A 144,179-nucleotide genomic window follows, 5' to 3' on the forward strand; every position below is an offset into this window, starting at 1 on the left:
CCCAGAAACGGAGAAGGAACCTCGTAAGAGGCTCTGGAACGTGAAAGGGGGAGCGGCGCTGTGAGTTCATCGCTCTTTTCGTGGAAGCAAAGCCGCACTGCTGCTGCTGATGAGCGCTGACCTTTCTTCTTGAAAATATCGGAATTGGAGCAACATACCCGTGAGTAAGGGGCTTAAATTTTTAACTAAATTGGAGAAATTCGGCTGAAAACGGGAGGCGAGTAACAGGAAGTCCGCCTCCCGACCCTGCTAATCAGATCAAAGCAAGGGCTCTGAAGCGAGCTGAAGTGCTTAAAAGGGATTGTAAAAGTGGAAGAAAGAGTGCATTGATAGACTTTGCATTTTGAGGATAAAAAGGGAAAGAATTGTGAAATTTATGGACTTTTGCCCTCTGGAACTTTCCCCCTATTTTTGAGCTAAACGGAGTTAGAAGGGGTAACCCCGTCGTCGGGCTGCCAGCGTATAAAAGAGAACTGTCAAACTGCTGTCAAATTGACGACATTGTAGCAGAGACTTAAACTGTTGCACAGACTGAGATACTAACGTTTAACATTGTTGCTGGGACCTCTCTTGACACCTTGTGGCTCGATTATAAGAAACTGGAAGCTTTGGAAACCTTCCTTTTGTGTTCTGGAACTACAAAAATCTAAACATGGGGAATATAGGAACTTCAATGGCGGAAAATAGTTCTTTCCTTCTTTGAAACTTTGAAATACCCCCCCTAGAGGATTGTGGAAATATAGTGGCCTGGGAATTGAACTTTATTGAAACTCTTTGTGGTTTAATTGTTTATACTCTGGACTTGTCTTTCTCATGGGACAAAAGATCATTTGACCTTGAATAGAGGCAGGTGTGGAATGAGCAGCTCAGGGAGAACAAGAGCAGCTAAAGCCAAAGATAAAGAAAAAGAGAAAAAATCTGGGCAACTTTTGCAAACAACTTTAACTCATCAACGCAGATCATCTGTCCCAACTGTGCTGACAGCACAGGAGGTGGAAATTGTACAGCCTGCTGCAGAAGATATGGCAACTGGAGGATCTGAAACAGTCTTGAAACAAATTTTGGAACAACTGGCAGATTTAAATCAAAAAGTGGATAATCAAACATCAAAAATCGACCAAGCTACATCCTCTATTGGCAAATTAACTGAACAGGTTTCGCAGCACACCCAGGCAATTGAGAAACTGCAAGGAGCTACGGCTGAAAATTACAAATTAGCTGTGGAAGCCAATCAAAAAGCAGAACAGGCGAACATAAAGGTTGATGAGATTAAAGGGGAAGTAAGGCCTCTGAAAAGACAGGTAGGGGAACAACAAGCCTACCTGTCATTGGTTGAATTGAAAAGTAAAGAAAATAATCTCAGGATAAGGGCCATCCCGGAACTGGAGAAAGACAACCTAGAGGGATTTCTGACACTTTTGTTCTCCAAATTCTGGGGAATTGAGGGAGATAAGGACTTTAAAATTGTGACAGCCTTTAGACTGGGAAGATCTGTAAAGAAAGACAAGTCCAGAGACTGTTTAGTTATTCTGAGATCAAGAGAAGAGAGGGATAAGATATTAGGCCTACATTTCAAGAAATCTTTGGAGATAGAAGGTAAAAAGGCTGAAATGTACAGAGATATACCCAAATATCTCTTGGATCTCAGGACTACCTATATAGACCTGACCAAATTGTTGAGACACAACGGAATTCCTTATAGGTGGGAGTTTCCACAAGGACTATCATTTACTTACAAAGGAAGGAAAATAAAAATTAAATCACCTGAAGACCAGCAGAAGTTCCTATACGACCACGAGGAGGACCTGCAAAAAGGAGCCGCAGCTTCTTGGCCACCACCACCACCGGGACCACCTTCAAAAGCTACACCGTCTGGATCTGGACCAGCACTACCACCTCCGGGATCGGAGGGAAACCTAGATACCCCATTGTAGGACCCGCTAATTGAACCAGGATGTCTCTGCAGCTTCTTAGCTGGAACATAAATGGCGGAAATTCCCCGGAAAAAAGAAGAAAAGTTTTCCACATTTTGAAAAAAGAACAATTGGACGTTATTTGCCTACAAGAAACACATGTGACAAGGCTCCACAGAAAAGTGCTAATTAATAAAAGACTAGGCCAAGAATTTATTTCTTCGGATAAAGTTAAGAAAAGAGGAGTGGTGATATATGCAAAGGAGAGCCTGTCACCGAAATTTTTATTCAAAGATGAACATGGCCGAATTTTGGCGATTGAAATACAGACACAAGGAGAAAAATTTTTGATATTAGGAATATATGCTCCAAATGAGGGAAAATCGGAATTTTTCAGGAAGCTGCATGAGACTATGCTGGATTACTTGGACTACAATAACATCATTATGTTGGGTGATATGAATGGGGTTGTGTCTGTAAACATGGATAAGTCACAAAGTGTCAACATATCGAAAGATGGCAGACTACCTAAAACTTTTTTTGAAATGACTGACAATATGGACTTAATTGACATATGGAGGGTTAAGAACCCTCTAGGGAAAGAAGGAACTTTCTTTTCTGAAGCTCATCTGACATGGACACGAATCGACCAAATATGGACAACTAGAGGACTGGTACCCAAGACTAGAAAAGTGGAAATCTGCCCAAAAACTTGCTCCGACCATAATGCTTTGAAAGTGGAACTGACTGGCAGAATCCGAGACTTGGGAGAAGAAACAATCGAGGAGGACTGGAAAAAGTTTAAGGACTATTTGAAAAAACACTATAAGCTGTATGAATGTTAAAAAAAAATGCACCTTTTAGGAAACTCTAGCTTCAGCAAATGTAAGTTAATGAAATGGAAATTAAGACACAAGAATTTAGAGGTAAAATAATGAAACAACTTTATTGTGTTTAATATAAAACGTACAAGAATTGAGTTACAGTATATTTGAAATTAGGTAACATGATAAAATGGAAGATACAATAAGCTTCGAAATAAGTTAACAAATTGCTGATGCTTTATATTACAGAGAATGCAGGGTTTGGAGGATGCGGGGAAGTCCTTTAGATTTGATGGAAAAAAGAACATGGAAATTTGTTATTCTTCTATTCTATTTTCTTATATCTATCCTTTATTCTTTTTTTCTGTATTTCATAAACTCAATAAAAAAATATTATAAAAAAAAAAACCCGAGGCATTTTTGTTGGGGATTGTAGGGAAACATCTGCCCAAAAAGTTGAAAAACATCTTCATGTATGCGACAACGGCCGCGAGAGTTCTGGTTGCGCAAGGATGGAAGACTGAAGAAACCCCAACTAAAGAATCATGGCAATAAAAGTTGATGGACTATGCAGAAGTGGCAAAATTGACATATAAGCTACAGGACAAGGAGAACTATGACTTTAAGGACGAATGGGAACCTTTCACAAAGTCTCTGAAGACGCAACAAAGTGAATTGGACTCATTGGCAGGTTTTGAATAAACATCCACAATTTTTTTTTTTACTGATAATAATCAGCTATACAGTTTGAGGATCTATACAACTTTGTAACATGCAGAAAATAGCAATATTAGAGAAACCCAAGACTGGAACTGAGGGAAGTTGGGAGTTCTGGGGGGGAGGGGGAAGGGGGAGGGAGGAAAAAGGGGGGGAATAAGGATATGTTTTTGGATAATATGTCTTGTTATAACTTTGAATTATTTTTTTAAAAAAAATATTCTGGGAACAGTACACCGCAGTGGTGGGTAGTTCCACAGACCCTCCTCCTCTGCTCAAAATGCATACTGACCCATCTTTGTGCGGGGAAGATCCAGACAAAAGGAGGCTGTTTTCAAAGTACCCGCGGAGGGGTTTAGACGGCTCCATCCTCTTGCCTCCCCCGCCCCCCCCCCCCCCCCCGATCACTGTTTCACTCCGGAAGGCGTCTCAGACCTGGGTGGAGCAGCCACAAATGACAGGCAAAGAGACAAGGTCCTGCCCAGATTCAGGCTTCCTCATGATCGTGTGGAATCTGTACACGTTTCTGTTGGCGCTTCCACTAGTGATTTATCTGTACAGGATCGGACTTCATTTCAGCCAACCACATCCTCCCTCTTCCCCCGACAGCATACTAGAGTTCATATGGATTTCAAAGCATGCTTTGAGAACTTGTATGCTTAGCTTTAAACTCCACAAAATTAGCCTATGGCTAGGATGCTATTTATCAAAGTCTGTGTCCATTAAAATATGGTCAGATACAAGTATGCTTTTCCCCTTGTTATACAATTATTATTTTTAAAATTGCATTCAACTATTTACTATTTAAACAGCTTATACACCACTTGACTATAATCATCTCTGAAGTGACACACGAGAAATACATTGCAGAAAAAGTTAACATGGATGACATCAGACTTCCGTTAAAAAGACCTGCTGGAATAAAAAAAGGATTCGGTAGGTGCTGGGTGCTCTGCCTGATGCTCTCAACTGACAAGATGTAGGTGTGGTTGAATCAAATGGGAACAGTGACCACAGTGCTATCAAATTCAACATACACAGTATGGAAGTGGACAATTGCTAAGGAAATCCAGAACAGTCACATTTGACTTCAAAAGAGGAGACTTCCTCAAAATGAGGGATTGGGTAAAAAGGCAGTTAAAGGGGGAAAGTCAAGGATGGTGAGCCCTTCTGTGCTCCAGAGGGCCTGGGTGGCCACATTCCCCTCTTGTTCTGAGCACTGCAGAGGGAGGCAAACATGTCCTTCCTGGGGGCTGGTCCCTCCCCGCCCTGTTCCTGGAGGGCAGCAGGAGGAGGGGGCTGCTGCAGCTGCCTCCTTTGGGGGCATGGCTCACCTTGCCTGCTCCTGCTCTCCTCCAACACACACAACCTTACCTGCCTCAGCCATCCATGGGGGCTTGAGAGTGTGTGAGCAGACTTTCTCATGGGAGGAGGCAGGCCTTGCAGAGGAGGAATGCTGGGGGCAGGCATTCAAACTCAGCCCTGAAGTTCACTGGGTGACCCTGGGCCAGGCACTCACGCTCAGCCTAACCTACCTCAAAGGGTTGTTGTGAGGATAAAATGGGGTGGGGGGGGGGAGAACTCTGCACACCAACTGGACCTCCTTGCAGGAAATGGGGGCTATAAATGTAATTGTGTTATTTGTACCCCACCCACCTCACTGGGTTTCCCCAGCCTCTCTGGGGGGCTTCCAACACATATTAAAACAACAAACATTCAAAGCCTCCCTATAAAGGGCTGCCTTCCAGAGGTTTGATAGTTGCTCATCTCCTTGTCACCTGTAGGGAGGGTGTTCCACAGAGAGGCTGCCACCACCGAGAAGGCCCTCCCTCTGCCTGGTTCCCTGCAACCTCGCTTCTCGCGGGGAGGGAACCACCAGAAGACCCTCGGAGGAGGACCTCCGGGCTGAAGGATGGGGGTGGAGATGCTCCTTCAGGTTTACTGTGTTGAGCTTCCTGACCTAACATTTGCCTCGCTTAACATAATTAATTAGGAAGTGAAGTTTTCCTCTTCCATTCAAGCAGTACAGGAAGTAAGAACGTGCAAAAAGGAGTACTACTTCTAGAATTCCCAACTCCTGACATAAAACAGCACAAAGGTTGCCTTTTCTTGACCATCAATCACCTGCGCAAAGTCCCTACACCACCCCCTATTGTGCTTCAATACAGCCCCATCGGTCAGGTCGGACACTGAGGTCCAGCGCTGAGGGCCTTCTGGTGGTTCCCTCATTGCGAGAAGTGAAGTTACAGGGAACCAGGCAGAGGGCTTCTCGGTAGTGGCGCCCGCCCTGTGGAACGCCCTCCCACCCGATGCCAAAGAAATAAACAACTATATGACATTTAGAAGACATCTGAAGGCAGTCCTGTTTAGGGAAACTTTTAATGACTGATGTTTTAATGTATTTTTAATCTTTTGCTGGTAGCCGCCCAGAGTGGCTAGGGAAACCCAGCCAGATGGGCCGGGTAGAAATAATTAAAAAATATAATTATTTGATGATATTTTGCTTTGTGGGAGGGATTTAGAATCCTGCAAATCAGACACTATAGCTCTCCTGACGATACTGGCACATAAGGGACACAAAGTATCCCCAAAAAAGATACAGTACTGCCAAAAGGAAGTGAAATACCTTGGCCACATCCTGGGAGAAGGCACCCGTGCCCTCACCACAGATAGAATCGAGGCCATAACCAAGCTACCCCTTCCTAAAACAAAGAGGCAGCTCAGGGGTTTCATCGGGATGAGTGGATTTTGTCGGGCATGGATCCCCCGCTACGGAGAATTCACCCGTCCCCTTACCGCAATGACCCATGACAATGCCCCAGACCAACTACAATGGACTACAGAGGCGTTTGAAGCCTTCAAATCTATCAAACGGGAGTTGAGATCTTCACCCGCCCTCGGACTCCCTGACTATAAGCTACCTTTCTCTTTATTCGTCCATGAAAATAAGGGGGTAGCCTCTGGTGTCCTTACGCAACCTTTCCAGGGAAGGAACAGACCTGTCGCTTATTACAGCCTCCAGCTGGACACCACTGTACTGGGGAATGTGGGGTGCCTTAGAGCGGTGGCAGCTGCAGCATTACTCCTAGAAAAGGCGCAAGAGACTGTTTTGGGACATGACCTAACTGTAAATGTTCCCCATGCTGTAGCTACCCTTCTCAGCTTACAAGGGTGCCAACGCTTCACAATACAAAGGCTGAACAAGTACAAGGCTATCCTCCTCAGTCCGTCCAATGTCACCATAAAAAGAGTAAACTCTCTCAACCCTGCAACTCTCCTACCCCTCCCTGACGATGGCACCCCACATCACGACTGTTCCCAATTGGTTCGCCATGCCAAAAATCCACGGGAGGACCTTGACTATCTCCCCTTAACCAACCCTGACCTCATCTTGTACACCGACGGGAACTCAAAGATTGTGGGAGGGGAACGGAAAAGCAGATATGCTGTTGTTAGCGACACCGACATCCTAGAAGCACGCCCTGTCCACACTAAGTACAGCGCGCAGGCTGCCGAACTTATTGCCCTGATCCGAGCCTATGAATTGGGGGCGGGACAAAGAATCACCATTTACACGGATTCTAAATATTGCTTTGGGTTGGTTCATGCCACCGGACAGATCTGGCTGCAGAGGGGTTTTCTGACCACTGCAGGCACCCAAATAGCCCACGCACCCCTAGCACAATGTCTCATGGATTCCATACATCTTCCCGAGGCCATAGCGGTAGTCCATTGTAAAGCCCATACCAAGGGGAAGGACCCAGTTTCAATAGGGAACCATTGTGCTGATTGCGTAGCGCAAGAAGCAGCCCTCCAACCACTGTCTGCAGACAATGAATTCCAGGGACCTCAGGTTCCCTCAGATGTGGACTTTGAACTAATGTACAAAACTGCAACCCCAGAAGAGATAAAGGGATGGGAAGAACAAGGAGCTCTCTTAAAAAATGGCATTTGGTACCTTCCCGATAAAAGACTCTGAATGCCCAGACTCTGGGTACCCAAACACATAAGGATCTTACATCAGTGTACCCACTGGGGAAGTGACAAACTCATAGACTCAGTACAACGCTGTTGGTACGCCTCAGGACTAGCTCTCGCCGCGAAAGCGGCAGTAAAGAATTGTCACACCTGTCAAACTTTTAATCCAAAACATACTGCCAGATGTCCACCAGACCATGGGCTTTCGTCCCATTCGAGAGTCTCCAAATCGATTTTATAGACCTACCCCCTTGCCAGGGCTACAAACTGTTGGGATACTGCCAGGGAGATAAAGTCCATCTGAGCCCCCAAGCCGGCTGCTAGACGATCCATCGACCTCCCGTGGATACAGTATCAGCGATTAGCGACACCAGCTCCAGAAACAGATTGCCACATTCCTGGGCTGATGCACACTCTGTCAGCAGAATTCACACAGCAAAAGTTGCACTCAGGAGGGTATCATTTAGAATGTTTATTCAGCGTTGGTCAGAACAAAGAAAAAAAAACATGACCGCCTGCTAGTGTGTTCTGGCGCAGAGAGAGAAAACGAAAGCAATAGCAAACATAAACATCCTGAGAAACAGGAAATACGCAGACTCTGTGACTCACAAGCCGGCTCCCTTTTAAGGTGGAACGGAAATATCCTAACATTCTCCCCCTTTCCGTGCAACCTGTAGTACCTGTGGTTCAACCCAATTGCAACCTCTGTACGTAAACCTTTAGTTGTTCTCTATTAACAACCTTAGACAACAGATCAGCAGGAATTTCATTTCCTGCCATGTAGGACACCTGAATCAGTCCTTTCTGAATACACTCTCTTGCATGATGTAGCTTAATCTGCAAGTACTTGGTTCTTTGCTTGCAACTCTCTGAGTTCAGCAAAGCCAAACAGGATCTATTATCTTGATACACTTGTATAGGACATTTCACAGAAACTCCAATGTCCTTAAACAGTTGCATCAACCATTCACAATCCATGAGTGAAAATGACAGAGCATTGAGTTCTGCTTCACAGGAACTTAGGCTCACTGTTGTCTGCTTTTTGCACAACCAGTTAAACAGACAGTGGTTGTACATGTAGCACACTCCAGAAGTGCTTGTACCATCCGTGGTGTCACTTCCAAAACTTGCATCTGCAAAGATTTCAAGACCTCCAGTCTTCTGACTGGTGAACCTCAGCCTGTAGTGCATAGTCCCTTTCAAATAGCGGGCTATGCGCTTCAGAGCTTTCCAATCCTGAACAGTAGGATTGTTAGCATGTTTGCTAAGCAGGTTAGTGCTTACAGCAATGTCAGGTCTTGAGCATCTAGCAATGAAATTCAGCTTGCCTAGAATGCATCTGTACAGCGTAGTATCAGAAAACGCTTCAGCAGTACTGTCTACCTGGTAACCTGTCACCATCGGTGTGTCTGCTGGGTTTGCATCAACCAAATTCAACCTGGTTAATACATCAGCAATTTTCTGTGTTTGGTGTACCAGAAAATTACCTCCTTGGTCCCTCTCCACCTGCAGAGAAAGATAGTTGGATACCTCACCAAGATCCTTCATGTCAAAATGCTCCTTCAGCTGAGCAAAGGTGCTTTGGTAAAAAGCCTGATTCTTCCAAAACATCAGAAGATCATCAACAAAACATAAACAATACAGTTTGTTTTGCCCCTCCTCCTTGACAAACACACATGGATCAACTTTGCCCTGGTGAAAACCTAGAGAAAGCAACGTCTCAGTGAGTTTTGTGTTCCAACACCTGGCACTCTGCTTGAGACCATATAAGGATTTCCGCAGTTTACAGACCATTCCCTTCTGTATCTGCATTCCATCAGGTGGAAGCATATACAGCTGCTCGTCCAAAATCCCGTACAAAAAAGCTGTATTAATGTCATGATGGGAAACATGCAGTTTCTCCTCTGCAGTGATCTTGAGCATCAGCCGAATGCTCTCATACTTGACGGTGGGCGAGTAGGTCTCGTGGTAATCCTGTCCTGGTACCTGTGAAAAACCTCTGGCAACCAATCTGGCTTTGTGTCTGACAACCTTGCCATTCTGGTCTGTCTTGGCCTTGAAGACCCATTTGCTGCCAACCAGTCTCATTCCTGGGACTACCGGTACCAATTCCCAAGTTTGGTTCCTGTTCAAGGAATCAACTTCAGCCTTCATGGCATTAAGCCAAGGCTCAGCATCTTTAGAGGTTAACTCCTGAACCTCTTTGAAGCTTGAAGGTTCCCACACCTTCTCTGAGCTACTAAGAACAGCAGTTGCTGTCTTAGCAAACTCATCAGCAAATCTCTTTGGAGGTCTGCCTTTGGTCGCCCTTTCAGACCTGCGTACTAGACGTAAGTCTTCTGGACTCATCTCCTCCCTCTTAGGAGAAAAGTGACCAATGGTGAACAGTGGTTCTTCCAGTTCACTGTCAGACACATCAGATGGTCTGACTGAGGCCTTTGTGCTCTTGTAGTCTGCTGTGTCATCACTGTCGCTGACACCAGGAGCAGCGCCGCCAACTGAACTGGAATCCGAACTCTGATCATCATCATCCTCAGCTTCCTCAACATCATCTGCCTTTTTCACATCACCTTCATTCTTCTCTGGGTAACTCTGGAAAATTCCCACATTTCCCCCCCACTTAGGATTGTACTCAACACTCTTGGTGAACTTAATGGACTTAGAGTTAGTCATCCATACCCTGTATGCACCTTTTTCGTACCCCATGAACAAACCATGTGCCCCACGCCACATGTTGTTGGGATACTGCCAGGGAAATAAAGTCCATCTGAGCCCCCAAGCCGGCTGCCGGACGATCCATCGACCTCCCGTGGATACAGTATCAGCGATTAGCGACACCAGCTCCAGAAATAGATTGCCACATTCCTGGGCTGATGCACACTCTGTCAGCAGAATTCACACAGCAAAAGTTGCACTCAGGAGGGTATCATTTAGAATGTTTATTCAGCGTTGGTCAGAACAAAGAAAAAAAACATGACCGCCTGCTAGCGTGTTCTGGCGCAGAGATAGAAAACGAAAGCAATAGCAAACATAAACATCCTGAGAAACAGGAAATACGCAGACTCTGTGACTCACAAGCCTGCTCTCTCTTAAGGTGGAACGGAAATATCCTAACACAAACATGCCCTTGTCATTATTGATCAATTGACCGGATGGGTGGAATGCTTCCCGACTCGCCGAACTACTGCCTAAATAGTTGCAAAAATTCTACTACATGAAATTATACCACAATTTGGGGTTCCTAGACACATAGACAGCGACAGGGGCTCACACTTCACCTCCGACGTAGTCCAACAAGTAGCTAAAGCTCTAGGGGTCAAATGGAAATTACACACCCCATATCACCCCCCTTCCTCAGGGCAGGTTGAGAGAATGAACCAGCAGCTTAAGTCTCAGTTAGGAAAACTCTGCAGAGACTCTGCAATCAAGTGGGTAAATGCCCTCCCCTTGGTCTTACATAATCTCAGGGCATGCCCCCGTGGGAACCTGAACTTATCTCCTTATGAATTACTTTTTGGGAGACCCTCCCCCGTGTACAACACGCAATTTCCTCCATCAGAACTAGAAGTCGGTGTTTGAGTATATGGATCTGGCAAAAATGACGCAGAACATTAGACAGCAAAAAGGTTCAAGGTTTATCGACAATTGGTCTAAATTCATAACATATATGGAAACAAATTCTAGAGATATAAAAATCACAGTAGGTTTAATATAACCCTTGCGCTGTGTTTACGCTAAAAAATCAAAAACTGCAGAATGGATTTAATATTCACATAACCCAAAACCGAGATGGAGGGAAGTCAAATGTTATTTATTGTTAATTAATGTTTGTTTTTTGGTTGGTTTAGGTGTTTTGATTTGGTTGATGTTTTCTTTTCTTTTCTTTTTTTCTTTTCTTGGTATGTGTTGGCTATTTTTCTTTTTCTTTCTTTGCTGTTGTTTGGTTATGGAAAATGAATAAAAAGAAGTTTTTTAAAAAAAGAACTAGAAGTCGGTGAGTCTGAATTAACCAAATATATAATACAGCTCCAGAAGCAACTGATTGTTCTCCATAGATACGCGGCCGCGAGTTAAAACATACCTCTAGACGAGAACATCCATCCGTTCCAACCAGGGGACTGGGTACTGGCAAAGACTTACCAGAAGGTACCCCTACAGCCTACCTGGGAAGGACCCTACCAGGTACTTCTAACTACCCCAACCTCCGTCAAGGTAGCAGAGAAGTCGGCCTGGCTACATCATACCCGCTGCAAACCTGCTTCCCCACCTGACTCCGCCACCGACAACGCACCCTACTCTACTCCCCCACAACTGGCAGAAGACGACACCGACATAGAGGTGACCCAACAGACCGGACCAGATCGGGGCACGCATCGAGCCCTACAGACCGGACCAGATCAGGGCACGAATCGGGCCCTACAGACCAGACCTGCTTCAACACCAGCGCCGACCCATTGGACCTCCGAAATCATCACAACAACGGACAACCGGGAGCAACCCCCAATCCGCCTCCGCCTCCGTAAGACACCGCAGCACGCCGTTTGACAGCTCACCCTTTGACAGCTCGCCTTTAAAAAATATATATATATATTTATTAAAGTTTCAACAAAGTTACAAAAATGGGGGGGGGGGAGAAAAAGAAAAGAAAGAAAAAGAAAAAAAGAAACAGAAGATACAAAATACAGAAAAATAAGAACAATTAAAAACATTTCCATCTTTCCATGTCTTGTCTTTCATTTACTTATTTCCCTGACCTCCTCACACCTCCCTTTTTTGTATTCTAGTTCAATTAAATATTTCAGCAAATCCTTTCCAGCTTGGTTTTTGTCCTAATAGTTTATCTTAATGTACTATAATTTTACATTCTCGTCTTTCACCAGTTGAAAAATCAATTTTTACCTAATCTTTTATATCATTTCTGCTAAAACCACATTACTTCATTCCAACATCCTTCTAACATTCCTGGATTTTATGTTTCTGTAGATAAACTTTACATTTTTTCCAATCTTCTTCCACCAACTCTTCACCTTGGTCTCGGATTCTGCCAGTCATCTCCGCCAGTTCCATATAGTCCATCACTTTCATCTGCCATGACAGCTCGCCTTTTGACAGCTCGCCCTTCGACATCACGTCGTTTGACAGCTCACCCTTTGACAGCTCGCCTTTTGACAGCACGCTGTTTGACAGCTCACCCTTTGACAGCTCGCCTTTGACAGCTTCGCCTTTTGACAGCTCGCCTTCTTGACAGTTTGCCTTTTACAGCCTACCACTGTCAGGGAACTGCCATCGGAGAGTCAGGTGGTGGAAGGGCTCAAGGAGGCTAAGAGACCCTCAGATGCTGAGGAAGGAACCAGCAGGGGGAGAGGGAGAGTTCCTGCAGAAACTCAGGCGGAGGGATGGCTCCAAGATGCTTCCAGTGAGAACAGCGGGGAGGGCTCAGGACCTCCGCTGGGGACGCCCACTCCGCGCAGGAAACTGTCACGCAGAGAATCCAGACGTAGAGTTTCCGTTAAGGAACTCTTATGTTGCCGTAAATTCCGGAAGCGTCCACTGACGGATTCTGCCAGCGATTGAGGGAGTCATGCTTTGAGGGCTCCCATAAAGGCAGAGCTTTGAGACCTATGCAAAGCTCTGAGGGATTCAGCTTTTACGCACAAGCAGCTCATTATCCCATCACAACCACCTACCACCACCCTGCTCCCGACCACCATGCTCTTCATCAGATGCACCATACCTCCTCCCTTCTCCATTCTACTCGTGTTTCCCATTTTCACCACAACCTTGACCGCCATGACCACGCATGTTTCATGCCCAGGATTACAAATTGAGCACCAATATCTTGACTTCGGCATTGTGGACATGGTGAAAAGAGGGATGTTGGACCGCCTGGGGGATTTTGACTTCTGCGTACCGGAGACCCGTGTCCTCCTTCGCCATTCCATACTACCTACCCTAACCACACACCAAACCTGGAAACTGTTTGTCCGTTCTCCAACCTACACCCCACTCGGCAAACTCATACTAAGCAGAGATGGTCCCTGGAACCGGGCCCGCTGTATAAACGGTTCCTATACACTATTCTCCGACGGTGTGCCCCAACAATCACTGAACTGGACAATTTTAGACAATGGCGGTGGGGAATCAGTTTACACTGACCGAAATCACCCGACCGACCGTCTGATCCATGGATTTTACTGCCAGAGAGTGGACTCCATACCTCGCCCCACCACCCTTCAAGGAGTTTGCCTCCGAAGGTACTGCTGTGTCTGGGACATTGGCCTTGCCTCCACCTGGGATGGCAGAGCGTACCTTGAGGGCTGGTATCACTCCACCACCCCACCCACGGAGTGGGATACCTCGGGGCCTCAAAGATGTGGAGGTGTAGCTACAAACCTCACCTACCTAGATCGACAAGACCCCCTCCACCCCGTGGGCACGGCATCTCGACAAAGGGGGGAATTGTCGATATATCAACCCCCTACCAATGACGATCTGTTGTCCACCTGGCATTCCAACACCTACGTGAAGCTGGTCTCCGAAATCGCAAAACAAACTACCACCGACGACTGTTGGATCTGTGCCAACGCCCCGGCTCACCTCCACAGCGGCATTCCCTTTCTTGGAGTACCCCTCACCTTACAGCAACACCTCTCTGCCGACGTACAATCCTGGAACCTGACGGCTGTAAACTTAACTCACCAGTACATTTACCTAACCGGACCTACGAAAAGTTATCTCTGTCAGAAGTTCAGCGGCAATGACAGGATGATTGGAGAAAGTACCTGTAAGTACATCATTGACATCACCCTGACCGGTAGAATCACCTTGTGGCGACAGGGCACCCCCTCTACCCATCCAGATCTGTTGTCTGCCTGGAAACTAGTAATGAACTTGCCTGATTCTTGGGACCCCTCCCCCGTTTCCCAGTGCTTTTTCCGTACCTTTCTCACCGGCCGCATAGACTCCTGCCTACAGGGATTGTTCTGGGTATGTGGCCATCGCGGCTATGTATGGGCCAGCCCCTACTCCCGAGGCACCTGCTACCTTGGACTTATCTTGCCTGGGATCAGGGTCACCCCAGACCTTCCCCCTGGAAGGAGGCGCAACAAGAGGGCAAAGGACTTATCATAACTTTCTGATGTGTCAGCCAATGGGGAAACCTATGGACGAGCCCTCTTCCCCGCCTAAGGAGCAGGTTCCAACCATGTAGACATCCTTAAACTGACGGACATTCTATTAACCTTTATGGAGGAATCTAACGCGGCAACCCAGTCCATCCTAACAGAGTTGACTGCGGTCAGACAGATGGCAATTCAGAATCGCCTTGCTTTGGACTATATTCTGGCTTCGACCAGAGGCGTATGTGCCCTCGTAGGAACCGAGTGCTGTACGTACGTCTCTGATCAGACCTTGAACATTACGGGACATCTCAACAATATCCACAAACTGACAGACGAGCTTAGAGATATTCAACATGAAGGTATATCCGATGCTCAACTTTGGAGCTGGCTACCAGGGTCCGCATGGATAAAACAGCTCTTGGGAAACGGGCTCCTGATTCTGATCACCGTTGCCATTTGCATCGCTTTCTTCTGCTGCGCTATCCATTGCTTCCCGTTTTGCTGTCAAACGTGCAACTCCTGCGTTCCGCTTCTCTGCTCCCGCACGTCTGCCTCTCACAGGATGTTCCCACCGGGAACTCCTTCAACTTTCATTGAGATGGGACCCCTAGGAGCCACGCACAATCCGGATTCTAGGTACGGCACGTCAGACTTTTACTAGCTTGTGCGGAGAAAGGGATTGTGCGGTGTCCACCTTCGCAATCTTATCTCCGAAGGGGGGGAACTGTAGCAGGAGACCCCCCTTCATTACATCGTAATGCACAAGCACCACACGCACACCTCCCACCTCCCCGAGCCTGGAGATGTCCCTTCTAGAGGGGCATCCCCTAAAAAAGCCTTCCGTAAATAAGGAAGCGCTAGCTTGACAGCTCCGCACGGAACCCCTTTATTTTCATGTATTTTCCCGTAACACTCTACCTCGCCCTATCTTTATTATGGGTAGACCAGCTGCCTGAACTCCGGGTCAATCGGCTGCCGTTTCAGCCAATCAGCATTACCGAACAGCGCCCCTGGTGGTGGCCACGCAGGTACTGCAGGCAGCAGGCACTTGCTTCTCTGTCTTTGACAATCCCCAAATACAAAGTTTCCGAGTTCAATTGACCGTGACTGATTTAATCAAAATGTTGCAAACCGCTTCCGGGAAGGCGAAAGTGCTTTGAACTTCAAGGACAGTATTCTTCATAAATTCACCATAAATCAGCCGTACATCGGATATTCACCGGACCACTTTTATTTTGCTTCATATTACAATGACTATCAAAGGGGGGTGGCCTGATACTAGTCAGCCATAATCCCTTGACCGAGCAGTCACGTACTCTGCGGCCCTTCCCAGTTGACATGGCAACCTTGATAGTCATCTTGATGGGCTCAGACAGAAGACTATCAAGGACACAACGAACTGCATACATTAGTGTATTCAACACAAACTCTAACAAAAGGACCGTGACCGGATTGTTATCATAAAGCACCAATGCAGCAGCAAGCAAAGGCTGTAGCAGCTCAGTCAGCTGCAGGTGGCTGGAAAGCCAGACAGGATGTTTGTGACTGTTGCCATGGGAACAAAGGGGCAGTCCATTCTGTACTGAGCACCGGATGTTAGCTCAGTGTGTGTGTCATATGACCCGTACTGGAAGTACATGGGTGGAGTTTATTCTCACTGCTGTTGAGTGCAGACATGTTTCTCTGTACTGATTTAAGAGACAGAAATAAAGAATGTAAATAGACTTCTGTCTGCTTCTTTCCCCTCCCTGGGGATACCAAGGGGAGAGAGAATGAACGGTGTGTTCTTCTCACACTTCTGGGAAGAATCGCCGAGACCTCGCCTGCTTATCTGCCGGGAGTAGAAGCGGGGAGGTCGACAAGGAATATCTGCCGGTGCCTACGTTGTGGCACATTCCTCTGACCCAGGCAGAATTCCAACACGGATTCCCCTCAGGGGGCAGGAAACTGCACCTTTCCCTTTGTTTCCTGAAAATGACTCATGTGGGGGAAGAGAAGGGGCTCCGGCCAGGTGTCAGGATACTCAGATTACCTGTGCAGCCCCTCCTCGACTCCTCCTATTTTTAATATAGTCATGATGTAAATATGATGTATTTCTAGGGGTGTAGTTTAGGGGATTAGAAGCTAATAAAAGTTGGGGTCTTCTTTTGTTCTGGGCTTCCATCTTGCTTCACCTTGTGGGCGGTGGGAGTCCTGTCGTGACAGCTTTCTTCAATAAAGACCAGGCCTACAGGCTGCTGATTTGCTCCAATTTGCTCTGGTTGGTGTCTTGATTTTATCCAAGGGAGCCCTTGGATTTTTCCGGTAACAGGCGTGAATATGAAAGGCAGCATCTGTCAGAATAGGGCATACTGAGGCAGTACAGATGAACGTGACTATTGGTTCGCTTCCTCTGCTATCTGCCTTTTCGGGCACCTCAGAGGTGGCAGAGAGAGGCAGGGGAGAGACTCCGGCCTCTACAGACCTCCATGTCCCCACCCCAACTCTTAGGACCAGAAGCAAGAGACAGCTTTGCTGAGCGCGTGCCCCTTCCCAGGGAGATGCAACTCTGCACTACTGTTCCCTGAATTGCTCGCGAAGCAGCCATACTCCAGGCTCTTATTGTCACAGCCCTGCAGGATCAGACCAAGGCCCATCTAGTCCAGCTCTCAGCAGCCCAGCAGATGTCCAAGGGAAGCCCCAAGCAGATTCCAAATGCAGCTCCACTCTCCCCACTGGGGACACCCGCAACTGGTATGCAGAGGTAGACTGCCTCTGCGGCTGGAGGTGCAACATGGTCTAACCCTCCATGAATCTGACAAATCCTTTCTTAAAGCCATCCCCGTCAGTGCCTCTGGAAGGAGGAAATTTCAGTGTCACTAGGCACTCTGTGTCTGGCCTGAATCTGCCATCATTCCACTTTCTTAAAGAGATCCAGGTTCTGATATTATGAGGAGGAAACATCGCTCTGCACCTTTCCCACATCATGCATACTTCTATGATGTCCCCACTTTCCCCCCTCTCGCAAAGCCCCAAAGCCTCCTACACTGTAAGTCTTCCTTACAGGGGAATCATCAGAACCACCTGTGCTGCAGAGCTTCTGGCTGAAAGGCGACTCATGGATATTTGCATTGACTGCTGCAATGCACCCCTAATGATTCAGATTGTATCATTATAGCATCATTGTGTTGATTTGTTGTTGATATATTAAAGGGGCCTGGGACTTGCCTGTCCATTCCCAACAGCAAGGGCCCCTCGCCAGTTGGCTTGCTTACTCTGAGGCTGCCTCAGCTCCTGGTAGCCCACACCCCCTGGCCAGCCCCAGAGGCACCATTCTCTGGGGGAGAACAGCTGGGCAAGCCTTGGGGAGGCAGAGATGGCATCCGAGGAGGGAGGGAAGGAAAGAGGGACAGAGGCCAGTGTCTCCCGCGTCACCCTGACCATCATTCAAAGCACCCCAGCTGCCACAGCACACTGCTTGAAAACCACTGCAGAACTGGGATGGGAAAGGTTTCTAGTCCAACTAACTGGTCTGGAGAAGAGGAAAGGCAGCCATGCTTGCTCCTTTGTCTTCTCCGAGGAGACTTCCAGCCTGATTTCTCATCTTGAGGCCCCAGGGAGAAGTGGGAAGAGGAGGAGGAGGAGGAAGCATCCCCAGAAGAAGTGTGCTCCCCACCAGTAGGTGCTTCCACCCCCCACTCCTAAATCTGCTTCCAACAGATACATGGGGGGGGGCATCCTGCACCATCTGGTCAATTCCTGGTGTTAGGAGAATTAGAAGGTCTACGATATAAACACATATGTCAGAGCTGCCTGAGGTCCCAGCTCACAAAGGACCAGCGCCAGTTTGTTGTTATATACAAAAGTCTTTATTGAAGTTCAGTTTCGATTTCAAAGCCGCGGCGCGCAGCTCTACGTCTCAAACTCTAGACCGCTGAAGCTCCGTCTGAATCTCCTCCCCCCAGACACCAGTTTAAGACTCTAGCCTTGCTCCACCTCTTCCTTTGCTCTTTCCTCCTCTGGGTCCGCCTGTCCGCTGGGGTCTTGCCCTTTCTAGACTCTTCTGACACTGAGTCCCCTGAGTCTTCCCCCTGCCTCCGGCGGGCTTTAGGACCTGGTTCCCAATCCGGGTTTTCTGCTGTCCCGCGCGCCTGTACATTCGAACTTGGCGCGCACGCCCAGCCGGCAACCTTTCTCCTGACCGTTACACTGCTCCTGTCACTGCTTCCCCCTTCGGGGAGGCTAGCTGGACCTGACTTCCCCTCCGTTCCCTCACTCTCCGATAGAGGCGTGGTCAGCCCTGACTCATCTTCTCTCCCTGCTGGAGGAGACGCTGGCCCTGATACATGGGACTCTTCCCCCCCACTACGCTCTGGTGGGGGAGCTGGTCCTGATCTCCCGCTGCTGCTTTGGGAGTCCCCGCTGGCCCCTTGCTTCTGGTGCATCCCCCCTGGGACCCCCCTTGCCCTGGCTCTCGGCGCCCCCCTCTGGGAATCTTCTGATTCGCTGGAGAAGCTCATGGAATCTCTCGGGCCACTGTCATACTCCCCTACGCTGCCCTCAGATTCTTCCCCTTCGCTCTCCATTTCCTCTCTCCCCTGTGCCTCTGCTCCTGAGCCCCTGACAACATACATAAATACCGTAAGTAGTTGTCATCACAAAAGAATATGCAGGTAAACCCATGGACAGCCAGGTAAACCCATCAACAGGTTTCCTGCCAGACAGGAGTCTGTTGTAGGCCGCCCCTTCTGTGATGTATGTATTGTTTTTCGCTGTATCGAATCGTATCCTTTTTGCTGTATCTTTCTCATTGACTTTAAGAATGGATCTGAATGTATTTTTCCTCAAAATACTGTACTTTTCTAAATGTATCCAAATGTATCCGAATGGGTTTTTGTATTCCCCCCCCCCCCCAATCTCATCGCCTAGAGAATGTTTCTTAAATGTAACAATCACTTGTTCCAAATGTATTTGATTCAAATATATTTAAGGCCCCACTTTTCACATGGTGTCCTGTTGTGTGGTCGGAAAGTACTCTTTATTGTTTGATTTGGGTTAATGTCAGAATAAAAGCAAGTTCCTTCAAAACAACACATTCCTTTTTATCTTACCAATTTCTCATATTGTACGAAGCGGAAGAAGAAACCATAGAGAGCATTCATATTTTCCTTCTGATCAATGAAGTCAAACATTAGAATTATCCGTTTCAGAATGAGCACCAATAGGGAGAAGACAGATCTCAGTAAGCCAAAGCAAGGCCAAGACAACAAACCCCTTCTGGAATATGGTCAGCGTGTACAACATCTAGCTGAATCATCACCAGGATAACTAAGTCAGACTGGGGGAAATATCATTCTTCAGAACCAAGACATCATTACCATGCTTTCCAAGTTACCTGAAAGTCACTAGAACACTTGCAAGCACAGAGCCAAGACACAGCTGAAATAAGAGAATCCTCTGTTATTACGGAAATGGGAATCAGAGTCTTCAGTAGCCTAGTGCTTATCACTGTGCCTGCAAGACATTGAAAGACACTGCTTAACATTCTGAACATCTTCACTCTTGATAATTTCTCACAAGCTCGAAGCAGCCCCGGTTTTTGTTAAGGGAGAAGGCAGGGCAATGCAGCTCCGTTGACATACTTTGCTGCCAAGGGGAAAAAGAAGCCAAAACATGTTTTCTTTACCAAGCTTGGCACTGAGTGCGATGTTCAGCAAGTTCTGAATTTCTTCTGGTGCCAAGCCTCTCGCGCAATCTTTTCCACCGTCTCCAAAGGACTCTGTGAAGCTCCCTGCTTCCGTGAGGCACTATCTTGAATTAGAAAAAGACTTCCGGGTTGGTGCCTGCGGTAATGGCGGAATTCCTCTGATCGTGAGGAATTTGCTTCGTGGAAATTAGGGTCTGGCCGCCACGGCGAAGGCGGAGACCCACTAAAAATCACAGGTGGGAGAAGCCTGTGAACGTGGGATTCGGCTGGCACCTTTTGCGCCTCCCCTACTCGCGGGGAAACCCGGTTTCGGGGATCCGGAGTGACGTGGGGTGAGTGGCGCGGTGCTTCGAATTGACTCCTTCTTTCACGGAGTGAAGCCGCATTGCTGTTGCCAGAGAGCGCTGACTTTTTCCTGTGGACAATTTGATTTTAAAACAACTACCCGTGAGTAGAGCAGAGAATTGGATTTTTAAACGTCTTAATTTGGCACCGAAACGGGGAGGTTTAAAACAGGAAGTCCGCCTTCCCCTTTTGTAAATAGACTGAAGCAAAGAGGCTGCAAGCTAAAGTCTTGGAAAGTCTTCTGTAAAGGATTAAATTTCCATCGGCTAAAATCATTAAACCCCCCTTGGAAGCAGGAGAAGAGGGGGGAGGTTTTGGACTGTGTAAGCCTGCAGGAGAGAGTGAAGAAAGTCAAAATACCACCGCTCTGAACCTGGAAACGGGCTGCTAGTAAGACTGACGTTTTTGGAATGTTCATTGACTGTGAATAGAACGTTTGCTGACAGCTAGTTAAATAAGAGAAATACATTGTTTCCATTGTCTCCGTCTGCGCTTAAAAAGGAGTAAAAGTAACTGAAAATTGAAACTAACTTTATCGTTTGAACTGTGTTTAAAAGGATTAATACAAATAGAAACAGTTTCCCTCTAGAGGAAGCCTTTGGAACTGTTACAAGAGCTGAGCTGGGGGAATTTCCAGCTGCAAGATAAAAAGCTGTGAGATTCTGGGACTGACCTTGAACTGGTCAAGAATGAAGTACGTGTTGGTTAGGCAGTGGTTGGTCAGGTCCAAGATGTATTCGGGGGGATTGTATTTGTTTTGAATAGCTGTCAAGGCTTCATTAATGGGCACTTGTGTGAAGAGAGATACAACATCGAAGCTCACAAGTAGGTCATTAGGATGTAGGTTTTGCTTCTTTATTGTTTCTATGAACTGGAAGGAGTTTGGTACGTGTGAAGAGATGGATTCTGCATAGGGCTGAAGTTGCTTGGCGAGAAATTTAGCGAGATTTTGTAGAGGTGAGCCTATTTTACCCTAAAGAAGTGCCACTTGTAACGGCAGGCTCCAACAATAATGTTCACTTTTTGTCCCAAATTATCAATTTTGGTAGTTACCACATCCACCTTCTTGTTAAGCTGTTCCAGTGAGTCATTTATCTTACTTAATGCAGCCACTAAGGCCTCTTCTGTCGACATTCTTGACCATATTTCTAGATCTTTCTTAACTTCTGTCCAACATTTTTCATAATTGTCTTTAAATAAGTTCACATTCTTAGATGTTAAATTCACCCCTAGGTATTTCACTTTTTTCATTATTTCCAAACCAGTTTCACTCTGAAATCTCTCTTTTTCTTCCATTGTTAAATTTTTTTCCAACACTTTCGTTTTCTGTTTATTCAGTTTAAATCCTGCTACTTGACCAAATATCTCAATTAATTCTAATGCTCTTTTGGTACTAGTGTCTGGCTGTTGCAACGTTAACACTAAGTCATCTGCAAATGCCCTTAATTTATAATGTTTAGCTCCGACCTGTATTCCTTTAACCAACTGATCCTTTCTAATCATGTTTAACAAAACCTCCAGGACAGATATAAAAAGCAAAGGGGATATTGGGCACCCCTGTCGTGTACCTTTTTCTATAGGTATTTCTTCCGTTACCACATTGTTCACTATTAGCTTTGTTTTTTGTTTAGAATATATTGCACCTATACCGTTTTCAAAACCTTGGCCTACCCCCATCCCTTGGAGATTCTTCATCATAAAACTCCAACAAATGTTGTCAAAGGCTTTCTCCGCATCCACAAAAATCAAAACCGCCTTTCGGTTAATGTCAACTTCTAATAACTCCAAAATGTCTATAATGTTCCTCACATTGTCTGACATATGTCTCCCTGGGAGAAAGCCAGCTTGATCTTTATGAATCTCCCCTATCAGTGCTTTTTTTAGTCTTTTTGCCAAAATGTCTGCAAAAATTTTATAATCCACATTAAGTAAGGATATAGGGCAGTAGTTTTTAACCTGGGTCTTTTCAGTCTCTGTTTTCGGTATAAGTGAGATGAAAGCCTCTTTCCACGATTCAGGTGCCTTTTTCCCCTCCATAATTTCATTACAAACTTCCTTCAATGGTTGTATTAACCATTCCTTCAACGCTTTGTAATATCTAGCAGTCAAACCGTCTGGTCCTGGAGATTTTCCCAATTGCATGTTCTGAATGGCACCCTCTATTTCCTGATCTGTTATCTTTTCATTCAAAATCATTTTGCTTTGTTCTGAAATTTTTGGTAAACCATATTTTCTAATAAATTCTTCTATTTCTTGTTCATTTACTGGCCCTTGTGCATACAGTTTCCTAAAAAAACTTTGAAAACAATTACTTATCTCGTTGGGTTTGTGGATAATCTTTCCATCCATTTCTAAACCTGTCACAGTGTTCAGTTTCTGCCTTTTTTTCAGTTGCCATGACAGAAGTTTCCCACATTTGTCTGCTGATTCAAATGTCTTTTGTCTCATCTGCTTTATTTTCCATTCTATTTCTTGGTTCATCAGGTCCATGTATTGCGTCTGATAATACTTTATTTCTCTCAAAATCTCCTGAGACTTTGGTCTGGACCTCAATTTCTTTTCTGCTTCTTTTATTTTTCCTAAGATTTTTTCTTTCCTCTCGTTTTGTTTTTTCCTCTTTATAGAATTCTGTTGAATTAGAAAACCTCGCATCACGGCTTTGCTAGCGTCCCAAATTATTCTTTTCTCCACATCTGTTCTCAAGTTTACCTCAAAATAATCTTTCACTGCTTTTTGGGCCTTCTTGTAAATCTCTTCATCTTTGAATAGGGTGTCATTCATTCTCCATCTAAAGGATCCAGTTGTTGTTAGTTTCATTTCCATCTTTACAGCATTATGGTCGGAGCAGGTTTTTGGGCAGATTCCTACTTTTTTTATTCTTGGCGCCAGGCTACTAGTAACCCATATTTGGTCAATTCTTGTCCATGTCATCTTTGCTTCAGAAAAGAAGGTTCCCTCCCTCTCCAGAGGGTTCCTTGTTCTCCAGATATCAATCAAATCCATAGTCTCAGTCATTTCAAAAAAAGTCTTTGGTAGTCTCCCTTCCTTAGAAATCACTTGTCTCTGTGCTTTATCCATGTTTGTGGAGACAACTCCGTTCATATCTCCCATCATTAAGATTTTATAGTCCAAGAAGTCCATTAATGTCTCATGCAGCTTCTTAAAGAATTCGGCCTTCCCTTCGTTTGGTGCATATACTCCTACTATCAAAACTTTTTCTCCTTGAATTTGAATTTCAACTGCCAGGTATCTTCCTTGTTCATCTTTAAATATCATTTTTGGAACCAATTTTTCTTTTACATAGATCACCACACCTCTTTTCTTGACTTTGTCTGATGATATAAATTCTTGTCCCAATCTCTTATTTGTCAGAAGTTTCCTGTGTATCCTGGCGATATGGGTTTCTTGTAGGCATATTATATCTAACTGTTCTTTCTTTAAAATGTGAAAAACTTGATTTCTTTTTCGGGGAAGGTTTAGACCGTTACAATTCCAACTCAGCAGTTGCAGAGACATCTTGTTACTGGGTACCTTTTCCACCGACTGCTCCAAGCTTTTGTTCCTCCTCGGTTGGTATTGGGTTAAGTCCAAATGATAAGTTTGCAATGTCAGTTGTTTCTCTCTCTCCTACCGTTCCTTTCCGCAGGTCTTCTAAATATCTCTCCAAAAACTGTTCTTTGTCTTGAATTGTTTTTATTTTTATCTTCTTACCTTTAAAGTTGAAGGACAGTCCTTGTGGGAACTCCCACCTAAATGGGATAGTATTTTCCTTTAGCAGGTCGACTAGGTCTTTATAGAAGGTTCTCACCTCCAAAATGTATTTAGGGATGTCCTTGAAGATCTGTATTTGACAATTCTGGATCACCAGTGCCTTTTGATAATGTAGATTCAATATTTTATCTCTTTCTTCCTTGGATCTCAACGTGATTAGGCAATCCCTTGGTTTCTTGCCCTGTCTCCTGCCCAACCAGAAGGCTGTAGTTATCACAAACTCCTCCTCTTTCTCCAGTTCGTCTTGCCAAAATTCCACAAAGTTCTCTGTAAGGAATTCCACAAGGTTGTCCCCCTCACTTTCAGGAACCAGTCTTAGTTTCAGATTTTTCCCTTTCCTCTCCAGTTCCATTAAGGCCAAAGTTGCATCATGCTCATTCACTTTTTTTGCAATTGGCACAAACCTTTCCCTTGTCTCCTCTGCAGTACTTTTAGCACTTTCAGCGATTTTTCTTGTTTCTGAACTTTCTTGTATTAATTGATTTATGGAATCTGTGTTACTTGTCACAGTTGCCGTGTTCAAGTCCAATCTCGCTGTCAGTTCTGTCAATTTTTTAGAATTTTCAGTAGACTGCTTTGTCAATGCTTCCAACGATTGATTTATCTTAAGCAGTGCCTGTGTCATAGAATCCATTGATGCAGTTGTTACTTTTTCCTGTGCAGCTGGTACTGCTCCTGACATAGAGCCCCTTTTCTTTTGTGCTTGTGCTTGCTTTGTTTTTGATCTAGTTGATATCTCCTCCACTGGGGTGCTCATATCCAAGGTCGTTCTCACAGGAAATATTTACAAGTGGAAAGTCCCACTGCTTCTTCCTCAATGGAACTGTTTCCCTTGAAACCCTCTAGAGGGAGCACATTGTATCCAAATAGGAATAAGCCACAAAGAAACAAGAAAGCATAGAGCGACGAAAAAGTTCAAAAGTCCAATTGTAAATCCTTACTTTGTTTCAGTTCAAAATTCAACAGTGTAAATCCACTAAAGTCCCATAATTTTGTTACAGATAAAGTCCCACTTTGTATCCAAAATCCGTCTGACAGATCGCTTTCCCGGTGCCTTCTTCAGGCAGCCCGAGTCAGAGGATTTGACAGTGAAAGATTTCCCATCCAAATTATTTAATGCAGGTTAAACAATGTCCCAATTGTCTTCCCCCCTTCTCCTGCCGGATGGGGGGAGGTCTACGTTCGATGTCAGGTTTGCTGGATTAAAGAGAAGTTTCCCTTTTAAATACAGCTTGCTTTTTCGTTGCTTTGTTAGTCATGCAGATCGGGAAGGCAGACTTCCTTGATTTATACCTTTCCCGTTTTCAGCCGAATGTCAAAATTTTTAGTGTCCCGTTAATCTTATTCTCTTGTTCTTACTCACGGGTGAAGTTGTCAATCTTTAGTTTCAGGAAGGAATCGGCGCTCTCCGTTGATGGCGACGCGGCTTCACTCCACGGGCTGGGTAGCGATTCTCAGCACCGCGCTCACACCCGGTGCCGCTCCGGAGCCTTTAAAAAGGCTCTTTCACAGTACCGGGGGGCGCAAAGGTGCCCACCGAATCTCCTTGCTCACAGGCTTCTGCGCCTGTGATTTTAGGGGTCCCCCGCTCGCCGTAGCGGGTCAGACCCGAACTCGTGGAGCAGTCCTGCTTCGGAGCTCGAAGCAAGGACCGCCATTAACGCTGGCGCCGACCGGAAGTCCATGAATGAACAATGTATTTGCATGAGGATGCGCTCTAGCCAATCAGGTGGCATTGAATGTAGCCCTTCAGCCAATCGCAGCAATGCCATGGCTCTGCAGAGGCTGCTCAGCTCCAGCTGTTTTGCACGCTCCACTGAGCGCTGATAAGGTGATGACAGCTCCCGCTGCGAGAACAACGGACTGAGTCAATCGAAACCTCGTTACCCTGTTAATCCAATCAAAACTAGATGTTGTTTAGTCGTTTAGTCGTGTCCAACTCTGCGTGACCCCATGGACCAGACCACGCCAGGCCCTCCTGTCTTCCACTGCCTCCCGCACTTTGCTCAAACTCATGCTGGTAGCTTCGAGAACACTGTCCCACCATCTCATCCTCTGCCGTCCCCTTCTCCTAGTGCCCCCCCATCTTTCCCAACATCAGGGTCTTTTCCAGGGAGTCTTCTCTTCTCCTGAGGTGGCCAAAGTCTTGGAGCCTCAGCTTCAGGATCTGTCCTTCCAGTGAGCACTCAGGGCTGATTTCCTTCAGAATGGATAGGTTTGATCTTCTTGCAGTCCATGGGACTCTCAAGAGTCTCCTCCAGCAGCAGAATTCAAAAGCATCAATTCTTCGGCGAATGTGAGCGGTATTGGCTTAGGCATTGATTGGACCTGACTATATCTGACTCCTGCCCATTGTGCAGTGTTACCGGAAAATCCGAGGGCTCCCTTGGACAAACGAAGACACCAACCAGAGCAATTCAGAGCAAAACAGCAGACAGTAGGCTCGGTCTTTATTTAAAGAAAAGACTGTCGCGACAGGGCTCCCACCGCCCACGAGGTGAAGCAAGATGGAAGCCCCGAACAAAGGGAGACCCTAACTTTTATTAGTTGCTAATCCCCTTAGCTACACCGTCAGAATTACATCATATTTACATCATGATTATATTAAAAACAGGAGGAGTCAGGGGAGGGATCGGGCAGGTAACACGAGTATCTCAACACCTGGTCAGTGTCCCTCTCCCCCCTTCCTGTGAGTCATTTTGGAAGACAAAGGAAAAGGCGCAGCTTCCTGCCCCCTGGGGGAATCCGGTCACAGTCCCTTTGTCTTTGGCAGAAGTAGAATACACTATCATATGCAGTCCATTGTGTCCTTGGCAGTTCGCTGTCTGAGCCCATCAAGCAGGCTATCAGGGTAGACAGGTCACTTGGGAGGAATCGCTGAGTACGTGCTTGCTCGATTGGGGGATTATGGCTGGTTGGTGCCAGGTCACCCCCCTTTGATAGTCCTTGTAATCAAAAGCAGAATAAAAGTGGTTCGATGAAAATCCGATGTACGGCTGATTTTTGGTGAATTTCTGAAGAAAAGGACTTTGAAGTTCAAAGCACTCCCAAGTTCCAGAAACAATGTTGCAACATTTTGATTAAATCAGTCACGGTCAATTGAATTTGGAAACATTGTATTAGCGAGCTGTCAAAGTTGGGAAGTAGTAGATGCCGGCTGCAGTACCTGCGTAGCCGCCGCCAGGGGCACTGTTCGCTAAAGCTGATTGGTTGAGACGGCAGCCGGGTGACCCAGAGTTCGGGCGCCCGGTCAACCCATAATAAAGATAGGCGCAACGGGGTTCCTGTAATAAAGATAGGGCGAGAACAGTGTGCCCGGTCTACTGGGGAAATTATGCGGTAAGGATAGGGTTCCCCGTAGAGCTGTCAAAAATAGCGTGCATTCTTATTTACGGAAGGCTTTTAGGAGATGGCCCTCTAAAGGGACATCTCCAGGGTCGGGGAGGGGAGGTGCGTGCATGTGTGAGTGTGGTGCTTGTGCATTACGTGTGGGTGTGAAGGGGGGGGGGTCTCCGGCCACAGCAGAAAGTCCCAGTAGGGGGAGCCCTGTCGAACAATGCCTAACCGCAACCCTAACAAAGTTGTGATGATTGCTACGAGGTAGGCGAAAACCAAGTGGCCAGTGCCAATTGCTACGAGGTAGGCAAAAACCAAGTGGCCAGTGCCAAGTGGAAAAATTCCTACCAGGCCCCTCGGACAACCAAGGCGACCAACCGTAGTCCATAGCAAGGCCATTGCCTAACCTGCAAAATAGGGAGGGAGGGCGGGTGATTGAGGAAGCGAGCCAAAGAGGAAGTTCTCTGGGGGTTGGCTGGCCGGGCTCTGATGTGGCCAGGATCCCATAGGCAACGGGGGACAGAGTCCCCCGCCCCTGGTGGGGAGTGGGTGGCCACGTGGTCCACCACAACTCCTCCCCACTGGGAAGTGGAGCGGATTTCCCAAGACATATCCTGTATTTGCATGTTACCCCAACACATTCCTCCTATGTTAACCATGTATAACCCTCCCCTTTTCTGATGGAGTGGTGATGTTTAGCGAACTGTCTGCTGGGATAAGATAGGAACTTTTAAAAGTCCTTGTCACCCCGTTCTCGGGGTTCAATTCCTCTCTGAACCTGTTGTGCGATAAACTTTGGTCTCCGCTATTTGCTCTGGTTGGTGGCTGGACTCCTTCTTTGTTCCGCAGGGACCCACGGGCTCTGAGCAGCCTCCCACCTGGATTTTTTCATAACAACAGAAACTCGACTAACCCCCTTGAGAGAAGAAAGGTGGCTTTTGCTCCCACTGCAATGTTGTAATCTAAATAAGCACATCTTCCTACAAGTGAATAGTAGCCACCTATCTGGGGGGAAATAAAGTGGTATGCTGAGAGACATGGTTACGGTGTAGAGCAAATCTGTGTTCAACAATCCGAACATCCAGAGAGAAACCAGATGGCAGCTTTTTTTTACTTTGTCGACAGAACTCAATGAAAGCCTGTGGGATGTAAACACAGGAGCAGTCAATGACAACATTCCTAGAGTGTACATGTTAGAACATGGGGAGGGATGTCTGTCCAGCAAGCAGGTAAACTTCCTGGGGACGGACTTACTTCGCATGTGACCAGAGGTGTGTGTGGCTTCACCTGTGCAGGTAAATGATAAAAGCACAGGGCAGGCAGCCATCTCTCTCTCTTGCCTCTTGCTTCTCTCATCTTCATCTTTCAAAGAAGCAGGATGCCCTCTTGGCTCTCAGCCAAGAGAGGAGGATAGGACTTTCTTCCTTTCTTTTACCTTTTTAAGCCTGTCTGCCTTCTGGGATCATATTGTGAACAGAACGTGAGTAAACTCTTTTATAAAGACTGTGTCGTGTCTTGTATTTTAAGAGGGATCAAAAGGGGGAAATTACCAGAGTAATTATTATAGAGGTTCTAGAGAACCTGTGCAGACGTTACCGTTGCGAACTTAAAAGGGGGAATGTTATAAACTCTGCTGATATTTTGGGAACTTGTTAGCACAAGTTGGACTAGGATATAATCTCACAATATATCCTCTCCTGCATCCTTGAACATTCCCACAAAGCCAACCAATGGTTTTGCAGCTGCTTTCCATGGACATTTTGCAACCAAGCACAGAATTCCTTGAACCTCGGAAACGCTTCTGATTTCTGCTTGAGCATGAACACATGAATATACCTGGAAAAAGCATCAATCAATACCATGAAGTACTTTGCTCCACCTAGAGAGGTTGCAAGTGGACCAACAAGGTCTGCGTGGACAGTCTGGTAGGCTTTAGATGCCCACCTGCCAGAAACCTTGCCCTATTGAACTGTGTGTCATCATGATGGCCTTGCCCGGTTGTGAGTTGTGAAGGCCGCTTCCTGCAAGGCCCTTTCCACCTGGCCTGGGGGGCAGGGCCCAGACACCAGCTCTACTAAAGAGGCTCCTGGTGAGACCAGAGGGACATCGCTCGGCCTGACAAGAAACCCAAACTATTGGATTCTTTTGCCCCATCTTTTTGTGCCTGCTAAACAGCCGTGTCATGCTTATGATCATATTTTATTCTCTTGGGAATTCTGCTGTTTTAAATGTGCATTTTATATTTGACTTTACTTAGCAATGTTGGTTTTTTGGGGGGGATGCTTAAGTTTTTTGTTTTGTTTTTGTTAACTTTGTGTTAAATATGTATTCATTCTGTAGTTGACTTCCTTTGTAATGTTTTATTTTGAAATCTTTAATATTTCAGTTTTTGGTTAACTATGTTGCTTTAACTGTATACTCTATATTTGACATTCTTCAGATTGTTTTATTTATGTTTTAATATGCTGTAAACTGATTTGAATTTTTTCTTAAAAATATAAAGCGCTATAGAAATGAAATAAATAATAATAATAACAACAATAATGTTCATTGAAATGTTGTGTCCAAAGACTGCAGCCGATGGAGAGATCACCCCTCCCTCAATTTTCTATCAGATTATTTAGATTTGGTAAATAATTCTTAGTGCTATTCTTATTGTATTGATTATTATAATTGATTTATGTAGTTCTGACGGTTTAGCTGCCTTGAGCATGAAAATAGAAAGGCAGGATACAAACCTAATCTAATAAAGAGCCCTCCTCCTCCTGAGCCTGGGGCAGGACCGTAGCCTGAGAGAGAGAGGGTTGCACAGTTCCCCGATTATTTTGGTTTTTTTATAATAATTTTTTATTAATTTTTTTTCATAAAATCTCCAATCATACAAATTTCCACATCACATATTTTAACTTATTGAACCTCCCTCAACTCCTCTGACAATCATCCGTAGTTAAATTTCTATCTTCACATTCCTTAATTATAGTATCGCCTTTAAATAAAATTTTTCTGTCCTCATTTACATTCTTGCAATATTCCTTATTTTTTTCACAAAGCTTCTTTAAAACACACTAGCGTTGTATGTTCCTCACATACAGTTTTCAAATATTCTCTGAATTTTCCCCAGTCCTCTAGAAACTTATGATCTCTTTGGAATCTAATTTTTCCAGTTAATTTTTCCAGTTCTGCATAGTCTGTTAGTTTTGTTCTCCATTCTTCCAGAGTCGGTAGTTCTTCTTGTTTCCATAGTTCCCCGATTATTTTGGAGGAATTCCACACCACACATTTAAAGCTCTTACACCACTTGAAAGAGTCCAGGCTTTCCCTCAAGAATCCTGGGAACTGTAGTTTGCCAAGGGTGCTGAGAGATGTTAGATCTGTAGCAAACAGAGGTTCCCAGGATGTGTTGGGTGAATCTGTGACTCTTAGTGCAATGCTTCTTGAAATGTGTGGTTGTGACCATTGTCCTCATAACAGCACTGGGGTTCGGATTGCAGTGTGTGTGTGTGTGTGTGTGTGTGTGTGTGTGTGTGTTGCAGAATGGTTTAATTAGCTCATTCTCCTCCTAGCACATCGTCTTCATTCAACTCTGGCTGTTGAATGAATGCTTTCTTATAATCATTCTTATGTTTAAGTGGGCTTTGGCCTCCTTCCAGACAGCAGCTTGAAAGGGAAGCAGAGGAAAGCTCAAATGATGACAGAAGGCAGGGGCATCCCACAACCAAGAGTTTTGGTTTGGATGTGACACTTTTAGACTTCCCCAAGCCATCCCGAAGCCCCAATTTCACTCGGCCCCATTTCACTCTGGTCCATCTGAGTATCTCCTTTCCACCTATGCCTCCCCTCCCCCCCCCGCAAATATTCACAATTAAGAAATCAGAAAACAACCCCCACCTCTCTTTTGACAGAACTAGATGGAATGATCAGGCGTAGTCAAAACAAAAAAATTCCTTCCAGTAGCACCTTAAAGACCAACTAAGTTAGTTCTTGGTATGAGCTTTCGTGTGCATGCACACTTCTTCAGATACACTGATCAGGCATACCAACTCCTGCAGAGAGGATAAAACCAAAATGTTTCAAAGGGACACATTTATCAAACAAGATATCTGCCCATAGCTCAGTCAGTAGAGTGTGAGACTCTTCATCTCAGGGTCGTGGGTTGGAGCCCCACGTTGGGCAAAATATTCCTGCACTGCAGGGGGTGGACTAGATCAGTGTTTCCCAACCTTGTGCCTCCAGATGTTTTTGGCCTACAACTCCCATCATCCCTGACCACTGGTCTTGCTAGCTAGGGATGATGGGAGTTGTAGGCCAAAAACATCTGGAGGCACAAGGTTGGGAAACACTGGACTAGATGACTCTTGTGGTCCCTTCCAACTCTACAATTCCATGATATCCTGTGAGGAGTCGTCTGAAGTGAAGGCACAAGACAGGAGTTGATCATCATGTGAGCTGCGCACAGGTGGGCTGAAGCGAGCTGCTGACCAGTCCTGTGGAGCCTCCTTTTATTGAGACACATATGCAAGCTAGGCAGATATATTTTGGGCTGTGACCTTTACACACCTTTGGTCCCGAGATCGTGGGATGGTACAAAGTTATTTTGGCACCTGTTTCCACCGCGCCATTTTCCCCTTGCACAGTGTATGACGAAGGAGACAAAAGGTCTCAGGGACAAAGGTTACAGATGGGACACCGCAGACTGCTGAGACCGCAAAAGGTCAGACAGAGGGAACGATGTTCCAGACAGCCATGACTTTGTCTGTGAGGGGGAGTATGCTACGCACCCCAGGGTCACGCGTGCAGGCAGACTGTGGCTGCCTGCTGGTGGGGAGTGTGCTCCCTCCGGACCCCACTGCCCACTCCGCGATTATCCCTACAGTAGTCAACTGAGTTTTACTGAGAAGAGATGCATCAAAATCAACACAGCCACGTAATTTGTGCCCATCAATTTAAATAGGTCTGCTGTGGAAAGGACTGATGTTGACTACAACCCTGATGTTTTCTGATTATTTTATAGAGCGTTTCCCTCAATACCAGAAAATGGAGGCAGAGACAATTTACTGAATTTCAAAACCACCGAAGCTTTATTGAATGAACGAATCAATTTATTACAGCCACAAACCAGAATATGGACTTATACAGAGATAGAGAACATGTAGAAGAAGAAGAAGAAGAGTTTGGATTTGATATCCCGCTTTATCACTACCCTAAGGAGTCTCAAAGCGGCTAACATTCTCCTCCCCCCCCCCCCAACAAACACTCTGTGAGGTGAGTGGGGCTGAGAGACTTCAGAGAAGTGTGACTGGCCCAAGGTCACCCAGCAGCTGCATGTGGAGGAGCAGAGACGCGAAGCCGGTTCCCCAGATTACGAGACTACCGCTCTTAATCACTACACCACACTTGCTCTCATATATATGTAGGTTAAAATCAAAATCTATAAGCTAGAACACAGTAAAGAATACAGATGCGAAACTATTAAAATGTGTAGTTTAAGACCTTAACCACTAATTTAAAATATGCATGTCAATGCTTTATTATAATTAAGGCAGGTAAAATAATTATTACTCTTAATAGTATTCATTGCTATGAGGCTTCTTGAAGCAATTCAGAATACAATCAACATTAGCAGAACACTTTCCTTTACAAGGACAACTTAAAAAGCAACAATTTAAAAGCAATAAAAAAGTAATATTGCATAGGAAAGAATTCTAAAACAACAGCAATGATCACAATTAGCAACAAGACATAAAGAAACAGCAAGCAAAACTTGCCACTCCATCATCGCTGAGCCTTGAAACTTGTGTCTTCTCCCCATAATCGAAACTGACATCAAGTCTTATGTCATCTGGAAGAGAATGAAGGAGAAGAGAGATGAATTTCTGCCACATTTACTGATTCACCAAATTGACCTGCCCCCCATTCCACCCTATTTACAAGGAGGCTTCCAGGGCTGGGGTTCTATTTATGGATCCTGTCCTTCCAAGCCTGCAGTTTGGCCATCTTTGTGCTGTGGCAGGATTTCACAGCCACATGACCCAGGAGGTCTGCATCAAGCAAGGATGCTGCAGCTACTGAGTGGTCTCTCCTTAGTCTGGAAAGTGCGACTGAGGGAATCGGCTGACTCAGGGGGCGTGACCAGCCCTATTTATCGCTGGCGCGGCCAGGGATCTCCCTCTTTTGCCGGACTTGGTCTTTCGCCTGGGGGGGGGGGTTGCAAGTTGATGTGCATCAGCAGGACTCCCCTAATAATAATAATAATAATAATAATAATAATAATAATAATAATAATTTATTTGTACCCCGCCCATCTGGCTGGGTTTCCCCAGCCACTCTGGGCGGCTTCCATAGAAACAAAAAATACACTAAAATATCACAGATTAAAAAATTCCCTGAACAGGGCTGCCTTAAGATGTCTTCTGAATGTCAGGTAGTTATTTATCGCTTTGACATCTGATGGGAGGGCGTTCCACAGGGCAGGCGCCACTACCGAGAAGGCCCTCTGCCTGGTACCCTGTAGCGTTGCTTCTCGCAATGAGGGAACCGCCAGAAGGCCCTCGGCGCTGGACCTCAGCGTCCGGGCAGAACAATGGGGGTGGAGACGCTCCTTCAGGTATACTGGGCCGAGGCCGTTTAGGGCTTTAAAGGTCAACACCAGCACTTTGAATTGTGCTTGGAAACGTACTGGGAGCCAATGTAGGTCTTTCAAGACCGGTGTTATGTGGTCTCGGCAGCCGCCCCCAGTCACCAGTTTAGCTGCCGCATTCTGGATTAGTTGTAGTTTCCGAGTCACCTTCAAAGGTAGCCCCACGTAGAGCGCATTGCAGTAGTCCAAGCGGGAGATAACCAGAGCATGCACCACTCTGGCGAGACAGTCCGCGGGCAGGTAGGGTCTCAGCCTGCGTACCAGGTGGAGTTGGTAGACAGCTGCCCTGGATACAGAATTGACCTGCGCCTCCATGGACAGCTGTGAGTCCAAAATGACTCCCCTACTGGTGGTTAACCCTTCCCGGACTTCAAGCAGACGGGCTGAAGCCGGATAGTCGGTTAGGACCAATGCCTAAGCCAATACCACCCATCACCTGTAACCAATAAAGTTGTGGCCATATTTAGCCCATTAACCTGAAATAATTGTGTCATGTGTCTTTATTTCCACTTGGGGGGGGGCGGGAACACGCCACGCAATAGGGCTCTTTTTGTTTTTTTATGCACCCACAGACCCCAAACGGCTCTCCACAGGAACACAGTGGTGCATCTCATGTATGTTGGGGGGGGGGGTGGATTCCAACACTCCCCCCACCCCCATCCCCAGCAAAGCAAAGATAAAAGAAGCATTTCCAGCATTTAAAAGAGCCCTCAGCATAATGCTTTTAGGACAGCAGCCCTGCCTGGAGAGTGAAGGGGGCTGCTAGGAAGGTCGTCAAAGCATCAAGGCATAGATGAGCCAAAGAATGCAATGAAAACTCTCTTAGAGTCAGAGTGACTGACAGGAAGACTGACAGAACGCCTGTCTATTGCAGTTGATGGCTGAAGAGTTGAGAAACGGAGAAGGGGTAGAGGGGGGGGTGTATAGTGGCTAGAATTCTGGACTAGGAGGATCTGGGAGATCTGAGTGCAAATCCCCACTCAGTCATGAAGTGCACTGTTTGATGTTGGGTCCAGTCACTCTCATCCTAGCCTGCCTAACAGGTTTGTTGTGAGGGGGAAAACAGGGGGAAAGGCAAGCCATAAATGCCACCTTGAACTGCTTAGATGAAAAGTGGGCTACGAATGTAATAAAAAGCATCCCCAAATAATGATCATGGAATGTACCCTGGGGATCATCTAGTCCAACCCCCTGCAATGCAGGAATATGCAGCTGTACCTTATGGGAATCGGGCCTGCAACCTTGGTGCTATTGTGAGGAGAACCTGAGCTTACAGGGTTAAACAGCTCAGAGTGTACGCACTGCCTATTGTTGGGAGGAGGGAGACCCTGCGTCATTTCCGAGTGTCTCCAGCCTTTGTTCTTTCTCTCTACTTTCGCTTTTGAGGAGAGAGGACGTGTGTCAGAGCTGCCCGAGGTCCCAGCTCACAAAGGACCAATGCCAGTTCGTTGTTATATACAAAAGTCTTTATTGAAGTTCAGTTTCAATTTCAAAGCCGTGGCGCGCAGCTCTACGTCTCAACTCTAGACCGCTGAAGCTCCGTCTGAATCTCCTCCCTCCAGACACCAGTTTAAGACTCTAGCCTTGCTCCACCTCTTCCTTTGCTCTTTCCTCCTCTGGGTCCGTCTGTCCACTGGGGTCTTGCCCTTTCTAGACTCTTCTGACACTGAGTCCCCTGAGTCTTCCCCCTGCCTCCGGCGGGCTTTAGAACCTGGTTCCCAATCCGGGTTTTCTGCCGTCCCGCGCGCCTGTACATTTGAACTTGGCGCGCGCGCCCAGCCGGCAACCTTTCTCCTGACCGTTACACTGCTCCTGTCACTGCTTCCCCCTTCGGGGGGGGCTAGCTGGACCTGACTTCCCCTCCGTTCCCTCACTCTCTGATCAGCCCGGACTCATCTCCTCTCCCTACTGGAGGAGACGCTGGTCCTGATGCATGGGACTCTTCCCCCCCACTACGCTCTGGTGGGGGAACTGTTCCTGATCTCCCGCTGCTGCTTTGGGAGTCCCCGCTGGCCCCTTGCTTCTGGTGCGTCCCCCCTGGGACCCCCCTTGCCCTGGCCATCGGCGCCCCCCTCTGGGAATCTTCTGAATCGCTGGAGAAGCTCATGGAATCTCTCGGGCCACTGTCATACTCCCCTACCCTGCCCTCAGATTCTTCCCCTTCGCTCTCCGTTTCCTCTCTCCCCTGTGCCTCTGCTCCTGAGCCCCTGACAACGTGTTTTCACGATGCTGTTTGCTGTGATAGATAATGGATAGTCTGCTGTAAATAAACTGCTTTTAGCTGCTAAGATCCTGAGTGGACTTTGTTTGGGCACACTGAAGAAAGCTCTGAAGAAGCTTTTGCAGCTTTCTCTTTCTGCTGCATAAACTCTGCGTGTTTGCTCAGAGCCTTTGGAATGTGGGCTGCGCAGCCAAAGCGGGCTGGACACCAGGATTTTTCTGAGCAATAAATCATTTCTCAAGAGGTTATGGACAGTTACTGCAATTAGAGGAAGCTGCTTTGATGTCCGGTGGAGAGCCTGTTTGGAATGCTGTGTGCTTAAAAGGCTGAAAAAGCTGAGAGGCTGCTGTTTTTGGTGCCGGAAGAAAAAGACCTGCTTTGAGGCTTTGCCTGGGAGAAAAGCAGAGAGGCTGGCTGCAAGCTGTGTGCTGCAAAGGGATGCCGGGAGCCTATCCTCGGAGCCGGTTTGGTACGTGTGAGTACTCCAAAGCCCCAAGGGGGGACCGGGGGAGGAGATGGCAGAACTCCAGGAGAGTTTCAACGTCCCCTTTGAAAGATTAAATCAGCAAAATTGGGAGGACTGGTCCAGGAGAGCACGGGCGTGGCTCACAGGGAAAGGCTTGTGGGGCTGTGTTGAACGTGAACCTACCCCAGCAGCTGCTGGTGCTGATGAGGCAGCCAGAGTGCAGGCAGCTACAGCACAGAGAAGGGACCAGAGGACTTATGGGCTTTTAATCCTTGCCCTGGATTCATCCCAGCTCCCTCATGTTGATGGTTTGACCACTGCGAAAGCCGTCTGGGACGCTTTGGAGCATGTCCACCAGAGAACGACGGCTGGGGCCAAAATCCATACTACCAGGAGCCTTTTTGAGTTGAAGCTTCAGCCGGGGGGGGGGGGGTCAATGCAGGAGCATATAACCCAGATGCTGGCAGCGTTCAACAGGCTCCGGCAGCTACAGGTCCCTCTCTCTGAGGAGCTCAAAGTGTACATTCTTTTGAGCTCATTGGACAGGAGCTATGAGACGTTGTGTTTGACCTTGGAAGCGATGCCGGCCGACCAATTAAATCTTGATTACGTGGCGGGCCGCCTCTGCGACGAAGAATCCCACAGACAGAGAGCCGGGGGGAAAGCTCCAGGCCCAGGCTGTGCTCCCAGGAGTGGGGGTGCAGGGAATGCAGGAAGAGCCGGAGGGGAGACTGTGAGAGCTTTTGCTTCCAGTCACTGTTATCGCTGTGGCTCCCCCTCCCATCTGGTGAGAGACTGTCCAGTCGAGGCACAGGAACAGCCGAAGGCCGTCTCCCGTAGCAACCAGATAAAGAGCTCTTCTTCAAAGCGTGGGAAAGGCAAGCCGAAGGCAGCTGGCAGAGACACTGAATGTAAACATTTGGCAGCCTCACTGGCTGCAGTCAAGAGTTGTCAACAGGATGCTGTGCTGGCTTTTGTAATAGACAGTGGAGCTTCACATAATTTGGTTCCATCGGCAGAATTCCTGGAGAACTGCACCTCTGTAACTTCTGGGAAGACTGTGTGTTTAGCTGATGGGACTAAACACCCACTCACGCAGACTGGCTCACTGTTTTGTTCTTTCTTACAGGATTCAATCCAGGCTTTTGTTGTTCCAGGACTGTCGTGCGCGTTGCTGTCTGTCAGCGCCCTTCTTGCTGAAAACTACAAAGTGTGTTTTGAGAACAATAAGTGTTCTATTTCTAAGAATGGACAGCACCTAGTCAGTGTTGAATGTAAAGACAGGTTGTTTGTGATAAATGCTTCTTTTGCAGGTACAGGTGACACGGAGGTAGCTCAAGCACAGTGTGCCAACGTCCCAGTTCATGATGCGTGTGCTCACTTATGGCACCGACGCATGGCTCATGTGTCCTGGGGGTCAGTGAAGAAGATCCCAGAGTGTACGCAAGGGTGCAAAATGAAACCTTGTGCTAAGTTTCTAGATTGCAGAGCGTGCAAGTCTGCAAAGGTAAAAACGTGCACATACCCAAGGTCTGAGAGGGTGAGCACTAGGGCTTTTCAATTAATTCATGCAGATTTGTCAGGTCCGATGTCTGTGACCAGTATGGGCGGAGTCAAATATGCGCTGGTTCTGATTGATGACCATACTCGGAACTCTTGGACCTTCACGATCCGACACAAAAGTGAGGCTGCACTGGATTGCGGCTGTGGAATCAAAGACTGGATTGCGGCTCTGGAACTGCAGTTTTCCACACGGGTGCAAAGCTTTCAGAGCGATCGTGGTGGGGAGTTTACCGGGTCTGCACTGCAAAGTTTCTTCCGCAAAAAGGGGATTCAACACAGATTGTCCTCTCCGCACTCTCCCCAACAGAATGGGATTGCGGAAAGACGGAACAGGACTCTAGGGGAGATGTCCGCAGCTCTTTTGTTTGATGCCGGGCTCCCACAGTGCTTTTGGGGGGAGGCTTGGCGAACGGCCAACTTTATTCTGAACATGTCGTTCAATTCAGTAGTAGGTAACACACCGTACTTCTTGCTGCATGGAAAGAAGCCGAAAGTGCACTACTTCCGCGTTTTTGGCTGTGAGGCTTGAGTCCTCATACCAAAGGCCAAACGCAAGAAAGGTGAACCCAAGTCCCAAAAGATGATTTTCTGTGGGTATGAGCCAGGGACCAAGGGGTGGAGGTTTGCTTATCCGTCAGGTAATCAGTCCAGGATTCTGCTCAGCAACAGTGCTGAATTCTGTGAGCAGAGTGGTTGGGCTAGGATACATGGGAACCCTGACATCCTGTCAGAGAGTCTGTTTGACTCTGCCGATGAAGGTGAGGAAGAGGTTGAACCTGCTACTGAGGCTCAGAGTTCAGACCCAGTGCAGGCAGAGGGGAGAACTTCTCCCAAGGCTGTGAAGATTGAGCAACGCAGTGCTCCATCTTCCCCCACAGGTTCGGCTGAGAAGTCCAGAAGGCGCACTAAGTCAGAGGGGGAGCTCTCTGATGCCAAGGACGTTCTGGCTGGCCCCAGTGAGTCAGAGGGGGTTCCTGAAGTGGTGCTGCGCCGTTCAGCTCGGACGACCAAGGGGAAACCTCCTGAAAGGTTTGCCGTCACTAGCGTGTGGGTCGGAATGGCACAGTGTGAACCCGAGAGTTTTGAAGATGTTCAGAAACTGCCTCAGGAAGAAGCCAGGAAATGGCATGAGGCGATGCAGAAGGAGATGAACTCAATGGAGTCTCTAGGTGTGTTCTCCCTCACGAAGTTGCCGATGAGCAAAAAAGCCGTGGGTAGCCACTGGGTTTACCGTCTTAAGCCTACAGCGACAGGAGAACCGCAGTATAAGGCCAGATTAGTGGCGAGAGGATTCACGCAGTGCAGGGGGTTGCATTATACGGAAACTTATGCTCCCACCTGTAGGAGTGAATCTCTACGTTTGCTTTTGGCCATAGCTGCACAAAGAGGGTTGCTGGTGCATCATTTTGATGTGGACGTTGCTTACTTGAACTCAGACCTCCAGGAGGATTTGTACATGCTTCCTCCTCCAGGGTTTGAGAGCAATGAGCGAGGTACTGTGTGGAAACTTCACAAGTCAATTTACGGCCTGAAGCAATCGGCCAGGAATTGGAACTTGTGCCTGAATGAAGCTTTGGAGAAGCTAGGTTTCAGGAAGAGTCTTGCTGACAGTTGCCTGTTCCTTAGAGGATCAGGAGACTCACAGGAACTGGTGTTATTTTTTGTTGATGACATCATCCATATTGGAAAGGCAGACAAACAGGTGCAGAAGTTTGCCAAAGAGCTTGGGAAGCGGTTTCAGCTCAAGAACCTGGGTGCAGTAAAGATCTACCTAGGCGTGCAGATAGCGAGAACTGAGGATGGTAGCTTCTTGCTCAGTCAGAAAGGCAAGATTGAACAGTTGCTTGAGAAGTTCAGAATGTCCGATTGTGCAGGAGTTCGGACACCTATGGAGACGAACTTCGTGAAAGATAGCCAGCAAGCAGAAAGTGCCGAGTTTGAGAATGCTGAGCTCTTTCAATCAGCTCTAGGTAGTCTGTTGTATCTGTCCCAATGGAGCAGACCAGACATTGCCTTTGCTACCAATCTGCTAAGTAGGGAAGCGTTAAAGCCCAGTGTGAGTGCTTGGCACGGTATCAAGCGGGTACTGCGCTACCTGCAGCATACCAAAGACTTCTGTCTTAAGCTGCCAGCTGAAGGTGAGGCGAAGCTCACATGCTATGCAGACAGTGACTGGGCGAATTCGCAGGACCGCAAGTCTGTGTCTGGGTTGGTGGTAAAGTTTGGGAAGTCACTAGTTGGGTGGAAGTCCCGGAAGCAAAGTCTCATTGCGCTGTCTTCTACTGAGGCTGAATTCAGTGCACTGTCTGATTTGTGCCGGGAACTAGAGTTCTACAGATGCTTGGTGCAAGAGATCTATGGGGATTGCAGCTTGCCCATCACGGTTTGGGAAGACAATCAACCTTGTTTGAAATTGGCTGAATCTGTGCAATTTAAGGCCAGAACCAAGCATCTGGACATACGTTTTCAAAATGTGTGTCAGTGTGTTCAGTCAGGTTTGATTCGGCTGAAGTATTTGTGAAGAGAATCAGAACTTACAGGGTTAAACAGTTCTGAGTGACGTCTCACATTCTGAGGCGTGGCTATATTCACAGAGGGGAGTGTTTCTCTGTGTGTTTTTTCCTTTCGCTTTTGCGGTGAGGCAGCAAGATGTGCGCTCTCTCGCCGGGCTGATTTAAGATGTTTTTCTACACGATTAAAGACTATTGGAGTTAAGCAAGAACGCTTGCGTGCAGTCTGATTTATTACACACACATAGCAACAGTTTCTACCGCTGTGACGACTCTGCTACAGGAAGCTGACGGAGAGCTATCCACAGGAGTCCAGTGGGGCACAGGGAAGCCTGCCGGACCCCATCCAACAGCCACAGGTTATGGGAGGTCAGCCAAGCTTTGAAACTGTTGCCAAGTCGTGCAGGTGTGTGTGAAAGCCAGCTGAGAGGAGGCTGAAGCCAGTTGGAGTCCTGCCTAACGTTTTGAGGCAGAGGAGCTCGCTGGGAGGATCTCAGGACCGGGTGGCAGGAGGAGCTGCTGTTATGTGAGTAGGCTCAGCCCCGGGGGAGAAATGGCTCAGCCCCAAGAATATGGCTTTGGGCTTAGGCTGCCATGTCAGAAACTGAGTAGCCAAAGTTGGCTGGAGTGGAGTTTTCAAGCAGAGCTTTTCCTAGTCGGGGAGCAGCTGTGGGACATAGTCCAGCCACCACAGAAGGCAACTGGGAAAGCAGATGCTGAAAGGGCTGCAGAGCAAAGTGAAGTGCAGAAGCGTGTGCTTGCTTTTTTGGCAGAGAATGTGAATGCTCATCTAAGGCCAGTTGTCCTGGATGCTAAAAGGCCAGAGGCTGCTTGCCTAGCACTCCGTGAGGCTTGTGAAGCTGGGGTGGGAAGCAAAGGCCGAGATGTGGCTGCATCCGAAGGGGAGAGGCAAGATGGCGCTGGCCACATTCTTGAGAGCCGACACACAGCTGGGAGGAGCTGGGAGCCCCCACGGGGGGACGAAGGGACTGTTCCTTTTGCTGAGCCTGGCAGCTGTATGGATGCTGCAACGTGTTTGTGTGAGGAGCCAGGAGAAAGGCCAAGAGTTGGGGGCCCTTTACCCACCAGAGGGGGTGCAGGAAAACGTCCTGGGAGCCCTGGGAGCAGTGGGCGGGCAGTGAGTGGTGAAAGCTCAGAGACGCCTCATTTTCCAAAGGCTACGAAGAGCTGTTTACGTCATGAGTCGGAGCCTGGAAAGCTGAAAAGAGTTAAAGGCTCCAAGGTCAGCCACCTGCAACAAAGACAGATAAGGGCTTCAGAGTTGTGTGGGAACGCTGAGACAATTCCGGTCTCCAAGGCAACTGAAAGAGTTGCATCTACGGAAGCTGTGAAGGTCATGGCAGGTCTTCCTACCGGGGGAAGTCTGTTGCCGTGACAACCAGAGATGACATCTGCAGAGGCCCCAAGGACGGGGGCAGCGAGAAGATTGCTGCTATGGCAATGCTTAAGGACAACTCCAGTGAGGAGAGAGTGCTGCGCTGGGTCATAGACTCTGGAGCGAGTCATCACCTGATGCCAGCGACACCTGGTGTCGAAATGTGGAACCGCAGAGCTGTTTCAGCTGGGAAAACAGTTGTTTTTGCTGATGGGTCACAGAGGCCTTTGTCTAACGTGGCAAATGTTTTTGTTTCTTTCTTGCAGGCGGAGCTGGAGGTTTACGTTGTGCCTGTGATGAAACACTGTCTTTTATCTGTATCTTGTCTCTTAAAGGAGGGGTACAAGGTTTGCTTTGAAAATGATGTCTGTTCTATTTCCAGGGGTGGGAGACAACTCGTCAGTGTTGCATGTCAGAACAACATCTTTGTTCTGGAGACACCTCTGGAGGGTGAGGGAGCACAGGTGAAGTGTGCAAACGTTCCCACTCATGATTCATATGCTCACTTGTGGCACAAAAGAATGTCACATGGCTCTTGGGAAGATATCCAAAGGTTGCCCCAGTACACAGTAGGGTGCAGGATAAAACCATGTGACCAATCCCTAGATTGTAGGGCATGCAGAAAGGCAAAGGTAAAAGGGTGCAGTTATCCCAGGTTGGAGAGGGTAACCACAAAACCTTTTGAGCTTGTGCACACAGACCTTTTTGGGCCCATGCCAAAGCCGAGTCTGGGCGGGGCCAGGTTTGTGCTGACACTGACAGATGATTTTAGCCAGAATGGCTGGTGCTTCTCGCTGAGAACGAAAGGCGAAGCAGCGCAACTGATCAAAGATTGGGTTGTGGCAGTGGAACTACGGTTCTCCACCAAAGTGCAGGGGTTCAAGAGTGACCGAGGTGCAGAGTTTACTGGGTCTGCTCTGCAGAGTTTCTTCCGTCAGAAGGGAATACGTCACAAGGTGACGGGTGCTACTTCTCCTCAGGAGAGGGGCGTGGCGGAGCTTAGGAGTAAAGCTGTGGCTCAAGCAACAGAGGTTCTACTGTGTGACTCCGGTTTGCCTCAGAGTTTTTGGAGCGAGGCCTGGAGGACGGCCAATTTCACGATGAACAGGTCCTACAATTCAGTGGTAGGTGACACCCCATATGTCATGCTCCACGGAATGAAGCTGAAGCTGCATTTCTTCCGTGTGTTTGGTTCACAGGCCTGGGTGCCTGTGCCAAAGGCTCAACGAAAGCAAGGTGGCCCGAGGTTCCAGAAAATGATCTTCTGTGGATATGAACCTGCAACAAAGGGGTGGAGGTTTGCATATCCAGAAGGTGATCAGACCAAGCTTCTGATCAGTAAACATGCTGAGTTCTGTGAGCAGAATGGTTGGTCAAGGATCCATGCGAATCCTGACGTTCTCTCAGAATGTCTGTCTGATTCTGAGGAGGAGGGAGAGCTAGAGGCTGAACCTGTTGCTGAGGACCAAGTCTCTGAACAGGGTCAAGAACAGGGTTGGGCATCTCCACAGGTTGTTAAAAGAGAGCCCAAGAGTGAGCCTTCGTCTCCTGTTAGCAAAGTACAGAAGGCGCGAAGACGCACTAGGTCAGAGGGGGAGTCTTCTGATGTAGAGGACACACTTGCTGGCCACAGTGGGTCAGAAGGAGCACCTGGGTTTGTGCTCAGACGGTCCACTCGCACCACGAAGGGAGTTCCACCTGAGAGGTTTCAGGTCACCAGTGCGTGGATTGGTTTCGCACAGTGCGAACCTGGGAGTTTTGAGAAGGTTCAACGGTTGCCTGAGACAAATGCCAGAAAGGGACGAGAGGCAATGGAAAGGCTGTTGAACTCTCAGAGGTCTGTAGATCTGTGTTCACAGTTTCCCTCAGGATGCGAGACGAGAGGGGTGTGTGAAGAGAATCAGAACTTACAGGGTACAGGGTTAAACAGTTCTGAGTGACGTCTCACATTCTGAGGCGTGGCTATATTCACAGAGGGGAGTGTTTCTCTGTGTGTTTTTTCCTTTCGCTTTTGCGGCGAGGCAGCAAGATGTGCGCTCTCTCGCCGGGCTGATTTAAGATGTTTTTCTACACGATTAAAGACTATTGGAGTTAAGCAAGAACGCTTGCGTGCAGTCTGATTTATTACACACACATAGCAACAGTTTCTACCGCTGTGACGACTCTGCTACAGGAAGCTGATGGAGAGCTATCCACGGGAGTCCAGTGGGGCACAGGGAAGCCTGCCAGACCCCATCCAACAGCCACAGTATTGTGCCAGTCACAGTAACCTGGCCGATGGATTCATCAAACATTTAAGCTTCCAGCGTCATGGGGAGTTTTGTGGTGGTTGGGAGTTGGGGGTAAGTTCTGTACTTACTTTCCCCACAGTAGTGCAGCGCGAGAGGGTGTGTGAGGAGAACCTGAGCTTACAGGGTTAAACAGCTCAGAGTGTACGCACTGCCTATTGTTGGGAGGAGGGAGACCCTGCGTCATTTCCGAGTGTCTCCAGCCTTTGTTCTTTCTCTCTACTTTCGCTTTTGAGGAGAGAGGACGTGTTTTCACGATGCTGTTTGCTGTGATAGATAATGGATAGTCTGCTGTAAATAAACTGATTTTAGCTGCTAAGATCCTGAGTGGACTTTGTTTGGGCACACTGAAGAAAGCTCTGAAGAAGCTTTTGCAGCTTTCTCTTTCTGCTGCGTAAACTCTGCGTGTTTGCCCAGAGCCTTTGGAATGTGGGCTGCGCAGCCAAAGCGGGCTGGACGCCAGGATTTATCTGAGCAATAAATCATTTCTTAAGCACTATCTGCAGCTCCCTCTAACCAGCTGAGCTGCAATGAGATTTGAGGGAGAATGGGAAGGCGGGGAAAGGGAGGGGGTGGGAAGAGAAGTTAAGCTGTTCAGGAAGGGGTTAAATTCCATGGGGATGCTGGCCGTGTGGGGGACCCCAAGCCCTCGCCCCAGAAGATTAAAAAAAAGAAGCAGAAGAAATCCTACTTACAGATTCACGATGCTGGCCATCTCTTCAGGTGAAATCCCCTCCTGTTTAAACTCAACTGCTTTAAAATGCTCACACAGCACTAACTCTGAACCTTGCCTCTAACCCTATTGCTACTCCTCTCTGTCTAAAATATACAGGAAAATATGTGCACAAAATATACAGATGAAAATGAAATGATAAAGTGAAAGCATTTGTTGAAATACAGTAGAGAACTCACGCCTCCCGAGGTGAGGGAGGCCTTGCTTTGCATGCAGGAGATCCCAGGTTCAGTCCAGGATCTCCACCAGACAGGGATGGGCTTTCCTCCAAATATTACAAAGTAATGAAAGACTATTTAATTCAACCATTAATGGAGGTTTGCAATGAAATTATGGAGGGGAAAAGAGCGCCGGAGTCGTGGAAAGATGCTTACATCACGCTTATACCGAAAAATGAATTAGAAAAGACACAACTTAAGAACTACCGCCCCATATCCCTACTTAACGTGGATTACAAAATTTTTGCGGATATTTTAGCTAAAAGATTGAAAAAAGTTTTAGCAGGAATTATACATAAAGACCAAGCAGGCTTTCTCCCAGGCAGATATATGTTAAATAACACGAGGAACTTAATTGACATTTTGGAAAAATTACAAGTTAATATCAATACAAAAGCTGTTTTGATATTTATTGATGCAGAGAAAGCCTTTGATAATATTTCTTGGAGTTTTATGAAGAAAAATTTGCAAGGGATGGAGGTGGGAGAAAGGTTTGGGAACGGTATAGGGGCGATTTACTCGGAACAAAAGGCAAAATTAATAGTGAATAATGCAGTCACAGAAGAAGTTAAGATAGAGAAAGGGACACGACAAGGCTGCCCAATTTCCCCTTTGCTTTTTATCTCAGTCCTGGAGGTCTTGCTGAATATGATTAGAAGGGACCAGCAGATTCAGGGTATACAGGTCGGAGCCAAACATTACAAACTGAAAGCCTATGCAGATGACCTTGTTCTGACATTACAGGAGCCAATCCCCAGTACTAAAAGAGCTTTGGAAATAATACAGGAATTTGGTCAGGTGGCAGGGTTTAAATTGAATAAATCAAAAACTATGGTTTTAGAGAAGAATTTAACACCAATTGAGAAGGAAAGGTTTCAGGGAGAAACAGGCCTTACAGTGGTGAAAAAAGTAAAATACCTAGGGGTGAATATGACTTCGAAGAATGTTAATTTATTTAAAGACAACTATGAAAAGTGCTGGTCTGAAGTGAAAAAAGATCTTGAAATTTGGACAAATTTAAAGCTTTCCTTATTGGGTAGAATTGCAGTCATCAAAATGAATGCATTGCCAAGATTGCTGTTTTTGTTTCAAACGTTACAGATTATTGACAAGATGGACTGTTTCAAGAAGTGGCAAAAAGAAATTTCTAGATTTGTCTGGCAGGGCAAAAAGCCCAGAATAAAATATAAAATTCTCACTGATGCAAAGGATAGAGGGGGGTTTGCCCTGCCGGACTTTAAACTATATTATGAGGCAGCAGCTTTTTGCTGGCTAAAGGAATGGCTACTTCTTGAGAATACAGACATTCTTGATTTGGAAGGATATGACAATGTTTTTGGATGGCATGCATATTTGTGGTACGGTAAGGACAAAGCACATAAGGCGTTTAAAAATCATATTGTCAGGAAAGCACTGTTCAATGTCTGGGTCAGATATAAAGATTTCTTGGAGAATAAAACCCCAAGGTGGCTTTCACCTATGGAGGCTAAGGCCTTGAAAAAATCCAATATGGGATCGAACTGGCCAAAGTATTGGGAAATTCTGGAACAGGAGGGGGACAAACTGAAACTGCAGAGCTATGAGAAACTTAAAGATAAGGTGCATGACTGGTTACATTATTTTCAAGTAAGAGAGGCCTATAATTCGGACAGGAAAAATGGTTTCCAGGTGGAAAAATCGAAGTTGGAAACAGAATTGTTAGAACCTAGTGCTAAGGTATTGTCGAGAATGTATAATTTGCTGTTGAAATGGAATACTGAGGATGAAACGGTTAAATCTGCTATGATAAAATGGGCACAGGATATTGGTCATAAGATTATGTTTGCTGACTGGGAACGGTTGTGGACCACCGGTATGAAATTTATGGCATGTAATGCCTTAAGAGAGAATATTATGAAAATGATTTACAGGTGGTACATGACCCCAGTCAAGCTAGCAAAAATATATCATTTGCCCGATAATAAATGTTGGAAATGTAAAGAAACAGAAGGAACATTCTTTCACCTTTGGTGGGCCTGCCCAAGGATTAAGGCTTTCTGGGAAATGATCTATAATGAACTGGAAAAAATATTTAAGTATACTTTCCTAAAGAAACCAGAGGCCTTTCTCCTGGGCATGGTCGGCCAATTGGTGCCAAAGAAGGATAGAACTTTCTTTATGTACGCCACAGCAGCAGCAAGAATACTCATCGCAAAGCACTGGAAGACACAAGATCTACCCACCTTGGAAGAATGGCAGATGCAAGTAACAGACTACATGGAAATGGCAGAAATGACCGGCAGAATCTGAGATCAAGGAGAAGAACAGGTGGAAGAGGATTGGAAGAAGTTTAAAGTTTATCTACAAAAATATTGTAAAATGTATGAATGCTAAGGGCATTGTAAATGAAATGAAGGGGTTCTGGTGATTAAGATAAATAAGAGTATAAAGGGAAGGACAAAGGTTGAACTTGAATATTAAATGATTTTGCTGAATTAATTTATAAAGTGGAATACAAGAAAGGAAGGCGGGTGGAAGTAAGGAAAATAAGATTTGGAAGGGTATTGATTTGAAAGAGAGTGTTTTTTATGCTAAATTTTCTCTTTTATGTTTTTTCTTTTTTTTCTATTTCTCTGTGTGTATTTTTGATGTTTGTTGTTTGTTTGTTTTTGTGATTTTAGTTAGTCTTTTATTGGTTGTTAACTTTTGTAAAATTTAATAAAATATGATTTTTAAAAAAAAGGATCTCCACCAGACAGGGCTGGGACTGTCCCCTGTTTGAAAACCCTGCAGTGCTGCTGCCAGTCAGTGTAGGCAGTGCTAGGCTAGATTGACTCTGTCAAGTGCAACTTCCTACGAATGCTCCTCTTATACAATTTCTCAAAACACAAGCAAGCTACCTTATCAACGAGTTGTGAGAGTTCATTCATGACTTTTAACAAACAGCAGAAACCATTTTATTATTTCTATGTGAGTACAGAAATCCTGAATATGAAAGGAAGGAAAGTTCCTGCCTCTGCAATAAAGGCAGCTGCTCTGCTAGGTGAGCTGTCCCGATGCCAACTGAAACAGACTCTCCAAAGATTCAAAGGTGAAAAGGGAATTTTGAGCATCTGAGCACAACTGGGCCATCTTCTGCGTTAACGTGAAGTGCAGGAAATGATTGCCTTGAGCAGGGGTAGGCAACCGAAGGCCCGGGGGCTGGATGTGACCCAATCGTCCGGGAATCAATGTGTTTTTCCATGAGCAGAATGTGTCCTTTCATTTAAAATGCATCTCTGGGTTCTTGGTGGGGCATAGGAATTCGTTCATTTTCTCTCTCCAAAATATAGTCCGGCCCCCCACATGCTGTGAGGGACGGTGGACCAGCCCACGGCTGAAAAAGGTTGCTGACCCCTGGCCTTGAGCCTCCTCAGGACTGGCGCAGGGGCCGTGCATTTCAGGGTGCCAGCCAAGGCCCCTGCCCCAGTACTGGAGAGCCAGTGTGGTGTAGTGGTTAAGAGCGGCAGTCACATAATCTGGGGAACCGGGTTCGTGTCTCCGCTCCTCCACATGCAGCTGCTGGGTGACCTTGGGCCAGTCACACTTCTGTGAAGTCTCTCAGCCCCACTCACCTCACAGAGTGTTTGTTGTGGGGGAGGAAGGGAAAGGAGGTTGTTAGCCGCTTTGAGACTCCTGAAGGGGAGTGAAAGGCGGGATATCAAATCCAAACTCTTCTTCTTCTTCTTCTACTGATTGCTGATTCTACTGAGTCCATCAGTATATTGTTGTGAAGTGACCTGGCATTTTTAATGAAGTGCAATATAGGCTTGCCTTACATCTTTAACAACAACAACAACAACAACACAGTAAATTGCACAGAAGAATTCCATGTTGCCTGTGGGAGCGGCTGGGTAGACCTCTTTGCAGCTGCGTGATCCATGGATTTGATCTATAAGCAACTGGTCAATCTTCATAATTGGCTCTGGCTTTGTGTAGGAGATTGAACGCATTCTTCTATTTCTCAGCCCTGTATTCCACCCCCACCCCCCTCCTCCTATACTCGGACGGTGCCGACTACTCATCTCTACAGAGTGAAATGTTTATGAGTCCTGCAGATCTAGTCTCAGACGTCAAAGCTCTACCCCAAAGACGGGGGAGCCTGTGACCTTCTAGAGCATACATTTCTTTGGACTGCTATATGCTGAAGTGGACAAATGTTTTGTCTGAAACCCTTGAGAGCTTCTGTGGGCCGCCCTAGAGAACACTGGGCTAGAGGGATCATGGGGATGACTTGTTCCACAGCAGCAGATGGCATGCAGAAATTTAAACTGTAACATTTGGAAAAGCTTGAAGTGAATATAAACACTAAAGCAGTTTTGATATTTGTGGACGCGGAGAAAGCCTTCGACAATATTTCTTGGAGTTTTATGAGGAAGAATCTCCGGGGGATGGGGGTAGGCCAAGGGTTTGAAAACGATAGGTGCAATATACTCTGAACAAAAAGCAAAGCTAATTGTAAACAATGTGGTTACGGAAGAATTTAAGATAGAAAAAGGGACACATCAGGGGTGCCCAATCTCTCCATTACTTTTTATATATATATATATATAATATTTATTAAGGGTTTTTAAATACAATACAAATAAATAAGACACAGTGATACATTTTCATAACACATTTTCTTATCATCTTTAGACTTCCTCACAACTCCCACTCCTGCGTTTTTAATTTAAAGCTTAATCCAGCAATTTAGCAATGTTGTTTCACACATTTTATCTCAACTTGTTTGAAATCTTAAAAAAAATTAAATTTAGCCTAATCATTATCAAATTTAAACTTCTCCTCATAAATCACATCATCTGTTTTAATGGTGCCAAGTTGTTTATGATCTAGCTTCCAGTTTAACATTCATACAGTTTATAATATTTTTGCAAATAAATCTTGAATTTCTTCCAATCCTCTTCTACCGTCTCCTCTCCCTGGTCTCGGATTCTGCCAGTCATCTCAGCCAGTTCCATGTAGCCTATCAGTTGCATCTGCCATTCTTCCAGTGTAGGTAGATCTTGGGTTTTCCAATACTTAGCAATGAGTATCCTTGCTGCTGTTGTTGCATACATGAAAAAAGATCGGTCCTTCTTTAACACCCTCTGGCCAACTATACCCAAAAGGAAGGCCTCTGGTTTCTTAGTGAAAGTATACTTAAATACCTTTTTCAGCTCATTATATATCATTTCCCAGAAAGCCTTCACTCTGGGGCAGGTCCACCAGAGGTGAAAGAATGTTCCTTCGATTTCTTTACATTTCCAACATTTGTTATCAGACAAATGGTATATTTTTGCAAGTTTGACTGGGGTCATGTACCATCTGTATATCATTTTCATAACATTTTCTTTCAAAGCATTACATGCAGTAAAGTTCAGCCCAGTGGTCCACAACCTTTCCCAGTCCTCAAACATAATATTATACCCAATGTCTTGTGCCCACTTTATCATCGCTGATTTTACCATTTCATCTTGTGTATTCCATTTTAACAGCAAGTTATACATTCTTGAAAGTACCTTGGTTTTAGGCTCTAACAGTTCCGTTTCCAACTTCGATTTTTCCACCTGGAATCCTAACTTTTTGTCAAGTTTAAAAACTTCTTTAATCTGAGCATAATGTAACCAATCTCACACTTTATCTTTCATTTTCTCCAAACTCTGCAATTTCCAATTATCTCCGTCTTTTTCTAATATCTCCCAATACTTCGGCCATTTGGCCTCCATATTGAGTCTTTTTCGGGCCTTAGCTTCCAATGGTGAAAGCCACCTTGGCGTTTTGTTTTCCAATAAGTCTTTATATTTTATCCAGACATTGAACACTGCCTTTCTGACAATATGGTTCCTAAAAGCTTTGTGAATCTTAACCTTGTCATACCATAGATATGCATGCCAACCAAAAGCATTGTCAAAACCTTCCAAGTCCAGAACATCAGTGTTTTCCAGAAGCAGCCAATCCTTTAACCAGCAGAAAGCTGCTGATTCATAATACAACCTTAAGTCTGGCAGGGCAAAGCCCCCTCTTTCTTTCGCATCAGTTAATATCTTAAACTTAATTCTGGGCTTTTTGCCCTGCCAGACAAATTTAGAAATGTCTCTCTGCCACTTCCGGAAGCACTCCGTTTTGTCCACAATCTGTAGTGTTTGAAACAAAAACAACATTTTTGGCAATACATTCATCTTTATAGCAGCAATTCGGCCTAGCAAGGAAAGTTTCAATCTTGTCCAACTTTCTAAGTCTTTTTTAATTTCTGACCAACATTTCTCCATTACTTTTTATATCAGTCCTGGAGGTTTTGTTGAACATGATTAGAAGGGATCAGCTGGTTAAAGGGGTACAGGTCGGAGCTAAACAGTACAAATTGAGAGCATTTGCAGATGATCTGGTACTTACATTACAAGAGCCTGAATCTAGTACTAAAAGGGTCTTAGAATTAATTCAAGAGTTTGGTCAAGTAGCAGGATTTAAACTGAACAAGTTAAAAACTAAGGTATTGGAGAAAAACTTAACAGCTATTGAAAAAGAGAGGTTTCAGAATGAGACAGGATTAACTGTGGTTAAGAATGTGAAATATTTGGGGATTAATATGACAGCTAAAAATGTGAATTTATTTAAAGATAATTATGAGAAATCTTGGACAGAAGTGAAAAAAGATTTAGAAATCTGGTCAAATTTGAAGCTTTCCTTGTCTGGTTGAATTGCGGTTATAAAGATGAATGTATTGCCTAGAATGTTGTTTTTGTTCCAAACACTGCAAATTGTGGACAAGATGGCCTATGTCAAGAAGTGGCAGAAAGATATTTCGAAATTTGTCTGGCAGGGCAAGAAACCCAGAATTAAATTCAAGATTTTAACTGACGCAAAGGAAAGGGGGGGATTTGCCCTGCCAGACCTTAAACTATACTATGAATCGGCAGCTTTCTGCTGGTTGAAAGACTGGCTGCTTCTTGAGAACACAGACATTTTGGATTTAGAAGGTTTTAATAATACTTTCGGGTGGCATGCATATTTGTTGTATGACAAGGTTAAAGCACACAAAGCCTTTTAAAATCATATTGTCAGGAAAGCATTGTATAATGTCTGGATTAGATACAAAGATTTGTTGGAAAATAAAACCCCAAGGTGGTTGTTGCCAATGGAGGCGAAGGCTGTGAAAAAGCTTAATATGGAGTCCAAATGGCCGAAATATTGGGAAATTTTGGAACAAGAAGGGGACAAACTGAAATTGCAGAGTTTTGAGAAATTAAAAGATAAAGTGCGAGACTGGCTTCATTATTATCAAATAATGGAGGTTTATAAGATGGACAGGGAAATTGGCTTCCAGGTGGAAAAATCAAAATTGGAAACAGAATTGTTAGACTCCAATACAAAAAATTTGTCAAAAGTGTATAACTTGCTGTTGAAGTGGAATACGCAGGATGAAACGGTGAAATCAGCCATGATTAAGTGGGTACAAGACATTGGTCATAACATTATGTTTGCTGACTGGGAAAAGTTGTGGACCACCGGGATGAAATTTACGGCATGTAATGCCCTAAGAGAGAATATTATGAAAATAATTTATAGGTTGTACATGACCCCAGTCAACCTTGCACAAATTTACCACTTGCCTGATAATAAATGTTGGAAATGTAAAGAAAATGAAGGTACCTTCTTCCACCTTTGGTGGACGTGCCCAAAGATTAAGGCGTTCTGGGAAATTATATATAATGAACTGAAAAAGTTACAGATAGGTAGCCGTGTTGGTCTGCCATAGTCAAAACAAAAAAAATTCCTTCCAGTAGCACCTTAAAGACCAACTAAGTCAGTTCTTGGTATGAGCTTTCGTGTGCATGCACACGAAAGCTCATACCAAGAACTCACTTAGTTGGTCTTTAAGGTGCTACTGGAAGGAACTGAAAAAGGTATTTAAATATACCTTTCTGAAGAAACCAGAGGCCTTTCTCTTGGGTATTGTCGGCCAATTGGTGCCAAAGAAGGATAGAACATTTTTTATGTATGCTACAACAGCAGCAAGAATACTCATCGCAAAGTATTGGAAGACACAAGATCTACCCACCTTGGAAGAATGGCAGATGAAGGTGATAGACTACATGGGACTGGCAGAAATGACTGGCAGAATCCGAGACCAGGGGAGAGAGACAGCGGAAGAAGATTGGAAGAAATTTAAGGACGATCTTAAGAAACATTGTAAAATTTATGAATGTTAGAATGACGTTGGTTTAGAAATTATGTGGCTTCCAGCTGTAATGGATAAGTAAAAAGAAAAGAAAGGCCAAAAATTAAATGAAAATTAAGGGAAAAGATTTGCTGAAATAATAAAATAGAAATTGGAATACAGAGAGGGGAGGTACGAGGAAGTCGGGAAAGTAAGTTATAAGAAAAAAAGGGATTGAAACTATACTTGTTTTTTATTTTTGTCTGTTTTTTATTATTGTTTTGTTTTGTTCTTATATAATTTTTGAAAAATTTAATAAAAATCTTTTTTTTTAAAAAAAAAGAAGATTGATGAGAGTGTCAGGGAACTGCCATCGGAGAGTCAGGTGGTGGAAGGACTCAAGGAGGCTAAGAGACCCTCAGATGCTGAGGAAGGAACCAGCAGGGGGAGAGGGAGAGTTCCTGCAGAAACTCAGGCGGAGGGATGGCTCCAAGATGCTTCCAGTGAGAACAGCGGGGAGGGCTCAGGACCTCCGCTGGGGACGCCCACTCCGCGCAGGAAACTGTCACGCAGAGAATCCAGACGTAGAGTTTCCGTTAAGGAACTCTTATGTTGGCGTAAATTCCGGAAGCGTCCACTGACGGATTCTGCCAGCGATTGAGGGAGTCATGCTTTGAGGGCTCCCGTAAAGGCAGAGCTTTGAGACCTATGCAAAGCTCTGAGGGATTCAGCTTTTACGCACAAGCAGCTCATTATCCCATCACAGCAATCCGTCAGTCCCTGAAAGCCGCTTATGCAAAGGAGAGGCATCATGAGTAACCCAACCGAAGCCGGAGGGGCATGTGGAGCTGGAGCGGGTCCAAGTCTGGAAGAAAGATACAGAGCGTTGGAACACCAGCTAGCACTGCAAACGATGCGGCTTGAGGAGAGGCGGGCTCAGGATGCAAAGGGGAGAACCACCCCCATCGGAAAGAAGGTACCAGGGTTGGTGCAAAAGTTTGGGGGTGACCCAAGAAATTACCAAGCCTTTAAGACAGAGATGCAGTATGCCCTCAATCTGCAGTTTGATGACTTTGCCGATGAGGAATCGAGAGTGGCTTTTGTGATTGGGCATCTCGAAGGGGGGGGCTAGAGACTGGGTGAGGCCCCTGATGGCAGCGAATAATGACGCTTTAAAGGACTTGAGAAAGTTTTTCCTCGCGATGGACTTGATGTTTTCCAGCGAGATTGAACAGGGGGTGGTGCGCAGACAGTTGATGGCGTGTAAACAGGGGAATCAGTCCGTTCGAGAGTATTGGACACAGTTTACCATGCTGATACATAAATTGGGGTGGGACCTGTCTGCGGACCCGATACAAATGCTGTTTGAAGAAGGGCTATCCCCAGCGGTAAAAGACGAACTTTCCCGGGCGCCCAAGGGGGCGTCCGGAGTCCATAGATCAGCTGACCAAATCCGCGCTCGCGATTGGAGCACGCCAAGAAGCAAGGGCGCTGGAGAAGCGGGAAGGGAGAGGAGAGCGTTGGAATGATTTCCGCATTCCTGAGATGCCGGCGCAACCTTCCCCGCCAGTGGAACCGATGGAGATTGGAGGAGCAAGCGCGCGTGGAACTTCAAATGTTAACGAAGGGCGGAAGAAGGAGGGGAAAGGCGCCAAAAAATGTTTCCTCTGCCAACAGCCTGGACATTTTGCCAGAGTCTGCCCTCAAAGGAAGGGATGGCAAGGGATGGCGGGAGCTGTTGGGAGTGAGGAGGAGGGGGGTAAGGAGCAGGTAAAAGCCAACGCCTGGCTGCCAGCATCAGGGTACAGCAGCCAGGCCCAGGATCAGTGAACGTGCCCAAGCCTGAACCCCCAAGAGCAGCTCTGGTCATAGAGGTGTTGCTAGAGCTACCTAATGGACATCCGCTAAAGATAAAAGCTCTATTAGACTCAGGCAGCTCCTGTAATTTCATGAGTAAGGAGTTTGCAGCTGAACACCAGATACAGACGCTCCCTTTAAGTAACCCTTTGCAGGTGACAACGATTGATGGGAGGGAACTGCTGGGAGGAGAAGTGAACCAACAGACTGTTCCCATGATAATGAAGGTGGCCAGGCACACGGAAGTGATTGCGTTTCATGTGGCCACACTGGGAGGAGCGCCCATCATATTGGGAATGAGCTGGCTGGCGCTGCATGACCTGCTAGTGGGATGGCACCAGCGGATAGTCTCTTTTGGGTCAGCTCATTGCCTAGAACACTGCAAGGGAAGGGAAACTCAGGGGGAAGCCATGGCCACTCTGGCAGGGATGGAGGTGGAAAAAAAGGGAGAAATACCACAACAATACGCCGACCTGGGCAACGTCTTCAGCGAGAGAGAAGCAGATAGACTGCCCCCGCACAGACCCTTTGACTGTCAAATTAACCTACTCCCAGGAGCCCAGCTGCCAGTGGGCAAACTGTACGCCATGTCTGACAGGGAGATGCAGGAGTTAAGGGAGTTCATTGACAAAAACCTGAAACGAGGTTTCATCAGGGAGTCACGAGCGGTGGGGGGTAGCCCAGTTTTCTTTGTGGACAAAAAAAACACGGATAAACCCAGGCTTGTAGTGGATTTGAGGGCCGTAAATGCAGTGTCAGAACCAGTGGCTTTCCCCATGCCCAGAATTGATGACATTTTGACCCGGGTAAGGAAGGGAAAGATTTTTACCAAGCTGGACCTGAGGGGGGCGTATAACCTGATACGGATGAGAAAAGGAGATGAATGGAAAACTACCATGTTCACCCCCTTGGGGGCCTTTGAGTATCTCGTTATGCCTTTCGGTCTACAGGGGGGCTCAGCCTGCTTCCAATCCTTCATGAATCACGTCCTGGGACCTTTGCTTTACAAGAATTGCGTGGCCTTCTTAGATGACGTGTTGGTATACTCAGAGAACGAGGAGCAGCATGTAAGGGACGTCCGGGAAGTACTGAGCAGGCTGCAAGCAAACCAACTGTGGGTAAAGCTGGAGAAGTGTCAGTTTCATACCAGAGAGGTGGAATTCCTGGGGTACCGCTTGTCAGACAAGGGATTGGCCATGGATCCAAGCAAGGTCCAAGCGGTACTGGAATGGAAGGCACCCAGAACCAGGAAAGACGTGCAGAGGTTCCTGGGGTTTGGAAACTTCTATCGGAAGTTCATCAAGAACTTTGCCCACTTAACGGCTCCCATCACTGATTGTCTCAGTAGTAAGAAGAAATTCGCCTGGACGGAAGAGGCGCAGCAAGCGTTTGAAAGGCTAAAGAAAGCGTTCGCGTCGGAAGAACAGCTTTTGCACGTGGATCTTCAGAAGCCGATGAGGGTAGAAACGGACGCATCTGATCGAGCGGTAGGGGCGGTGCTTCTCCAGCCGGGAAAAGATGCGTCAGACTGGAGACCGTGTGCCTTCTTCTCGCGGAAATTGAACAAATCCGAGAGGAACTACACCGTGTACGACCGGGAACTGCTCGCCATTCATGAAGCTTTTCAGCGGTGGCGACACCTGCTGATTGGAGCACAACACAAGGTCCAAGTGTGCACGGACCACAAAAATCTTGAATATTGGAGAACGGCCCGAGTACTGAACCAGAGACAAGTGAGATGGGCGCAGGAGTTCTCCAAATTCCTTTTTGAATTTTTTTGCGTACCGGGCCCGGAGAACGTCAGGGCGGATGCTCTCTCTCGAAAACTAGAGTATTTAGAGGGGGAGGGAGCACCCGAGGAAAGGCATATCATCCCCGAGGACCACTGGGTGTGTGGGGCAGCATTGGTGGGGCAAAGAGAACTGGTAGAGGGAACCGAGAACGGCGAATACGCCCAAGATAAGCTCAGAGGGCTCAGGGGAGCTGGAGAGAACACGGGGGGTTTTGAGGAAAGGAACGGGGCGTTGTATTACAAGGGGGCACTGTACATACCAGAAGGGGAACTGAGGGGTGGAGTGCTCAAACAATTGCACGACAGCCCCACCGCGGGGCACTTTGGGCAACACAAAACCATGTGGTTGGTTACCAGGCAGTTCTGGTGGCCAAAGGTGAGGGAAGATGTACGTGAGTATGTAAGGGGGTGCGACTGATGCCAGCGGGCAAAAGGGGAGAGGCTGGCACTGGCAGGGTTACTGGAACCATTACCCACACCAGAACGGCCATGGGAGGCGGTATCCATAGATTTTATGACGGATCTGCCAAAATCCAAAGGGAAAACATCAGTCCTGGTAGTGGTAGACCTATTAACCAAGATGTGCCACTTTATAGCCTGCTCGCATGCGGTCACGGCAGAAGAAACCGCCAGGTTGTTTGTAGAACACATTTTTAGGTTGCATGGCGCCCCCTTGAGGGTGGTCTCAGATAGAGGGAAACAATTTACTTCCAGGTTCTGGAGGAAGCTCATGAGCTTACTGCACGTAGAGGTAAATTTCTCGACTGCCAGACATCCAGAAACTAATGGGCAGGCGGAAAGAACAAACAGTATTCTACAACAATACCTGAGGTGTTATGTGAATGACAGAGAGAATGATTGGGTAGAGAAATTGGCTCTGGCCGAGTTTGCCTACAATAACGCGGACAATGTGTCCACGGGAATGAGTCCCTTTTTGGCTAATTATGGGTGCCATCCTAGGGCATTTCCAGGGGAAGGAGGGGAAAGATGGAGCGTACCGGCAGCGGAACACTTTGTAGAAGAAATGGAAGCAATACATCGTCAGCTCCAAATGAATTTGGATAGGGCCAAGGAAGAATCCAAGAAACAGGCAGACAGGAGCAGAAGGGAAGGAGAGACCATAAGGGTGGGGGACCGGGTGTGGTTGTCGACACAAGGGTTGCCATTCAAGGGCGGGTGTAAGAAATTGAGACCCAAACGACTGGGACCCTTTGAGGTCATACAACAGGTAAATCCGGTGGCCTTCAAACTCAAGTTGCCAAACAACATGAAACTGCACCCAGTATTCCATAGATCATTACTGTCACCATACCGAGAGGGTCGGGAGTTTGTGGGACGTGAGGGGGAGGTTCCCGCGGTACCGCAAGTAGAAGAGAGGGAACGCAGCAGTCATGTAGCAGAAATACTCGACTCTCGGTGGAAGGGTAAACAGGTGGAGTACTTAGTAGAATGGGAAGGGGAACCGGAGTCTGAAAATACCTGGGTACTGGCAGAAACGGTCAACGATGAGGTATTAGTAGAAACGTTTCATCGCTGGTTCCCAAGGAAGCCTCAGCCTTTGGCTAGGTTCTGGGAGAAACACTTCGGAACCACTGACGAGGAAGAGGAGTTCGAGGGGTTCCCAGATTCAGGACAGGAAGAGGAAGAAGAATCAGATGTGGAAGAGTATTCGGGCAGAAGGGACAGTAGTAGATGGAAAGCGGTTTTCGAGTCATCCGAAGATGAGGAGGATTCTTTCCGGGGGTTCCCAACCTCACCACCCAGAGAGGAGGGGGAAACGGGGGGTGAGGGGGGTCCTGGAGGGGAGGTGGATGTCAGGGAACTGCCATCGGAGAGTCAGGTGGTGGAAGGGCTCAAGGAGGCTAAGAGACCCTCAGATGCTGAGGAAGGAACCAGCAGGGGGAGAGGGAGAGTTCCTGCAGAAACTCAGGCGGAGGGATGGCTCCAAGATGCTTCCAGTGAGAACAGCGGGGAGGGCTCAGGACCTCCGCTGGGGACGCCCACTCCGCGCAGGAAACTGTCATGCAGAGAATCCAGACGTAGAGTTTCCGTTAAGGAACTCTTATGTTGCCGTAAATTCCGGAAGCGTCCACTGACGGATTCTGCCAGCGACTGAGGGAGTCATGCTTTGAGGGCTCCCGTAAAGGCAGAGCTTTGAGACCTATGCAAAGCTCTGAGGGATTCAGCTTTTACGCACAAGCAGCTCATTATCCCATCACAGAGAGGTATGTGCTCATGCTCCGGGCAGCCTGCCAGCTCCTAATTAATGGCTTTAAGGCTGGACTTTGAGCTTTTAAAGCCGTTTGCCGTGCCACAGGCTCACAGACTTGGAAGGCTTGAAAACCGAAAGTACTTTTACAAGTGCTTTTGGATGCAGCTGCTGTACACAGACGCAGCCTGCTAGAAAGCAGCTTGATTAAAGGAGCAGAGATGGCTAATGCAAGGCTAGCTGACGCTTTTGGGATTCCTAAGCTCAATAAGAAGAATTATGCGGAGTAGGTACTCTACGCAGAGGCTCTTCTGCGAAAAGAAGGTCTGTTTACCGTTATTACAGACAACCCCCCAGCTCCAATAACAGATGAATGGGCAGCTAAGGATTCCAAAGCAAGGGGAACTCTTACATTGATAGTATCCCCAGAAGAGCTCTGTCTGTTGCGTGAAAAGACCTCAGCCAGAGAAATATGGGACACTTTGAGAGATGCTCATTTGAGGACAGAAGCTGGTGCTTCTTTGTTCTACTATGCCAAGCTGCATGATACATCTGATGGAGCTGCATGATACACATCTGATGGAGATGCAGAATCTGAGACATGAGCTGCAACAGAGAGGACTCAGCTTTTCAGAGGCTGTGTATTCCTTCATGATACTACATTCTTTGGGTTCAAGTTGGGAGTCCGTTGCCAACTGCTCAGCTCATAGTAGCCCATGTTACTGCCGTGATTCTGAATGAAGCAGACCGCCGAGGTGCTAGCTGCATGGGTAAGGGGGAGTCTTCACATATGTCATCCCAGAATGCAGTGGAACCACCAGATTGCGCCAAAGCTTTGAAGGCAGTGAAATGCTACTCGTGTGGACGTCTAGGCCATATGAAGAGGGAATGCAGATTTCCCAGGGCTGAGACAGAGCAGTGCAGCGAAAGCTCATCGCGTGGAAAAGGCAAAGGCAAAGGTCCGGTGTCCAGGACAACGCAGCACAAGGCAATGGTCTCACGCTTCACTCCAAAGGTTGCAAAGGTCCAGAAGACGTCTAGACCTTTCTTCGTGATTGATTCAGGAGCCACGGGACATTTATGCAACGACAAGCGACTGTTCTTGTCTTTTACACCGCAGGAAGGTGCGATTCAGCAGGCGGATGACCACACGATCTCCAGTCAAGGCTACGGAACTGTTGTTCTTCACAGTTTGGACTTGTCGATACACAATGTGCTCTACGTTCCAGATGCTGCACACAATCTACTCAGCGTTGCGCAGCTGAATGAACGGGACATTGACGTTTCCTTCAAGAACAAGAAGTGCACCATCACAAAGAAAAACGATTATGTTTTGCATGCTGAATATGTTGATCATTTGTTTGTTTTGTATTTTGATGATGATGTGCAGGATGAAACTTTTTGAGGCAGTATCTAAAATGCCTGCCTTGGTTGAAGGTATGACTATTAAACCCTGCAGGTACCACATGAAGTGCAAGGCATGCACAGCAAACAAGGTAAAAATGGCTGCAAAAGGTAAGGTGTCTAGTAGGCAAGCTACAGAACCATACCAGGTTGTTCATGCTGATTTAGTTGGTCCACTATCGCCCTCTTTGGGTGGAAACAGGTACTTCATGGTTCTCATTGATGCATTTTCCAGGTATATTTATGTGTACAATCTCGAGCAGAAATCAGAGGCTTTTCCAAGGTTCAAGGAATTCTGTGCTTGGTTGGAAAATGTGCATGGTAAGAAGATAAAGACCTTTTTCACTGACCGCAGGGGGGAATTCACTTCTCAGCAGTTTGAAGCTTTTCTGACTGAGAAAGGAATTCATCAGGATTTGTCTAGTCCTCGCTCGCCATGGCAGAATGGACTTTGCGAGAGGGCAAATCAGACATTGCTTCAGGGTATGAAAACCTTGCTGCATGATGCCAATCTTCCAGAGAGTTATTGGGCGGAATCTTTGGCCTGTTTTGTTTACAGTTATAATCACAGGTTATCTTCAGCGATTGGTTGTACCCCCTATGAGAAGATCTTTGGCAAGAAGCCATACATCAAACACATGAGAATTTTTGGTTCTGACATGTGGGTTCACACACCACAAAGCTCCAAGTTAGGCAAGCGTGGATTGCATGGTATTTTTCTAGGTTATCAGAAAGGTTCTTATAGAATAATGGTGACTGACAATTAGGCTCACAAGAAGTGTTGAGTACAATGCCAAGTGGGGGGAGAATGTGGGAATTTTCCAATGCTATCCTGATGACAGTGATGAGACTGAGGATGGGCAACAGCAAAAGCAGCAGCAACAGCCACAGCTGCGGCAACTACCCACACCCACTGATGAAGGGCCTGATTCTGAGTCTGAAACTGAATCGGGTGATTCAGAGGATTTCAAGAGTGCGAAAGCCTCTATGCGACCCTCTGAAAGCTCTGATCAAGAATTGGAGGAACCTTTGTTCACAATAGGTCACTTTTCTCCTAAGAAAGAAGAGGAGAGTGTTGAAGACTTAAGACTAATTCGCAGGTCACAAAGAGCCACAAAAGGCAGACCTCCAAAGAGATTTGCTGATGAATTTGCTAAGACGGCAGTAGCAGCTGTTAAAAGCTCCAAGAAGGTATTTGAACCTTCAAGTTTCCAAGAAATCCAGGATTTGGATTCAAAGGATGCTGAGCCATGGTTAAATGCCATGAAGGCTGAGCTTGATTCCTTAGAGAGGAACAAAACATGGGAGCTAGTTCCAGTAGTTCCAGGAATGAAACTGCTTGGAAGCAAATGGGTCTTCAAAGCGAAGACAGATCAAAATGGCAAGATAGTCAGGCACAAACCCAGATTGGTAGCCAGAGGTTTTTCACAGGTACCAGGTGAAGACTATCACGAGACCTACTCACCCACCATGAGGTATGAGAGTACAGTGGTGCCCCGCAAGACGAATGCCTCACAAAACGAAAAACGCGCAAGACGAAAGGGTTTTTCGGTTTTTGCGTCGCTTCGCAAGACGAATTTCCCTATGGGCTTGCTTCGCAAGACGAAAACGTCTTGCGAGTTTGTTCGCTTTTTTCCTAAAGCCGCTTGAAGAGGCGCAGTTGCGACGGACCGTGCTTCACAAGATGAAAAACATAGCAAGACGAAAAGACTCGAGGAACGAATTAATTTCGTTTTGCGAGGCACCACTGTATTAGGCTTATGCTCAAGCTTGCTGCATAAGAGAATCTTCACGTTAGTCACCACGATGTGAATACAGCATTTTTGTACGGATCTCTAGGTGAATCTCTTCATATGCTTCCACCTGATGGCGTACAGGTAAAACAGGGATTTGTTTGTGCTCTGAAGAAATCTCTTTATGGTCTCAAACAAAGTGCACGGTGTTGGCACACAAAACTCACTGAAGTATTGTTTTCTCTAGGTTTTCAGCAAGGGAAAGCTGATCCATGTGTATTTGTCAAAGAGGAAGGGCAAAAGAAGCTGTATTGCTTGTTTTATGTTGATGATATTCTTTTCTTTTGGAAAGATGTCACAATGTACAATAACACCCTAGCTCAACTGAAAGAGCACTTTGACATGAAAGATCTTGGTGCGGTAAACAACTACCTATCTCTGGAAATAGAGAGAGATCAAGATGGTAACATTCTAGTACACCAGTCACGGAAAATTGCTGATGTGTTAAGCAAACTAAACCTGATGGATGCTAACCCTGTAGACACACCGATGACAACAGGTTATCAGGTAGATGACACTGAAGAAGCATTTTCTGACACTACACTGTACAGAAGTGTGCTAGGCAAACTAAACTTCATTGCCAGATGTTCAAGATCTGACATTGCTGTTAGCTGTAATTTGCTAAGCAGACAAGTCAACAATCCTACTGTTAAGGATTGGAAAGCTCTGAAACGCATAGCACGCTATTTGAAAGGCACTATGCATTACAGACTAAGATTTAACAATCAGAAGTCTGGTGGTCTTGAGATATTTGCAGATGCAAGTTTTGGAAGTGACACTACAGACAGGAAAAGTACGTCTGGAGTTTGCTACATGTACAATCAGGGTCTATTTGAGTGGTCATGCAAGAAGCAAACAACAGTTAGCTTAAGTACTTGTGAAGCTGAACTGAATGCACTGTCTTATTCACTTAAAGATTGTGAATGGTTGTTACAATTGTGCAAAGACATGAAAATTCCTTACTGCGAGATCAAGAGATTATCAAGAAGGCCCAAAAGACATTGAGAGACTATTTTGAAACCAATTTGAGAACTATGGTGGAAAAAAGAGTAATCTGGGACACAAGTAAAGCGGTCATGAGAGGGTTTCTAATTCAACAGAATGCTATAAAAAAGAGGACTCAAAATGAGAAAAAGGATAAAATTTTGGAAAAAATAATAGAAGGGGAGAGGAAATTAAGGTTGAACCCCAATTCAAAGGAGATTCTGAGAGAAATCAAACTTTATCAAGTACAATATATGAAACTGATAAATCAAGAAGTAGAATGGAAAATAAAGCAGATGAGGCAAAAGACATTTGAATCGGCTAATAAATGTGGGAAGCTGCTAGCTTGGCAGTTGAAAAAAAGACAAAAGTTAAACACTATTACAAACCTTGAGATAGAAGGGAAAAACATTCAGAATCCCGTGGAGATTAGAAGGTGCTTCCAGAGATACTTTAAACAATTGTACACACAAGGGCTTCAGAAAGAGACTGATATAGACCAATTTTTGAGACTTAATGGACTACAAAAAATATCTCAAGAAAAAAGGACAATGTTGAATTACGCAATTACAGAACAGGACATTGAAGGTGCCATTCAGAATATGCAGCTGGGCAAATCTCCAGGGCCAGACGGGTTAACCTCCAAGTATTACAAAGTTTTGAAAGATTGCTTAATTCAACCATTAAAGGAGGTTTGCAACGAAATTATGGAAGGAAAGAGGGCGCCGGAGTCGTGGAAAGAAGCTTTTATTACACTTATACCTAAACTAGAGTCAGAAAAGACACAACTCAAGAAGTACCGTCCCATCTCCCTGTTAAATGTGGATTATAAAATTTTTGCTGACATTTTAGCTAATAGTCTAAAAAAAGTATTAGTAGAAGAGATTCACAAGGATCAGGCAGGCTTTCTCCCAGGTAGACACTTGTCTGATAATACAAGGAACATAATTGATATTTTGGAGATGTTACAAGTGAATATTAACACAAAAGCTGTTTTAATTTTTATTGATGCGGAGAAGGCCTTTGACAATATTTCTTGGAATTTCATGAAGAAAAACCTTAAGGGAATGGGGGTGGGACAAGGGTTTGAAAATGGTATAAGTGCAATTTATTCAGAACAAAAAGCTAAACTGATTGTTAATAATGAGGTGACTGAAGAATTTAAGATAGAAAAAGGAACACGACAAGGTTGCCCTATCTCTCCATTGTTATTTATTTCAGTCCTGGAGGTGCTGTTGAATATGATTAGAAGGGACAGTCAGATTAAAGGAATTCAGGTCGGAGCCAAACAATACAAACTGAAAGCTTTTGCAGATGACCTAGTTTTGACATTACAGGAGCCAGAATCTAGTATGAAAAGGGTATTAGAACTGATTCAATAATTTGGTCATGTGGCAGGTTTTAAACTGAACAAGTCAAAAACTAAAGTTCTAGAGAAAAACTTAACACAGATTGAAAAAGAAAGGTTTCAGAATGAGAATGGTTTGACCTTAGTTAAGAAAGTGAAATATTTGGGGATCAATATGACAGCTAAAAATTCGAATTTGTTTAAAGATAATTATGAGAAATGTTGGTCAGAAGTTAAAAAAGATTTAGAAATATGGTCTAAATTGAAGCTTTCCTTGTTGGGGCGAATTGCAGTTATAAAAATGAATGTATTGCCAAAAATGTTATTTTTGTTCCAAACCTTACAGATTGTGGACAGGATGGATTGTTTCAAGAAGTGGCAAAAGGATATTTCTAGATTTGTTTGGCAGGGCAAAAAGCCCAGAATAAAATTTAAAATATTAACAGATGCGAAAGAAAGAGGGGGGTTTGCCCTGCCGGACTTTAAACTCTACTACGAATCAGCAGCATTTTGCTGGTTGAGAGATTGGCTGCTTCTTGAGAACACTGATATTTTGGACTTAGAAGGTTTTAACAATGCTTTTGGTTGGCATGCATATTTGTGGTATGACAAGGTTAAAGCGCACCAAGCTTTTAAATACCATATTGTCAGTAAAGCATTATTTAATGTCTGGATAAGGTACAAAGATTTATTGGAAAACAAGACCCCAAGGTGGTTGTCACCCATGGAAGCAAAGGCTTTGAAAAGACTCAATATGGAGGCCAAATGGCCGAAATATTGGGAGATATTAGAATTAGAAGGAGATAAACTGAAATTGCAGAGTTTTGAGAAATTAAAGGACAAAGTGCGAGATTGGCTTCATTATTATCAAGTAAGAGAGGCCTATAATTTGGACAAAAAGTTGGGTTTCCAGGTGGAAAAATCAAAATTGGAAACAGAACTGTTAGAACCTAAAACTAAGATCCTTTCAAGAATGTATAACTTGCTGTTGAAATGGAACACTCAGGATGAAACAGTCAAATCAGCCATGATTAAATGGGCACAGGACATAGGTCATAACATTTTGTTTGCTGACTGGGAAAAGTTATTGTCAGGGAACTGCCATCGGAAGGGCAGGTGGTGGAAGGGCTCACCGAGGCTAGGAGAGACTCAGCAGCAGAGGAGGGAACCAGCAGGGGGAGAGAAGGAGCTCTGAGGGAAAGTGAGTCGGAGGGGTGGCTCAGGGACACTTCCAGCGAAAACAGTGGGGAAGTTTCAGGACCTCCTATAGGGACACCCACCCCTCGCCGGAAACTGTCGCGCTGAGAATCCAGAAGACGCGTGTCAGAGCTGCCTCTAGGTCCCAGCTCACAGAGGACCAACGCTAGGCTGTCGTAATGTACAAAAGTCTTTATTGAAGTTCAGTTTCCATTTCAAAGCCGTAGCGCGCAGCCCTACGTCTTAAACCCTAGATCGGCGAAGTCCCGTCTGAGTCTCCTCCCCTCTGACACCAGTTTAAGATCCTAGCCCTGCTCCACCTCGGTCTGCCTGCACTTTGTAAGCGTGTTTTGCTAGCTCTAACTGCCTTCGGAGCTGTTCGTGGAGCTCCTGTAACTCCGCTGCCAAGGCCTCTGCTCCCTGCGGCTCCCCCTCCCCCACTTTCTCTAACCCCGGGAAGGTTCTGGGATGCCGCCCATTGTTGGCGAAAAACGGTGTTACCCCCGTGGACACGTGTTTCGTGTTGTTGTAGGCAAACTCGGCCAGCGGCAGGTAGTCCACCCAGGTCGAGGGCTGCTGGTTCGCGTAGCATCTCAGGTACTGCTGCATGATGGCGTTGACCCTCTCCGCTTGTCCGTTGGTCTGCGGGTGTCTTGCCGACGCTAGGTTGACCTTGACGTTCAGGCTGCCCATCAGCTTTTGCCAGAAACTCGAGACGAACTGGCGCCCCCGGTCGGACAGGATAGACCGTGGTAGACCGTGCACCTTGAACACGTGGTATATGAACAGCTTGGCTGTCTGTTCCGCTGTGGCCACCTTCGCGCAAGGAATGAAGTGGGCCATCTTGGTGAACATGTCCACGACCACGAGTACTGCTGTTTTGCCCCGGGAACTGGGCAGATCAGTGACAAAGTCCAGGGCCACCCTCACCCACGGTTCGAGCGGGGTCTCTAGCGGTTCCAACAGTCCCGCCGGCGGTTTGTGTACCGGCTTGGCCCTCTGGCATGTGTCGCACCTAGTGACGTAATCCGCGACTTCTCCCCTTATCTTTGGCCACCAGAAGTCTCTGGCTACTAATTCCACCGTCTTGTCCTTGCCAAAGTGCCCCGCGCTGGGCGCGTCGTGTAACTGCTGCAGTACCTTCGCGCGTAGGTCGTCTCCTGGCACGTAGAGGGCCCCTTTGCGGATGAGCAGCCCGTCGCGTATCTGGAACTCGTCGTCCTTCGCTGTGCCGCTTCGCACCTCCTCCATCTTGGATTGTGCGAAGGGATCCGTCTGCAGCGCGCGACGTACCGCGTCCAGGTCCACCGTGGCTGAGGCGCATGCCCACGCTTTCGGCGCGAAAATGTGCTTGGCCGCCGCCGGTGCCTCTTCCTCGAGATACTGCGGCTTCCTGGATAGCGCATCGGCCATGATGTTGTTGTCTCCCGGGATATATTCTATCCTGAAGTTGAAATCCGCAAAGAACTCCGCCCAGCGGATGTGTCTCTGGTTCAGGAACCTCGCCGTGCGCCAGTACTCTAGGTTCTTATGGTCCGTGCGAACTTGCACTGTGTGTTTGGCTCCGATGAGGAAGTGCCTCCACGCCTTGAAGGCTGCATGAATGGCCAGCAACTCTCTGTCCCAGATGGTGTAGTTCTGCTCCGACTTGCTGAGTTTCCTGGAGTAGAAAGCGCACGGCCTCCAGTCCCCTTGCGGATCTTGCTGCAACAGGACTGCTCCCACGGCTCTGTCGGAGGCATCCGTTTCAACCCTCATGGGTTTGTTGGGGTTCACATGTAGCAGTTGGTCTTCGGACGCGAAGAGACGCTTGAGTTTCTGAAAGGACTGCTCCGCCTGCTCCGTCCAGATGAACTTCTTCTTCTTGGAGCTGAGGGTGTCCGTGATGGCCGCCGTTTGCATAGCGAAACCCTTGATAAACTTGCGATAAAAGTTGGCAAAGCCGACAAACCTCTGGACCTCCTTCCTATTGCGCAGGCTCTTCCAGTCCAATACCGAGCGGACCTTGGCGCTGTCCATGGCGAGTCCCTTGTCGGACAGCTTGTAGCCCAGGAAATCCACCTCCGTCACGTCGAACTGGCACTTCTCCAGTTTGGCGTAAAGTCTGTGCTCCCGTAGTCTCTGCAGGACTTCCTTGACATCTCTCTTGTGAGCCTCCTGCGATTCCGAGAAGATCAGAATGTCGTCCAGGAAGCAGACGCACTTCTTGTAGAGGAGTCCCGCTAAGACGTGGTGCATAAAGGCTTGAAAACTGTGGGAGCCATTTTGTAAGCCAAACGGCATAACTCTATATTCATAGGTGCCTAGGGGTGTAAACATGGCCGTTTTCCACTCGTCGCCCTCCCGCATGCGTATAAGATTGTACGCCCCTCGTAGATCCAACTTGGTGAAGATGCGCCCCTTCCTCACCGTCGCGAGCAGGTCGTCGATCTTGGGCATGGGGAAGGCCGTGGGCTTGGTTTTCGAATTTAAAATTCTGAAATCAACTACCAGCCTCTTTTGGGGCGTGTCTTTTTTCTTCACGAAGAACACAGGACTGCCCCCCACTGCTTTGGATTCTCGGATGAATCCCCGCTTCAAGTTGTGATCTATGAACTCCCTGAGTTCCTGCAGTTCATCCTCAGACATGGAATACAGTTTCCCCGTCGGCAGCGTCACCCCCGGCAGGAGGTCAATCTTGCAGTCGTATGGCCTGTGGGGAGGCAGCTTGTCCGCTTCCTTCTCGCAGAAGACCTCCAAAAACTCTTTGTACTTGTTGGGTACCGCTTGCAACATGCCTAAGTGTAGCTGTGGTCCATCCTCGTGCCCCTCATCTTCTTGGTTAGCGAGGATGCAGTGTTCTGCGCAGTAGGATGAGCAGAAGGTCAATTGACGCTGGTACCATGCTAATGCCGGGCTGTGCCTGTCCAGCCAACTCATGCCCAACACTATGGGCGTGCCCGACAGGTGGGTGACGTTGAAGCTGATGACTTCGCGGTGATTTCCAATTCGCATCACCATTGGCGGCGTTTGCTGCAGCACTTGTCCTCCCAGTAGCTCTCTGCCGTCTACCGTGACGACGTTCAGGGGCATCGTGGCTGGTAGGAGCGCTACGTTATGTTGCTTGAGAAAATCCACTCCTATAAAGTCTGCATTGCTGCCAGAGTCAATGGTGATAGGGACTTCCATGGTGAGTCCATTGGGAAGCTGGAGTGATGCGGTGAGCTGCACCACTGGTTTGGGTGGGAGGGGGTCCGTGGGCTGCAAAATTCCTGGGGACTGCTTCACTGACTCGTCTGGCTGGGCCCCAGTGCCAGCGCTTCCAGCCAGACTCCGTCGTTTCCCTGCTGTGGTTCTCTCTGCTGAACTGCTTCTGTTACTGTTGCTGAGGCTGCAGTGTGCTTGTGGAGCCTCTGGGGGCACTCTTTCGCCATGTGCTGAGCACTTTCGCAGATGTAACACTTCCTGTTCCCTCTAGGAGGCTTCGCTTTGACTGCTCCCGGTGTTAGGGCTCTGGCTGCTGACTGAGCCTTGGCACCACCTAACTCCATCGGCTCCTCTCCTCCTCCCAGTGGAGGCGTGGATTGAGCGCGCGCTGCATCCCTGGGAAAGAAAGGAGGTGCTCTCGCTGGCGTGCGTCCCCAACGCCCTTCATCTTTGCTCCAAGGACGTTCTTCCAGACGCACCCCAATCGTCAGCGCTCTCTGGACAACTTCTTGAGTGCTCTGGGGTCTCTCCCCCCTTGCAATTTCGTCTTTCACAGCCCCGTTCAACCCCTCCCAGAACAGGTCCCTGACGGCAGCTGAATCTTTTCCCCATCCCAGTGCGTTGACCAATGCAAAAAAGCGGGAGTGATATTGCCTTACAGTGGCTTTGCCTTGTTTCAATCCATGTATCTCCTTTCTGGCGACATCTACATCCACCGCTGATAAAAAACCAGCATCCATCGCCTTAAGGAAGGCATTCGCATTTTGGAGGGCTGGGTCATTATCTCTCCACAGATTGCGCAGCCACACTTTAGCTTCTCCATGGAGATGAGTTAGTATGAAGCCTACTTTCTCCTGCTCATCTCTAAAGTCCTTCTCCAGCAACTTAAGTGCAAAAACCACGTCTGCTCTGAAGTTAGGATACTGCTGCAGGTTCCCATCAAAATGAGACACAAGGCTGCCCCCTCTCTTTCCTAGACCAATCCCCTCTGGTCTGGTTCCCGGTAGCCCCTGTTTAGTCAACATTTCCAACCTGGCTTGCAGATCTCGTCAGGCAGCGGCTGCTTCGTCTTCTCTCTTTCTGGAAGCTAATATTTCCGCGTTCAGCTGTGTCACTGCATTTTGCACGGCTGCCATCTGTTCTTCGGTAGTCATCTTGCCCTGCTGTCGTGAGCTCGCGAAGCACCAATCTTCGCCCCTCGCTGCGCCCACTGACGTTGCGAGGTTTTATTTGGCAGACGGGACTTACTGTCAGAGCTGCCTCTAGGTCCCAGCTCACAGAGGACCAACGCTAGGCTGTCGTAATGTACAAAAGTCTTTATTGAAGTTCAGTTTCCATTTCAAAGCCGTAGCGCGCAGCCCTACGTCTTAAACCCTAGATCGGCGAAGTCCCGTCTGAGTCTTCTCCCCTCTGACACCAGTTTAAGATCCTAGCCCTGCTCCACCTCTTGCGCTGCTCTCTCCTCCTCTGGGTCCTTCTGCCCGCTGGGGCATTGCCCTTTCTGGACTCTTCCGACGCTGAGTCGCTTAGCTCCTCCCCCTGCCTCCGGCGGGCTTTAGGACCCGGTTCCCAATCCTCATTCTCTGCTGTCCCGCGCTCCTGTACATTTGAACTTGCCTCTCGCGCCAACCCAGTGACCTTTCTCCTAACCGTCACACTACTTGTGTCACTGCTTCCCCCTTCCGGGACGCTGGCCGGATCTGACTTCCCCCCCGTTGTCTGACTCTCCGATGGAGGCGTGGTCAGCCCTGTCTCGTCTTCTCTTCCTGGTGGGGAATGCACTGGCCCCGGCGCTTGGGAGTCTTCCTCCCCCACTCCGCTCTGGTGGGGAAGCTGGTCCTGATTTCCAACTACTGCTCTGGGAGTCCCTGCTGCTGTCTTGCTCCTGGGGAGTTCCCCTTGGGAACCCCCTACCCCTGACCACCGGCGCCCCCTTCTGTGAATCTTCCGATTCGCTGGAGAGGCTCATGGAATCCCTCGGACCACTGTCATCTCCTACGCTCTCCTCGGATTCCTCCCCCTCGCTCTCCATCTCCTCTCTCCTCTATGCCTCTGCTCCTGAACCCCTGACAACGCGTTTCCGTTAAGGAGCTTTTATGTTGGAAGAGATTCCGCAAACGCCCACTGTCGGATTCTGCCAGCGATTGAGGGAGTCATGCTTAAGGGGCTCCGCTATAGACAGAGCTTTGATAATCAGGCCAAACTCTGAGGGACTAAGCTTTTACGCACAAGCAGCTCATCATCCCATCACAGCAATCCGACAGTCCCTGAAAGCCGCTTGTGCAAGGAGAGGCATCATGAGCAACCCAGCCGGAGACGCAGGAGGAGCTGGAGCGGGTCCAAGCCTGGAAGAAAGGTACAGGGTGTTGGAAGTCCAGCTAGCGCTGCAAACGGCAAGGCTCGAGGAGAGGCGGGCTCAGGATGCAGAAAAGGGAAAAACCACCCCACTCACAAGGAAGGTGCCAGGATTGGTGCAAAAGTTTGGGGGTGATCCCAGGAACTATCAAGCCTTTAGGACAGAGATGCAATATGCCCTCAATCTGCAGTTTGATGACTTTCCCGATGAGGAATCGAGGGTAGTGTTTGTGATTGGGCATCTCGAAGGGGGGGCGAAAGACTGGGTGAGGCCCCTGATGGCATTGAATAATGACGCCCTAAAGGACTCGAGGAAGTTTTTTCGCGCCATGGATCTGATGTTTTCCAGCGAGATTGAGCAGGGAGTGGTGCGCAGACAGTTAATGGCGTGTAAACAGGGGAACCGATCTGTCCGTGAGTACTGGACTGAGTTCACCATGTTGATCCATAAATTGGGGTGGGACCTGTTGGCGGAACCGATACAAATGCTGTTCGAAGAAGGGCTATCTTCGACGGTGAAGGACGAACTTTCCCGGGCGCCCAAGGCGGAGTCTATGGACCAGCTGACTAAATCCTCGCTGGCCATAGGAGCACGCCAGGAGGCGAGAGCTTTGGAGAAGCGGGAAGGGAAGGGGGAACGTTGGAGGGATTTCCGCATTCCAGAGATTCCAGAGCAGCATTCCCCGCCAGTAGAGCCAATGGAAATTGGAACAGCGCGCGTGCGCGCAGTTTCAAACCCCAATGAAGGGCGGAAGAAGGAGGGAAAGAGCGCCAAGAAATGTTTTCTCTGCCAACAGCCAGGTCACTTTGCCAGAGTCTGCCCGCAAAGAAAGGAATGGCAAGGGATTGCGGGAGCTGTTGGGGGGGAGGAGGAGGAAGTTAAGGAGCAAGTAAAAGCCAACGCCTGGCTGCCACCATCGGGGCACAGCAGCCAGGCCAAAGAGCAGTGAATGTGCCCACACCGGAACCCCCAAGACCAGCGCTTGTAATAGAGGTGTTGCTAGAGCTGCCAAACGGACACCCACTAAAGATAAAGGCGCTACTGGACTCAGCAGCTCCTGTAATTTTATGAGTAAGGAGTTTACAGCCGAACACCAGATACAGACTATCCCTTTAAGCAACCCTCTGCAGGTGACCACGATTGATGGGAGGGAGCTGTTGGGGGGAGAAGTTAACCAACAGACTGTCCCAATGATAATGAAGGTGGCAAGACACACAGAACTGATAGCGTTTAATGTGGCCACCTTGGGAGGAGCGCCCATTATTTTGGGGATGAGCTGGCTAGCGCTGCATGATCCGCTAGTGGGATGGCACCAGCGGGTAGTTTCCTTTGGGTCAGCACATTGCCTAGAACACTGCAAGGAGGGGAAGGCTCAGGAAGGAGCGAAGGCCACTCTAGCAGGGACGAAAGTAACGGATAAAGGGAAGGTGCCCCGACAATACGCCGACCTGGGTAACGTCTTCAGCGAAAGAGAAGCAGATAAACTGCCCCCGCATAGACCCTTTGACTGTCAAATCAACCTACTCCCTGGGGCCCAGCTGCCAGTGGGCAAGCTGTACGCAATGACCGTAGGGAAATGCAGGAGTTAAGGGAGTTCATTGACAAAAACCTGAAACGGGGTTTCATCAGAGAGTCAAGAGCGGTGGGGGGCAGCCCAGTGTTTTTTGTGGACAAAAAACACACGGATAAACCCAGGCTTGTAGTGGATTACAGGGCCCTGAATGCCGTGTCGGAACCAGTGGCTTTCCCCATGCCCAGAATTGATGACATTTTGACCCGAGTGAGGAAGGGAAAGATTTTTACCAAACTGGACCTGAGGGGGGCGTATAACCTGATACGGATGAGGAAGGGGGATGAATGGAAAACCACCATGTTCACCCCTTTAGGGGCTTTTGAGTATCTCGTTATGCCCTTCGGTCTACAAGCAGGCTCAGCCTGTTTTCAATCATTCATGAACCACGTCCTGGGACCTTTGCTTTACAAGAATTGTGTGGCCTTCTTAAATGACGTGTTGGTATACTCAGAGAACGAGGAGCAGCATGTAAGGGACGTCCGGGAAGTACTGGGCAAGCTGCAAGCAAACCAGCTGTGGGTGAAACTGGAGAAGTGTCAGTTTCATACCAAGGAGGTGGAATTCCTGGGGTACCGCTTGTCAGACAAGGGATTGGCCATGGATCCCGGCAAGGTTCAGGCGGTACTGGAATGGAAGACCCCGAAAACGAAGAAGGACGTGCAAAGGTTCCTAGGGTTTGGAAACTTCTATCGGAAGTTCATCAAGAACTTTGCCCACTTGACGGCTCCCATCACTGATTGTCTCAGCAGCAAGAAGAAATTTGTTTGGACGGCAGAGGCGCAGCGAGCGTTCGAAGAGCTAAAGAAAGCGTTCGCGTCTGAAGAACAGCTCCTGCATGTGGATCTACAAAAACCGATGAGAGTAGAAACTGATGCATCAGACTGGGCGGTAGGGGCGGTGCTTCTGCAGCCGGGGAAGAGTGAGTCGGAGTGGAGACCGTGTGCCTTCTTCTTGGGAAAGCTGAATAAATCCGAGAGGAACTACACCGTGTATGACCGAGAACTACTCGCCATTCATGAAGCGTTCCGGAGATGGCGGCACTTACTAATTGGTGCACAACACAAAGTCCAAGTGTGCACTGACCACAAGAATCTAGAGTATTGGAGAACGGCACGAGTACTCAACCAACGACAAGTGAGATGGGCCCAGGAGTTCTCCAAATTCCACTTTGAAATTTGTTACGTGCCAGGCCCGGAAAACGTCAGGGCAGACGCTCTCTCCCGTAAACCAGAATATTTGGAGGGGGAGGGAGCGCCAGAAGAGAGACACATCATCCCAGAGGACTACTGGGTGTGTGGGGCGGCATTGGTGGGGCAAAGAGAACTGGTAGAGGGGACTGAGAATGATGAATACGCCCAGGATAAGCTCAGAGGACTCCGGAGGGAGGGAAAGAACCCAGGAGGTTTTGAGGAAAGGAACGGGGCATTGTATTACAAAGGGGCACTGTATATACCCGAAGGAGAATTGAGGGGGAGGGTACTCAAACAGTTGCACGACAGCCCCACAGCGGGGCACTTCGGGCAACACAAAACCATGTGGTTGGTGACCAGGGAGTTTTGGTGGCCCAAGGTGCGGGAAGATGTACGGGAGTATGTAAGAGGGTGTGACCGATGCCAGCGAGCAAAAGGGGAGAGCCGGGCACCGGCGGGGTTATTAGAACCACTACCCATACCAGAACGACCATGGGAGGCAGTATCCATAGATTTTATGACGGACCTGCCGAAATCCAAGGGAAAAACAGCTATCATGGTTGTAGTGGACCTGTTAAGCAAGATGTGCCACTTTGTGGCATGCTCACATGCGGTCACAGCAGAAGAAACAGCCAAATTGTTTGTAGAACACATTTTTAGGTTGCATGGCGCCCCCTTGAGGGTGGTCTCAGACTGAGGGAAACAATTTACTTCCAGGTTCTGGAGGAAGCTCATGAGCTTACTGCACGTAGAGGTTAATTTTTCGACTGCCCGACACCCTGAAACCAACGGGCAGGCGGAAAGAGCAAACGGTATCCTCCAACAATACTTGAGGTGTTATGTCAATGACAGAGAAAATGATTGGGTAGAAAAGTTGGCTCTGGCAGAATTTGCCTACAATAATGTGGAGAATGTGTCCACAGGGATGAGTCCCTTTTTGGCCAACTATGGGTGTCATCCCAGGGCATTTCCAGGGGAAGGAGGGGAAAGATGGAGCGTCCCGGCAGCAGAACATTTTGTAGAAGAGATGGAAGCGATCCATCGTCAGCTCCAACTCAACCTAGAAAGGGCCAAAGAAGAATACAAGAAGCAGGCAGACAGGAACAGAAGGGAAGGTGAAACCATAAGGGTGGGGGACCAGGTGTGGCTGTCGACCCAAGGGTTGCCGTTCAAAGGGGGTTGTAAGAAATTGAGACCCAAAAGATTGGGACCATTTGAGGTCATACAACAGGTCAATCCAGTGGCGTTCAAACTCAGGTTACCGAACCACATGCAACTACACCCAGTATTCCACAGGTCATTGCTGTCACCGTACAGGGGGGGACGTGAAGGGGTGTTCACACAGGGACCAGTCATAGAAGAAAGGGAACGCAACAGCCATGTGGCGGAAATCATTGACTCCAGGTGGAAGGGTAATCAGGTGGAGTATTTGGTAGCTTGGGAAGGGGAACCAGAGTCAGAAAACACCTGGGTAACTGCAGAGGAAGTCAACGACGAGGTTTTAATAGAAACGTTTCATCAACGGTTCCCAAGGAAACCTCAGTCTGTAACGAGGTTCTGGAGGGAACATTTTGGCACCACCGACAAGGAAGAGGAGTTCGAAGGGTTCCCAGAATCGGAGCTGGAAGAAGGAGTAGACTCCGATGAGGAGGAGTACTCGGGGACAAGGGACAGCAACCGGTGGAGGGAAGTGTTCGAGACTTCGGAAGATGAGGGAGGTTCTTTCAGGGGTTTTGCATCCTCACCGCCCATGGAGGAAGGGACGGGAGGGGGTGAAGGGGGCCCTGGAGGGGAGGTGGATGTCAGGGAACTGCCATTGGAAGGGCAGGTGGTGGAAGGGCTCACGGAGGCTAGGACAGACTCAGCAGCACAGGAGGGAACCAGCAGGGGGAGAGAAGTGTTATTCTAAAGCAGCAATGCAGCAGCAAGCAAAGGCTCTAGCAGCTCAGTCAGCTGCTTGTGGCTGGAAAGCCAAACAGGAAGCATGGGACTGTTGCCATGGGAACGAAGGGGCAGTCCATTCTCCTTATTGAGCACAGGATGTGAGCTCAGTGTGTGTCATATGACCTGTACAGGATGTACATGGGTGGAGTTGGAGTTTCTCTCTGTTTGTTGAAGAGAGCAGACATCTTTTACTGTATGACTGCTAAAGACAGGAATAAAAGCATGTAGTTACATTTCTGTCTGTGTCTGATTCCCCTCCCTGGGGATATGCAGGGAGGAGGAGAAGGAGGAGAAGCAGTTGGTGTGTTTTTCTCACAGCCTGAGGAAAATCGCCGGAACGGACCTCGTGTGTTTTTTCCTGCCGGGAGTCGCCGGAGGGAGGTCAAAGGAATTCAGCCGGTGCCTGTATAGATAGGCACATACCTCTGACCGGGCCAGAATTCCAACAGAGCTCCGAGGGAAAGTGAGTCGGAGGGATGGCTCAGGGACACTTCCAGCGAAAACAGTGGGGAAGTTTCAGGACCTCCTATAGGGACACCCACCCCTCGCCGGAAACTGTCGCACCGAGAATCCAGAAGACGCGTTTCCGTTAAGGAGCTTTTATGTTGGAAGAGATTCCGCAAACGCCCACTGTCGGATTCTGCCAGCGATTGAGGGAGTCATGCTTAAGGGGCTCCGCTATAGACAGAGCTTTGATAATCAGGCCAAACTCTGAGGGACTAAGCTTTTACGCACAAGCAGCTCATCATCCCATCACAGTTATGGACCACCGGTATAAAATTCACGGCATGTAATGCCCTAAGAGAGAATATTATGAAAATGATTTATAGGTGGTACATGACCCCAGTCAAGCTTGCTAAAATTTATCACCTGCCTGATAATAAATGTTGGAAATGCAAAGAGTCTGAGGGTACATTCTTTCACCTATGGTGGACGTGCCCAAAGATTAAGGCTTTCTGGGAAATGATATATAAGGAACGGAAAAAGGTATTTAAATATACCTTCCTTAAGAAACCAGAGGCCTTTCTCTTGGGCATAGTCGGACAATTGGTGTTAAAGAAAGATAGAACGTTTTTTATGTACGTGACAACAGCAGCAAGAATACTCATCGCAAAGTATTGGAAGACACAAGATTTGCCCACCTTGGAAGAATGGCAGATGCAAGTGATGGACTATATGGAGTTGGCAGAAATGACTGGCAGAATCTGAGACCTGGGAGAAGAATCAGTGGAAGAGGACTGGAAGAAGTTTAAAGACTATCTGCAGAAACACTGCAAAGTTTATGAATGTTAAAATAATGTTGGATTTGGAAATAATAAGGCATTAGTGACATAGCTTAAAAAGTATGCAAAATGTAATAGAAAAGGAGGAAAGATTAAAGTGATATTATGTCGAAAGTAAATAATATTATAAAGGTGATTAAGTACGAGGAGAAAAGATTGGTGACATAATAGAATGAACTTAATAATTAGAAATGAGATCTGAAAGAGGGTACGGATTTGCTGTATCTGATTGGGTAAAGAGGAACACAAAAAAGGGAGGCGTGAGGAAGTCAAGAAAGGAAGTTAATTAAGTATGATCGAAAAAGTTGGAGGGTTTATGATTTTGTACTTGGTTGGGTGGAATTTTTCTTTACTGTATTTTATATTTTTGTGTTTTGATCTGTTCTATGTGTTACTTTTGATTATGCTTTATTTCTTTTTACATTTTCTTTATTTCTGTGGTGGTTATGTACTTTTATTTTTTGTAAAAACCTAATAAATATATATTTTTTTTAAAAAAAGAAAATTCCTGTCAAATGTCCAATCCAGGTTTACCAGGACAACAAAGCATGTTTGGCTTTGCTGAATTCTGAAGGTTGTAAGCAAAGCACGAAGCATTTGCAATTGAAACTGCAACATGCTAAGGAATGTGTTCAGAAGGGACTCGTAACGGTGTCCTATATGCCAGGTAATGAAATTCCTGCTGATGTATTATCCAAGATTGTATCAAGGGATCAACACTGTACCTATGTGCAGAAGTTGGGTTTGTACTGATATTGTACGAACACGCTGCCCAGTGATGTTCACAGAAAGGGGGAGGATGTTGGTTTCTATTTCTCTCACTGAGCAGCAACTGCAGTCACAAGACATTGTTTTGCATTCCACAGTCAGAGTTACTGTTGGATTCCCACGGGAATGGGAGACTGGATGTGACGTACACTGGTTTCCTGTTTTTCACTGTTCTCTCAGTGTTCTTTGTTTCCGAGAGGAGTTGCTTCTCTGCTCTCGCAGAGACAAGATGCACGTTTGTATTCTCTCAGCATAGAAGTGTAAATAAAGTTAAGAATGTGGCACATACTGCTTATCCTTCTGCTGTGTATGATGACGCTCTGCTTGGGCTCAAGATAAGACGAGCCTGTATCAGCTTCAGCTTCAGATGGGCCGAAGCTGGTCAAAATCTCACACTTTCCCTCTACCTTTTATTCCTATGAAAGTTTCACAGTGTCGCTGCTTGGGATTCTGGATAATCTATGGTGTTTTTCTTTTCAGTTTTTTTAATTAATTTTCCAAAAAATATTTAAGACAAACAAACAAACAAACATACATACATACATACATCCTAATTGTAATTAAACCAATCTTGATAACATTGTTAAGTGACTTCCTCAAATCCCCCTGGTTGAATTTCCTTGTATTTCATTTTAACAGTTTTCCAAAATCAATCTTCTCAAAAAAAAATTAAAAAAATTAACTTGATCACTTCACATCTTTCATTCTTTCTAATCTAGCTTGAAACATCTTAATTCCTATCCTTACATATTTAAATCCTAAGCCTATCTCATATTTGCAAGCTTTTCCAATTAGGTTAATCTTTGAATTTTGTCCATTCTTCCTGGTACTCCTCCTCCTTCTGGTCGCGGACTCTTCCCGTCAGGTGGGCTAGCCCCGGGACTCTGGAGAATCTATGTGACTAGATGCTTGTAATGTATGCCAGGCAATCTGGCACAAGTGGGTTGGGTTGCCATCCGCCGGGATTTGGCCATTGGAAACAAGTGTCCATGCGGGAAACGCTTGAATGTCCAGGAAAATCCAAAGGTATAGCAATTCTACACATGGGGAGTAGGGACGCAAGCGCAAATCAGAATAAAGCAAAGGCTGGGAAAGTTCAAACAGAAACACACACACACTATTCCTCAAGATTTGTGTTTAAGACACAGGATCATAGAATTGTGGAGTTGGAAGGGACACCGAGGACCATCTAGTTCCCTTATTCCCAATCAGGGGTCCGTGGCCCCATCCCTTGCCTCCCTCCAACTAATTTTCTCTCATTTTGGCATGGCAATAGCATACATTTTATGGGCGGTCTTGTTGTTTTTAGTATACCTAAAATCCTTTGCTTATTACCCCACATTTTGAACCCGCAGCCCTGAGATTAAGAGTGTCACGCTCTACCAACTGAGCCACCCCACTGTAATTATCCCACACCTCCCCTCTTGACGAAGCTGCCTGCAAAGCTGATCTGCGGAGGAAATGTCCTTCTGCAGGCATGGTTTCAATCCAAACAGCAAATACTAGTGGTCAACTCCAAAAGTGCGGTCAACAAACCCTGCTTGCCAAAGAACAATTGAACGCACCCTTGAAGCTCCTTTGCAGCCATGTCTTTACCTTGACACCACATATGATGCTACATGTGGGGCCTGCGGGCCTGTCAAGATTCCCCACCTCTGCTCTATCTAGCCAGGCTGATGTTTTCAAATGGGGGTTAAAGCTGTGAAGCTGTTTGGATGCATGACTGGAATTGACTGTGGGCATTTCATTGTGCTGTGTCCCAGAGCCTTAAGGATGGGGTGGCCTAGGAACCTAAGCCACCAGGTATATAAAAGTGAGGTTCACTCCAGCCAAGAGCGAAAGAAAACCACCAAGCAGCCCTGCTCCCCAACAATGTCCCCCAAAGAGGATACAGATTGTCTTGGGAATGCTGGTGTCCAGGCACTCAATTCTCTCCTGCAGCTCGTCCTGCGTGCCCAGGGTCTGGAAGAGGTCCTCCTGAAGCAGAGTATCACCCATGCATTCGGAAGGGATGAGGTACATCCTGGATAGCATGAAGAACAATCCAGCCCTGGGGTACATAATGTGAGGTCGAGGAATGCCACAATGGAGAGAAGCCCATCACCAAGAGAGCTGGCACAAGGGCTGAGAATTGTATCCTGCCTGCTTTCCACAGTAGCATTCCTACTACCCTTCTCATGATTTGGGGCAATGGGAGAGTGAAATCATTCCCCGCTTCTTCCAGTGGCGAGTCTCAGAGAGCCGCTTTCCTAGGGATAGACAGACAATGGTTGTGAACACTTGGGTTCTTCTGAGCCGCTCTAAGGAAGACCGCATGCTGGATGTCCCACCCGCTGCGCTCCACCAAGGTGCCACTATACTCACAGCAGGAGTTTGTAAGAGCGAGTCGGTAGCTAAGATATAAATCAATTGGGACGTTTGGAACCTGCACACCCCCAAACTGGTACTGGATTCCAGCCCACACCCATCCTTTCAATGGTACCGTCCCCCTCAGCTCACCTGGTGGCAGGCATTCTTGAAGAGGTGGTCCACCAAAAGCCAGATCTCCTTGGCCGCTCAGTGGAGTCATCACTATCCTGGGGTACGATATCCAGAAACTGCTTCTCCTGGAGGTCCAATGACAAGGGGGACTAGCATGAGAGCCTGACAGAATGTGTGCCTGTATGCATTCTTTCCTTGCTCGAGCTGGGTGGACAGCTAGGGCTGGGCAATAGCTGGCTTTCAACACGGTGATATATCACTAGCTAAACATTGCAATACACCAATATATCACGATGTCTGAAATAAGATGGAGCTATGTAGAGGCATTGGCTGGCTTCACGGTTTCCCCCCACATGGTGTTTTTTGCATAGTACACACACACACACATCATGATTCGCAATATATTGCCAGGTCAGAAATTATGAAACCAGTCTCACTATCTAGACTTCAAGCTGATTTGAAAATATATCTATATTGACATATCGCCCGGCCCTAGCCACAGCAAGCATCTCAAGTTAGAAAACAAAAAACAAATTGCACGCACCCCAAATCCAAGCTCCCCCTCCCCCTATTAATATGCAGCTTGTAATCCTCCCACTCTGGATGTGCAGTTCACCCAAAAGCTTACTGAATATGCAGCTGTGGACATGAGGGTTGGCTAACATTTTATTTAAATTGCTGGAACCTGCCCTGGGACCTTAGGGTGAAGGGCAGGAAATAAGTAAGAAAAACAGCAACAGAACATGGATGGGTCTTCATAGGTTGATGGGCTGCAGCCCCAGCCAGCATGATGAGATGATGGGGTCACATGTTCACCACCCCTTGTCTAGAGCATGTTGCAGAGGCAGTGGTAGAAACTGAGCAACAGCTGGAGCCCCAGCCCACGACTTTGTCTGGGCAATGCAGCACACAGCAGCTGGTGAACCATGCCTCCTACCTCCTTCCCATCTTCCTCTTGTGATAGGAATTTTATGGTCTTAGATATATGGCAACGTTCATAACCACACGTACATAGATCAGCACAGGAAAGCCAACTTGGAACCATTTTGATTCCTAAACTGAGCAAATGTTTCTCTGCATGGTCAAAATGGAAAAGTCTCCCCATTGTCTCTTTCCTCACAAATCCTGTCTTAAGGACACATTTAAGATACAAGGTGTGAGCCTGTAACCTGGCTCAGGAAATAAGTATTTTACCACTACAAAAGAATGGCCAGGCTCCCCAGGAAATCCAATCAAGTAACCTGCCAGACAGGAGATAAACAAGGACAAGAGAAAAACAACATTTAAATTTCTGTGATGTAGGTGGGATGTATCTGAGGGGTGGTCTTAGGTTACACCCCTTCTGTGATGTATGCATAATGTTTCTGGGGTTGGTCTTGATCTACATGGTGGCAATTTCAATAGTCTTTATAAGGCCTTGCAGGCCATTGTTCTGGGTCCTCTTCCTCTCCTGCGTGTGAGGGGAGCACCCTGTTGCAACAGATCAATAAAGATCAAGCTTACTAGCTGCTTTGCTTCTCAATATTCTCTGGTTGGCCTCTGTTATTTTCTCCTACCAATAGGGAACCTATGTAAGGACTCTATATGGGCTCTTGGATACCCCATAAGGGAAAAGGGCATATTTTTATTTACAACAGATGGCGACCACGCACGAAGGGACTTTTGGTTACCTGGATTCTGGAAGCGAGGAAGGACTGGTTATCCAGCGCGCACCAGGCAGTTTGCCAGGAGGAATAGCCAGTCTTCCATCGATCCCAGGGTCTGGAAATAACTGGAGGTTCAGCGGGGCTAACCAGAGGAAGCAACGCTTGATCAGGCCGGCCTTAAACAACCAGTCAAGAGATTGTGGGATCACCAGGAACAGCGCATGCGGAAGTGAGTATTAAGTAGGAAACACGGGTAGTGGGTTGGGTTCTCTAAACCACAGCAACCAAAATTCTTTAACTCTTCCTTTTCCCTTCAAATCTAAACTTTCTATTTTTTTCCTCATCTAAAAATTGTCTTCTCCTCCTTTCTGTCCCCTTGATTTCAACACCAGCCCTAGCCCTTCGGAGTATGCCCAGGCAAAAGTTGTGTGTGACTTCTTTCATTTCCCTTCTACAGTCTATATGCTGACCTATTCCTTCGGAGTTTTGCCCAGAAAAAAGGTCGTGCTTTTTCTTCTGTACTGAAAACTATAACTCCCAGGTGCAGCCGCACCTCTGCCATGGTGATCTTTGTTAGGGATGACCTGTGAGCAGAGAAAGCAAGGGCACCTGATTCCTTTCCTTCTTTGTCATTTCTGAGTCCCAATCTGGCAGTGCGCTACGCAAGCGTCCAGCAGGGAACTCTCAGGTTAGATTGTAAGAGGCAGGAGGTTGCTGTGGGCTCCCTGGCTGAGAAATGACCAAAGGGGGGGGGGGGTTGAGATCGCTGACCGCACTGTTAGCTTAGTAGCCAGGAAAGGCCAACAGCTGTACCAGCCTAGTAAGTCAGGCCAGACGAACGGCGGTGTGTCACAGTACTAATTCTCGGAGTTGTCCAAATTGAGTCTACTGTGGGTTATTTATTGTGTTTCCTGAAAAGTGGGGATAAAACCCCGGCTGCAGTATAAAAGTAAAAGCTAGCGCTATTAAAATTCTTAAAATGGGTGCACCTCAATCAAAAGAAATGAACCTGCAGACTCCTGATGGGAAAGAAGCCTAGTTGGTGCTTATTTCTGGCCTGGACTCTGACAGTCCCCTTCAATTTGTGTTTAAGAAACATTTTTCCTGTGTTTAAATTGTACTTAGGTAACATCCAGCAGCTGCTTATCTTAAATGTGCCATCTAAAACAAAAATGCAAGCTTGCTCCAAAATTTTAAATCGTAAGAAAGCCATGTTGGGCCTTATCAATCTTAAACAAGACAAAAATGAGAATGAAGTGTTTGTTATTTGTTATGTTTTATATATATATATATAAAAATACCGTAAATGTTTGTTATTTGAGAGAGGCTCAAAAGAGTCTTCCTCCTTGTATGTACTTCATTAAGCATATGCCTATGAAAGTATGGTCTTCCTTCTAAGAAAAATATCTGAGTCCAGTTTTAACTTTGATTTGGTTGGACAGAAGAGTTATTATAAGGCTCCTGATATCAGTGTCTATAAGACTTCCTGGTCTCTTTTCTTAGAAAATGCCCCCCCCCCCCGTTCCATTCTGTCTCTTTTATGTTTTTTTTTTCTTTCCTTCTCCTTCTTACTTCTGTGCCAAGTAAATTTACTCCCGAGTAAGCTTCCTTTAAACTGCAAGGGGGGGGGCATAGATTAGGCTTACTATTCCTCTGCAAGTTCAGTTAAAATTGTTACTTTTGTATTCCTTTTAAATCAAATCTATGGCTGTTTTAACTATGCTTTATAAGAAATCCTCTCCGTATCTTAGGAAAAAATGTTCACTTCAATCTTCCTTTAAAGATCATTTCTCTCACTCAAAGTATCTCAAGATCTACTAAAAGGGTTCTGTATAAAGTTGATAGGCGCATGGCTTGTGGTCTCTTCCCCAATTGTGTCTGTGTACATAAGTATGTGCGTGTTTCTGGCAGTACAAATCTTGCTATGAACCCTGTATTTTAGGGTTGGACTAGATGACCCCAGGTCCCTTTCAACTTTCCCAATTTTTGGCTGATGAGTTGAAATTTAGCCCAGATTTGCTCTTTGTTTTTTAAAGGTGAGAGGTGAAAGCCGTGATGTTTTGAAGCAGAACTGGTGATATCAGGCATTTAAGTGATTACAGTGTTTATCATTTTGTCTATTATTTACAAAAATCAGACTTAAAAGTCTACTCAAAGTTTAAGCACATACAAATTCATATAATCAAGTAGAGTAGCCTTGACCAATCCTGTAAATAAAGGGCAGGAAAATTTTGTCTGCATATGGTAAGGCTGAAATGACAGAATGTTAAAAATCTTATGAAGTCTGACTCTCTGGCCATTTTTTCCCCATATATAAGGGCATGGCAGATTGTTCCGCGAATGGCCAGAGGGATATTAGCCCTTTCCTGTACACAAAGGAAGCAGTCCCTTTTGCTTCGGCTACAATTGCTAACTTTATTGAATACTTTAATTGCTCAGTTTCTCTTTTTTGTTTAAAAATCTAACCCTATTTTTAAAATCTACTCCATACCCTTCCCTTCCCTTATTCAAATGGTAATTTAGCCAAAGGATTCAACATTTTCAATAGTATATAAGGTTTGCTGAGACATGAACTCTGCACATGCACAGAGGCTAAAAAAGAGAGAGAGAGAGAGAGAGAGAGGAAGGAAGGAGGGGGGGAAAGGGGGGGAGAGGAGGTTTGCAGAGCGTGTGCTTGCAGGGAGAAACCTATCCAAATTTCCTTATGTAAAACTTGGAACCATTGAGGGAAATCACCCTTAATGTCTTTTGCTCCAAGGGCTACTTAATCAAGAGGTTGCCAAGTTTCAAATCTAACATGCCAAATTCTTTTCACAGGTAAATATCAAAGCACTCCCACTGTGAGTTCCTCTCTTGAGTAGTTTGCCTCCCCAATGGGATTTAAATTTTATAACAGGTTTTTTTTTTGTGTGTGTGTGTATGCCTATGCATTTTAGGAACAGCATTTCCTGACTGACTTCTCACATGAAATAATTTTCCCTTTTAACAGGATATGTGAACCCCATTAACAAAGTGTTTGTCCCTTCTTTTCTCCCACAGCACGAATGATAATGAGGGGATGCAAACAGTGATTTAAATACTCTATAAAAAGTAATTGCATTTGTATTTCTTTTCGTCTTTCTTCCCTTAAAGCCAAACAGTCACTTTCTTTCTGTTCAGCAAAACAAGTCTGAATCCCTGCTATATTGGTTTATTTCCCTCTATCTCTTTGTGGCTTTGACACTTTTTTCGGTTACAAATAATCTGTTCATTTATTAATCAGTTTTTCATTGGGTTGTTAGAATGCCAAAAACAGATTACTTCAGGTTACTTCAGGTTTCTTTAAAAATTGTGTGTCTTAGCATTTATTTATTTTTGGTTCCTCATAGGTCATTTTGTGTGTGTGTGTGTGTGTGTGTGTGTGTGTGTGTGTGTGTGTTTTACTTTGGGGACATGTTCATCACATGTTGAAAGTCAGATTCATGAAGTTCTTTTATCAGATAGCACATGGTGAATTTTAAGTTATTTTCCCCATTGTTTTCCCATTTTTTCAGTCCAGTAGTAATCTGTGGTTTTGATAATATCTTTGTATTATTCTTTTCTAAATCTGATGTCTTTGGGTCAAAATCTGTTTTCATCTGACTGGTAATCTAATTTTTTTGCTTTCTTTTTTATTTTTTAACCTTTGTTGTATTTTTTACAGTTCTCTTTCTATACATGTGGAGTAATTTTTATTTAATAACATGAAAAAAAACAACAACAAAAACTAAGTGAAGGAAAACAAACAAACTTAGCAGATAATAACAGTAATTATGTGAAAATGTGATAATAATATTAAATTGAGTAAAATGCTTAACATGCTAAGATTTTATTATTTGCAGCTAATAACTCAAGGAGATTTACTTGGGGAGGGGGCTTTTGATCCTTCCTTTTGTCTTTTAAGTCCCCCCAAAACCCTGCCCCCTTACAGGATATCACTTCTACAGATGTGCAATGATGAAAAAGCAGCAACAACCCCTCAACTCAGTTCTTCGCCATCACAAGACCTGCAACAACAGTTTTCAAAATGCCCACAGCTATCTCTTTCAAAGTATATAGACTGACGGAGGAGTGGGGCTGACAAAGGGGGGAGGAGTTGAATTGCAAGGACATTTTCTGACTTTTGAACCTCAAGATACATACATAAAATATCCCAATTGTCTCAAGATATGCAACTGATACTTAATTAGTTTGTTTTGTATTATGTGTTGTTATGTAGGAATGTTGAAATGTGTCTGACAGTGTGTTATTTCCACAAAGGGGGGGGGGGCTATTTTTGTGTGTAATTGTTTTTATGTTTAATGTCTTATTCCTTACACCCCAGTGGAGGATTCTCATACATTTTATGCGTTCTAATAGACCAGGCTATTGTATAGTCCAAGGTTTAGATTGTCCCACCTGGCACTATGCCAACCTTCCCTACCCATTTTAAAATGTGCTAAAACTCGCTTTACCAAGGAGAAGCTTCTAAGATACATGAAGGTGTATATTCTTTGGTTTAGCAGGAATGATCCCTTATAGAGTTAAATTGACTTATTTGGACAAGTGCCCTTTTTAAGAATGGTTTTCTTTTAACAGTTTGTTTTGATAAGTTGAGAACCATGGGCATATATAAATTCAAATTGGACTCAGTTTGAATTGGGCAAGTGTATCCAGGCTGCAGTTAGCTTTTTGGTCCTTTAAGTGCAAGTGAGCAACTTCCCATGAGTGCAAGACCACAGCCTAAAATAAAATCCCATAGAAAGGCCAAGGCAAAGACATCTCTCTCATGATATGTCCAAACCTGTGGCAGCTATGGTGAGTGCCAGGCGACATGGTTAAATGAAAGCCCCGAGGGGATTCAACAGACAGGATGTGTTGCTGTAGCACTATGCCGGTGTGAGACCACAGAAGAGCTAGCTTGACACCTGAGAAACACACAAAAATGGTGAAGGACAAAACACAAACTGCATTTTTCAGTCATTAGTGGACCTTCCTGCTAAATGTAAAGCATAGCCACTATTGAGAAAATGTTTCTCCCAAGAGCTAGAATGCCACAAGTAATTTAGTAACAAAATGCAACATATGTTATTTTTATATGATATATTTATACAAAGGCATCCATTTACAACATACGATGTTATTATTTGTGGGGCAAAATTTTTTAAGAAAAATTCTAGCCCCAAAGGGGGGATAATGTGATAGGAATTTTATGGTCTTAGATATATGGCAACGTTCATAACCACACGTACATAGATCAGCACAGGAAAGCCAACCTGGAACCATTTTGATTCCTAAACTGAGCAAATGTTTCTCTGCATGGTCAAAATGGAAAAGTCTCCCCATTGTCTCTTTCCTCACAAATCCTGTCTTAAGGACACATTTAAGATACAAGGTGTGAGCCTGTAACCTGGCTCAGGAAATAAGTATTTTACCACTACAAAAGAATGGCCAGGCTCCCCAGGAAATCCAATCAAGTAACCTGCCAGACAGGAGATAAACAAGGACAAGAGAAAAACAACATTTAAATTTCTGTGATGTAGGTGGGATGTATCTGAGGGGTGGTCTTAGGTTACACCCCTTCTGTGATGTATGCATAATGTTTCTGGGGTTGGTCTTGATCTACATGGTGGCAATTTCAATAGTCTTTATAAGGCCTTGCAGGCCATTGTTCTGGGTCCTCTTCCTCTCCTGCGTGTGAGGGGAGCACCCTGTTGCAACAGATCAATAAAGATCAAGCTTACTAGCTGCTTTGCTTCTCAATATTCTCTGGTTGGCCTCTGTTATTTTCTCCTACCAATAGGGAACCTATGTAAGGACTCTATATGGGCTCTTGGATATCCCATAAGGGAAAAGGGCATATTTTTATTTACAACACTCTCCAGAAATGTTCAGGGTGGTTAGTTCTATCTCAAGCTACCACATTCAAGAGAAAGAGAAAGAGAGGAGGGGGGAGCAAGAGAGCTTTAGGAGCACAGCAGTGGCAAGCAGCCCATCACTAAAAGGAGTTGGCAAGGATGGAGAATTTGATCCCCTCATCCCCAGACCAGCTGTTGATTAGGACCCAGTTCATCCCCCCTCCCCACCCCCGCCTCCAATACTCCCCGTCCCTGGAGAGAGAGAGAGAGAGAGAGAGAGAGAGAGAGAGAGAGAGAGAGAGAATTTGATCCCCTCATCCCCAGGGCAGCTGTTGATTAGGACCCAGTTCATCCCCCCTCCCCTCCCCCCCCCACCGCCAATACTCCCCGCCCCTGGAGAGAGAGAGAGAGAGAGAGAGAGAGAGAGAGAGAGAGAGAGAGAGAATTTGATCCCCTCATCCCCAGGGCAGCTGTTGATTAGGACCCAGTTCATCCCCCCCCCCCCGTCGCCAAACCAACTGTTACCTTTTCTAGGAAGCTGTCTTCTCCCTGAGATCAGAGGAGGAAGGCAAGAGCAAAAGACAACCAAGGGTGTTAATGGCACAGGCCCTGAGAAGAGAAAGAAACAGCCCGTTGGCTGAACAGTATCTGGGCAGATGGCAGGGAAATGCACACGGTTCAGTGGCCCTGCGAAAGGGCAGGTGGGAGGACCAGAACCTGGGATGACTCAGTCAAGGCAAACAAAGGGCATGAACAGCACACAGGAAGCGGATGCACAGCTACAGAAGCTGAATGCAGCGGAGGACCCCCAGCCCCCACATTGCTGAGTGGAAGAGCAGCTGTTTTTCAAGCAGGCAAGCAGAGTGGGAAGGGTAGACACCCAGCACATGAACCTGCCAGGTAAATCAACCCCTTTCCCTACCAGGTCAATAAGTCTGGTGACGGGAACTTCGCCAAGCGGCTGCCTCATCCAGCACAAGGCTTCCAAGGAGGTCCCGAAGCAGCTTGGTAGGTAGCTCCCACTGATGGTGAGGAAATAGTCCTTGCCAGGGTCAAGGTGAAGGACAAAGATAGCCTCAATCTTCTCTTCCTTGCTGACGTACACATCCAGGGAAATGTCCACCGTCTCACCTAAAACGGGAGGAGGTCAGGTAGATACACTCTTTGGCACAGCCAAGTTGGCTTATCTGTAAATTAAAAGTGAAGACGGTGAAGAATTGAACAGAAGGACACAATGCAAGCCTGCTGGATCAGGCCAATGGCCCATCTAGTACAGCATCCTGTTCTCACAGGTGTATGGGGGAAACCTTAACTTCAAGAATTAGGAGAAGAAGCGACTCAGTTCCCACCCCACTTTCCTCTCTAGTCCTCCAAAGCAGCAGCTGCACAGAAGATGGTGACAGGATACTGGGGGGTGAGAGAAAGTGATCCTAACAAAAGAATATAAAAAGGGAAAGGATTTTTGCGCCCCCAATGTAACTTTCTTTTTTAGTTTACATTTCATTGAGTTTTTAAAAGTTTGGCTAGTTCTATATGATCCCCAAGATATTTTTGTGCCTCCACAACATAAAAATACGCATTTTTTTAAAAAAGTAATTTTTGGATGGACTGCTCTCACTGGTTCCCTGCGATGCCAAAAGGTGTTTGGGGACCCTCCAGCATTGCTTGGCTTCAATTCATTTGTGTGTGTGTCTTTGTTTAAAGCTGGTCACACACACTTTTACACTTTGGGCTCAGCTGCTTTGACGTGTGGCCCTTGGAGGCTTGAGCATGGGGCAATGCAGCCCACAAATGTTAAGCCTCCCCTGCTCTACCAAACTCCCAAGATTTGAGGGAGGAGGGTTGGGAAGAGGAGGAGAAAAGGAAGGCCTTCCCTAGATGAGCCTTGGGGTCCCTTTCCAACTCTACAGTTCTCTGATTCCAGAGAGAGACGCGCTGGGCTCCAAGTATCCCTCGCAGGGCTCAGCGCGAAGCCATGGCTTCCAATACTGGCTGTCACTGAGCTTGGGGATAAAGGAGAAGTGGAGGGTGACCTGCCCGTTGTTTGTGATCTGGAACTTCTCCTTCTGCAGCTGCCGGAACTTCACATTCTCAAATGGAAACTGCAGAGCAAAAAGGGGGGGGGGGGAGGAAAGAGAGTGCTTGCCTTCACCAGAGGCAAGGAAACGTGCTCCAGGGGGAAGTTTGTCCTTGGCCCCGGCCACTCATTTAGGGGACTGCACATGCAACAGGTCCACGTGGGGCTCTCCAGATATTGCTGCACTTGCCACTGGCCATGTTGGCTGGGGATGATGGGAGTTGTAGTCCAGCATCTGGAGGGCACCACGCTGGCTACCCCTGGAGTCTTTGCCTGCGAGGAAGAGGCTGCCGCTCAGTGGAAGTCATTGGCCAAGGAGGAGCTCTGTGGAAAGGGGCCTGGTTGTTGGTCAGGGCCTGCCCAGATTCGAGGAGGTGCCACATAGCAGGCAACTAAAAACCCTGAATAGACGACAGCCCTGGCCAGGGCAGATGTTACCCCTGTGAGGAAGAGGGAGCTGACGGGCTTGTGGTCGCTCCTTTTCAATTCCATGTGGCTTCGGTAGCTGAGCTGATTCACGCTGCCTCCTCTCCAGAGGATTGGCTCACACCATGCTGGCACACGGCACTTCCCACTGCAAGGAGACAGTTGGACTGGCTGAGGCAACACACAAGGCTCACACAGTCAAACTTTGGCTCCACACACGGCCTGTGATCTTGACCACGGTCAAGAGCTGGAGATGATGGGGCTTGGGAGTCCAACTTCTGAAGGGGCGGACCTTGCAGGTGTGCAGGCATTTTGCCTCATGGAGAGAGTTGTCAGGAAATCAAAAGCTGCCTTCTTTCTGACCTCCCCCAGTTTGGATTCCTACATTGCAGGGGGTTGGACTAGATGACCCTCGTGATCCCTTCCAACCCCACAATTCATTAAGTCTCCTCTGGCTGGCAGCAGCTCTCTGTGGCCCAATCCTTTTTCAGGTGGAGGTGCCTTTCAACTTGAGACTCTGCATACAAAGCATATGGCACACCACCAAATGATGATCCTTCCCCAAAGCAAGGGGCCCCGTTATTCTTGTTCAGACACTATTTTTTCAGTGATCCAAAAGACCCTTTCTGGCACCTGAAATGCTGCCCAAAGGAGCCTGCCGTTTTCCGGCTTCGTCACTACCTGTTCCACCTGTCCTTTTGATTTCCCCATTACCACAGCAAGAGCAATGAAACTAGCAGGCCTAGGTGGCTTCTGACAGTTGTCAAGAACCACAAGAATATGCCAAATCATGGATGGTGAGGCTCAATGGCTACTAGCCATAATGGCCTCAGAACATACTCCACCAAGAGAAGCAGTATGGCTTGGAGGAGGGGAGCGTGCTGTTGCACCCAGGTCCTGTTTGTGGGCGCCCCGAGAGGCATCTCATTGGCCAATTGTGAGAACAGGATGCTGGGCCAGATGGACCAATGGCCTGATCCAGCGGGGCTGCTCTCATGCTCTTATGCCCTGGCAGACTCATCTTGAGAGAGCACCAAGTCTCATTCCCAGACTTCCTTGACACAAAGAGGATTCTCATTCAGCCTGCTGCACCTTTCAAGGAACTGCAACACCGCTTATACACACCATGAAACAGAGGATGCTGGTTATCAGGACAAATGTGGGGGAAAGGAGCCAAAACATTTCCAGAGCAGGGATGGCTTGAGGAAGGCAACATATCACAGCCTTGCATTTCACAACTCGCCTAGTAGCCTTTGGCAACCCGGAATTCCATGCAAGCAAAGTGAGCAGGTGAAGGAGAGCTGGATCTCTCTCTTCCTCCCTGGCTTGGTGTCCATTCTGGCTGCAGAGGAAAGGAAGTCCGTCCAGCCCTCAACTCTAGCCCTCCTCCACCAGCTTGCTTAGCAGAAAGCCATGTTTAAAATATATTTTTTACTAGCCTGCTCAGGAGGATGGAAAGGCAGGACACTACTAGCATCTCAGCAGACTAGGAAAAACAAACAAGCCTTGCAGAAGAATGTTTGAGAGGACTTACTTACAAAGGCTCAACTATCAAGCAGGCGCTTACCTGGAGTCCCAGCGATCTGTTTTAGAGTCAAATTTGTACGTCAGGATGAACTTGATCTCTCCCTCTGTGAAATCAGCAAAAGCTGTCTTTTGGGTACGCTGAATGTTTAGCTAAAGCCAAAAAGAAATCGCTTATCAGCAGAGAAGCAAAAGACCCCCTGTTGCCTGACAATGGAGTCTATTAACAGCCACTGTTGTGCTGGAAGACCAAGGTGAAGTACTAGTAGGGTAAAGGTAAAGGTAAAGGGACCCCTGGTTGGACAGTGTTCTCGAAGCTACAAACATGAGTCTGACCAAACTGCGGGAGGCACTGGAAGACAGGAGTGCCTGGCGTGCTCTGGTCCATGGGGTCACGAAGAGGCGGACACGACTAAACGACTAAACAACAACAACAACAAAGGGACCCCTGACCATTAGGTCCAGTTGTGACCGACTCTGGGGTTGCGGCGCTCATCTCGCTTTATTGGCCAAGGGAGCCGGCGTACAGCTTCCGGGTCATGTGACCAGCATGACTAAGCCGCTTCTGGTGAACCAGAGCAGCACACAGAAACGGCGTTTACCTTCCCGCCGGAAGGTACCTATTTATCTACTTGCACTTAGACGTGCTTTCGAACTGCTAGGTTGGCAGGAGCAGGGACCGAGCAAGGGAAGCTCACCCCGTCGCTTCTGAGTAGTGGCACCTGCCCTGTGGGACACCCTCCCGTCAGATGTCAAGGAGATAAGTAATTATACAGCCTTTAGGGAAGTTTTTAATGTTTTATGATGGTTTTGCATATGTTGGAAGTCTGAGGCTGCCCCCCCCCTTGCCTTCCTTGCAGCATCCTTCTCAAAGGGCTAAGGCATGACTACGCTCACAGAGTTTAAATCCACCGTAAGGTGGGGCAATCAGGCCTCTGTTTCAACACAAAATACCAATGATCCTTATGCCAAGTGGGAGAAAGGTCGTCAACATGATGAACACACAAACCTTGGAGAGAAAAATGTAAAACAAAAAGCATCAGCAATTTAATTGGACTTAATGGAAGTCTCTGCTGATAAGAACATGTGAGCAACACAGATTTTCCAGACAGATGCAAAACCTAGAGCAGGAAACCTTAGACCTTTAGATATTGCTGGACAGCAGCTATGCTGGGGCTGATGGGAGTCCAACAACATCTGGAGCGTGTGCTGAGCTAGGAAAGCCCTCTAACTGGGAAACTGCAGAGCACTCCTACTTATTCCAAGGCAACCCTCCAACTTAATTGGGACTTGCTTCTAATTCAGGTTGCACAAACCTGCAACCTTAAAAAGCATTTGTGGAAGTCGCAGTCATCCTATGTTATAGCTACACTTTGCTCCTAACTGCCTGAAAGTGGTTTCTCTAGCCTAGGCTGGGGTATCCCAGACAAAGGAAATAAACAGGGCAATATCCTAAACCACCACATATAACACAAAGATGTCTCTCACCTGGTCGTAGGTCAGAAGTCTCTGAAGCTCATTTTTAGTGATCAGATGACAATGCTGGAAAAAAGCAAAGCAACCACAGCTACAGGCTAGCTCACGGGGTCGGGGGGCGGGGGGCAGCCTGCTGCCACTTCCTGCAATATGTAGTAAGACTGATAACTAGGATTGGGCAGTATGATCATATTAGGCTAGTGCTCTGTGAACTAGACTGGCTCTTGAACTGCTTCCAGGCCCAATTCAGAGCATCCCATTTGGCCTTTCAAGTGTTTCAAGGTTTGGGGAAAGGGTACCAGAAGAAGGCCCACTCATGTTTGCACTGCCTCTCCACTGACTAGAATCCCTTTCCCAGGGAACTCCTGCTCTTTCAAGCATGGCAGGGCCTTTTCAGTCATGGCACCCGACCTTTCAGAATAATCTCCCAAAGAGGTTCACCTGGCCCCTGCTTTGATGTCCTTTCAGCAAAGACTTTTAGAATTTCCCCTGGTTCTTGAATTCATGGGCAGGGCGCTTGTGGCCCTCCAAACCCTGCTGTAGTACACAGGAACATAGGAAGCGACCTTATATTGAGGCAGACCATTGACCCATCAAGCTCAGGACGGACTACATGGACTGGCAGCAGCTTTCAGGCAGAGATCATGCCCAGCCTGATCTGCACACACTGATGACTGAGCCGGGAACCCTCTCCATGCAAAATGGCTGCTCTGCTTTCAACATTTGGAGAACACTATGCTGCCTGCCATAAAGAAGGCTGATCACTGAAGAATTGATGCTTTTGAATTCTGGTGCTGGAGGAGACTCTTGAGAATCCCAAGGACTGCAAGAAGATCAAACCTCTCCATTCTGAAGGAAATCAGCCCTGAGTGCTCACTGGAAGGACAGATCGTGAAGCTGAGGCTCCAATACTTTGGCCACCTCATGAGAAGAGAAGACTCCCTGGAAAAGACTCTGATGTTGGGAAAGATTGAGGGCACAAGGAGAAGGGGATGACAGAGGACAAGATGGGTGGACCGTGTTCTCGGAGCTACCAGCATGAGTTTGACCAAACTGCAGGAGGCAGTGGAAGACAGGAGGGCCTGGCGTGCTCTGGTCTATGGGGTCACGAAGAGGCGGACACGACTAAACAACTAAACAACAACAAATGCTGCCTACCTTGAGCTACACACAGGCAGGAAAGTTACAGAAACATGACTCAATTTGCTTCTCCAGATAGCGGAGACCAACAAGTGACATCAGCCAAGGCTCTCTCCCTCCAAGCCCTCGAAACGCACTCATGTTTCATGATTGTCAGCTGCGGCAGACCCTGGTCAGGGGGCAGGAAGCTCATCTGGGCACAGATATCCTTGTAATCCTGGTTTCGGCGCTCAAAGTCTTCTACGTGGGCAGCAAGGTGGGAATTGACCATGCAGAAGCTGGTATTGTTGCAGACAAGCCTCACGGCCACACACCCCTTCTTACCCTGCAGGGGCGGAGCAAAGATGGCTGTTAGTGAGCAAGCAGGAAAGAGGGGGGAACTGGTTGGCAGAGATTAGAAAAACAGATAGACAGACAGAAAGATTGACGTAGGGAATTCCGCTGTCAGGGTCCACTCCCCATCTTCCCCATGATGCCTGTGCCCACTGTCTCCCTCATCACTTCCTTGATGCGGCTGAGCTGGTCCTTCCTGACAAAGATGAGCACCAGCTGCACCTAGAAGATGCAAGGTACTGGGATGTCTACCAGCTCTGTTCATTGCTTGCTGTCCTGGGCCGGCTGGAAGCAGATAGGAGTGGCAGGTGGCACCAACTGGGGATCCCCCAATGGAAGAAGGCTCAGAGCCAGGGAACTGGTGGGGGGTCGTCAGAGGGAGAAGAGGGAGCAGACTGTGAGCAAGAGGAGGTGTTGGAAACTGAAGAGGCAGGAGGGCAGGAAGATTCTGTGGCAAACAGCAGCCCAGAATCCGAGGCAGAAGTGGAGGCTGGAGGCGGGGGTCAAGAGGCAGAGATCAGGCAGGCTGCTGAAGACGCCAGGGGGTCTCCCCATCCTGCTGCAATCAGCTCCCCTCCCTGCTGGTCTCCCAAAACACAGAGAAATTAAGAGGAGGGAGCAAAGACAGGCAAGGTGTCATAGTCTCAGGATGCTTGGGAAGGACCATGGGGAGGAGGAGACTTCAGAGAGTGGTGGGAGGGTAGCAACCTTCAGCCTTCACAACTACCTCACTGGGGCAAGACCTGTTGGGAAAGGTTTCTGTGATCACGAGGCCTGCACGGTTTGGGTTTCTTTGAATAAAGAATGTTGGCTTCTTTTGAATAAAACACCACAGACACCAGGTGTTTTTTCTTGCTGACCTCCTCCTTCTCCTCCTCCTCACTCCAGCTCCTGACAGCTGTCTGGCTGCTGAAGAAATGTGTGGGGTTGGACTTACTTTCTTGTACTTGGATTTGGAACGCAAAGCCTTTTCCACAGCTGTCAGCCACTCTTGCTCCTTTGTCGAGTCCAAGTAGAAGAAAGCCTCTGTGCTCAGGTCCAGCTCCTGGAACCGAATGCCCAAGTGCCAAAGAGAAGGATGTGGAACTGCAGGAATAGGACTCCAATCGGAACAGACGTGCTGGTTAAATATGCAAAGACAACAGGAGTGTGCAAGGGCAGGCAAGATCAGGACCAAGAACAAACAAGTAATACCAGCCACTTCTTCCTCAGCTTAGCTATTCGGGGCCCCAAAGGAGCTTTGCTAATGAAAGAAAAAAAGCTTTTTCCTTGTATTTTTTAAGATGTGTCAGCCAGCCTGATATCTAAGCACTATCCCAGTAGCCACAGGCAACCAGAAATTCTTTGAAGGCAAGTGAGTTGGTTGATCTCTCCATTCTTCCTTCACTTGGCAACCTGGTTTCCAGGCTGGCTTTTCGGGAGCAGAAAACCACCTCTCAGATCTGTTGTGCCAAGCTTGTTTGCTAGAAGATTACCCCGTAACACCCTTGTCCTCTTTGCAAACCTCCTAAATGGCTAGCCTTCTGTGTTTCTTGCACCCCGGCAGAACTGTCCAGATTGCGCCCCCGGCAGAACTGTTCAGATTGCGCCCCCTAGCCACGGACAAGTTAGCTCTTCTTTCCTCCGCTTGTCCAACCCCCCTCCACCCATTCAATTCACCCTGGAAGTACAAGTATCGAAAAGTAAAATGTTAGAGGTTCCCCCCACCCCATAGCAATATAATTGGATTCAGCTAGCTGGTCAGTCTACTTTCGGTTTCACTCCTGGCTCCTTGTTAAATTAATACTGCATCAGAAACCTCCCAAGCAGATATCCAAAGTTCTTTGGCATTTCTCCAGTTGTTAATAAGATGTCTCTTCTAGTCTAGGGGAGTCTTTTGATCTTCTTCCAGGAAACCAAGAGTCAAAAACCTTGATTTTCCCTATTTTTCTTTTTAACAGTCATTTCCACACAGTTAGTCATTATTAGAGTTATTAAAACCTTATTATATGGTGTGTGTTTCAGCCAGCCATCCGGCTGCTGCAACTATTCCCTGGGTGCCACCACACTGTCCTGTCTGTGTGTTTGGAAGGGAATGGGAGCTATGCTCCCCTCGGAGACACGCCACTTCTTCTTCCTTAGCTGTGCTGCTCAACAGTTGAGGCAACCTTCACAGTTCTGGGATGCCGAGGAAGCGAACCAATAGTCATGTTCATCTGTACTGGCTCAGTATGCCCTATTCTGACAGATGCCGCCTTTCATCTGCTAGGCAGATATGAGGGCAAACCATATGAGTCACGTTTTTGCCCATGTGGCTCATCGGAAGTGGAAACAAGTCTGCATGTATTGCTGCACTGTAGTTACTACGAGGATCTACGCCTGACCTTTATTGCCCCAGTTCTACAAAAGCTTAAAAATGAACCAGAACTCCAACGTATGAGAGCCTTGGTAGAAGATAAGGTTCCTGAAATTACGATCAATGTTGCCAAATTCTGTGTAGCCGCTATTAGGCGTAGGAAACAAGAGCTTTCCAATGTCAATATGCAGGGGAAGGCAAATACTTAATTTTATTTATGCTGTCTAATTTTAAATTGCTGTTATGGCCTAATCTGTATTGAAATTGTCCTTTGTTTTTTCCGGTGTTATGCTTCGCTGACTAGCTGTACGAGTTAATCTGGTCTGTGACCGTTTAATTAAATTTGATTTGATTCACACTCAACGCCCAAGAGCCTTTCCGCTCCAGAGATCTGGGGCTGAACCCGGGATCTGCACGCCAAGGCTGGAGTAAGAAAGAGCCCTTGCCAGGTGGCCACGTTGGGCGCCTGCCTGGAGAGTGGAAGCCGGGGGTTGGAGGGACATCGTGCTGCTCCTGGCAACCCCCACCCAACCCGACGTCCTCCTCCGCCTGAATCCCGCTTCCCCCAGGACGCACTTCCCATCCTGGAGCGGCTGGGGTGGGAGCGGCTGGGGTGGGAGCGCTCCCCACCCTCCTTTCCAGACTCTCCTCGTTCTTCTTCTTCTTCATGCCTCGGGTGTTTTCCTAGGTGTATCTTCAGAACAACCCTCTGTGAAGGAGGCTAAGCTGGCCCAAGGACTGGCCCAAAGTAACTCAGCCAAGTTCCCAAGGCCAGCATTTAAGACCACATACCCTTTCCCCTCAGATGATAAAGCCGGGATGAGTCATGCTAGCAGCCTGTGGCCTTGATGGGCTTTGTGGCAGCCCAGCCCAGCTGCTATAGTCCACCTCTGAACTGAGGAAGCGCAACTGGAGAGACAGAGCCCAGCACTTTTCTCACAGGACAGAAGCGCACAACTTCCCCCTTCCACTTGCCGCCCGCCCCAGTCTTTCTCCGGCGGCTCAGTTTAGTGCGCCAAGCGGCTCATCCCAGGTGGGAATTCGGGTGGCGCTGCTTGCAGAAGGAGAAGCGGCTGGCGCTAGCGGAAACTCCCATTGTTCTTCTCAGGTAGGACTTCCGGGATCCAGACGAACGTTTTACCAAAAAGTATGGCTTGACTACTGATTTCCCATTTAAAGGAAGGCAAAACGACCCAAGTTTGGCAGACAGGTGAAAAAAACCAGGAATTACATTTAAAGTTCTGTGAGATGCAAAGGAAAGCTTGCTTTTTAAACTTGCATTTGACAGCTTGTTGCTTGGTGCGGTTAACGGAATGGGGATATTGAGAAAGAAGAGACTTGGAACCAGAAGGTTAGGATGTAAGGTAAGGTTACCAGATTTTTTTCAAAGCATCTGGGGACACTGTTTTTTTTTTTCAAAAGAGAAACAAATGTTATTTTTTAAAAATCATATTTTTTTTAAAAAATGAGAAGTAATACCTTCTCTTCTGGGTCTCCTCTGTTGCGTGGCCTTCCTCTGGGGCCCAGCCTGATCTCTTGGAGTGCTATCTGCCCTGGAGTAGGCTCGGGTCGGGCCTCCTGGTGCTCTCCTACCTTTCTTCCTCAGCGGCCGCAAGGTCGGGGCTCCCCTCTTTTTTCTCCTTCCTCTTTACTGGCCCTGGAGCACAGCTGGGCAGTCGGCCACGTGGCCGGGCGCTCTCGCTCCCGCCTCGATTTGGGTCCTGGGGGGGGGGGGGTGTCAGCGGTTCCCCCAGTTGACGCACCGGGCACCCCTGGTTCCCCCTCGGCAGTGGCAGCGCAGGCAGCAGTCTCAGCAGCCCGGAGCCAGCCTTGTAGTGCACTTGGCTCTGGCTGGCTTCAGGAGCTGCTCATGGCCGTGGCACCCGCCATTTTGCCTCGCCGGAAGTCCCCATATGATGTGTCTTGTGCCGTTGAACCAATCATGCAACATTCCTTTCCTACTAATAAATCTACAACACTTAAAATATAAATCTTGGGGCCTTATATGAAATCCGGGGACGGATTTTGTTGGGGACAGATTTGTAAATCCGGGGACTGTCCCCGGGAGACGGGGACATCTGGTAATCATTCCGTAATAGGGCTTCTCCTGCCTTTGCCAGTATGTCAGCCTTCTCCGCCTCCTTAAAGAGGACGTTCAGAAGCACTTGTACGTCTGGCCATATGGGATTGTGAGTGGAGAAGGTGGCGCAGTCTGGATGAGTCCCTCTGTCTTGCTCTTTGGTCACTGTGACCAAGCAACATTTTGGGCTGACCAGGATCTATGGGGAAGGGGATCCACCCAGACGTTGTGGAGGGAACGGGAAGAGAAGCCTGGTCAAGAGACTGGCTCATGTCAGAAGGAGGCCTGACTGCATCCTTGGCGAAGCCCAGGGCAGGGCAGGAAGGCAGCATTGCCCAGCGGGAAGGCATTCAGAGGCAAATCATCAGCAAGGAGCAGAAAATCCCCTCCCCTTCCCTCAAGAAGACTGAAGAATCTCTAGTCGGCATTCAGGTGAGTTCAGCATCCCAGGTCTCTGGGGTGTTCCTGTCCATTACAAAGCTGACTCGAGGCTCCGTCAACTGAGCCCCTACACTCCTTGCGTACATGAAAGGGGCACAGAAAGGATGGGAGGCAGCCTTTCCCTGGAGCCGTCTTACCTGCAGCAGTTCACTCGCTGGCTGCTGACCCTTTTCCTCCATCACCTGGATGATCCTCTCAAGAGAGGAGAGTTTCCTGCAGAGTCTGGCCAGCTGCTCATCCCTTCTCCCTGCAATCTCCTTCTCCACCTCCTCCACATGATTCAGCAGACACTTTTCTTCTTCTTCTTCCAGGAACTGGCACAGTTGTCTCAACTTCTCCACAGTCTTCAGCCTCTCCGGTTCTGAGGAGGTCTGAGTGAGGAAGATGGTCAGCCTTCAAAACATCAGCAAGAGAATTAGGATTTGAATTGAACTGCTTCCACCCTCTCAGCTCACAAGTCCTCAGGCTTCTCCTTGACTGCTTTTCACATAATAAACAATGGGAAATAAATTCCATTCAGCTGCATTCAAAGGTGAACTTACCTAATTCGCAATTCTTGGAAAAATATGGAGACCAAAACAGCAATCTTTTGAAATTCACACCTCTGAATTTCTCAAGGTTGACTCAGCCAGGTAATGTTCACAAAAAATGTATTTATGAGGGTAAAGCACATATCAACATCTTTATACGAGAAGGTAGCCACCCTAGCATTTGATTCATTTTCAGAATAATAAATAAATAACAAACCGAGGCTTTCTGGGAAATGATATTGTAATGGCATAAGGGGTTGCTTGTGCGTAAGCGCTAAAACACTCCCAGTTTTGTGGTTAGTTTTAAACTCTCTCTAGCCGGACAGCCATGAGTGCGTGGCTGCCTTAATCACTGGCAGAATCCGTCAGTGGGCGTTTCCTAAATTTCTTCCAACATAAAAGTTATTTGACAGAGAGTCTCCTCCTTGATTCTCTGTGCGACAGCTTTCTGCGCAGCGTGGGCGTCCCAAGGGGAGGCCCCGAGCTCTCACCACTGGTCTCGCTTGAAGCGTCTCTGTGCCTCACCTCCAACACTGTCTCCTCCTCCCCTCCTTCTTCAGCGGAAACTCTCCCTCTCCCCCTGCTGGTTCCCTCCTCAGCATCCGAGGTTCTCCTAGCATCCGAGAGCCTCTCCACCACCCTGCGCTCCGATGGCAGTTCCCTGACATCCACCTCCCCTCCAGGACCCCCCTCACCCCCTGTCCTCCCGTTTTCTTTGGGCGGTGAGGCTGGGAACCCCCGGAAAGAATCTCCCCCATCTTCTGATGACTTGAAAACTGCTCTCCGCCTACTACTATCCCGTCTTCCTGAAAAATCTTCCCAATCTGATTCCCCCTCTTCAGATTCTTCTTCCTCTTCCTGCCCAGAGTCCGGAAATCCCTCAAACTCCTCTTCATCGTCTGTGGTGCCAAATTGCTCCTTCCAGAACCTAGCTAAGGGTTTGGGCCTCCTTGGGAACCTACGGTGAAACTCCCCCAAGAGAAACTCATCCTTGATGGTTTCCGCTGGTACCCATGCATTTTCTGACTCCGGTTCCCCTTCCCACGCCACTAGGTACTCCACCTGTTTACCCTTCCACCTTGAATCGAGTATTTCTGCTACATGACTGCTGCGCTCCCTCTCTTCTACTGGTGGTGCCGCGGGAACCTCTCCCTCCAGTCCCTGGAATTCCCGCCCTTCCCTGTATGGTGATACTAAGGATCTATGAAATACTGGATGTAGTTTCATGTTGTCTGGCAGGTTGAGCCTAAAGGCCACCGGATTCACCTGTTGTGTAACCTCGAAGGGGCCCAGTCATCTCGGTCTCAATTTCTTGCAACCTCCCTTGAACGGTAACCCTTGTGTTGACAACCACACCCGGTCCCCAACCCTTATGGTCTCTCCTTCCCTCCTGCTCCTATCTGCCTGCCTTTTGTACGCTTCCTTGGCCCTCTCTAAATTCAACTTCAGCTGTTGGTGTATTGCTTCCATTTCTTCTACAAAACGCTCTGCCGCCGGTACACTCCATCTTTCCTCCCCTCCCCCTGGAAAGGCCCTAGGGTGACAACCATATTTGGCCATAAATGGACTCATGCCCGTGGACACATGCTCGGCGTTATTGTAGGCAAATTCGGCCAGGGCTAATTTCTCCACCCAATCACTCTCCCTCTCATTGACACAACACCTCAAGTATTGTTGCAAAATACTGTTTGCCCTTTCCGCTTGCCCGTTGGTTTCTGGGTGTCTGGCCGTCGAGAAATTGACCTCCACGTGCAGTAGGCTCATGAGCTTCCTCCAGAACCTGGACGTGAATTGTTTTCCTCTGTCAGAGACCACCCTCAAGGGGGCGCCATGCAACCTAAAAATGTGTTCTACAAACAGCCTGGCGGTTTCCTCCGCCGTCACCGCATGTGAGCAAGCTATAAAATGACACATCTTAGTTAACAAGTCGACTACCACCATGACCGCCGTTTTCCCCCTAGATTTGGGCAAATCTGTCATAAAATCTATAGACACTGCCTCCCATGGCCTTTCTGGTGTGGGTAATGGTTCCAGCAACCCCGCTGGTGCTGCCCTCTCCCCTTTGGCTCGCTGGCAGCGGTCACACCCCCTGACATATTCCCGTACATCTTCCCTCACCTTTGGCCACCAGAACTGCCTGGTAACTAGCAACATGGTTTTGTGTTGACCAAAATGTCCTGCCGTGGGGCTGTCGTGTAATTGTTTGAGTACTCTACTCCTCAATTGCCCCTCTGGTATATACAACGTCCCCCTGTAGTACAGCGCCCCATTTTTTTCCTCAACCCCCCCCCCGGGTTTTCCCCTGTTCCCCGGAGCTCTCTGAGTTTGTTTTGGGCGTACTCGTCGCCCTCGGTCCCCTCTGCCAGTTCTCGTTGCCCAACCAATACTGCCCCACACACCCAGTGGTCCTTGGGTATCACATGTCTTTCTTCCGGCGCTCCCTCTCCCTCCATATATTCTGGCTTCCGGGAGAGAGCGTCCGCCCTTACGTTTTCTTCCCCCGGTACGTAGCGAATTTCAAAATGGAACTTGGAAAACTCCTGTGCCCATCGCACTTGTCTCTGGTTGAGTACCCTTGCCGTCCTCCAGTATTCCAGGTTCTTATGGTCTGTGCACACCTGGATCTTGTGTTGGGCCCCTATTAGTAGATGTCTCCAGCGTCGAAATGCTTCATAAATGGCCAGCAGTTCCCTGTCGTACACTGTGTAGTTCCGTTCCGACTTGTTCAACTTCCTGGAGAAGAAAGTACACGGTCTCCAGTCGGACGGATCTCTTCCCAGCTGGAGCAGTACTGCCCCTACCGCTCGGTCTGATGCATCGGTCTCCACCCTCATTGGTTTCTGCAGATCCACGTGCAAGAGCTGTTCTTCCGAAGCAAACGCCTTCTTTAGTTGGTCAAAAGATTGCTGCGCCTCTTCCGTCCATACGAACTTCTTCTTGCTACTGAGGCAATCGGTGATGGGTGCAGTTAAGTGGGCAAAGTTTTTGATGAACTTCCGATAGAAATTTCCAAACCCCAGGAATCTCTGCACGTCCTTCCTGGTCTTAGGTGTCTTCCATTCCAGTACCGCTTGTACCTTGCCCGGATCCATGGATAATCCCTTGTCGGACAACCGGTACCCCAGGAATTCCACCTCTCTTGTATGGAACTGGCACTTCTCCAGTTTGACCCATAGCTGGTTCGCCTGTAACCTGCTTAGCACTTCCCGGACATCTCTGACATGCTGCTCCTCGTCCTCTGAGTAGATCAACACGTCATCTAAGAAGGCTACACAGTTCTTGTACAGCAAGGGTCCTAGAACGTGATGCATGAAAGATTGAAAGCATGCTGAACCCCCTTGTAATCCAAAAGGCATAACGAGGTACTCGAAGGCCCTCAGGGGGGTAAACATGGTGGTTTTCCATTCATCCCCCTCCCTCATTCTGATCAGGTTGTACGCCCCCCTTAGGTCCAGCTTGGTAAAAATCTTTCCCTTCCTAACCCTGGTCAAAATGTCGTCAACCCTGGGCATGGGGAAGGCTACTGGTTCTGACACCGAATTGACGGCCCGAAAGTCCACTACAAGCCTGGGCTTATTAGTGTCTTTTTTGTCTACAAAAAACACTGGACTGCCCCCCACCGCTCTCGACTCCCTTATGAAACCTCTCTTTAGGTTCTTGTCTATAAATTCCCTTAACTCCTGCATCTCCCTGTCCGACATGGCGTACAGTTTGCCCACTGGCAGCTGAGCTCCCGGGAGTAGGTTGATTTGACAGTCAAAGGGCCTATGAGGGGGTAGTTTATCTGCTTCCTTTTCACTGAAGACGTCACACAGGTCGGCGTATTGTGGTGGTATTTCTCCTTTTCCCCCCACCGCCAGTCCTGCCAAACTGGCCATTGCCATCCCCGGGTTCCCCCCCCCCCCCGCCCATGGCAGTGTTCCAAGCAGTGAGCTGACCCGAAAGAGACCGTCCGCTGGTGCCATCCCACTAACGGATCATGTAGCGCCAGCCAGCTCATTCCCAATATGATGGGTGGTCCCGCCAGGGTGGCTACGTGAAAGGCAATGACTTCCGTGTGCCTGGCCACCCTCATTCTCATGGGGACAGTCTGTTGGGTTACTTCTCCCCCCAGAAGTTCCCTCCCATCAATCGTGGTGACTTGCAAAGGACTACTTAGGGGCAGAGTCTGTATCTGATGCTCTGACGCGAATTCCTTACTCATGAAATTGCAAGAGCTGCCTGAGTCTAACAGCGCTTTTATCGTGAGTGGATGTCCGTTGGGTAGCTCTAGCACCACCCCTATGGCGATGGCTGCTCGGGGGGGTTCAGGCTTGGGCACGTTCACTGGTCCTTGGCCTGGCTGCTGTGCCCTGTCGTCGGCAGCCAGGCGTTGGCTTTTACCTGCTCCTTAACCCCCTCCTCCTCACTCCCAACAGCCCCCACCATTCCTTGCCATGCCTTTCTTTGAGGGCAGACCCTGGCAAAATGTCCTGGCTGTTGGCAGAGGAAACACTTTTTGGCGGCTTTCCCCTCCTTCTTCCGCCCTTCGTTTGAATTTGAAGCCCCACGCGCGCGCCTCCAATTTCCATTGGCTCCACTGGCTGGGAAGACTGTTCTGGCATCTCAGGAATGCGGAAATCATTCCAACGCTCTCCTCTGCCTTCCCGCTTCTCTAGAGCCCTTGCTTCCTGTCGCGCACCAATCGCAAGCACAGCCTTGGTCAGCTGATCCATCGACTGCGGGCGGGGCGCGCGAGAAAGTTAATCTTTCACTGCAGGGGCTAGGCCTTCTTCGAATAACATCTGTATTGGGTCCGAAGCCAGATCCCAACCTAGTCTGTGTATGATCATAGCAAATCGCGCCCAGTACTCTCGGACTGATTGATTCCCCTGTTTGCACGCCATCAACTGCCTGCGTACAATGCCCTGCTCAATCTGGCTGGAAAACATCAAGTCCATAGCTAAAAAAAAATCTTTCAAGGCGTCATTATCCGATGCCATCAGGGGTCTAACCCATTCTCTAGCCCCTCCTTCCAGGTGTCCGATCACAAAGGCTACTCTCGCCCCCTCGTCGGCAAAGTCATCATACTGCAGGTTCAGAGCATACTGCATCTCTGTCTTAAAGGCTTGGTAGTCCTTTGGATCCCCCCGAATTTATGCACCAGTCCCGGTACCTTCCTTGCAATGGGGGTGGGTTTCCCCTGTGCATCCTGAGCTCGCCTTTCATCGAGTCGCGCTGTTAGCAGAGCCAGCTGGTGTTCCAAATCTCTGTTTCTCTCCTCCAGAGTTGGTCCGCCTCCGGCTCCCTCCACTCCTCCGACTCCCGTTGGGTTGCTCATGATGCCCTTCCTTCGCACAAACAACGTCAAAGACTGACGGATTGCTGTAATGGCATAAGGGGTTGCTTGTGCGTAAGCGCTAAAACGCTCCCAGTTTTGTGGTTAGTTTTAAACTCTCTCTAGCCGGACAGCCATGAGTGCGTGGCTGCCTTAATCACTGGCAGAATCCGTCAACTGCGCTCTGATGGCAGTTCCCTGACAGATATATAATGAAATGAAAAAGGTATTTAAATATACCTTCCTGAAGAAACCAGAGGCCTTTCTCCTGGGCATGGTCGACCAATTGGTGCCAAAGAAGGATAGAACATTCTTTATGTATGCTACAACAGCAGCAAGAATACTCATCGCAAAGTATTGGAAGACACAAGATCTACCCACCTTGGAAGAATGGCAGATGAAGGTGATAGACTATATGGGACTGGCAGAAATGACTGGCATAATCCGAGACCAGGGAAGAGAGACGGCGGAAGAAGATTGGAAGAAATTTAAGGACTATCTTAGGAAACATTGCAAAATTAATGAATGTTAGAATGATGTTGGTTTAGAAATTAAGTGGTTTTCAGCTGTAATGATTAAGTAAAAAGAAAAGAAAGGTTAAAAATTAAATGAAAATTAAGGGAGAGGATTTGTTGAATTAATAATTAGAAATTGGAATACAGAAAGGGGAGGTATGAGGAGGTCGGGGAAGTAAGTTATAAGAAAATAAGGGATTGAAACTTTACTTGTTTTTAAATGGTTTTTAGTTTTGTATTTTGTTTTTTATATTTGTTATTTTCTGTGTTTGTGTTTTGTTTTTATTACTTTTTTTTGTATAACTTTTGAAACTTCAATAAATATCTTTAAAAAAATAAAATAAAATAACAAACCGATATGGAAAAAGGAGAAATGGGGAGAAGTTGAAATGGGCAGATTTCCCCCTCCCTCCTCAGTCCGGACTTGCTTCTTGAAGTGCTTGTTCCCTCACTAGTAACAAGAGGGAGACTTCCAAGGAGGTCTTTGCTTTCCTTGTCCAGGTCTGCTTGATAGGCCAGAATTTCCCCTCTCTCTTTCCTCCGAATCTCCAGGCGGTGACAAAGAGAGGAGATGAATATTATACTGGCTTCTTGGGTCCAGTGGCCTTGCTATATGTTATGTACTGAGTTAAATAGGATCCAAACTGCAGCAGTCTGATTGGTCCTAGAACAATAGGATTCAGAATGCAGCAGTCTGATTGGTTGGCAGGAACCACCCAATCATGCTCCAGATAGAAGTGAATCCACAACCTGACTGGCTTACAGTAGAATTCCAGAATTAGCCAATCATGTGCAGCCATTGTGTAAATAATGTATATAAAGCAGATACTTTGAGGGGACTTTCATTCAGTCCTCCTCACCAGTATGAGCTGAATAAAGAGCATGAAATCACTTTGCGACTCTGAGTATATTTCACTATAATAGGAAAGGAATTGACTGGAGGAAATAAAAGTACAGAACACATACATAAATACCGTAAGTAGTTATCATCACAAAAGAATATCCAGGTAAACCCATGAACAGCCAGGTAAACCCATCAACAGGTTTCCTGCCAGACAGGAGTCTGTTGTAGGCCGCCCCTTCTGTGAAAAGGGAAAAGGAGCCGTTTTTTCCTTATAACACTGGCCACCAGTCCCCACCCCCTTGCAGCTGACCCCTTGCTGCTATCTGCTTTGCAGGGTATTGAGGAGGCATCCTGCTAGCCAAAGGAGACATGTGCAATTCACATTTGTAGTGTGCTAAATATGTACAATGCAACCTTGCTGGGGGATGTAGATGAGGTTAACCCTTTCTCTCCCTGCCATGGTCCCAACCCAAATCTTTGAAGCTGCTGTATTTCAAGGGAAGATCCCTTGGCCCCCCTGGCAGAGAGAAAGACTTTGACTCCCTCCTCCCAGCCATCCCAGCAGCCATCAGGGTTCCCCTTGGCTGCTTCTAAGGTAATAAACAACCACCAATGAATACCATGCCTACTCTGGATCTGAGAATTAAGAAGATCACCTGCCAAGAAGAATACACAGCTATTTCTCCCCCTCAAGGTACCTTGTATTCCTCAACAGCCTCTCCCAGAGGAATCACCTTGTGGTGTTTGTGCTTCTTGGATCTGCCCCAAACCACACGGATGGGGGCTTCATCCTCCTTGCAAAAGAGTTTCAGGGGCTCCTGGTGCTTCTCACAGACTCCTCCTTTCCCTCTGGAAGACTGAGAGTCTTGGCTACTTCGACAAAGGTAGCCAATTGCCGATTGCGGACGAGGCTCCTTCTCTGGACTCCAACTCGGCCTTGAGGACAGGAAGCCAGCCTCCTTTTTGCCCCGCTGCACTGGATCAGGCCGGACTGGCAGAAGTTGTGTCCACACTCTGGGATGGTCCCTGTGTCGTAAGAGAGTCAGGGTCAGAGAGGGGAATGAAGGAGAAGGACCCTACCAATATCAAATAGATCGTATTCTGCCTTCACACCCTACAAGAAGGTCAACGGTGCCTTGGGGAATGGATCCTTTTTTGCTGTATCTTTCTCATTGACTTTAAGAATGGATCTGAATGTATTTTTCGACTCAAATGTATTTTTCCTCAAAATGCTGTACTTTTCTAAATGTATCCAAATGTATCCGAATGGGTTTTTGTATTTCCCCCCAATCTCATCGCCTAGAGCAGTGTTTCCCAACCTTGGGCCTCCAGATGTTTTTGGCCTACAACTCCCATCATGCCTAGCTAGCAAGACCAGTGGTCAGGGATGATGGGAATTGTAGTTCAAAAACAGCTGGAGGCCCAAGGTTGGGAAACACTGGCCTAGAGAATGTTCCCTAAATGTAACAATCACTTGTTCCAAATGTATTTGATTCAAATGTATTCGATTCGAGTGTATACTTTTATGGGGAAACGTAGCTAGGAAAATGTGGTGATATATATATATATATATATATATATATATATATATATATATTGCTTATAGTGCCTTTGAACGGTCAACGTTCCACCCTCTATCCTTTCAGGAGCTGCCAAAAACACTCTCCACACCACACTGCCATCTACTGGGTCTACAAATAATACCATGAATACACACAAATACAAGCTCTAAAATAAATTAGTTTTATTTTCCCATAAGTATGCAAACATAAGACTATCACACCCGAATTGATAGCTATGCAGAACAGGATTCCCCCCTCCCTCCATCGGATAGCTGCCTGTGCGGCTGTCTTTGAGGGGGGTGGAGGAACGGGCAGGATCAACATCCGATAGCTGCCTGCCTGCCTGCCTGCCTGCCTGAACATGCCGTGCCCCCGGGGGGCGCTGCGACCGGCACCCGTTGGGAAGAAACAAGACAGGAAAAGGAAGGAAATGGGAGAGGGATTTTTAAGGCCCCACTTTTCCCATGGTGTCCTGTTGTGTGGTCGGAAACTACTCTTTATTGTTTGATTATTAACAAAATATTCCATTAGCATCTTCTGTGCCTTCTCATTTACTTTTTGATCGTCCAATAAATTTTCATTTAATCTCCATCAAAAAGTCTTTTCCTCTTTTTCTTTTATCTCACACATTATGGTCCAAAAGTATCTTTGGTGGTATTTCAATTTTTGTAACTCTTGGTGTTAATTCGCTGGTTATCCATACATAATCAGTTCTTGACATGGATTGATTTGGCTCCAAAAAATAAGTGAATTGTTTTTCTAATAGGTGTCTCAGTCTCCAAACATCTACCAAATTACAGTTCTCAATTTTGTATTTCCCCCCAATCTCATCGCCTAGAGAATGTTTCTTAAATGTAACAATCACTTGTTCCAAATGTATTTGATTCAAATATATTTAAGGCCCCACTTTTCACATGGTGTCCTGTTGTGTGGTCGGAAAGTACTCTTTATTGTTTGATTTGGGTTAATGTCAGAATAAAAGCAAGTTCCTTCAAAATAACACATTCCTTTTTATCTTACCAATTTCTCATATTGTAAGAAGCGGAAGAAGAAACCATAGAGAGCATTCATATTTTCCTTCTGATCAATGAAGTCAAACATTAGAATTATCCGTTTCAGAATGAGCACCTATAGGGAGAAGACAGATCTCAGTAAGCCAAAGCAAGGCCAAGACAACAAACCCCTTCTGGAATATGGTCAGCGTGTACAACATCTAGCTGAATCATCACCAGGATAACTAAGTCAGACTGGGGGAAATATCATTCTTCAGAACCAAGACATCATTACCATGCTTTCCAAGTTACCTGAAAGTCACTAGAACACTTGCGAGCACAGAGCCAAGACACAGCTGAAATAAGAGAATCCTCTGTTATTACAGAAATGGGAATCAGAGTCTTCAGTAGCCTAGTGCTTATCACTGTGCCTGCAAGACCTTGAAAGACACTGCTTAACATTCTGAACATCTTCACTCTTGATAATTTCTCACAAGCGCGAAGCAGCCCCGGTTCCTGTTAAGGGAGAAGGCAGGGCAATGCAGCTCCATTGACATACTTTGCTGCCAAGGGGAAAGAGAAGCTAAAACATGTTTTCTTTACCAAGCTTGGCACTGAGTGCGATGTTCAGCAAGTTCTGAATTTCTTCTGGTGCCAAGCCTCTCTCTTGCACAATCTTTTCCACAGTCTCCAAAGGACTCTGCAAAGCTCCCTGCTTCCATGAGGCACTAACTTGAATTAGAAAAAAACTCCAAGTGTGATTCAAATCCATTCGAAAAACCGTCCTCATGCATGATGGCCTGTCCAATGGCTTGCTTTACCATCAATTGGCAAGGGAGCCCCATTGAGATGCCATGGCATTTGGAAAACTCTGGAATGCTGAACTTGCCTTTTGCTTTCTTGCTCCTTTGTTCAGTGGGTAGGTAGGTGTAGGTAGGGGCAAGTCGAAAGCTTCCTTGAAATTCCTCAGCCCCAGCCAGCATTGCCAATGCGCAGGATGATGAGACTTGCAGTTCAGCAACGTCTGGAGGGCCAGAGGTTACCCTCACCTGTTTTATCGGTTAGTGTGCTAAGATCTGGGCACAAGCCCAATTCAGCTGACGGTACTTAACAAGGGCTTGCTTTTCACAAAACATGAGAGCTAATACACTATTCTGCTCTAATATACAAAACAGCCCCTTCTCTAGAGAAAGCTCAAGAAAATACAAACTGGACCAAGGTTGATTTGTAACTGTTCCTGTCTGCCTGCTTGCCATCGTGCATATTTGTAAACCATTTCTGCCAAAATATATACATCTGCAATAGTAGTTTCTGGAAGCAGACCCTGCAAGAGTGCACACTCCTTGAAGTCCATATGAAGAGTGTTACGGAATGGAGGGGGGCATATGAACGAAGTCTTACTCCCGAGTAAGAGACATAGAGCCCGAGGCGATGACCTCAAGGGAACCCTGCCACACTAGGACTCCCCTCGCCCCGTCACAACGTTGCACTAAGCACCGCACAAAAGTCCAAAACCCCGAGAAGAAAGCGCCATTTCTGACCCCGTATCCCGATGCTATACACGATCAATGTATTTTATGAATGAACAATGTATTTGCATGAGGATGCGCTCTAGCCAATCAGATGGCGTTGAATGTAGCCCTTCAGCCAATCGCAGCAATGCCATGACTCTGCAGAGGCAGCTCAGCTCCAGCTGTTTTGCACGCTCCACTGAGCCCTGACAAGGTGATGACAGCTCCCGCTGCGAGAACAACGGACTGAGTCAATCGAAACCGGTATGAAATTTATGGCATGTAATGCCTTAAAAGAAAATATTATGAAAATGATTTATAGATGGTACATGACCCCAGTCAAGCTTGCAAAAATTTACCACTTGTCTGATAATAAATGCTGGAAATGTAAAGAGACTGAAGGTACATTCTTTCACCTCTGGTGGACATGCCCAAAGATTAAGGCTTTCTGGGAAATGATATATAATGAAATGAAAAAGGTATTTAAATATACCTTCCTGAAGAAACCAGAGGCCTTTCTCCTGGGTATGGTCGGCCAATTGGTGCCAAAGAAGGATAGAACTTTCTTTATGTATGCTACAACAGCAGCAAGAATACTCATCGCAAAGTATTGGAAGACACAAGATCTACCCACCTTGGAAGAATGGCAGATGAAGGTGATAGACTATATGGGACTGGCACAAATGACTGGCAGAATCCGAGACCAGGGAAAAGAGTCGGCGGAAGAAGATTGGAGGAAATTTAAAGACTATTTACAGAAATATTGTAAAATTAATGAATGTTAGAATGATGTTAGATAGAAATTAAATGGTTACCAACTGTAATGTAAAGGTGGAATAATAATTCAAAATAAGCTATACTAAGTCGTAACAAGGATTTGCTGAATTAAGAAGTTGAATTGGAATACAAAAGGGGGAGTTGAGAGGAGGTCCGGAACATAAGATGATGGAAATAAGAATTGGGAATTATATTTGTTTTGTTTTGTTTTAAATGTGTATTTTTGCTCTTTTGTCTGTTGTTTTTCTTTTTGTATTAAATTGGAAAATTTCAATAAATATCTATTTAAAAAAAAGATTCAATTGAAACCTCGTTACCCTGTTAATCCAATCAAAACTAGATGTTGTTTAGTCATTTAGTCGTGTCCGACTCTGCGTGACCCCCTGGACCAGAGCACGCCAGGCCCTACTGTCTTCCACTGCCTCCCGCAGTTTGGACAAACTCATGCTGGTAGCTCCGAGAACATGGTCCAACCATCTCGTCCTCTGTCGTCCCCTTCTCCTTGTGCCCTCCATCTTTCCCAGCATCAGGGTCTTTTCCAGGGAGTCTTCTCTTCTCATGAGGTGGCCAAAGTATTGGAGTCTCAGCTTCAGGATCTGTCCTTCCAGTGAGCACTCAGGGCTGATTTCCTTAAGAATGGAGAGGTTTTGTGATGGCCTGGGAATCCGATTCAGAGGCTGAACCAGAGGAATCCCAGCCTGCACAGGAGTCTCCGCCTGGGGCAGGGCCTTGGACCTGAAGCGCCTGCACCTGTGCCGGATCCTCAGGAGCAGGCACCAGGTGATTCCACTCTAGCTCCAGAGGTGATTAAGGACACAGTGCCTACAGGTGCGCCTCTCCCGGCCCTGCCAGAGGAAGATGAGTCTCCCCCTGGGTCCAGTAACTCCCCAGCCTCTCCTGAACTGCAGAGGCTTAGGGCAGAGAGGCGGAGGGAACTGGTGTCTCCCAGGAGGAGTGCTCGCCTTAAGGCCAGGAGAGGCGGGTCTCCTGGGGGCCAGGACCGTCCCTGGTCTCAGAGAAGATAAAGGCCAGTCAGCCCGGTCCCAGGTTGTGGGAGCAATGTCGTTGAGTACCTGCTCCTGCCCGGACCCAGACCTGACCCTCCAGTGTTCCTGTCCCTGCCCGGCTTCCTGCTTCGGACCTCACCCCGCTCCTTGTGAACTGTTTCCAGGCTAGTGACCCAGGACCGGACTTTGACTATGCCAACGGTAACCTTCCCCGCGGGAACAGCATAGGTTTGATCTTTTTGCAGTCCATGGGACTCTCAAGAGTCTCCTCCAGCACCAGAATTCAAAAGCATCCATTCTTCGGCGATCGGCTTTCTTTATGGTCCAGCTAGATACAATGTAGCAATGTCAGGCCAGGCCACTTCCGAAAAGAACCGCCTGTATTAAAAAAGCCTAAAAACACTTGGAAATTCATAGAAAATCACTGGTTTCACCGATTCTCTTCATTCCACCGCCAGTCTGCTTCGTTGGCCAAGGACTTGGGAACCCCTCGGTCCCCACCAGAATTCCCCAAGCGGGAGGTCACCTACTCACAGGAAGGTACTTTTCCCGTAGGTGACAATCGCTGGGCAAAAGCCCTCCTCCGGACTTACCCAGGCAGCACACTATGCAAACCAAAGTTCTATTGTCCTCTTCCAGTAGGTGCTTAGAATGTACTTGGGTGTTGAGACCCCGCAGCCCCCCCCCCCTCGTTGGAAATGACTCACACAAGTACACGTATATTAGGTTTATGTTATTGGGCAAATTTTGGCCACAACTTTATTGAAATTAAAGAATGTGAGCGGTATTGGCTTAGGCATTGATTGGACCTGACTATATCTGACTCCTGCCCATTGTGCAGAAAGTCCCAGTAAGGGTAAGCCACCGGTAGGGGGAGCCCTGTCGATGCGAACCAACTCAAGCTCCCCCTGGTGTTCCCTCGGGGTCATGTCAAGGCCTTAGCCCCCCAGCTGGGCTTCAGACTAGATCAACACCCCCAGATTCCTTTAACGGAATACCCTTAAGCATGGGGGGCAGGTGATGGCCACACCTCCCCCCCCCAAGGTCAAACAATGCCTAACCGCAACCCTAACAAAGTTGTGACGATTGCTACGAGGTAGGCGAAAACCAAGTGGCCAGTGCCAATTTGCCAAGTCGTAAAATTCCTACCAGGCCCCTCGGACAACCAAGGCGACCAACCAAAGTCCATAGCAAGGCCATTGCCTAACCTGCAAAATAGGGAGGGAGGGCGGGTGATTGAGGAAGCGAGCCAAAGAGGAAGTTCTCTGGGGGTTGGCTGGCCGGGCTCTGATGTGGCCAGGATCCCATAGGCAACGGGGGACAGAGTCCCCCGCCCCTAGTGGGGAGTGGGTGGCCAGGTGGTCCACCACAACTCCTCCCCACTGGGAAGTGGAGCGGATTTCCCGAGACATATCCTGTATTTGCATGTTACCCCAACACATTCCTCCTATGTTAACCATGTATAACCCTCCCCTTTTCTGATGGAGTGGTGATGTTTAGCGAACTGTCTGCTGGGATAAGATAGGAACTTTTAAAAGTCCTTGTCACCCCATTCTCGGGGTTCAATTCCTCTCTGAACCTGTTGCGCGATAAACTTTGGTCTCCGCTATTTGCTCCGGTTGGTGGCTGGACTCCTTTTTTGTTCCGCAGGGACCCACGGGCTCTGAGCAGCCTCCCACCTGGATTTTTTCGTAACAACAGAAACTTGACTAACCCTCTTGAGAGAAGAAAGGTGGCTTTTGCTCCCGCTGCAATGTTGTAATCTAAATAAGCACATCTTCCTACAAGTGAATAGTAGCCACCTATCTGGGGGGGGGGGGGATAAAGTGGTATGCTGAGAGACATGGTTACGGTGGAGAGCAAATCTGTGTTCAACAATCCGAACATCCAGAGAGAAACCAGATGGCAGCTTTTTTAACTGTGTCCACAGAACTCAATGAAAGCCAACCAATGGTTTGGGTCAGCTTAAGTAGAAGCATGTTGAAATCTGCAGATGGCACAATGTTCAGCGGCAGTAAATCAGAAAGAGGGGCAGTCCTTAAACAGCTGAAGAGAAGGGGATAAGCCTCAACTGAGCATCCAAGTATTAACATCCTGACAGTAAGGACCTTACCCAACCCTAGTCACATGTAAACACCATTTTAAAGTATGGCTTGATGAGCTAAAAGATGAAGAGGAGTACCCATTCAGATGCACATCATATTGGAAACAATGCAGTTCAGTACTAACACTCCGATATGCACCAGCTTTATTCCCAGTTCGTGATCCAGCAAGAGACAAACGTACTGGAGCTGATTTACATGTCTTGTTCTTCTCTGCTGGATTGGGGCATAAGCACTGAACCCTATCTTTCTTCTTACCTTTATTCAAACGGGTCAAGGCTTCTTCAATGGAAAGTCGGTCATCTTCTGTCTCTTCTGGTTTGTTTACTACCAGTAGCCAGCAAAGCTTGTTCTGGCACCTTAGAATTCTCGTGTCTCTTCATTTTTTTCTTATTCCAGGAAAGAAACACAAGACAAGGTCAGCTTCCCCCCCCCCTTTTCTTTTGCTAGTATTTTCCTGTCCTCCGATAATCAAGTTTGGTGCAGAAAAGGAATGGAGAGCGTTGTTGTTGTTGTTTAGTCGTGTCTGACTCTGCGTGACCCCCTGGACCAGAGCACGCCAGGCACTCCTGTCTTCCACTGCCTCCCGCAGTTTGGTCAAACTCATGTTGGTAGCTTCGAGAACACTGTCCCACCATCTCGTCCTCTGTCGTCCCCTTCTCCCTGTGCCCTCCATCTTTCCCAGCATCAGGGTCTTTTATAATTCCTCATAGTAATCCCATCTGATCACTACATCTCTGGATATTTGCACTCCTACATAGGCTGAGCCTCTGACCTGGCTCAGGAACTAAGTCTTTGTCATTACAAAAGACTGGCCAGGCTCCCCAGGGTACCCAATCAAGTGAGCACTAACAGGTAACCTGCCAGACAGGAGGTAAACAACGCACTCAAATGTCTGTTGTAGACCGCCCTTTCTGTGATGTAGGTACGATGTATCTGGGGGGTGGTCTTGAGCTACACCCCTTCTGTGATGTAGGTATGATGTTTCTGGGGGTGGTCTTGGACTCCAGGGCGGGCAATTTAAAATGTCTCTATAAGGGCAGGCACATCTTTGTTGTGGGTCCTCCTCCTTCTCCTGCGTGTGGGGGGAGCACCCTGTTGCAACAGTTCAATAAAGATCAGGCTTACTAGCTGCTTTGCTTCTCAATCTTCTCTGCTTGGCCTCAGTTATCTTCTCCGACTGATGGAGAACCTACAAAGAACTCTAGAAGGGCTCTTGTGTTCCCCATAAGGGAATAAGGGCAGATTTTTGTTTATTACAATATGCAGCAGTGGGCTGCAAAAGACGGAGTTTGGCTTCGTTAGGTCCCCCTACCATGAACTCCTTAGGTGGGCCACCCTGCGTCTGCCTCGGCATCGCGCCTCGCTATTCTGCAACTCAAGATAACACTGAACTGCTCTGCAGGGTTGTTGTAAGGATTGCAAGTCAAGGCATCCAAAGTGCCTTTGAACATTGAAAAGCCCCTAGTCAATGCTTTGAACTACTGTCACTTTAAAAAGGAAACTCTGATTAGTAAGAGTTTGGGGAATTAAAAATTGGTTTGTCCTGGGGGCGCTGAAGCTGTGTTCTGGCTTGAAAAGCCAGTGAGACCACTGGGCCATCTAGTTCTGTATGGTCTGCCACAGCCAGCAGCTGCTCTCCAGGATTTCAGAGCTCTCTTTCCCATGAATGGGTTGAAACTGCCGCTTTTTGCATCATGTGCCTCTCCCAGTGGGCCACCCCGAGCCATTTGCTGTATAGCGTTCTACATCCCATGTAGTCCTGCTTCTTCCAGCTCAGTTCAGTTCATTCTGCAACTGTGCAAGTTAGGCCGCATCTGCTTTATGCGTTCAAAGCACCATCATGCCCCTTGACATGCTAACAGTTGCATCTTTGTATTCAATCCCTTCAGCACCTTGGACAGCAGTCTCTCAAGGCTCAGCCACAGGTTCCTGGTGCCCCATGCTTCCTAGGCCCAGGTCCGTGCTTTAAAGGCACTGTGTCCGAGTGTTTTGTTGTCCCAGGGCTTTCTAATTCTTTTTTTTTAATTTATTTATTCAAAGCTATAACAAAACATATTTTCCAAAAACATATCATCCTTGCTTCCCCCCCCATTTTTCCCCCTCCCCCCCACAAAACCCATCCTCCCCCCACCCACCCCAACTTCCCTCAGTTCCAGTCTTTGGTTTCTCCAATAACACTATTTTCTGCATGTTACAGAATTGTGTAGATCTTCAAACTGTTTAGCTAATTATTATCAGTAAAAAAATAATGTGAATGTTTATTCAAAACCTGCCAAGGAGTCCAGTTCGCTTTGTTGCGTCTTCAAATACTTTGTAAAAGGTTCCCATTCATCCTTAAAGTCACAGCTATCCTTGTCCTGTAACCTATATGTCAATTTTGCCAGTTCTGCATAATCCATCAATTTTTCTTGCCATGATTCTTTAGTTGGGGTTTCTTCAGTCTTCCATCCTTGTGCTACCAGAACTCTCGTGGCCGTTGTCGCATACATGAAAATGTTTTTCAACTTTTTTGGCAGATCTTTCCCTACAATCCCCAACAAAAAAGCCTCAGGTTTTTTTTAACAAATGTTAAATGGAACATTTTCTTCAATTCATTGTATATCATTTCCCAAATTTTTTAAATTACTTTACAATCCCACCACATATGATAAAATGTTCCCTCCTTTTCCTTACATTTCCAACATATATTTGAACTAGTTTTGTACATTTTCCCTAACTGCACTGGTGTTGTGTATCATCTGTACATCATCTTCATGTAATTCTCCTTCAATAGGGAACAATCTGTAAATTTTAAGTCAGTTTTCCATAATTTAACCCAATCTCCCATCATAATGTTGTGACCTACATCTTGTGCCCATTTAATCATAACTGATTGTACCTCTTCATCTTTCGTCTCCCATTCTAATAATATGCTATATGCGGCCTTCAGTAGTTTCACTTTCCCTTCAATCACTTCCGTTTGAAACCTAGATCTAGTATAACTAAATCCTTTCTTACTGTCTTCTTTATATGTTTCATGTAGTTGTCGATAATGCAACCAACTCTGAAAGTGGTCTTTGATCGGACTTCCGGGTTGGCGCCTCCAGCAATGGCGGAGCTCCTCCGATTGGGAGGAACTTGCTCCGTGAAAAGCAGGGTCTGACCGCCACGGCGAAGGCGGAGATCCATAGAAATCACAGGTGGGAGAAGCCTGTGAACTTGGGATTCGGCTGGCACCTCTTGCGCCTCCCCTACTCGCGGGGAAACCCTGTTTTGGGGATCCGGAGCGACGTGGGGTGAGTGGTGCGGTGCTTTGAATCGACTGCTTCTTTCACGGAGTGAAGCCGCATTGCTGCTGCCGGAGAGCGCTGACTTTTTCCTGTCGACAATTGGACTTTAAACAACTACCCGTGAGTAGATTGGAAAATTTGGATCCTCAAATATCTTAATTTGGCAACGTAGCGGGAAGGCTCTAAACAGGAAGTCCGCCTTCCGCTTTTGTAAATAGTCTGAAGCAAAGACGTTACAAACTAAAGTCTTTGAAAGTTTTTGACAAAGGATTAAAATTCCACTGGTTAAAAATATCAAACCCCCCCTTGGAAGCAGGAGAAGAGGGGGGAAGTCATGGAGCTAGGGAGAACCTGCAGGAGAGAGTGAAAAGTAAACTACCACTGCTCTGAACCTGGGAACGGTCTGCCTGATGACGTTTGGGGAAGGTTCACTGACAGAACGGATTTGACAGTTACTTAAAATTCGAAAGATACTGTTTCCATTGATCTCTTCTGAGTTTATTAAAGGGAGGAAAAAATAACTGAAAATCGAAACTGTTTCTGTGCCTGAAAGAACTGATACAATTTGAAACTGCTTCCCTCTAGAGGGAGCATGTGAAACTGTTACAGGAGTGTAACAGGGTAAGCTCCAGCTGCAAGATAAAGTTTCTGAGAATCAGAGATTGACCTTGGACTATTCAAAATGCTGATAGGAGAAGTTATTGTGACCGTATTATTCAAAATAAACCATTCACTTGAACAGCTGCATAAAAAGGCAGATGACATGATCTTCAAAATTGACAGCCGGGAACAGAAAGTGACCAACTTGAATCAAAAAGCAAGCAACAATATAGAAATAACTCAGGACTTGGTACAGGAATATACCTTGGCAGGACAAATGGTGGAGGAAAAGGAGAAAGATGCCGTTGTGAAACTTAAAGTAGCTCAAGAAGGATCCTCAGTTCTACAGAAGCAAATCAAGGATTATAAATGGAGGCCTTGCATGATTGATTTTAGCAAAAACCAGATCTTGAGGATTGGACCCTGGCTTGGACTGAAGAACGAAAGTTGGAAAGACCCTTTTATCCAGGGACTAACTGACATCTGGGACATGGGTTTGGGCCTGGAGGAGCTTGAAGCTGTGGGGGCCTATGGACTTGGAGGAATCCTGAAATACGTCCTGAAATACCCTATGGACCTTAGTTTCAAGTATGGAAACTTGGCTGAGCTGTTCAGAATAAATAAAAGTTCTGTTTGGTTGGAGTTTCCCCGAGATTTGCTCCTGAGCATCAAAGAATATGAAGAAGATCCGCAGAAGGGACTTGGAAAAGAATTAGGAGCCTCAGACATAAGATCTCCAGGTTGCTGGACTATATGGATCTGACGGAAAGGACTGGCAGAATCCGAAACCAGGGAGAGGAGAGGGTGGAGGAAGATTGGGAAGTTAAAGCTTATATTTCGAAATTTTGTAAAATTAATGACTGTTAGAAAAATCGTGGAATGTTATTATACGGATTTAGTAGAAATGTTAGAAGAAGTTAAGAATAGATAAGTAATTTAGTCTTAAAGGGAAATAAGGTTAAAAAATATGTTATTTACACTTCCGGTGGAGCGCGCGCCCGACGCAGGCGAGGGATTTTCCCGGGAGGGAAACCCTAGCTAAACCGGCACAATTATGAGACCTGGGCTGTGTGGTGCGAGAGCTTGCTGCAACAGTTTGGAGTGTGGCATACTGTGTGTGAAGCCCCTCCAGTTCCTCTGACAGAGAGATGGAAGGCTCAGAATTCGAAAGCCGTAGACGTAATAGTCTTGTCCGTCTCTCTGGAGGAAATTGCTACGCTAGCTGGCAACACGACTGCACATCAGATGTGGAATGCTTTGAAAGTAGCTCATCTGCTGGTCATCCCAGCCCAGAGTTTGACTGCATCGGAGGTCCTGGCTGTTTCCCAGAATGCGAGTGAGTGCAGGGATGCTGAGGGCACTGGTTGCAAGCTGCAGGGGGAGCTGACTGTGATGTCATCCCAGGCAGCATTCCAGCCTCCAGGGGGAGCCAAGGAGTCGGCAGCTGAGAGCTCTGTTTCTCGTGGGAGCCAAGGTCATCGTCTTCGCAGAGGCCGGAAGGCCAGAGGTAAACAAAGACAGATGCCTGCAGATGGCCAGAAGCAGAAGGGGGGTGGAAAGCCCAAGCCAGGGAAAAACAAGGCTTTGTTTGCTGGCACAGCTTCACCAAAGGCTAAAGGCAAGTTTGATGGCCGGGAGCAGGGGGGCAAGCAGCAAAAGCCCACGCCGGTGGAAGACAAGGTTTTGCTTGCTGAAAAGGCTGCTCCAAAGGCCAAGGCCAGATTTATTGTGGACTCAGGATGCACCCGCCATTTATCAAAAGACCAGCACCTGTTTATCTCTTTCAATCCTCAAGATGGTGAGATCCACCTGGCTGATGGAAAGACGTTGCGAATTGCAGGAGTTGGGACTGTGAAACTGGCAAGTCTGCACACTACCATCAGAGATGTACTTTTTGTTCCAGGTGCAGCAGACAATTTGCTCAGTGTCCCACAGCTGACTGGGCGTGGCTTTGAGATTTCCTTCAAGAGGAACGTCTGTGTCATCAGGAAAGGCAAAGAGGACATTTTGCATGCAAAGTTTATGGATAGCTTATTCTGTATAACTTATGATGACAATACTGTTGCTGTGTCAAATGTTGATTCTTGTTGTGTTGCACAAACTAACAAAGTTATTCATGCAGGATGAATTCATGAAGCACATCAAAGATTTTGTCACATGTCCTGGCAAGCGCTGGCCAAGATGCCTGAGTTGGTTGAGGGTTTGAACATCAAACCCTGTAAATTTCACATGAAATGTGTATCTTGTGCAGAGAACAAGGTGAAGGTTGCTCCAAAAGGCAAGGAGTCTAGCAGGCAGGCTTCCAAACCCTACCAGCTAGTGCACGCAGACCTGGTTGGTCCACTTGCACCCTCTTTGGGTGGAGCAAGGTACTTCATGGTTCTAATTGATTCTTTTTCCAGGTACATTCATGTGTTTATGCTTGAGCAGAAATCGCAAGCGTTTTCTACGTTCAAGGCATTCTGTGCTTGGTTGGAGAATGTTCACAGTAAACATATCGGCTGTTTGTTTACTGATCAGGGTGGGGAGTTCACTTCTCAGCAGTTTGAAGCTTTCCTGACTGAGAAGGGAATCCAGCATGACTTGTCAACACCTAGATCACCATGGATGAATGGACTTGTGGAGCGAGCAATCCAAACTTTGCTTCAAGGCCTGAAAACCTTGTTGCATGATGCCAACCTCCCTGAGAAGTTTTGGGGGGGAAGCTCTGTCGACGTTTGTTTATTCCTATAATCACAGACTGTCTTCACCTATTGGTTGTACTCCCTACGAGAAGATGTTTGGTAAGAAACCGAACGTCGAGCACATGAGAATCTTTTGTTCTGACATGTGGGTACACACCCCACAAAGCAACAAGCTTGGGAAGCGTGAGGTACATGGTTTGTTCATGGGGTACGAAAAAGGTGCGTACAGGGTATGGATGACTAACTCTAAGTCCATTAAGTTCACCAAGAGTGTTGAGTACAATCCTAAGTGGGGGGGAAATGTGGGAATTTTCCAGAGTTACCCAGAGGAGGATGAAGGTGATGTGAAAAAGGCAGATAATGTTGAGAAAGCTGAGAAAGCTGAGGATGATGATGATGATGATGATGATGATGGTGATGATCAGAGTTCGGATTCCAGTTCAGTTGGTGGCGCTGCTGCTGGTGTCAGCGACAGTGATGACACAGCAGACTACAAGAGCGCAAAGGCCTCAGTCAGACCATCTGATGCGTCTGACAATGAACTGGAAGAACCACTGTTCACCATTGGTCACTTTTCTCCTAAGAAGGAGGAGATGAGTCCAGAAGACTTGCGTCTAGTTCGCAGGTCTGAAAGGGCAACCAAAGGCAGACCTCCAAAGAGATTTGCTGATGAGTTTGCTAAGACGGCAACTGCTGTTCTTAGTAGCTCAGAGAAGGTGTGGGAACCTTCAAGCTTCAAAGAGGTTCAGGAGTTAACCTCTAAAGATGCTGAGCCTTGGCTTAATGCCATGAAGGCTGAAGTTGATTCCTTGAACAGGAACCAAACTTGGGAACTGGTACCGGTAGTCCCAGGAATGAGACTGGTTGGTAGCAAATGGGTCTTCAAGGCCAAGACAGACCAGAATGGCAAGGTTGTCAGACACAAAGCCAGATTGGTTGCCAGAGGTTTTTCACAGGTACCAGGACAGGATTACCACGAGACCTACTCGCCCACTGTCAAATATGAGAGCATTCGACTGATGCTCAAGATAGCTGCAGAGGAGAAACTGCATGTTTCCCATCACGACATTAATACAGTTTTTTTGTACGGGATTCTGGGGGAGGAGCTGTACATGCTTCCACCTGATGGAATGCAGATACAGAAGGGAATGGTCTGTAAACTGCGGAAATCCTTATATGGTCTCAAGCAGAGTGCCAGGTGTTGGAACACAAAACTCACTGAGACACTGCTTTCTCTAGGTTTTCACCAGGGCAAAGCTGATCCATGTGTGTTTGTCAAGGAATAGTTATGTTTTGTTGACGATCTTCTGATGTTTTGGAAGAATCAGGCTTTTTACCAAAGCACCCTAGCTCAGCTGAAGGAGCACTTTGACATGAAGGATCTTGGTGAGGTATCCAACTATCTTTCTCTGCAGGTGGAGAGGGACCAAGCAGGTACTTTTCTGGTACACCAAACACAGAAAATTGCTGATGTATTAACCAGGTTGAATTTGGTTGATGCAAACCCAGCAGACACACCGATGGTGACAGGTTACCAGGTAGATAGTACTGCTGAAGCGTTTTCTGACACTACGCTGTACAGGTGCATTCTAGGCAAGCTGAATTTCATTGCTAGATGCTCAAGACCTGACATTGCTGTAAGCACTAACCTGCTTAGCAGAAATGCTAACAATCCTACTCTTCAGGATTGGAAAGCTCTGAAGTGCATAGCCCGCTATTTGAAAGGGACTATGCACTACAGGCTGAGGTTCACCAGTCAGAAGACTGGAGGTCTTGAAATCTTTGCATATGCTAGTTTTGGAAGTGACACCATGGATGGTACAAGCACTTCTGGAGTATGCTACATGTACAACCACTGTCTGTTTGACTGGTTGTGCAAAAAGCAGACGACAGTGAGCCTAAGTTCCTGTGAAGCAGAACTCAATGCTCTGTCATTTTCACTCATGGATTGTGAATGGTTGATGCAACTGTTTAAGGACATCGGAGTTTCTGTTAAATGTCCTATACAAGTGTATCAAGACAATAGATCCTGTTTGGCTTTGCTGAACTCAGAGAGTTGCAAGCACTTGCAGATTAAGCTACATCATGCAAGAGAGTGTATTCAGAAAGGACTCATTCAGGTGTCCTACATGCCAGGAAATGAAATTCCTGCTGATCTGTTGTCTAAGGTTGTTAACAGAGAACAACTTAAGGTTTACGTACAGAGGTTGCAATTGGGTTGAACCACAGGTACTACAGGTTACACGGAAAGGGGGAGGATGTTAGGATATTTCCGTTCCACCTTAAAAGGGAGCAGGCTTTGTGAGTCACAGAGTCTGCGTATTTCCTGCTCACAGGATGTTTATGTTTTCTATTGCTTTCGTTTCGTCTCTCTGTGCCTGAGCAGACCGAAGCAGGCAGTCATGTTTTTTCTTTGTTCTGACCAACGCTGAATAAACTTGTAAATATGCTCTCCTGCTGTGCATCTTTCGCTGTGTGAATTCTGCTGATAGAGCGTGCATCAGCCCAGGAATGTGGCAATCTATTTCTGGAGCTCATGTCACTAATTGCTGATACTGCTTGTCTACGGGAGATCGATGGACGTCCGGAGACGACGTGGAGTCATGATGGACTTTATCTCCCTGGCAGTATCCCAACAGTTAGATTGTCAGACCTGGGAGAGACCAGGGTTCAAATCCCACCAGGAAGCTCCTCTCCACAGGGGGTTGGACTAGATGACCCTCGAGACCCCTTTCAACCCTGCAATTCTATGATTCTTTGAGAACAGGAGAAGAACTTTTCCCTACCCACTTTCTCAATGCCATCCATAATTTTTTAAAAAATACATACATATATATGTGTACACACACACACATATCAGTTCCAACAGTCATACAACAGATCTTCTCATCTTATACAATATTTTAGACTTCCGTCAACACCTCTGATGATTTTCCGTTCTTTATCACTTATTCTGCATTTCTTAATTTCTATATTACATTTAATTATCCTTAACTAATAATGCATTTCATAGTCTTTCTTTCAGTATTTAAAACTATCCACTTTACCAAACTTCTTGCAGTCCTACTAGCGTAATCTGTTCATCACAATTACTTTTCAAATAGTTCATATATTTACTCCAGTCTTCTACGAATCTCTGATCCTGCAGGTTTCGAATCCTTCCTGATAATTTACCTAATTCTGCATAGTCCATCAACTTCATCCTCCATTCTTCTTTCGTCGGTAGTTCTTCATGCTTCCATTTTTGTGCCAATAATATTCTTGCTGCAGTCGTTGCATATAAAAACACCTTACAATCCTGTCTATTAATATCATCTCCTACAATGCCAAGTAAAAATGCTTCTGGTTTCTTAATAAATGTATATTTCAACATCTTTTTCATCTCATTGTATATCATTTCCCAGAAGCTTTTCACTTTTTTACATTCCCACTACATGTGATAAAAAGTTCCTTCCTTTGCTTTACATTTCCAACATTTATTACTTATTTTATACATTTTAGCTAATTTTACCGGGGTGATATACCACCTATACATCATTTTCATCACATTTTCTTTCAAAGCATTGCATGCAGTATATTTTAATCCTTCCTTCCACAGTTTTCCCCAATCTTTTAACTGTATATTATACCCAAAATCTTTGGCCCAGTGTATCATAACCAACTTTACCTCTTCATCTTTCAAATGCCATTCAAGCAGCAATTTATACATTTTAGACAAAATTTTATATTTATTATTCAATATTTCAATTTCAACTTTCGATTTGTTATCATCAAATCCTTTCCCCCTCAAATCCTGTTTAAACATTTCATTGACTTGGTGATAGTGCAGCCAATCATTTATATATTCTTTAACCTCTTCATAAAGTTTCATTTTCCATTTATTACCCTCTTTTTGTATTAATTTGTCACATGTAACCCAATTTTTGCTCATATTTATCTTCTTCACACTCATCACTTCTAATGGAGATAGTCACTGCGGTGTCTTATGTTCTAATAGGTTTTTATACCTATCCCATATTTCAAAGAGAGCTCTTCGGAATATATGGTTTCCAAATCCTTTATGGACTTTTGTCTTATTATACCATAAACATGCTTGCCAACGAAATCTATTCTCATAACCTTCCAAATCCAGCAAATCTGTATTTTCTAACAACATCCATTCCTTTAACCAACAGAGGCAGGACGCTTCATAATACTGTTTCAAGTCTGGCAGGGTGAAGCCTCCTCTTTCTTTAGCATCTGTTAATAACATATATTGAATTCTTGGTTTCTTCCCCTGCCAGATATATCTTGAAACCGCCTTTTGCCATCTTTTAAAGATTGCTGCCCCCTTGATTATTGGAATTGATTGAAACAAAAGTAACATCTTTGTTTTGTTTTTTTATAAGATATTTATTAAAGATTTTCTTAATACAATAGAAAAAACAAACAAAATAACATATAACTTTACAGTAACCATATTTTCTTCGCTTCCTTGGACTTCCTCGCATCTCTCGTTCCTGCGTTCCAAGTTTATCAAACTTTACCCAGCAATTTATCACCTTGCTTCAATTCTTATTTTATAATTATCCAATATTGTGTCCCTAATTTTAGATATTTTTACCCAAACCTTAAAAGCTTAATTTTGACATAATATTTATCCAAAATTTATCTTTTCTTATATTTTCACTTATCTTCATATTCCTTTCGACTAACTTAATGGTGCCATATTGTTTATAATCTTACATCTTTCTTAACACTCATACAATTTACAATATTTTTGTAAATAGTCCTTAAATTTCTTCCAGTCCTCCTCCACAGCCTCTTCTCCCAGGTCTCGGATTCTGCCAGTCATTTTTGCTAGTTCCATATAGTCTATCAGTTGCATCTGCCATTCTTCCAGTGTGGGCAAATCTTGGGTTTTCCAGTGCTTGGCGACAATTATCCTTGCTGCTGTTGTTGCATACATAAAAAATGTTCGGTCCTTCTTTAACACCCTCTGGCCAACGATGCCTAAAAGAAAGGCCTCTGGTTTCTTAGGGAAGGTATACTTAAATACCTTTTTCAACTCATTATATATCATTTCCCAGAAAGCCTTAACTCTAGGGCAGGTCCACCAGAGGTGAAAGAACGTTCCTTCAGTTTCTTTACATTTCCAACATTTATTATCAGACAAATGGTATATTTTTGCGAGCTTGACTGGAGTCATGTACCACCTATATATCATTTTCATAATATTTTCTTTCAAGGCATTACATGCCGTGAATTTCAGACCGGTGGTCCATAACCTTTCCCAGTCAGCAAACATGATATTGTACCCAATGTCCTGTGCCCATTTTATCATAGCCGATTTGACCGTTTCATCTTGTGTATTCCATTTTAACAGCAAGTTATACATTCTTGAAAGTACCTTAGTCTTAGGTTCTAACAATTCCGTTTCCAACTTTGATTTTTCCACCTGGAATCCTATCTTTTTGTCCAACTTAAAAACCTCTTTAATCTGAGCATAATGTAACCAATCTCGCACTTTATCTTTAAGTTTCTCCAAACTCTGCAGCCTCCAATTATCTCCATCTTTTTCTAATATTTCCCAATATTTCGGCCATTTGGCCTCCATATTGAGTCTTTTCCGGGCCTTAGCTTCCATTGGTGATAACCACCTTGGGGTCTTGTTTTCCAATAAGTCTTTATATTTTGTCCAGACATTAAACACTGCTTTCCTGACAATATGGTTCTTGAAAGCCTTGTGACTTTTAACCTTGTCATACCACAAATATGCATGCCATCCATAGGTAAAGGTAAAGGTAAAGGTACCCCTGCCCGTACGGGCCAGTCTTGACAGACTCTGGGGTTGTGCGCCCATCTCACTTAAGAGGCCAGGGGCCAGCGCTGTCCGGAGACACTTCCGGGTCACGTGGCCAGCGTGACATCGCTGCTCTGGCGAGCCAGAGCCGCACACGGAAACGCCGTTTACCTTCCCGCTGGTAAGCGGTCCCTATTTATCTACTTGCACCCGGAGGTGCTTTCGAACTGCTAGGTTGGCAGGCGCTGGGACCGAGCAGCGGGAGCGCACCCCGCCGCAGGGATTCGAACCGCCGACCTTTCGATCGGCAAGTCCTAGGCGCTGAGGCTTTAACCCACAGCGCCACCTGCGTCCCCATGCCATCCATAAGCATTGTTAAAACCTTCCAGATCCAACACATCAGTGTTTTCAAGAAGCAGCCAATCTTTCAACCAGCAGAAAGCTGCTGATTCATAAAACAACTTTAAGTCTGGCAGGGCAAAGCCCCCTCTTTCTTTCGCGTCAGTTAATATCTTAAATTAATTCTGGGCTTTTTGCCCTGCCAGACAAATTTGGAAATATCTCTTTGCCACCTCCCAAAACACTCCATTTTATCCACAATCTGTAAAGTCTGAAACAAAAACAGCATTTTTGGCAATACATTCATCTTTATAGCAGCAATTCGGCCCGACAAGGAAAGTTTCAATCTTGACCAGCCTTCTAAATCCCTTTTAATTTCTGACCAACACTTTTCATAGTTATCCTTAAATAGACTCAGATTCTTAGCTGTTATGTTTACCCCTAGGTATCTTACTTTTTTAACCACATTTAACTCTGTCTCTTTCTGAAACCTTTCTGATTCTGAAGGTGTCAAATTTTTTCCCAATACCTTAGTTTTCTGCTTGTTAAGTTTAAATCCCGCCACCCGACCAAACTCCTGAATCAATTGTAGTACCCTTTTCGTACTAGATTCTGGCTCCTGTAAGGTCAAAATCAGGTCATCTGCAAAAGCTTTAAGTTTATACTGTTTCGCTCCGACCTGAATTCCTTCCACCAACCGGTCCCCTCTAATCATATTCAAGAGCACCTCCAGGACCGAAATAAATAACAAAGGAGAGATAGGGCAACCTTGTCGTGTTCCTTTTTCAATTTTGAACTCTTCCGTCACCACATTGTTCACTATCAATTTAGCCTTTTGTTCTGAATAAATTGCGTCTATCCCATTCTCAAATCCCCGTCCCACTCCCATGCCTTCCAAGTTTTTCTTCATAAACTTCCATGAAATATTGTCAAAGGCCTTCTCCGCGTCTATAAATATTAACACTGCTTTTGTATTAATATTTGTTTGCAAAAGTTCCAAAATGTCAATAATGTTCCTTGTGTTAGCAAACAAATGTCTACCTGGGAGAAAGCCTGCCTGGTCCTTATGAATTACTTCATTTAAAACTTTTTTAAATCTACTTGCTAAAATGTCTGCAAATATTTTATAAACCACATTTAGGAGGGAGATGGGACGGTAGTTCTTGAGTTGTGTCTTTTCAGTTTCTAGTTTAGGTATCAATGTGATGAAAGCTTCTTTCCACGATTCCGGTGCCTTCTTCCCCTCCATAATTTCATTGCAAACCTCCATTAATGGATGTATCAGGTAGTCTTTCAATGTCTTATAATATTTGGAGGTAAGCCCATCTGGCCCTGGAGACTTGCCCAATTGCATATTCTGAATGGCTTCTTCAATCTCTTGTTGTGTTATTTTATAATTCAGGATTGTTCTATTTTCTTGAGACAGCTTTGGTAGACCATTCTTTATCAAAAATTGTTCTATCTCAACCTCATTTTGCAGCCCTTGAGTGTATAGTTGTTTGAAATATCTCTGGAAACACTTTCTGATCTCCACTGGATTCTGAATATTTCTTCCTTCAATCTCTAGATTTGTGACCGTATTTAGTTTTTGTCTCTTTTTCAACTGCCATGCCAACAGTTTTCCACATTTGTTTGCCGATTCAAATGATCTTTGTTTCATTAGCTTAACTTTCCACTCCACTTCCTGATTTATCAATTTAGAATATTGTGCTTGATAAAGTTTAATTTCTCTCAAAATCTTCTTTGGCTTCGGTCTCGATCTTAGCTTCTTCTCACATTCTTTAATTTTCTCCAAGATCTTGTCTTTTTTCTCATTCTGTGCTCTTTTCTTTATGGTGTTCTGTTGTATCAGAAACCCCCTCATAACTGCTTTACTTGCGTCCCAGGCGATTCTTTTTTCCACCGTAGTATTCAAATTTATCTCAAAATAGTCCTTCAAAGCTTTTTGGGCCTTTTTAGTAATCTCCTGATCTCTAAACAAATTGTCATTCATCTTCCATCTGAAGGAGCCGGTTGGAGTTAGTCTCATATCCATCTTTACGGCATTATGGTCGGAGCAGGTCTTTGGGCAGATTTCCACTTTTCTTATCTTGGGTGCCCAGACCTCTAGTTATCCATATTTGGTCGATTCTTGTCCATGTCAGTTGGGCTTCAGAAAAGAGTGTTCCTTCTCTTCCCAGGGGGTTCTTTGTCCTCCAAATATCAATCAAGTCCATATTGTCAGTCAGTTCAAAAAATGTTTTAGGTAGTCTGCCATCTTTTGTCACATTTTGGCTATGTGACTTATCCATGTTGGTTGATGCCACCCCATTCATATCTCCCATCATAATGATGTTGTCATAGTTCAGATAGTCCAGCATTATCTCATGCAGCTTCTTATAAAATTCCGATTTCCCCTCATTTGGTGCGTAAATTCCTAATATCAAAAACTTTTCTCCTTGGTTTTGTATCTCAATTGCCAAAATTCGTCCTTGCTCATCTTTAAATAAAAATTTTGGTGACAGGCTCTCCTTTGCATATATCACCACTCCTCCTTTCTTGACTCGGTCTGAAGAGATAAATTATTGGCCTAATCTTTTATTTATTAACACTTTTCTGTGGAGCCTAGTCACATGTGTTTCTTGCAAACAAATAATGTCCAATTGTTCTTTTTTCAATATATGAAATATTCTTCTCCTTTTTTGAGGGGAATTGCAGCCATTGATGTTCCAACTCAGAAGTTGCAGAGACATCCTGGACAAATCTGTTATTCCTCTAATGGTGGTATCTTTTTGTCCTGATCTTCAGACCCCGAAGGTGTAGGTGTAGGTGCAGGCGATGGTCCAGACCCTGAAGGTCTTTCAATCCCTTTCTGAAGGTCCTCTCCGTAGGAACTCAAAAATTTTTCTTTATCCTTGGCTGTTTTAATTTTCACCTTCTTCCCTCTGAATGTAAAAGATAATCCTTGGGGAAATTCCCACCTAAAGACAATTGAGTTGCTCCTCAGCAATCTTACTAACAGTGTAGGTGGATCTGAGGTCCAAAAGTTGTTTTGGGATATCTTTGTAAATTTCTGCTCTTCTGTCCAAAATTTCAAGTGACTTTTCGTAATGTAGGCCTAGTATTTTGTCTCTTTCCTCCTTAGATCTCAAGGTAATCAAGCAGTCTCTGGGCCTGTCTTTCCTTGTTAATTTTCCAAGTCTAAAAGCAGTCACAATTTTAAAGTCCTTTTCTTCCTCCAAAGGCCAAAACTTGGAAAATTCTTTTGTCAGGAACTCAATTAAATTCCCTTGTTCAAGTTCTAATATTGACCTCAATCTCAAATTATTTTCCCGAGCCCGTAATTCTGTCATAGACAGATAGGCCTGCTGTTCTCCAATCTGCTTATGCAATGGTTTTACCTCCTGCTTTAATTCTTCAGCTTTTTGGTTGGCTTCCTCTGCCAATTTTCGGTTTTCTGCGGTGGCTTCAAATAATTTACCAATTGATTGTGCATTCAAAGTGACTTGTTCAGTTAGTTTATTAACACTGGCTGTATTTTGATCAATCTTAGCCGTTTGCTCATCCGCTTTTTTATCCAAAGCTTCCAATTTTTCAAAGATTTTATCTAGTACTGAGGTAGCTCCTCCTGCTGCCATATCTTCCAGCAAAGGTTGCTCAATTCCTTCTTCCCCTTCCAAAACAGCAGGGACAGATGATCTACGCGGCTGTGAAACTAAAGTCAAAGTTGTTTGTTTAGCTTTCGCTTTAGCCGCTCTTGTTTTCCAAGGCCACTCATTCCAGTTCTGTCTACTAGTCAAGGTCAAACTGAGTGTGTTCCCATAGGAATCCAGCAGCCCAGAGGGTAAACAACCAAGTAGGAGGAAAGGAAAGAGAAAGCAAAGTCACATACAATTGTAAATCCAAAATCCTTTAGAGGGAGTTCGAATATATTTTGAGGGAAGAAGCCAAATTGTAAAAATCAATTATTTAAAACTCCAATCATTCCAAAGTTCCAATACTTCTGAAACAATGTCCAAACAGCCATTAATTCCCAAAGAACCTTCAGTTTTCCTGTAGTTAGCAGAGTTGGTCTTAAAAGCACAACAATGTCTCTAGCAAGTGCCAGAAAAGATGATTCAAAATAACAGTTCCAATAACACTCAGCTTGTAGCAAACCAAGGGACGCAGGTGGCGCTGTGGGTTAAAGCCTCAGCGCCTAGGACTTGCCGATTGAAAGGTCGGCGGTTCGAATCCCTGCGGCGGGGTGCGCTCCCGCTGCTCGGTCCCAGCGCCTGCCAACCTAGCAGTTCGAAAGCACCCCCGGGTGCAAGTAGATAAATAGGGACCGCTTACCAGCGGGAAGGTAAACGGCGTTTCCGTGTGCGGCTCTGGCTCGCCAGAGCAGCGATGTCACGCTGGCCACGTGACCCGGAAGTGTCTCTGGACAGCGCTGGCCCCTGGCCTCTTGAGTGAGATGGGCGCACAACCCCAGAGTCTGTCAAGACTGGCCCGTACGGGCAGGGGTACCTTTACCTTTTACCTTGTAGCAAACCAAAGTAACAAAGTGTCAAGGTTTGCAATCTGACAGTTCTGTTAAACAGGCAGTCCGACTGCCTGGGTTTCTCTGTAAAGTTGTAATCCCAAAAGAAGAGGTAGAGCACAGTCCATACTAAAAAATAAATCACTTAAACACCTAAATCTCCATAGAAACAGCTCCAGTAGATGCACAGATTAATTGCTTTTAACGCCTCTTCAAAGGCTCCAGAAATCAAAGTCCTTTGCTTTAGATCTTAAGCAGGGGCGGGAGACGGACTTCCTGGTTGCGTCTCCCGCTTTTAGCCGAACTTACAGAAATTTAGCCTCCAATTCTTTTTGTCTTTTCTTACTCACGGGTTGCTGCTTTTCAAGTCGAATGTTCCCAGGAAAAAAGGTCAGCGCTCACCGACAGCGGCTATGCGGCTTCACTCCACAGAAAGAGCGACCGACTCACAGCACCGCGCCAGCCCTTCCACGTTCCGAAACCCCTTACGGGGTCTCTTCTCCGTTTCGGGGGGTGCTTCTGGTGCCCGCCGAGTCCCAGGACCACAGGCTTTCGCTGCCTGTGGGTTTCCGATGCGGGTCTCCGCTTCGCCGTAGCGGACAACCCGTTTCTGCGGAGCTCCCCCTTCACAACTAGAAGAGGGCAGCCATTGCCGTTCGCGCCGCCTCCAGAAGTCAAAAAGTAAAATCTTTGGTAGCACATTCATTTTAATAGCTGAAATCCTTCCCCAAAATGATAATCTCATCCTTCTCCTATATTTCTAGATCTCTTTTTATTCCATTCCACACTTGTATATAATTGTTCTGAAAGAGATCTATATTCTTTGACGTTAACCAAATTCCTAAATATTTAACCTTTTTTAGCAACTTCAATACCAATCTGTTGCTGCAACATGTCCACCAAGTCCTGTTTCATATTTTTAACAATCATTTTAGTCTTTTTGTTCAGTTTAAAACCTGCTACATGTTCAAATTGTTCTATCTCTTCTAATACTTCCTTGGCACTAATTAGTGGTTCTTCCATTGTTCCCCCCCCCCCAATTTTTTTTTATTGATTTTCTACATTTATCACAGAAATAATATAACAAAACACACAACAAAGAAAAACATATTATAGTGGTACCTCGGGTTCCATACGCTTCAGGTTACAGATTCTCCTTCCACTGTTATTTTATTTATTGTATTCTGTTCTTTTCTTTTTCTGATCTGCCTAGCCAGCCACTATCCTGATCTATTAACATGTTCAAAATTCTTTTGTCTCATTCTTTTTATATTCCATTCTACTTCTCGGTTTATTATCATTGCAAACTGGCTTTGTAGCATTTTCATATTCTGATTTGTTTTAACATCATTTGGTTTTTTAATTAATCTCTTCTCATTTTCCATTATCTGATTTGATATTTCTTTCTTTCCTTTTTCTCTAAATTTATTCCTGATGCTATTTTGTTGTATGAAGAAACCTCACATCACCGCTTTGCTAGTGTCCCACACCACATTCATTTTGGTTTCTTTATTACAATTATTAACAAAATATTCCATTAGCATCTTCTGTGCCTTCTCATTTACTTTTTGATCGTCCAATAAATTTTCATTTAATCTCCATCAAAAAGTCTTTTCCTCTTTTTCTTTTATCTCACACATTATGGTCCAAAAGTATCTTTGGTGGTATTTCAATTTTTGTAACTCTTGGTGTTAATTCGCTGGTTATCCATACATAATCAGTTCTTGACATGGATTGATTTGGCTCCAAAAAATAAGTGAATTGTTTTTCTAATAGGTGTCTCAGTCTCCAAACATCTACCAAATTACAGTTCTCAATTATGGAAAAGAATGACTTAGGTAATTTTCCTTCTTTCAATTTTCTCTCCTCCTTGATTTATCCATTTCCATTGAGACCACTCCATTCATATCTCCCATTATTATAATCTTCGGATCCAAAAATTCAAATAGTTTTTCTTCCAAATCTTTATAAAATTCAGTCTTACTGCCATTTGGTGTGTAAACTCCGACAATTATCAGTTTTTCGCCTTGCCATGAGACATGGAATTGGAGGCAGAGAAGGAGGAGAGGGGGGGAGAATGGGCACTTACAGAGATCCTGTGCCTTTAATTAGCAGTTGCTCTTCTTCAGACGAGGAAGGAGACAAAGGGCTGTCGGGAGAGAATGAATCTGAGAGGGGAGGGCCATTTCCGGGACCCAGCCACTCTCAGAGCAGAGGTAGAAGGGGGGCTGGGCTTAGGAGGTGGATCTGCTGGGGGAAGAAGCGGAAAGAGCCATTCGAGGCAACTGACTGATTGTGATGGTGTCGTTCTTTGAACTCTTGTAAATACTTTGAAGCTGCCAATAAATCTCTCTATATATGGCTGGATTCCCGGATTCTTATCTCAGCTAGCATTCACAGCACATTCTCTAACAGCTTGCCTCGAATCACTAGTGCAAAGAAGAAGATAAGAAAGATGGAACAAGTGCTGGCTGACCTGCGAAGACGCAATGCCGGACTGGAGTCCAGGGCATCGGAACTGCAGATTCGACTGGAGGAAGCCAAGGCACATCAAGGAAAAGCCACAGGTGAGCTGCTGGGAAGGACCATGCCTGCGTTAGTGGGGAAATTTCATGGGGATCCACAGGAATATTTGGGATTTAAAATGGAGATAAAGTATGTACTTGAACTGGAGGGGGCTGAGTTTGCTAACGATGCTCAAAGGGTGGCCTTCCTAATTAGCCATTTATCGGGCCCGGCCAAAGATTGGGTCAGGCCACTGATAGCAGCAAATAATGAAGTGCTGCGGAATTTGGCAAAGTTCTGGGAGGTAATGGACATCATGTTTTCACATGAAAGCCAAGTAGATATGACTCAGCAGGAGCTCCTGGCTTTGAAACAAGGAAACTTGACTGTACGTAGTTACTGGTTGCAGTTCGCCGTGCTTGTTCACAAATTGGGATGGGAGTTGAATTCAGAGCCCATGCAGGCTATGTTCAAAGCTGGGCTGAACTCTGAAGTGAAAGATGAGCTTGCCACGGGGCCCCATCCCAAAGATATGGACACGCTAGCGAAGGCTGCCTTATCGGTGGGTTTGAGGCAGGAAGCCCGGCTATTGGAGAGAAAGCAGAGCAAAGGCCGGCGTTTCCATGGTGACCACATTCTTGAGATGCCAGCAGCGGCCACTGAAGGTCAACAGCAGCCAGAGCCCATGGAAATTGACTCAGCCCGCGCATGGGAACGTTCAAAAGCCCAACGGCTGAGCAGTAAAGAGGGAAAGGACTGGCAGGTGGCCAAGAAATGTTTTTTATGCCAGAAGCCAGGACACTTTGCCAGAGTGTGTCCGGAGTGTCGTAACTGGCAGGGAATGGCGGGGGCTACTCCACAGGGAGAAGAGGAGGTACCCCAGGTTCAGAGAAACGGGAGGGCTGGCTGGTGGTGAACCGGGGCAACAGCCAGGTGGCAGCAACTGCGAAAGGCCCGGCCAGGACACCCCAAACCAAATATAGTGTTGGAGGTGGTGCTGGAACTCCCGAACGGCCACGCGATGGAGGTCTATTCGTAAGTGGACTCAGGAGCGAGTGCCAATTTCTTCAGCAGGGAGTTTGCTGCGCAGCACCAACTGCACCTGTGGCCTTTGGATTTTCCGCTGCAAGTGACCACTATTGATGGAAGGGAACTATTGGAAGGGGAAGTGACCCATCAGACCCCTCCCATGAGGATGCAGATTTCCACACACTCCAAGACCATCGCTTTCCATGTAGCCACGTTGGCGGGCCAGCCCATTATTCTGGGCATGAGCTGGTTGGCCTTGCATGATCCGGTGGTTTCCTGGCATCAGTGGTCCCTGACGTTTGGGTCAGCGCACTGCATGGAGAACTGCCTGGGCAAAGAGAGACCTCGAGTCTCGGAGGCCAAGATGGCGGCAATGTGCAAAGGAGGCAAGGGCGGAATCCCTCCGCAATACCGGGACTTACAGGAAGTGTTCAGCGAGAGGGAGGCTGACACATTACCTCCGCACCGGCCATACGATTGCCAGATCAATCTGATCCTGGGGGCCAAACTGCCGGTGGAGAAGTTGCATTCCATGTCTGAGCAAGAGATGCAGGACTTGAAGGACTTTATTGACAAAAACTTAAAAAGGGGATTCATCAGGGAATCCAAGGCGGCAGGTGGGAGCCCGGTGTTCTTTGTGGACAAGAAGTCAACGAGTGAGAAGAGACTTGTAGTTGACTTGTGCATTTTGAACTCCCTGACGGAACCCGTGGCCTTCCCCATGGCGAGAATCGACAACGTTTTGGCAAGAGTGCGGAAAGGAAAATTTTTCACTAAGCTGGACCTCCCGGGGACGTACAACCTCATCAGAGTGCGAGAGGACGGCGAGTGGAAGACCACCATGTTCACCCCGTTAGGGGGGGGGGGACGTTCGAATATCTAGTTATGCCTTTCGGCTTGCAGTGTGGGAGCCCGTGCTTTCAGGTTTTCATGCACCACGTGCTGGGGCCGTTGCTGTATCGTAATTGTGTTTGTTTCCTGGATGATGTACTGGTGTTCTCTGACAACAAAGAGCAGCATGTAAAGGACGTGCATCAAGTCCTGAGCAAGCTAAAGGAGCATTGTCTGTGGGTGAAGCTGGAGAAGTGCCAGTTCCACGCGACGGAGGTCGAGTTCCTAGGCTACCGCTTGTCTGATAAGGGCCTGGCCATAGATCCAGAGAAAGTGAAGGCTGTGCTTGAATGGGAGACCCCTAAGACCAGGAAGGATGTTCAGTGATTCCTGGGCTTCAGCAACTTCTACAGGAAATTCATCAAAAACTTTGCGGTTGACGGCACCCATAACGGACTGTCTTAGTGGTAAGAAAAAGGTTTTGTGGACGGAAGCGGCGCAAGAGGGTTTTGTGAGACTTAAGAAGGTTTTTGCGTCCGAGGAGCAACTACTGCACGTCAACCCTGATCAACCGCTGCGGGTGGAAACGGACGCGTCAGATCGGGCCATCGGGGCTGTTCTGCTGCAGCAAGATGAAAAGCGGGAGTGGCGGCCGTGTGCCTTTTTCTCCTGGAAGTTGAAGAAGTCGGAGCTAAACTACAGTATTTACGACAAAGAATTGCTTGCGATTGTGGCTGCGTTCAAACAATGGAGACATTTCCTGATTGGTGCTAAGCACCAGATTCAGGTGTGCACGGATCACAAGAACCTGGAGTACTGGTGTACGGCACGGGTGCTGTGTCAGAGGCAGATACGCTGGGTGGAGTTTTTTGCCAATTTCAACTTTAAGATTCAGTACGTGCCAGGTGAGCAGAACGCGAGGGCGGATGCACTTTCTCGAAAACCAGAATATCTGGCAGAGGAGGGACCTCTGGTTGCCAGATTAATGTTCCCCGAGAACAAGTGGACTTGTGGGGGGGCATTGGTGAAGGACGAGGAACTGATGCAACGATGCTTTTGCAAAGCGAAAGATGGACGAGCTGAGGGAAAGGGGGGGAGCTGAGGGGGGTTTCAAAGTGAAAGGGGGGCTTCTGTACTATCAGGGGGCATTGTATATTCCAGGGGAGACCCTGAGAGCCAGAGTCCTCAAGCAACTTCACGACAGCTCCACGGCAGGACATTTTGGGCAACATAAAACCATGGTGTTGGTTAACAGGGAATTTTGGTGGCCCAAGGTGAGGGAGGATGTAAGGGAATATGTAAGGGGGTGTGACACCTGCCAGAGGGCCAAAGGGGAGAGGGCGGCTCCGGCAGGGTTGTTGGAACACTTGCCCACACCAGGGAGGCCATGGGAGGTAGTATCGGTAGATTTCATCACTGACCTGCCCAAGTCCAAGGGTAAGACAGTTGTTATGGTGGTGGTAGATCTCCTAACCAAGATGTGTCATTTCGTGGCGTGCTCACATGCGGTCACGGCGGAGGAAACGGCTAAGCTGTTCGTAGAGCATGTGTTCAGATTACATGGGATACCTGCGAAAGTGGTTTCTGATAGGGGAACTCAGTTTACCTCATGTTTTTGGCGTAAGCTCATGAGTTTGCTGCAAGTTGAGGTGAGTTTCATGACAGCGAGACACCCCAAAGCTAATGGGCAGGCGGAGAGAGCAAATGCCGTTTTACAACAGTATTTGCAATGTTATGTCAGTCAGAGGCAGAACGACTGAGCGGACAAACTAGCTCTGACGGAGTTTGCTTACAATAACGCGGAGAACGTATCCACAGGGATGACCCCGTTCTTCGCCAATCACGGGTGTCACCCCAGGGCCTTTCCGGGGAGGGGAGAGGAGTCATGGAGTGTGCCTGCCGCAGAACAGTTTGCGGAGGAAATGGAGGTGATTCACCAACAGATCCAGTTGAACTTGGAGAGGGCCAAGGAAGTTTACAAGAGGAAGGCAGACAAGCATCGGAAACAAGGTATGGTTGTCCACGCAAGGGTTGCCCTGGAAAGGGGGGTGCAAGAAACTCAAACCCAGGAGGGTGGGGCCCTTTGAGGTGATCCAGCAGATCAATCCAGTGGCATTTAAATTAAGGTTGCCTGAGAGCATGAGAATCCATCCCGTATTTCACAGGTCACGGCTGTCGCCCTACAGGGAAGGGGGCGTGAGGCAAGGTAGAGGGGGAGGGGAGCTTCCACCACCCAAAGTTGAGGAGAGAGAGCAGTGCAACGAGGTAACTGACATACTGGACTCTCGTTGGAACGGGGAGGAACTAGAGTATCTTGTGGCTTGGGAAGGGGCCCCCAGTTCAGAAAACACCTGGGTCCCGGCAGATTGCATCACTGATGAGTATCTGGTGGAGGAGTTTCATGATTTATTTCCCAACAAACCCAAACCCCAGGGTAGGTTTTGTGGCTGTTGGATGGGGTCCGGCAGGCTTCCCTGTGCCCCACTGGACTCCCGTGGATAGCTCTCCGTCAGCTTCCTGTAGCAGAGTCGTCACAGCGGTAGAAACTGTTGCTATGTGTGTGTAATAAATCAGACTGCACGCAGGCGTTCTTGCTTAACTCCAATAGTCTTTAATCGTGTAGAAAAACATCATAAATCAGCCCGGCGAGAGAGCGCACATCTTGCTGCCTCGCCGCAAAAACGAAAGGAAAAAAGACACAGAGAAACACTCCCCTCTGTGAATATAGCCACGCCTCAGAATGTGAGACATCACTCAGAACTGTTTAACCCTGTAAGTTCTGATTCTCTTCACACCCCTCTCGTCTCACATCCTGAGGGAAATTGTGAACACACATCTACAGACCTCTGTGAGTTCAACTCCCTTTCCATTGCCTCTCGTCCCTTTCTGGCATTTGTCTCAGGCAACCGTTGAACCTCCTCAAAACTCCCAGGTTCGCACTGTGCGAAACCAATCTACGCACTGGTGACCTGAAACCTCTCAGGTGGAACTCCCTTCGTGGTGCGAGTGGACCGTCTGAGCACAAACCCAGGTGCTCCTTCTGACCCACTGTGGCCAGCAAGTGTGTCCTCTACATCAGAAGACTCCCCCTCTGACCTAGTGCGTCTTCGGGCCTTCTGTACTTTGCTAAGAGGAGACAAAGGCTCACTCTTGGGCTCTCTTTTAACAACCTGTGGAGATGCCCAACCCTGTTCTTGACCCTGTTCAGAGACTTGGTCCTCAGCAACAGGTTCAGCCTCTAGCTCTCCCTCCTCCTCAGAATCAGACAGACATTCTGAGAGAACGTCAGGATTCGCATGGATCCATGACCAACCATTCTGCTCACAGTCTTCTGACTGGTGAACCTCAGCCTGTAGTGCATAGTCCCTTTCAAATAGCGGGCTATGCGCTTCAGAGCTTTCCAATCCTGAACAGTAGGATTGTTAGCATGTCTGCTAAGCAGGTTAGTGCTTACAGCAATGTCAGGTCTTGAGCATCTAGCAATGAAATTCAACTTGCCTAGAATGCATCTGTACAGCGTAGTGTCAGAAAATGCTTCAGCAGTACTATCTACCTGGTAACCTGTCACCATCGGTGTGTCTGCTGGGTTTGCATCAACCAAATTCAACCTGGTTAATACATCAGCAATTTTCTGTGTTTGGTGTACCAGAAAATTACCTGCTTGGTCCCTCTCCACCTGCAGAGAAAGATAGTTGGATACCTCACCAAGATCCTTCATGTCAAAGTGCTCCTTCAGCTGAGCTAGGGTGCTTTGGTAAAAAGCCTGATTCTTCCAAAACATCAGAAGATCGTCAACAAAACATAACTATTCCTTGACAAACACACATGGATCAGCTTTGCCCTGGTGAAAACCTAGAGAAAGCAGTGTCTCAGTGAGTTTTGTGTTCCAACACCTGGCACTCTGCTTGAGACCATATAAGGATTTCCGCAGTTTACAGACCATTCCCTTCTGTATCTGCATTCCATCAGGTGGAAGCATGTACAGCTCCTCCCCCAGAATCCCGTACAAAAAAACTGTATTAATGTCGTGATGGGAAACATGCAGTTTCTCCTCTGCAGCTATCTTGAGCATCAGTCGAATGCTCTCATATTTGACAGTGGGCGAGTAGGTCTCGTGGTAATCCTGTCCTGGTACCTGTGAAAAACCTCTGGCAACCAATCTGGCTTTGTGTCTGACAACCTTGCCATTCTGGTCTGTCTTGGCCTTGAAGACCCATTTGCTACCAACCAGTCTCATTCCTGGGACTACCGGTACCAGTTCCCAAGTTTGGTTCCTGTTCAAGGAATCAACTTCAGCCTTCATGGCATTAAGCCAAGGCTCAGCATCTTTAGAGGTTAACTCCTGAACCTCGTTGAAGCTTGAAGGTTCCCACACCTTCTCTGAGCTACTAAGAACAGCAGTTGCTGTCTTAGCAAACTCATCAGCAAATCTCTTTGGAGGTCTGCCTTTGGTCGCCCTTTCAGACCTGCGAAGTAGACGTAAGTCTTCTGGACTCATCTCCTCCTTCTTAGGAGAAAAGCGACCAATGGTGAACAGTGGTTCTTCCAGTTCATTGTCAGACGCATCAGATGGTCTGACTGAGGCCTTTGCGCTCTTGTAGTCTGCTGTGTCATCACTGTCGCTGACACCAGCAGCAGCGCCATCAACTGAACTGGAATCCGAACTCTGTTCATCACCATCATCATCCTCATCCTCAGCTTTCTCAGCTTTCTCAACATCATCTGCTTTTTTCACATCACCTTCATCCTCCTCTGGGTAACTCTGGAAAATTCCCACATTTTCCCCCCACTTAGGATTGTACTCAACACTCTTGGTGAACTTAATGGACTTAGAGTTAGTCATCCATACCCTGTATGCACCTTTTTCGTACCCCATGAACAAACCATGTGCACCACGCTTCCCAAGCTTGTTGCTTTGTGGGGTGTGTACCCACATGTCAGAACAAAAGATTCTCATGTGCTTGACGTTCGGTTTCTTACCAAACATCTTCTCGTAGGGAGTACAACATATAGGTGATGACAGTCTGCGATTAAAGGAATAAACAAACGTCGACAGAGCTTCCCCCCAAAACTTCTCGGGGAGATTGGCATCATGCAACAAGGTTTTTAGGCCTTGAAGCAAAGTTTGGATTGCTCGCTCCGCAAGCCCATTCATCCATGGCGATCTAGGCGTTGACAAGTCATGCTGGATTCCCTTCTCAGTCAGGAAAGCTTCAAACTGCTGAGAAGTGAACTCCCCACCCTGATCAGTAAACAAACAGCCGATATGTTTACTGTGAACATTCTCCAACCAAGCACAGAATGCCTTGAACGTAGAAAACGCTTGCGATTTCTGCTCAAGCATAAACACATGAATGTACCTGGAAAAAGAATCAATTAGAACCATGAAGTACCTTGCTCCTCCCAAAGAGGGCGCAAGAGGACCAACCAGGTCTGCGTGCACTAGCTGGTAGGGTTTGGAAGCCTGCCTGCTAGACTCCTTGCCTTTTGGAGCAACCTTCACCTTGTTCTCTGCACAAGATACACATTTCGTGTGATACTTACAAGGTTTGATGTTCAAACCTTCAACCAACCCAGGCATCTTGGCCAGCGCCTGCCAAGACATGTGACAAAATCTTCGATGTGCTTCATGAATACATCCTGCATGAAGAACTTTGTTAGTTTGTGCAACACAACAAGAATCAACATTTGACACAGCAACAGCATTGTCATCATAAGTTATACAGAATAAGCCATCTATAAACTTTGCATGCAAAATGTCCTCTTTGCCTTTTCTGATGACACAGATGCTCCTCTTGAAGGAAACCTCAAAACCACGCCCAGTCAGCTGTGGGACACTGAGCAAAAGTTTCACAGTCCCTTTTCCTGCAATATGCAACGTCCTTCCATCAGCCAGGTGGATCTCTCCGTCTTGAGGTGTGAAGGAGATAAACAGGTGCCGGTCTTTTGAAAGATGGCGCGTGCATCCCGAGTCAATAACAAATCTGGCCTTGGCCTTTGGAGCAGTTTTTCTGGCAAGCAAAACCTTGTTTTCCACTGGCGTGGGCTTTTGCTGCTTGCCCCCCTGCTCCTGGCCATCAAACTTGCCTTTAGCCTTTGGTGAAGCAGTGCCAGCAAACAAAGCCTTGTTTTTCCCTGGCTTGGGCTTTCCACCCCCCCCTTCTGCTTCGGGCCATCTGTAGGCTTTTTCCTTTGTTTATTTCCAGTCTTTGGACAAAACTTCTGAGTATGACCTTGGTTCCCACAGTTCCAGCACTTCACAGCTGCCAACGCTTTGGCTCCCCCTGGAGGCTGGAATGCTGCCTGGGATTACATCACATGTTTTCTGAGCTGGGTTCTCCCTCCCAGGCCACCAAGTACTCTATCTGGTGCCCTCTCCACCTGGAATCGAGTATTTCTGTTGCTTCATTACAGCATTCCCTCTCCTCTGCATGTAGATGGGTGGACACCCCTCCCTGGGAAGCCCTGCCCCTCCCTGTAATGTGAAAGCAGGGACCTATGAAACACCGGATGTATCCTCATGCTGTCCGGCAATTTCAGCCTGAAAGTCACTGGGTTTGACCTGCTGGATTACCTCAAAGGGCCCCAGCCATCTATGCTGCAATTTTTTGTACCCCCCTTTTAAGGGCAACCCCTGGGCTGACAACCACACCCTGTCCCCCACCTGTATGACCTTCCCTGGCTTGCGGTGCCTGTCTGCCTGCCTTTTATAGACTTCTTTTGCCCTCTCCAAATTTAGCTGGAGTTGTTGGTGCAAAGCCTCCATCTCTTCTGCAAATTGCTCTGCAGCTGGCACACTCCATTCCTTCTCTCCGCGCCCTGGGAAGGCCCTGGGGTGACACCCGTAGTTGGCCATAAAGGGGCTCATCCCCGTGGACACATGTTCAGCGTTGTTATATG

General features: G+C 46.7%; 1 protein-coding gene across 1 annotated transcript; it reads right to left on the minus strand.

Moving 5' to 3' along the window:
- Positions 1 to 80,556: 80,556 nt before the first annotated feature.
- Positions 80,557 to 117,093, minus strand: LOC310836058 (inositol polyphosphate 5-phosphatase OCRL-like; the record flags this gene model as incomplete). Its single annotated transcript, XM_083720987.1, has 15 exons — positions 80,557 to 80,788; positions 81,265 to 81,371; positions 89,273 to 89,296; positions 89,670 to 89,878; positions 90,684 to 90,849; positions 91,137 to 91,398; positions 92,818 to 92,927; positions 94,263 to 94,316; positions 94,358 to 94,418; positions 95,528 to 95,715; positions 95,877 to 95,945; positions 96,661 to 96,843; positions 108,618 to 108,811; positions 110,943 to 111,051; positions 117,052 to 117,093. The coding sequence occupies 15 exons, from the start codon at positions 117,091 to 117,093 to the stop codon at positions 80,557 to 80,559; spliced, it is 2,010 nt and encodes a 669-aa protein (XP_083577113.1).
- Between the last annotated feature and the right edge of the window lie 27,086 nt (positions 117,094 to 144,179).

This window comes from Podarcis gaigeae (assembly GCF_964106915.1).
Source record: "Podarcis gaigeae genome assembly, chromosome: W".
NCBI classification, from domain to species: domain Eukaryota; kingdom Metazoa; phylum Chordata; class Lepidosauria; order Squamata; family Lacertidae; genus Podarcis; species Podarcis gaigeae.